The sequence below is a fragment of the Meles meles genome, chromosome 3 (genome assembly GCF_922984935.1).
Source record: "Meles meles chromosome 3, mMelMel3.1 paternal haplotype, whole genome shotgun sequence".
NCBI lineage: Eukaryota > Metazoa > Chordata > Mammalia > Carnivora > Mustelidae > Meles > Meles meles.
The window spans coordinates 77,488,092-77,632,270 of NC_060068.1; the positions used below are offsets into that span (position 1 = coordinate 77,488,092).

A 144,179-nucleotide genomic window follows, 5' to 3' on the forward strand; every position below is an offset into this window, starting at 1 on the left:
GATCATGAACTGAGCCAAAGGCAGCTGCTTAACCACTTGAGCCACCCAGCCACCCCTTTAAGAGTTTATTTTTAAGTAATCTCTACACTCAATGTGGGACTCAAACTTACAACCCCTAAGACCAAGAGTCACATGCTCTACCAACTGAGCCAGACAGGTGCCCCAAGATCTTTTTAAAATTAATTTTAGGGGCGCCTGGGTGGCTCAGTGGATTAAGCCGCTGCCTTCGGCTCGGGTCGTGATCTCAGGGCCCTGGGATCGAGCCCCGCATCGGGCTCTCTGCTCTGTGGGGAGCCTGCTTCCTCCTCTCTCTCTGCCTGCCTCTCTGCCTACTTGTGATCTCTCTCTGTCAAATAAATAAATAAAATCTTAAAAAAAAAAGTTTATAAAAAATTAATTTTATTATTATTATTATGTTCAATTAGCCAGCCAGACATCATTAGTTGTTTTTTTTTTTTTTAAGATTTTATTTATTCATTTGACAGACAGAGATCACCAGTAGGCAGAAAGGCAGGCAGAGGGAGGGTGGGGGAAGCAGGCTCCCTGCTAAGCAGAGAGCCCGATGCAGGGCTCGATCCCTGGACTCTGGAATTGTGACCTGAGCTTAAGGTAGAGGCTTTAACTCACAGAGGTAGAGGCTTTAACCCACCCAGGCGCCCCCAGCCATCATTAATTTTTGATGTAGTGTTCAATGATTCACTAGTTGTGCATAACACCCAGTGCTCATCACCACATGTGCCCTCTTTAATATCCAGCAACCGGTTTCTCCTTCCCCCCCAACCCCTTCCCTTCTGAAACCCTCAATTTGGTTCCCAGAGTCCAGAGTCTCTCATGGTTTGTCTCCCTGTCTGATTTCTTCCCATTCACTTTTCCCTCTCTAGCCTATGGTTCTCTGTGCTATTCCTTATATCCTACATATGAATGAAATCATATGATAATTGTCTTCCTCTGCTTGACTTATTTCACTTAGCATAATCCCCTCCAGCTCCATCTATGTTGATGCAAATGGTGGGTATTCATCCTTTCTGATGGCTGAGTAATATTCCACTGTATATATGAACCACATCTTTATCTGTTCATCTGTTGAAGGGCATCTCAGCTCCTTCAACAGTTTGGCTATAGGTGGTCATTGCTGCTATGAACATTGGGGTGCATATGCCCTTTCTTTTCACTACATCTGTATCTTTGGGGTAAATCACTCTTAGTGCAATTGCTGGGTCATAGGGTATCTCTACTTTTAATGTCTAGAGGAACCTCCATACTGTTTTCCAGAGTGGCTGTACCAGCTTGCATTCCCACTAACAGTGTAAGAGGGTGCCCCAAGATCTTAACTCAGGGATGTTAATCTTGACTCAGCATCAAAAATTAATAATTTTTGCTGAATCAGTGATGATACTTCTAAGTCTTTTTTTTTCCTTTTTAATGTGAGTGGTGGCAGTGAAAAATATGATTATCAGTTGATGCCATGAACTTGATTTTATACTAAGGCATCAACAATATAACCTACCATTGTTTTTCTAACATCAGTGTAAATGTCTACATGAAACAGGCAAATGCTATTATTTATGAATAATAACAATTTCACAAATGGTTCTGACCTCATGAATCTCCTAAAAGCATCTCAGGGGGACTGAGGAGTTTGTCAGCCATATGGTACGAATAGCTGGTCACAATAATTACTGAGGTTTGTTTTTTTTTTTGTTTTTTTTTTTTAAAGATTTTTATTTATTTATTTGACAGAGAGAGAGATCACAAGTAGGCAGAGAGGAAGGCAGAGAGAGAGAGAGGAGGAAGCAGGCTCCCTGCGGAGCAGAGAGCCCGATGCGGGGCTCGATCCCAGGACCCTGAGATCATGACCTGAGCCGAAGGCAGCGGCTTAATCCACTGAGCCACCCAGGCGCCCCAATTACTGAGGTTTTTGTCTACCATCTATCTACCCATCCATCAATCCATCCATCTATCCATTCCATTTGTTAAGGGGCTATTCTGACCAGACATCATATTAAAATGAATAGTTTCTTCCTCTAAAACAACACAAATGAGAACAAAACACAAGCCTGTAGAATAATTATACCCTAGCAGAGGAGGTGCCTCAGGAGAAAGCCCACAGGGCTGCCTGGGGAAGTTAAAAAAGACTCCTCAAAGTAACCCTGGTTTAGACGCTGAGCTCAACAGGCTCTGTGAAAAGGTCATGCCTTTCTACTTTAATCCAGAGTTTTTGTTTAGCTCTTGAATTCACAAAGTAGCAACAGACTCTCACAGTCAATATTTCAGTTAAATTTTCTGAACTCTTATTACATTCTTTCATCCCAAGGAAAAGATAAAGAAAGAGGTAATGACCAGCGTTCATGAACATTCTGTAGTAGCAAGCAAACCCGGAAGTGCTCAGTCACCAGATTTAGTCAGACTGGTCCCCCTACTAGGCAGAAACACAGAAACAAGAACCTCCCTAGAGGGTAGGAGGCCAAGTGAGCCCCTTTCAAGTCCTGACTGTTTTCTCTCTTCACTGATGGTGGGACTACAAAAATAGTTTTCTTATTTAAAATTATGGAATAATTGGGGCACCTGAGTGGCTCAGTGGATTAAGCCTCTGCCTTTGGCTCAGGTCATGACCTCAGGGTCCTAGGATCGAGCCCTGCATCGAGCTCTCTGCTCAGCAGGGAGCTTGCTTTCTCCTCTCCTCTGCCTGCCTCTCTGCCTACTTGTGATCTCTATCAAATAAATAAATAAATAAAATCTTTAAAAAAATTATGGAATCATTAAAATACGTAGTAAAGTAGCAATTACTTGGGGGAGGGGGTCTTTAAGAAACTGGTCAAATTAAATAAGAGCGTCCTTCCTAAAGTGAGAGTAAGAGGTAAGTGAGTTAAGGGGCAGGCAGATGGGATTTTCTTTCCAAGTTGGTATAAAGGAGCAATATCAACAAATCACTGAGAAATATAGCTCCACTTGGCCTCTGTCTATTCTGTTTGGGTTAGTAACAGCACCTGACCCTTTGTTACCCAAGTGAAAAACACATATGGTAGACTCCTCCCTCTCTCCCATACTCTCCATTCAACTGGTATAAAAAGTCTTACAAATTCTTCCTTCATAACCTCTTTCCTCTGCCTCTTGAGCATTTCCATTCCCTTTTGCTATCACCTTACCTCAGGGTTTCATCTTTCACTTCTAGAATTCCAAATCTCCTTCTCATGCATTGTAACATTTCTAACTCATACTGATAATAAGGCTCCCCTACTTAAAATGGTGCAATGATTCCTATGACCTACAAGAAAAGAAGCAAACTGCTTGGCTGAGAAAATCAATCTGGTCCCTGCATAAATGCCCAGCCTCATAGTATGGTGCCTCCATATACTTTTTGAACAGGTCAGATCAGTCTCTTTCCCAATTAGAGTTCCTTTGCTCCTGTGTCTCTGTCTGAAAGGCCCTTCCTCCTCTTGGTCTACCCGGTGAATCTTACTCATCATTCAAGACACAACTTATGTTTTCTCTTAATCTGAACAAAATGCTGTCACTGCAACCTGGTGCATAGCTCCATCACAGGGCTTATGGCAAATATCCAACTTACTGTTTATGGGTCTCTCTCCCCCACCTAGACTGTAAGATCCTTCTGGTAGAAATCATTTCTGAATTATCTGAATTATCAGCCTCGGCACATCAGACATCCATTAAGGGCCTGTCCCCTTCCCTCCCGTAGTATTCCCCAGTGAGCCCTGAAGACACAAATGACTAGACAAATTACAGTCCCTGGATGGTAGGTACAAAGAAGACAGAGGAGCAGTCACAGTCATGAGTCAAAGAATGACACTGATGAGGAACATTAGACACTAGAACAAAGACCCTGAGCTCCTGCTGCTGAAGTCCCAAGAACTCCTCGATCCTGCCTCCCTTCTTCCAAGTGGTTATCAGAACTTCATGGTTTCACTCATTCATTATACTCCCATTTTCTAGATAAAAACAAGTTCTTTAGTACTACTGTCTTCATGCTTCTATCATTCAACTATCTTCCTTGCATTGATTCATGAATTTATGATTATTAGCAGAATGTATGCTCCTACTAGGCAAGCTCATATCTTAAATTTCGAGGACAGAGATAGGGCATTTTTTATATATTCACTAGGTAACTACTTTTTATAATTAGAAGGAAAAAAATCTAAGACCCTAACTACAACAAACAAGCAAATAAACAACCTGTTCTGAATAATTTTTAGCCATTTCCGCCCGATAGATGAGTACATATCTGACTAAATATAGTTACATCAATTTTATAGGGCCATAAACTACTGTACTTTATAAAGCTGATTTTTTGAAAAATTGGATCTCGTACCAAAGTCTCTTCTAGAACCAGGATTACTCTGCCAGGCTTGGGAAATAGCCCTTGGATGCTATGAGTTTTCAACACCAATACATTAGACTTGAGAACCTGGAGGGGAAAAATAGGTTATACTTATTTTGCGTCTGGGAACTTCTTCCCAAATATTTTTCTATGTATACAAATGCACATAAAGACATACAATTTTACATAAATAGTATGATACCAGATATTTGTTTTGCTGCCTGCAATATAAAACCTTTTCATATTAATAAATGTAGATTCTCAGTGTTTATATACTATTGTATTGCATTTACACATTAAGACCTTTATATCATTATTATTTATTAACCAAGTTATGAAGTATCTGTTCTTTTGCCTATTTTTGTCTGGGTTGTTTAGCTTCTTTTTAAACATCGGTTTATAGGAGTTCTCCATAGATTCTGAGTATGAACCCTTTGTCAAATATGTGTTAATGGTGTCTTTTGATGAGAGGAGTTGAATTTTGATAAAACCCATTAATCAATTTTTTCCTTTTATGATTAGTGTTGTGTTATAGGAAATCATTGCCAGGGTACCTGGGTGGCTCAGTTGGTTAAGCATCAGACTCTTGATTTTGGCTCATGTCATGATCTCAGGGTTGTAAGATCCAGAGTCCTGGGTCGGGCTCCACACCTGGTGTGGAGCCTGCTTAAGATTTTCTTTCCCTCTCCTCTGCCTTCTCCCCACAGCTCCCCCCTCCCCATTTTTTTTTTTTTTAAAATCATTGCCTTGGGTATGGAAATAGGGAAAAATTGGAAACACTTACACTTTCATGTCAGTTATACTCCTATAAAGCTGAAATTTAAAAAAAGAAATTATTGCCTACTCTCAAGTCATGAAAATATTCTCCTGTATTTTATTCTAAATGCTTTAATGTTGGGTTTTCTTTTTTTAAGATTTTATTCATTTATTTGACAGAGAGAGACACAGCGCAAGAGTAAACACAAGCAGGGGGAGTGGAAGAGGGAGAAGCAGGCTTCCCGCTGAGCTAAAGGTAGATGCTTAACGACTGAGCCACCCAGGCACCCCTCTTCTAAATGCTTTAGTTTTATCTTTCACATTTGGGCCCAAGATCCAACTCCAGTTATCATTTGCATATGGTGTGAAGTAGGGATCAGTTATTTTTTTCCATGTGATTATCCATTAAAAATTTATTTTTCATTAGAATACATTTTACAATTCCCTTATATATTTTTGTTCCCAAGAATGATTTAAAATACACCTTTAAATCTTAACCTAAGTAATAATCAGCTGATAAATTTCTTAATATAAAAGCAGTTTTCCTATAGTATTTTTAAAAATATTATCAAGGGTCATGTGTTCCCTGGATGACTCAGTTGGTTAAGCATTTGACTCTTGATTTCATCTGTTTGTGATTTCACGGTCATGAGATCGAGCCCTGTGTCTGGCTCCACATTGGGTGTAGAGCCTGCTTAAAAGTCTCTCTCTCTTGGGGTGCCTGGGTGGCTCAATGGATTAAAGCCTCTGCCTTCAGTTCAGGTCATGATCCCAGGGTCTTGGGATCGAGCCCCGCATCAGGCACTCTGCTCAGCAGGGAGCCTGCTTCCTCCTCTCTCTCTGCCTGCTTCTCTGCCTACTTGTGATCTCTGTCAAATAAATAAATAAAATCTTAAAAAAAAAAAGTCTCTCTCTCCCTCTCCTTCTGCCCCTCTGCCTCCCTCTAAAATAAAAAAATAATAAATAAATAAATATATATACATATGTATATATGAGTGTGTGTGTGTATTATCAAGGGTCAGACAATCAAGTAGCAAAAATAATCTTCTGGACAAATTAGTTTCATTTAAAACTTCACTAAAATGCAGTTCATTCATAAATTCAACTCTATAAAAGAGTGGTAATTTTAGAAAATTTATAAAGTAAACGTTAATTTTTACTATAATTTTAAGAGTTATTCTTTGTTGCTATTGTTAAAATTTTATAATTATAAAATTGCATTTTTGCTTTTGGCAAACAACCACAGAAAGTGGTTTTAGGTGTTATTTGACAAATAGCACTGCGCTTAGTGGAGCTAAAATTTTAAGTGGAAATATAATCGTCTTCTTTAAATATATGTCTACAATGTTTTGTGTTATACCCCTTACTGTTCTCTATCTACAATGGATATGATCACATGACGGGTCTAGAAGAAGGGAACTAACTTTGTTGAGTACCTTCTGTGTATTAAGCATTGAGCTAGATGCCTCTATTCCATGAATCTCAATCTTCATAACAACTCTTCAAAAGAATCCTCATTTTCCCTTCATTTTATGTTTAGAGTGGGCTACCTTATGAAAGATCTTGAAAGAGTTAAACTTAATAAAGTGACATTTAAGAGATCCTTGGCCTTGGAGCTTTCCGATCTGGCAAGAGGTGCTTACAAAAGTTTTCTTCGACAGAAATACTCAGCACATTTCTGAGTAGAATGTGAACAATGAAGTCATGAAGAACTTTTTAAAATTCTAGCAGTAAAACAAGGGCCTGAACTAAGGTGGTCCTGGTGATAAACTTGAAAATCAAATGATATGTTACTAGGATTAAAATTCTGCTCTCCAGTAGTATTGTACTTACTACAGATAAAATACTATAATTGAAACAAAGAATATAAAAAAAACATATATAGTTGTCAGCATGCTCTCAACAATATGGAAATTCTAGATCCATCTAATTTAACCTATATTGTTTTCAGTAAATGGATTTTATTCTGTTACAACAAAGCTGCTCAACTCTGTGAAAATTAAAACATCTTTAAAGCCCTCTTACTCTTCCTTAGTCTCTGAAATAACCAGTTTTTCAGGAAAAAAGAAAGAAGGTACCATAAATTAGTGGAATCTCTGTAATGCAAGGCCAACCAAAATGTGATTTATACCTGTATCACATGTAATGTGATTATAGGTTATGACATGTAAATTCTTTCAATTACCTTCAATATATCAAAATTACATTTTATAAAGGGGTTTAAAACATAATTGTCCTAAATTATTATTAGACCAGGCCCACTGAAATCCTTTCTTTCCAAATCTTTTAAATACATACAGTATCATAAGGATATAAGCCAAATAAAATAAGCACTAAGTGTTTTTTGATTAGATGAATTAGAGCACATCATCATCACAATGTATATGGTAATTAATTCAGACCAAAGCAGAGGGTTATGAAACCAAAACATGAAATAATTTAGAAGAATCTTCTTAGAGATTAACTTTGACTCCAATGGCTTGTTTAAATTCATGGTTTTGTGGTTCCAAGATATCATAGAAAACTTGTTTTTTGTCAAAATGGTCTCTAATGCAAAGCAAATCTTCAATGGAATAGTTATCATTTTTCCCAGTCCAAACAGTCAGGCTGTACCTGCATTAAAATAAAACAGAATTTTATAGTGAAAAGTAAAAGATAAGAAACAGTGATGAGGAATTCCAATAAGCCTAAAAATAGTTACTCTCATTTATCTTTAACCCAAATTCACACAGACAAAAAAATTAATTAGCAGTGCTGGAACATATAGTTCCTGTTTCATTCCTTCATGAACATCAAAAGGACTAGAGAGAAAAAAAATTCACATTGCCATCATCTAAATTTAGGTAACTGCTATATCTGAATTACAGGAATGTGAAATGGCTTTGGAAACCCAGACTAGTAACCCTGAAAATGGGCCAAATTTTGGACAAAAAAAACTGAAGAGATTATAATGCTGAATAAGGAATTTGTTCCCTACACAAAACCTCCAGCTCTAATTTGTTTTTTTTTTGTTTTTTTTTTTTTTTCAGTAGCCTGGGTAGAGTCAATGGGATGACTGCAAGGGACTATGAAGAGATACAAATGTCACTGACATTATCAACGTTCATATTCACTTACATGTGGCCCCGTTCTCCCTTCTGGGGGTGTTTGTATGAGATATAAGACTGCCAAGGGATGTCACTAAGGATGCCAAACAGAATAAATTTAGATCCATTTCTGGGCGTTAAAAAAACAATAATAATATATGCAGATTTATCATGGATGTTAAGAATATACTCAGAATTTTAAAGTTATTTAAATTATATATTTTCATTTCTTCCAGTAGATATTACTTCTATTACAAAACTATTGCATCAGAGTCTAAGAAAATGCAAAGCTGTTAAGTAGTTCCAAACTTATTTTCCCCATAAACACTTCAGAATGCAGGAAAAAAGTCTCCAAAGTCCTTCTTCTACTACTACTAAGAAAGTCTAACCAAGGTATGTGTTCTTGCTATGTTGGCACATTCCTGTCCTTAAGGATTGTGATACCATTCTAGAGATGCACTTTGAATTTTATGTGGAATTTTATTCCACAGCAGCATTTGGTTTGCAGCTATGCAGCAAAGCTTAAAGAAATTTTAAGCTACAGGTGAGGACACACACAGACACACACACAAATGAGAATTTCTTTAAGATCTATATTTTTACAACTTACCAAGACTGAATCAGAAAGAATTTAAAAATCTGGATAGATTAACTACTAGTAAACAAATTGAATCAACAATTAAAAAATCTCCCAATGAAGAAAAGCCCAGAACCAGATGGCTTTGGGTGACTATTTCCAAACATGTAAAGAATTAACACCGATTCTTCTCCAACTCTTCCAAACAACTGAAGAGCAAGAAACAATCCCAAATTTATTTTACAAGACCAGCATTATCTCGATACCAAGTCCAGAAAAGGACACTGTTAGTAAAGAAAACTGTTAAGTCAATATCCCTGATGAATATAGATGCAAAAATTCTCAATTAAATACTATGAAACCGAAGTCTGCAGCACAATAAAAGAATCACTCACCATGATCAAGTGGGATTTATCCCTGTGATGTGAAGATAGTTCAACACACACAAATCAATGTTATACATCACATTTAATAGAATGAAAGAATAGAATCATATGATCATTTTAGTAGGTGCAGAAAAAGTATCTGACAAAATTCAACATCCACTCATGAAAAAACTCAATAAACCAGGCTCAGAAGGAACATATCTCAACAATAAAGGCCATTTATGACAAGTCTACAGCTAACATCATACTCTATGATGATAGGATGAAAGCTTTTCCTCTAAGATCAGGAACAAGAGTAGGGTGCGTACTCTCACCACTCTTATTCAACATAGTCTTGAAAGTCCTAGCTACAGAAATGAGGCAAGAAAAAGAAATAAAAAGTGTAAGAATTAGAAAGAAGTCAAATTGCCTCTATTGCAGATGACATGATTCTGTACATAGACTTTGTATAAAGATTCAACCAAAAACCTGTTAGATCTAATCAATGAATTCAGTAAAGTTACAGGATACAAAATTAATTTACAAAAGCCAGTAGCATTTCATATACTAACAGTGAAATTTCTGAAGAAGAAATAAATTGATCTCATACAACAGCATCAAAAATAGTAAAAGACATGGGAATAAATGTAACCAAAAGGTAAAAGATATTTATGCAAAAATTATGAGATATGTTCCTTAGTACAAAGGATCCTCAAAACTACCCTATGATCCAGCAATTCTACTTCTGGGAATATATCCAAAGGAAACAAAAACATTAACTTTAAAAAATATCCACACCTTCATGTTCACAGAACCATTGTTTACAATAGCCAAGACATGGAAACAACCTAAATGTCCATCAGTGGATGAATGGATTAAAAAGGTTGTGGTATATACATTTATACAGTGTAGTATTATTCAGCCATAAAAGAATGAGGAAATCTTACCATTTGTGACAGCATGGAAGGACCCTGAAGGCATTAGCTAAGTAAAATAAGTCAGACAGAAAAAGACAATACTGTACAATCTCACTTACATGTAGAATCTAAAAGGAAAAAAACCCTCATAAACAAAGAGATTAGACTTGCGGTTACCAGAGGTAGAAGATGCAGAGGGGGAAATGGGCAGGTGGTCAAAAGTACAAACTTAGAGTTGTAAGGTAAGTACTAAGGATCTAATGTACAGCATGATGCCTAGAGCTAACACTGCTCTATGATTACATAGACAAGTTTTTCAGAGAGTAAATCCTGAGTTCTCAACACAAGGAGAAATTGTTTTTCTTTTTCCTTTTCTTCATTCTTTTTATTGTATTTATATGAGAAGACAGAGGTTAACTGATCATCTGAACATGTGGTGGTAATCATTTCACAATATAAATAAATCTAACCATGATGCTGTACACCTTAAACTGATACAGTGATGGGGGCGTCTGGGTGGCACAGTTGTTTAGGTGTCAGACGCCTAGTTTTGTGATCAGGTTGTGATCTCAGGAGCGTGGAATCGAGCCTCACGTTGGGCTCCACGCTCAGCACATAGTCTTCTTAGGATTCTTTCTCTCTCTCCCTCTATTCCTTCCCACTGGGTCACTCTCTCTCTCAAATAAATAAATAAATCTTAGAAAAAGACTTATACAGTGATGTAATTTCATTTATTTCTCAATAAAACAAAAATACTAAAAAAAAACCTGTATTTTTTTGCTAAAATGCCATCTTCATTATTTTATTTGAACACAATGGTGACTAACCTTATGAGAAACAGGTATGAATTCAAGTTAAAAAAGGAGCTCTCCAGTCTTACTCTGCCTCTTTTAATCCTCTCTCTACTATATTTAAAGTGAAATAGGAAAAAAAATTACCTCAGGGTACCTAAATTGTATTTATTCAAATCAATTCTCAGGTTTCATTTTTAAGCCCTTTTTATTGTGAAATTATACAGGAAAAATGCATAAGACATAAATACGCATTTTAATGAATTATCATAAAATGAACTCTAGTTAACCAAAACACAAATCAAGAAGTAGAGAACCACCAGTACACTGGGAAGTACCCATATGTCACTCTGTAATCACAACATTTCTTCTACCCTGGACTGCTCACAACCTTGACCTTTGTGGTAGTCATATTCTTATTTTTCTTTATTTACTACCTATATAGCCATCCCTAACCAGTACAGTTTAATTTTTGCCCATTACTTAATTTTATATAAATGGAATCATATGATGCATAATATTTTTTTGGTCTTGCTTCCTTTTTTTTTTTTTTTTTTTAAAGACTTCATCTAGGGGCACCTGGGTGGCTCAGTGGGTTAAGCCGCTGCCTTCAGCTCAGGTCATGATCCCAGGGTCTTGGGATCGAGTCCTGCATCGGGCTCTCTGCTCAGCAGGGAGCCTGCTTCTCCCTCTCTCTCTGCCTGCCTCTGCCTACTTGTGGTCTCTCTCTGTCAAATAAATAAATAAAATCTTAAAAAAAAAAAAAAGACTTCATCTATTTGGGAGATGGAGAGAGAGAGAGCGAGCAAGCACATGTGCACCAAGTGGGGGAGGGGAAGAGGGAGAAGCAGACTCTCAGCTGATCAGGAAGCCTGATACAGGGCTTGATCCCAGGATCCAAGATCTGACCGAAGTGGAAGGCAGATACTTAATCAACTGCATGTAAAGAAGTGAAGAGAATTTGCCTATGTCTGTAGATGACAGAGAAAGCCTACCAAAGACATTGCTAGATGAGGGGCACATTCCACCTAAACACTTTGCAACAGAGGGAATGGCATCCCTGAGCTAAAAGTGGAAGCTTTCTTCAATTAGGTTTGGTCCCAAGAAGCTATGAAGATAAGGAAAGAATGAACACAGAAAAGCCATAGTTGTGCGTATCAGACTATTCCTATAGTAACTCAAAATTTAAAATTTAAGCAACAGATAAAAGATTTTACTTAGAGGGGTGCCTGGGTGGCTCAGTCAGTTAAGCATCTGCCTTGGGCTCAGGTCATGATCTCAAAGTCCTGGAATCAAGCCCTGCATCAGCTCCCTGCTCAGCGAGGAGCCTGCTTCTCCCTCTCCCTCTGCCGTTACCCCTGCTTGTGCTCTCTCTCTCTCTGTCAGATAAATTTTTTAAATATTTAAATTAAAAAAAAAGAAGTGGGGCACCTGGGTGGCTCATTGGGTTGGGCCTCTGCCTTTGGCTCGGGTCATGATCTCAGGGTCCTGGGATTGAGTTCCGCCTGGGGTTCTCTGCTCAGCGGGGAGCCTGTTTCCTCCTCCTCCTCTCTCTCTCTGTCTCTCTCTCTGCCTGCCTGTCTACTTGTGATCTTTCTCTGTCAAATATATAAATAAATAAATAAATCTTAAAAAAAAAAACCTAGATAATGGACTTATCTCTCTATTTTTAGAAACCAGCTCTGAGATTTATTCATGTTTCTGATCAATGATTCACTAATTTCTTTTATCTTTTAAAATTATGTTTTATATAGCTTCATAATTTCTTGAGTTGGATGCTTTACTTTCATATTTTTATTTATTAACATATTTATATTTATTAATGCAAGTATTTAAGACTTTGCTTTTTTCTCTGACCACTGCTTTAGCCATGTGCCATTGTTTCTTTTGTGTAGGTTTTCCTTTTTGTCAATTTGTAAGTATCACACAATTTTAAGTTTTTCCTCAAAAGTTGTTTTAAGAGAAATTTTTTAGGCATCTAGGTAGTAGAATTATTTTTTTATTTTGGGTTTATTATAGTTTCTGGGTTTACTGTATTGTAATCAGAAAACATCTTATTTTACTTTGTAGATTTTCTTAAGGGCTTCATATATAGGTATTTGTATGAGTTCATGTATTGTATGAGAATATAATTCAGCTGTTATAATAGAAACCTAAATTTAAAAATAGCTTAAACAAGCCTAGCTCTCTTTCTCACATAGCTGGGAAAGCACAAATAATTCAGGGCTGATTTTGTGCCTCCACATGTCAAGGACCAAGATTCCTATCTTGATGCTCTTGCTTTCCTTAGGATATTGCCTTCTCTAGTTTATTGTGCATCTAGTTTAATCAAGAAACAAGATGGAAAGCTCAAATAAAGAAAATAAGAAAATAAAGACATAGAAATGTGGGAGAGAAGAGCAGGCCACCCCAAGATGGCACAAACATTATTTTGAGTTAAAAAACAAAAAAAACCCCAGCAGATACAGGAAAATCTCTTTACCTCCTCCTCAACAGCCAGCTTGTACCTTTCTTACTAAGAAAGGTCTTCTCCACTCTGAAACTACAGAAAATATCATATTTTTTCTTTGTGTATTTAATGCTTAATTTTAAGTCTTTAATTCACCTGGAATTCATTTTGGAAGAAAGATGAATGAAAGGTGCCAGTTTTATTTTGTTTTTTTTTTCTGCACAGTTGGCCTATTCTCACATACCATACTGAACTTTTGCACCAATGATTTGAAATGCTAGCTTTCCCTAAACTAATTTCCATGATAGATTGGGTTTATTTCTGGATTTTCTTTGTTCTACTGACTAGTATATTAAAAAGACAGGCTAAAAATTGTTTCAATATCTGTACATTTATAATCTCTTGATATTTCATAGGTGGTCCAACTAATTTTTATTATATATTAAAATAATAAAATTTTATATGGAAAAAACTTCTGAAATTAAGATAGAATTCAAAGAGAAACTATTTTATCAACTTAAAACTTTTTGAGAGTGTGTAACATAATAGGAAAAGGACATTTACTGGGCACCTACTGTGTTCAGAAACTTTTGTGAGGAATAGAGGTGAAAGACATGATGTTATGTAAGTGAAGATTAATCAGGAGCTTCTTTCAAGTGAGGGGATCTGTTCACTTACACAATCAGTGTTCATTCTCTGTCTCCATCTTTTTCTCACACACACTGTCTTTTTTTTTACGATTTTATTTATTTATTTTTGAGAGAGAGAAAGCATGCATGAGTGGGGGGAAGGGGCAGAGGCAGAGGGAGAAGCAGGGAAGCCTAATGTGGGGCTCGATTCCACAACTCTGGGAACATGACGTGAGCCGAAGGCAGACGCTTAACCGACTGAGCCACCCTGGCATCCCCACGCACTGTCTTTCCATAATCAGTTTTCATCCTCTGTCTCTTTCTCACACATCTCATACGCATATGTTACTTTGTTAAACTTACACATACCTGTTTGATTTCTTTAACAGCCAAAGTAACTGAGAACAAGACTGCCTGACTAATGCTGCTCTGACAGGAAATGTTATAGGCTGATTTAGCTCCTTACATATATACTCCATTTCTTTCACCATTGTCCAACTGTAACCTGAAATGAAAGAAAGAAATTCAATTTTTCTAACTGGAATCCTAAAAGTCAATTAAATAAAAAACTAAATTAAATTACCTATGAGTAGGTAATTCATAGGTATTTTATAAAAAGCTCTATTCAGATTCAGAGTGAATTAAATTACCACTTAATACATAAAAATATTTTGAAAGGAAAATAGAGACAAAAAATCAAGTCTAAAATCATGCCACAAGTGACTTAAGAGCAAATTTAATAAAACATTAAAATATCAAAAAGGCTTTACTAATCTCTCAAGGACAAAAAACTCAAACTTTTATACTATATTTATCTTAATGATTCTAAGGCTCTTACCTTAGGTGTATCTGCCTCATTTTCTTTTTAAAGATTTTATTTCTTTGAGAGGGAGAGACTGAGTGAGAGTGTAAGAGCAGCAGGAGAGAAGCTGACTCCCTGCTGAGCAGAGAGCCCGATGAAGGGCTCGATCCCAGGACACTGGGATCATGACCTGAGCTAAAGGCAGAGGCCCAACAGACTGAGCCACCCTGGCGACCCTATCTCCCTCACTAATATTCTCTATAAACTTAGATTTTATGGGGGTTTCTGGGTGGCTCATTTGGCTAGGCATCTGCCTTCAGCTGAGGTCCTGATCTCAGGGTCCTGGAATCGAGCATGTTGGGGGTTCATACTCAGTGGGGAGTCTGCTTGTCTCTCTGCCCCTCCCCCTGCTCATGCTTGCTCTGTCTCTCTCTCTCTCAAATAAATAAATATAATCTTTTAAAAAAGGTACATAAATAAATTTAGATTTTCCATTGTGTTTGTTACTTAAATATTTTTTTCCAACAGAAAGATGCCTGCTAGGTAGTAGATGTTTAAGAAATAATTATCTTCATGATTATTTTCTGGTTAGTCCAAACTACTTATACATTTTACCTAAAGTAGAAATAGTAGAAAAATTACTTTCATTTTTTAAAAATAATTTTATTTAGGGAGCAAGCATGTATGCAAGTGGGGGAGGGTCAGGGGGAGAGGGAGAGAGAGAGAATCCGAAGCAGACCACGCTTTTAGCATGGAGCCTAACACAGGGCTCAACCCCATGTTACTGAGATGATGACCTGAGCCAAAATCAAGAGTTGGATGCTTATCTGAATAAGCCACCAGGCATCCCCAAAATGACTTTTATATATGGGTTTTAAATCATGTTAAGAGATTGTGGAAAACACACTTGCTTGTTTATAGAAGCTTTGGGGAAAAAATTTATATTTTGGGGGGCATTGGGTAGCTCATTCGGTTGAGCGACCAACTCTGGATTTCAGCTCAGGTCATGATCTCAGGGCTGTGAGACTAAGTCCCTTGTCAGGCTCTGTCCTGGGTGTAGAGCCTGCTTGGGATTCTTTCTCTCTCTCTCCTGCCTCTCTCCCCCCTTCTCTCTGTGTCTCTAAAAAAAAAAGAAAAAAATTATATTTTCAAAATAATAGCCTCTATGGGGCATCTCCATGATGCAGTGGGCTAAAATGCCCAATTCTTGGTTTCTGCTCAGGTGGTGATCTCAGGGTTGTAGGACTAAGCCCCATGTTGGGCTCCACACTCAGTGTGGAATCCACTTGAGACTCTTATCTCCCTGTCCCTCTGTCCCTCCCCCAACAGAATAAATAAATAAATAAATAAATAAATAAATAACAGCCTCTATCAAAAGCAGCCTATAAAAAGTACTGGTAAATAAAGGAATATTTTACAGAAAGCTTATGTGAATATGTTAGTTTAGCAGCTAAATTCCTCATAAAAGAAGGGCAATGTTCTGCTTTCCTTGAAAACCTGAAAATTTTTGTAATTAGAAAAAGGGATTGCTAACAGAAGCTATATTTGCATGACAATAAATTTATAAACTCTTTTCTAAATCTGTGAAACATGGGGTGCCTGGGTAGCTCAGTCGGTTGGGCATCTGACTTGATTTCTGCTTGGGTCACAATCTCGGGGTTGTAAGATCTGGCTCCAGCTCAGTGTGCAGTCTGCTTGGGATTCTCTCTCTCCCTCCTCCTCTGCCCCACCCCTCACTCACAAGCACTCCCTCTCTTTCTCTCTCTCTCTAAAATAAATAAGTATTTATAAGAAATAAAAAGTAAGGAAGCATAAAGCATATGTTGGTAATGACAAGAGGCCGATAAGAGAAAAGCAGTCTGGACACATTCAACACCAAAATGACTTCGAAATCCAGATATATTCTAATTAGTTAAAGCCTGAGGTTAGGCCAGAATTATACTAAACAGTGACAAAAGGAGTTTAGAATCAGTAAGGAAGTTAATAAACTATTTCTCATTTACCTTCTTTGAACACTTTGAATTACAAGCAATATTCTTTAATGAAGCTAATTAAAATTGAAATGCTTAAAAATTAGAATTATGATAAGCATATTATTCTTTGTCTCAATCACATCGATTATTGGTCCAGGGGGTTAAAACCTAAATGTCACGACTCACTAGACAGCAATTACTCTGATCTTATGTTGGACTAAAAAGTTAACATCTAAATACAATAATTGCAGTGGTGCCTGGGTAGCTCAGTCAGTTGGGCCTTTGCCTTCAGCTCAGTCATGATCCCAAGGTCCTGGAATCCAGCCCCACATCAGGCGCTCTGCTCAATGGGGATCCCGCTTCTTCCTCTGGCTCTCCCCCTGCTTATGCTCTCTCTCTGTCAAATAAATAAGTAAAAGCTTAAAAAAAAAAACAACTGAAACTAAGTAAAAGATGAATTCCCTGAACATAGGGTAAAGACTAACATCTCCATAGGCTCTAAATACCTTCTTCATTTATTTTTACCATGTGGACAGGAGCTCCAGAGCATCTGATGGCTTTTGAGCTGTTTACCTGTAAATCACTGCCTAAGGATGTATGAAGAAATAGAAAGATGAACCCAAACAGCATAATGAGTTTCAACTGGAGGAAAAAAAAGCTGAATTTCAGGTCCATCCTTAAGTGAACAGATGAAAGGGAAGAAGGGATCCAGTCTAGAGGAGAGTCTCATGGCCTCCCACTCCCCCTGTCCAGACAGAGATGAAACCAGCAAACTACTTGTGGAGCCCTTTTCAATGTCCATGGAGTAGAACTTGGGCTCTTCCATAACACTCCCCCTCCTTCTGGCCTCACATCACCTGAGAAGTACTTATTTATCGTTTATCTGATGTAGGAAGTTTGCTCCAAGGTAAAAAGAAAAAAAAAAAAAAAAAAGAGTATAGAGTGATTTGCAAGTTCAAAGAGACCAATTCAGGATTCGTTTAAAGTATGTAGAGGCAACTTTGATTAATCTAGAGCATGCAAATTTCCCATCGAAGCTTGGTGATACAATGTCACCAACAAATGCAGTCTATCTAAAAGAAAAGAAAGAAGAAGCATACAGATGCCTTAGGGCCAGAGTTTTATCTCCATTAGGCTCTTAGATTTTGGAATAAGAGTTTGGTTTTGTATTTAAACCTGTTATTTTTGTATTTTGAGCAGATTTTAATTTGACCGATAAGAAATACATTTTTAAAATTATTACCTTCATTGACTTTCTCAGGATGCCATCCTGTTGTCCAACCCAGGGAAAATGTCACATCTGGAAAGAAGGATGTCACCGTGTCTATAAAAGGTTTTGCATCCACTACCCTGCTATTTCCATTTGGACCAGGAAGAATATCAGCATTAATCCACACAGGACGTTTCAGATGCCTCTTCACATTTTCCAGGAGCATCATGGATGGTTCCACAGCTGCCAGACTAAAAACATAGTTGTTGTCAATGAGACACATTCCTAAAGTAAAAGTAAAAAGTTCTTTTAGACTAGTGGTTTCAATGTTTTCAACAAAATTGTAATATGATAATGCCTGAATTAAATAAAATCAAAGATCACATTAACACCAGAGGAGAAGTTAACATATGACATATCTCAAATTGTTGACTTACACTTATTCATGAGGATACCTTAAGGGTTCTATAAACACATGAAGAATGCCACTATTTGTAGAAAGACTGAAGTTTCAAAACTGTATTAGGAACACTCAGTATAAAATAATTTAAGAAAAGACATAAATACTCAGTCATCAGAGAATGTATATATAAGACTTAAAAATTAGATATACTCATAACCTGAAAATTCACATTTATGAAACTACCTACAGTATACCTAGGCACTGTGTCTCTAATACTGGCTCATGATCTCAGAGAAAAGAGCCTCTATTCTTTCATGTATTCTTTTAAGTTTGAATGCATAAACATGTTTCTAAAACTGATTGCAAAGTATAAAATTATAACATCCTCTTAAAGCTTTTATAAATTTCATTTTCACCTCATACACATCTTTTCTGGAGTCTAGAGACAACCATATTTTAGTTACTATATTTATTTTTAAAAGATTTTATTTATTCACTGGGCAGGGAGAGGGAGAGAGCACAAGCACGGGGAGTGGCAGGCAGAGGGAGAGGGATAAGCAGACTCTCCACTGAGCAGGGCAGGGGCCCTGGGATCATGACCTGAGCAGAAGGCAGACAATTTTTTTTTTCATTTTATTTTTTTAGCGTTCCAAGATTTATTGTTTATGCACCACACCCAGTGCTCCATGCAATACGTGCCCTCCTTATTACTCATCACCAAGCTTACCCATCCCTCACCCCCTCCCTTCCAAAACCCTCAGTTTTTTCTCAGAGTCCACAGTCTCTCAAGCTTCATCTCCCCCTCCGATTTCCCCTAATTCACTTTTCCTTTCCTTCTCCTAATGTCCTCCATGATATTCCTTATGCTCCACAAGTAAGTGAAAACATATGATAATTGACTTTCTCTTCTTGGCTTATTTCACTCAGCATAATCTCCTCCAGTCCCATCCATGTTGATACAAAAGTTGGGTATTCATCCTTTCTGATGGAGGTGTAATATTCCATTGTATATATGGCCCATATCTTCTTTATCCATTTGTCTACTGAAGGGCATCTTAGTTCTTTCCACAGTTTGGCTATTGTGGCCATTGCTGCTATGAACATTGGGTTACATATGGCCCTTCTTTTCAAGACACCTGTATCTTCGGGGTAAATATCCAGTAGTACAATTGCAGGGTTATAGGGTATCTCTATTTTTAATTTCTTAAGGAATCTCCGCACTGTTTTCCAAAGTGGCTACACCAACTTGCATTCCCACCAACAGTGGGAATCTACATCCTCTCCAACACTTGTTGTTTCCTGTCTTGTTAATTTTGGCCATTCCAACTGGTGTAAGATTGTGTCTCAATGTGGTTCTGATTTGAATCTCCCTGATAGCTAATGAGGATGAACATTTTTTCATATGTCTGTTAGCCATTTGTATGTCTTCTTTGGAGAAGTGTCTGTTCATGTCTTCTGTCCATTTTTTGATGTGATTATCTGTTTTTTGAGTGTTGAGTTTGAGGAGTTCTTTATAGATCTTGGATATCAGCCCTTTGTTCGAAGTGTCATTTGTGAACATCTTCTCCCATTCTGTGGGCTGCCTCTTTGTTTTGTTGACTCTTTCCTTTGCTCTGCAGAAGCTTTTTATCTTGATGAAATCCTAAAAGTTCATTTTTACTTTTGTTTCCTTTGCCGTTGGAGACATGTCTTGAAAGAAGTTGCTGTGGCCTATGTCAAAGAGGTTACTGCCTATGTTCTTCTCTAGGATTTTGATAGATTACTGCTTCACATTAAGGTCTTTTATCCATTTGAGTTTATCTTTGTGTATGGTGTAAGAGAATGGTTGAGTTTCATTCTTCTATACATAGTTGTCCAATTTTCCTAGCACCATTTATTGAAGAGACTGTCTTTTTTCCCACTGGGTATTTTCTCCTGCTTTGTCGAAGATTATTTGACCACAGAGTTGCAGGTCCATATCTGGACTCTCTACTCTGTTCCACAGGTCTGTGTGTCTGGTTTTGTGCCAGCACTGTGCTATCTTGGTGATCACAGCTTTGTAGTAAAGCTCGAAATCAGGCAACATGATGTCCCCAGTTTCGTTTTTCTTTTTCAACATTTCCTTAGCAATTCAGGGTCCTTTTTGGTTCCATACAAAATTTAGGATTGCTTATTCCAGCACTTTGAAAATGCCAGTGAAATTTTGATCAGGATGGCACTGAAAGTATAGATTGCTTTGGGCAGTATAGACATTTTAACAATGTTTATTCTTCTGATCCATGGACATGGAATGCTTTTCCATCTTTTTGTGTCTTCCTCAATTTCTTTCATGAGTGTTCTGTAGTTCCTCAATACAGATCTTTACCTCTTTGGTTAGGTTTATTCCCAGGTATCTTATGCTTCTTGGTGCTATAGTAAATGCAATCTATTCTCTAATTTCCCTTTCTATATTTTCATTTTTAGTGTATAAGAAAGCAACTGATTTCTGTGCATTGATTTTTTTTTATCCTGCCACATTACTGAATTGCTGTATGAGTTCTAGTAGTTTGGGGGTGGAGTCTTTTGGGTTTTCCATATAAAGTATCATGTCATCTGCAGAGACAAAGAGTTTGACTTCTTCGTCGTCAGTTTGAATACCTTTTATTTCTTTTTGTTTTCTCATTGATGTTGCTAGGACTTCTAGTACATTGTTGAACAACAGTAGCAAGGGTGGGCATCCTTGTCATGTTCCTGATCTCAAAGGGAAGGCTGTCAGCTTTTTCCCCATTGAGAATGATAATTGCTGTGGGTTTTTCATAAATAGATTTTATGAAGTTGAGAAACAGTCCTCTATCCCTATACTTTGAAATTTTAATTAGGAATGGATGCTGTATTTTGTCAAATGCTTTTTCTGCATCAACTGAGAGGACCACGTGGTTCTTCACTCTTCTCTTATTGATTTGTTCTATCACATTTATTGATTTGCAAATGTTGAACCACCCTTGCATCCCAGGGATAAATCCCACCTGGTCATGGTGGGATGTACTGTTGGATTCTATTAGCAAGGATCTTGTTGAGAATCTTGGCATCCATATTCATCAGGGATATTGGTCTGAAATTCTCCTTTTTGATGGGGTCTTTGCCTGGTTTAGGGATCAGGGTAATGCCGGCTTCATAGAAAGACTCTGGAAGTTTTCCTTCTGTTTCTATTTTCTGAAACAGCTTCAGGAGAATAGGTATTATTTCTTCTTTGAATGTTTGGTAGTATTCCCCAGGAGATCTGTCAGGTCCTGGGCTCTTGTTTTGGGGGAAGTTTTTGATCACTTCTTCAATCTCATTACTAGATATTGATCTATTCAGGTTGTCAATTTCTTCCTGTTTCAGTCTTGGAAGTTTATAGCTTTCCAGGAGTGCATCCATTTAAAAGGCAGACACTTAACCTGGTGAGCTACCAGGTGCCTCTTCAGTTACTACTTAAATAAAAAAGCAGTTTTACTCTTTTCTCTACATCTATTCTAACTGACATCTATAGATTTTGAAATAAGATTCTAATCAGCCTACATAAATTTTTCTTATTTTTAAAGATATATTTATTTTATAAATAAATAAAATAATATTTTGTATCTTTAGAGAGAGCGAGCAGGGTGAGGGGTAGAGGGAAAGGAAGAGAGAGAATCCTCAAGCAGACTCTTTGCTAAGAGCAGAGCCCAACTCAGGACTCCATCCCAGAACCCTGTGATCATGACCTGAGCTGAAATGAAGAGTTGGATGCTTAACCAACTGAGCCACCCAGGCACCCCCATAAATTTTACTTTTTAAAAATATATACATATGAACTTTACTGGACTACTACACTACTTATAATTCTGAATCTCTTCCAAATCTTTAAGGCCTAAGTTTGCTTCTGAGAAAATTAGGTTTTAGTGACTACTCCAGTGGGAGGTAGGAGTTGGGGAGATGGCTGTTAGAGGGGAACATTCAGTATCCTCTCCTCACATTTCTGTCTTTCTTAGTGGATTCGAGTCCACCTGCCTATGCTTCCAGCACTCTTCAACTCACTCCTTTCGGGCCTCCTAGTATAAGAAGAAAAAGTAATAACTTCCCTATTTATTAGGTCATATTTATTAGTGAGAAAGGATACTATCATTAAAACCAGAGGAAGCTAACCTCCAACCTCTCTTTCACTCTGCTCCTGTGTAGTGAACTTCTTTTTGTAAAATACATTTTATTTATTTTATTTATTTATTAGAGAGATAGAGAGAGAGCACAAGTAGACAGAGCAGTGAGCAGAGGGAGAGGGAGAAGCAGGCTTCCTGCCTAGCAGGGAGCCTGATGTGGGGCTCGATCCCAGGACCCTGGGATCATGACCTAAGCCAAAGGCAGACACTTAACCAACTGAGCCCCCCAGGTGCCCCATGAACTTCTTTTTGTTCATTCTTCTCGCTCTGAAATGGAGGCCCTAAATGTTAGTGGATTACTAAACTCTAATGCTAGACCTTGCAGACTTTAATTCAGATGCTATCATTCCTCTGTCTCAAATGCTTTCTGCCTTGATTAGTATCAGTGCCATGTTAAAATATAATCCCGAGATCAGGTACCCCCATTTTTGGTAGCAAGCAACTTGTATCTGTGACCCCAAAGCTTGCTTATCTGCAAGTCCTATAGCAGCAGCCAAGTTCCAGTGGGGTTCTGCTCTTCATGGGTGGAAGAGGAAGAAAACCTGAATTAATTCACACATGTCTGCCACCAACATCTCTTTTTCCAGAAAAAAATTGATTTCTTAAGAAATCTGGTGTCTGTGAAGGTTGGATTAAACACTAATCTCCAGTTTACATTCAGGGAGGAGATTCTTAGTCTTTCTCAATTTAGTAAGGTGATATAAGGCTATTCAATAATGGCTTACTACTGGATAACATCAGAAGACAGCATCTTCTCCCCAAAATTGAAATCCCACCAGCATATATGAAGGGTCTACTATGCGCAAAGCACTGTGCAGTTAAACCCAAGGAGTTATGACATAGAACATAATGAAAAAGAATTCAATATATATATTCTATATGTAAATATTTTCATTTTTGCTGATATAGACTATGTTAATAATGTTACTTGTCCTTATCAGTAACTTAAATAAGAAAAACAAAACCTATATTAAGAAAAACCTAAAACCTTACTGAAGAAAATAAAAACTTTTGTGTTGTAATTTTTATTTTTCTGGAACAGAAAGCTGACAAAACAATGGTAAAATTCTTCTTGAAGAGTAAATGTCGAGGAAAAGCCATAACATTGAGTATGCACTTTGCCCAACAGCAACATATAAGGTATACTTCAAAGAATAACATACCATGTTTCAGATAAATTTTAGTACTTAGTTATTATTTGTATAACAAAAAAATAACTTACAGCCATAAAATAAGAACCAGTAAAATTTGACTAATAGGTCCATCAGCTCCTTTTTTTTTTTTTAAATATTTTATTTATTTGACAGAGAGAAATCACAACTAGGCAGAGAGGCAGGCAGAGAGAGAGGAGGAAGCAGGCTCCCCGCGGAGCAGAGAGCCCAATGTGGGGCTCGATCCCAGGACCCTGAGATCATGACCCAAGCCAAAGGCAGAGGCTTTAACCCACTGAGCCACCCAGGCGCCCCCCATCAGCTCCTTTTACAGAGGTAGCACAGAGTCTTCCTTCACAGTGTAACTCTCTAGCCAGGCTGGCAGATTTCCTACCAACTCTGTGACAGTAAGCAGTCTGCTGACTCCTCTCTGCCTCTCTTTCCGCATCTGGAAATGAGGATGATAGCAATAAGCTACCTCCTAGGATTGCTATGAGGATCAAGTGAATCAACACATTCAGTGCTCTTAGAAAAGTGTGTGACACGATATACATGTCCATAGAACTAATTGATAAATTCATTTCCCTTCAAATATGTTCTGACCAAAAAATCTGCAAAACCCATTTCTTGGTGGCTCAGCATATGTGTGTGTGTGTGTGTGGTAGCTGCTAGGAATGAAAGTGCTGATCTGACTAGTGAGGAGCCACAGAATGTATTAGAACAATTCAATGGGCAATAGTAAACATATACATGAAAAGGCAAGGAGAGCTAAAACTCTGAGTCACCAAACATTAAAGATCAAATGCTTTATTTCATGGTATAGAGAAAACTAAAAGAGCTCCAGGAAACCTGGGCTCTTGTCCTAGCTCAGCTGTTACGTTTAGCTCTTGTTCTTGAGTCAATTATTTAACTTCTCTAGGATTAAGTCTCTTTGTCAATAAAACAGAGTTGGCCCATTCACCACTCTAAGAGCTTTAAGATCTTAAAATAGCTCTCTCCCAGGACCTGGTTGGCTCAGTTGGCTAAGCACCTGCCTTTGGCTCAGGTCATGATCCCAGGGTCCTGGCATTAAGCCATGCTTGGGGGCTCCCTGCTCAGAGGGGAGAGTATGCTTCTCCCTCTACCTCTCCTCTGGCTTACGCTCTCTCTTGCTTACTCTCTCAAATAAATAAATAAATAAATAAATAAATAAAATCTTTTAAAAAGTTAGCTCTATCATTCACCAAGAGTATAGTGAGGTTTACTGGTATATTTAGTCCCACAACAAGCAGAGTCACGTTAATAATTCTATAAGTGAGATTTCCAAATCTTTATTAATTTCTTGAGAAAATTCAATTTAAAAGTATTGTTCATAGATAAGGTAGGTTTTACCACAATCTATTTTTTAGATTTTATTTATTTGACAGAGAGGTGAGCGAGAGTACAAGCGGTGGGGGAGGGGCGTGGAGGGAGAGGCAAAGTGAGAGGGAGAAGCAGACTCAGCGCTGAGTAGGGAGCCTGATGCAGGGCTGGATCCCTGCACACTGGGATCATGACCTGAGCCGAAGGCAGACGCTTAACCCACTGAGACACCCAGATGCCCTAAATCCCAGACTTTCATAGCAGTCACCTTCATGGGGCTTATGGTGAGCTTTTGTGGTAGCACAGTATATTCCTGGCTTTACCTATAATTTTTACACTGCCAAAATATTGCAAAAGTAAAATTTTCCATGACAGCCATAGAAAAGGAAATAACACTTAATCTTGCTCTTCGCTGTCAATGCTTCCAAAATATAATTTATAAGAAACTCTTGGATTATTGAAAGACTTCTAGATAACTTCCCATATACAAATACAATGTAAATCAGGTAGGATATGCATTAGCTACCTGAACTACTACCAACTCTCTCTCAGACTACTTTTTCTTTTTTTTTAAAAAGAGGGTAAGTTGTGGGGGCGGGGTTGGGAGGTAGGGAGAGAGAATCCTAAGCAGGCTCCATGCCCAGCACTTAGTGCAATGCGGGACGTGATCTCACAACCCTGAGATCATGACCTGAGCTAAAATCAAGAGTCTGATGCTTAACTGACTGAGCCACCCAGGTTCCCTTCGGACTACTTTTAGTGAAAGTAGCATTTTAAATTTTACCATTCTATTATCACAATGGTCATTTGTGATAAATTCCTTTGTAAAAATGAACTTAATTTTAGCTTCAAAGGGTTCCTAAGAAACAATTTAAGTGAACAGCTCAATAAGTCTTAGGTCCCTTCTTGAAACATACTAGTTTGTAATTCCACTTTCAGTTTGAAGTATAAACTTAGTCAAGTATAGATATATGAAGCTATTAACCTTTTATTTTCATTGTTACTCTACAACAACTAAAAGACTGAAAATGTTTATACAAATACCTCTTGAAATCCAGCTTGATGCCTTTATTGCTTTTTATAACTGCAGTCAGCCATTCCTGTAAAGTATTATCACTATTTGTTTCAGGAGGATGGGCCATGATTGGTTGGCTATATTCTGACCCATCACTAGGAAGAAGGACATCAGCCTCTATCATGTGAGCGGTACCTGTCCAAATAAAAGAACTTAAGTTAATGCTAATAAAACAAGGACTGAAGAAGATGTCAGGTCCAGTAGTCTTTTGAGGAAGATAAAAACTAACATTTACTGAATAACTACTAAGTACCAGGTACTGTACTAGGCCTTCAACAGTTTGTTTCACAGATGAGCAAACAGGTGAGGAGTTAAATGCCTTTCTGTAGATCATACAGCTCTTAAGCTGATGTTAAAATACTAATTTCTTTCCAGTACATAGCAAAGTGAGTATACAAAAGGAAGGATTAATATGTGTTCATTGAAATTTCTGAGAATAAAATAGTACTTTTATCTTCTCACTCCTCACATTAGAAACTATAGATATTTATTGCTTATAGGAACACTTTTCCTGAAGATGTTACAAAAGTTTTTTTAAATACATATTTTATTTGTTCAAAAAGACTCAATGTTTTCTGTTTTTCTTACCAGCACATTTTAAAATATGAATGTGTTTAAAATCTAAATGTTAATAAATAAAATTTAAATGCTGGAACCATAAAATAAAATTACATTATATGTAATAACCTCCATAACAACTTTGACTATTCTGAGCTCTGCATGTGTTGACAGTGCAATAAATACCAAGTGGTACTTTTACATTGTTCCTCCTATACTCTGTTTTTTTAAAATCATAGACATTGTTGAAAATCCAGTTTCCCATGTTAACCAAACTGAAACAGATCTATCAATAATAGTTATACTATGTTTAAATATTCTGGGAGAAATGAGATAAATCACTGAAATATAGCCTTCATATCTCTAGGATCCTCTCTCTTTTCCTTTAGCCTTAAAAGAAATCACAAAACTAACCATGGCTGAAAAAAGGGATTTGTGAGGAACATTTCCAAACTATAAAATTTGGGGATCTGGCTTTGCCTAACAGAATGTAAAAAGGACATTATCTGAAGACTAAGTAACCTATGAAAACTTCCTGGATCAATATATTGATCTATTGATCTCTATACTATTTTTAGTATAGTATACTAAAAAATACTGTATTTTTAGTATAAGATTTCAGCATACACTACTATGAATTATAAATTTTTAACAATTTTTTTCCAAATTTTTAGTTGCTGTTACATAGAAATAAAATTTATTTTCTGTTTTGACTTTGTATCCTGAGATTTTTCTAAATTTACCCATGAATTTCAATCATTTATCTGTAGCAATTTTTTGATTTTCTATATATAAAACCATTATGTCTGTAAGTAGTACTTTATTTCTTCCTTTTTTCCATTTTTAAAAATTAACATAGGGGTGCCTGGGTGGCTTAGTTGGTTAGGCATCTGCCTTTGGCTGGGATCATGATCCCGGGGTTCTGGGATCCAATCCCGAAGGCTTCCTATTTAGCAGGGAGTCTGCTTCTCCTTCTGACCCTCTCCCCTGCTCATGCTCTCTTTCTCTCTCTCTCTCTCTCTAATAAATGAACAAAATCTTTTAAAAATTGACATATAATTAATAAATAAAATCTTTTTAAAAAATTGACATATAATTCACAGACCATAAAATTCTACTTTTACAGTATACATTCAATAGTTTCTTATTTTTTATTTTTTAGATTTTTTAAAAATTTATTTATTTGACAGAGAGAGAGAGAGAGCATAAGCAGGAGGAGCAGCAGGCAGAGGAAGAGGGAGAAGCAGGATCCCTGCTGAGCAGAGAGCCTGATGTTGGCTCCATCTAGGACCTTGGGATCATGACCTGAGCCAAAGGTAGACACTTAACCAACTGAGCCTCCCAGGAGCCCCAATTCAGTGGTTTTTTAGGATATTCAAAAGGCTGTGCAACCACCATCAGTACTTAATGACAGAAAATTTTCATTATTCCAAAAGAAACCCTGTATCCATTAGCATTCACTCCTTATTCTCTACTCCCACCAGCTCCTGGCATCCACTAAACAACTTTTTCTTGAGTGTTGCTTTTGCTAAAATTCATTTATTACACAATCACGATATGGTTATTATGTGTTAGGCACTGTTTTAGGTATCAAGGATTCCATATTAAACCAAAGGTCCTCCTTTTGAGGAGGAAGAATAACGGTTAAAAAATATCTTTACAGTAAAAGAAATATATATTCAGGTACATTAACTGGATACATAATTGAGTAGGATGCAAAAGATGCATTAACTTTTACAATAAAACTTGGGACTGTGGAGTTTTCCTTGTTGTACCAGGTCACTTTGAGCTATGCCCTAGACCTCTCGGGTGATATGCTTTCAGTCTCCTGTGCTGCTGCAGCCAACACGGGTACTTCATAGGAAGTAGCTAAAAAAACTGCTATAGGGGGCGCCTGGGTGGCTCAATGGTTTGGGCTGCTGCCTTCGGCTCGGGTCGTGGTCTCGGGGTCCTGGGATCGAGTCCCGCATCGGGCTCTCTGCTTGGCGGGGAGCCTGCTTCCCTCTCACTCTCTCTGTCTGCCTCTCTGTCTACTTGTGATCTCTCTCTGTCAAATAAATAAATAAAATCTTTAAAAAAAAAAAAAAAAAAAAAAAAAAAAAAAAAACTGCTATAGTGTTCATCTATAATGAAGGGATATATATAACTATATATCCTATATAGATATATAGAGATATAGATAAAAGACAGATATAGATAAAGACAGATAAATACATACATGTGAGATATATATATATATATATTTTTTTTTTAATAGATTAAGTTAGTAAACCAAAGTCCTGGTTTCTAGCCCAAGGCAATTAATTATAAATTAGTACACAATGGCTTCATCCATCCATTCAACATATACCTGTTGAACTTCTCCTTAGTACACTATAAAGGACACAAAAATATGTAAGAGATACAACACTGATCTTAAAAATATGCTCAAATAACTACAATGTATAAGCAAGTGTAATAATATATTAAGAGTTTCAAGTAGACACAGAAAAAGTAAATCACTTCTGGAAAATAAGAAAATTTTTCCATTATGCAAATTTGTTCATTTTGTAAACAAAATGAGATCTTTTATAAAAGTACTTATGTCAGGGGCACCTGGGTGGCTCAGTGGGTTGAGCCACTGCCTTCAGCTCAGGTCATGATCTCAGGGTCCTGGGATCGAGTCCCACATCGGGCTCTCTCTCAGCAGAGAGCCTGCTTCCTTTCCTCTCTCTCTGCCTGCCTCTCTTGTGATTTCTCTCTGTCAAATAAATAAATAAAATCTTTAAAAAAAAAAAAAAAGTACTTACGTCAGCCTACAATTTGTACTTTGATCATCTAAGTCTTTGATACCCACAAATATGCCTATATATCACAAAATGACCTGAATCAATCTATTATCCAGTGTAAATACAAGAAACTGTATTGACTTACTTTTCAGTGCCTCATTCAGTTGTGCCTTATGGTTAGCTGCATGATACCAGACGATCTCAGTGCCATCTTCTGTTGTGATCAGGTTATTTCTCAGAAAATATTCTAGTACATTTTCACTCCAAGATCCTAAAACAACATTTAAATAAAAATGAATGGATTGTTTTTGATAGGGCAAACATTTTTTTTAAAGATTTTATTTATTTGTCAGAGAGAGAGAGACAGAGAGAGACATCACAAGTAGGCAGAGAGGCAGGCAGAAGCAGAGGGAGAAGCAGGCTCCCCGCCAAGCAAGGAGCCCGATATGGGACATGATCCCAGGACGCTGGGATCATGACCTGAGCCTAAGGCAGCCGCTTAACCAACTGAGCCACCCAGGCGTCCCGGGGCAAACATTTTTTAATAATATTGGGCAAAGCATATTTTTGGGGAGAATAAAAGGTAATTAAACTGGAAATTATACAAGATTTCAAAAATTGAGAACAAACACTATGATGTGGCAGGTGTATATTATATATATAAGCTTGCTATATATAAGTTATAATTAGTAAGCATATAGGATAGTCTATCTGAAACTCAGAAGCATGAGGAAGTAGGGAGGAAGAAAAATAAATGGTAAGAAGCAGTTATTTTAAAGATTTTAAAAAGAAATTTATTTGACAGAAATCACAAGAAGTCAGAGAGGCAGGCAGAGAGTGAGAGGGGGAAGTAGGCTCCCCGCTGAGCAGAGAGTCCATCCCAGGACCCTGAGATCATGACCTAAGCTGAAGGCAGAGGCTTTAACCCACTGAGCTAGCCAGGCACCCCAAGAAGCAGTTATTCTAAAACAAGAATTTTCACATGATATTGTTTCCAATCCTGGACTATAAATAAGTAAAATGTATGTGAAGTCATATTAAAAGCTATATTAAAACTTCTTAAATTTTGTGCAACTTAATTGTTTTCTTCACCTGAGGCCCCATTCTATATTCATATAACAATTTAGAATCTTAAACAACACATGTAAGTATATTCACCTTCGGATTATGAATCTCAACAATATTTATATGAGTGACTAAGCTTCTGAATTAGTAATTATAGATTTATCTAGCATGTAAAAATACACATAATTCCCTATCAACTACTTTTTGGCTCACCATATTTTCTCTTAATTAAGTCTTAAAATATGTGAGTTAAGACTAAAATACTTGAATCCAAGTCTACTCCATTCTATGTCATATCCCAATATAACAATGAGAAAAATAGTTATGTACATAATTCTTGTTTATTCAGTTAAACATTTTAGTGCCTACCAATTGGCTGCAAATTCCTTACGCATGAGACTGTCTTCTGTTAATTATTTTTTTATTCACTCTGCCTAATAACTGTTAAAAACCTACAAACGGCCAGCAGAAACTGCCAATTAAGACATCAAGGAAAAAGCAAATTTTGATTAGAGAATGGAGGGACATAAAAAAGAGAACTTCTTAATATGCATGGAATTTAGCAACCACCCTGTATATTGAGCTACAGAATAAAGGTGAGACTTAGCTATAGTATCCATTATAATCCAAAATTACATGGTTCTATTTAGCATATGCAACAGTCACAGACTATTCAGACTCAGATGAAAATACATAGCAATTTTTTAAATACTTGAGTTAGGCATTTTTAGAAGGCACATTATTTATAGGCTAAAACAGAAATGTCCTACAATGGAAAAACAATTAAAACATAGTATATCTTCATGATAAAATATGTGACTGATATAGTTGTTTAAAAAGTTTTTGAGATGGAGTGCCTGGGTGACGCAGCTGGTTAAGAATCTGCTTTTGGCTCAGGTCATGATCTCAGGGTCTTGGGATCAAGCCCTGCATCCCCGCTTGGCAGGAAGCCTGCTTCTCCCTCTCCCACTCCCCCTGCTAGTGTTCCCTCTCTTGCTGTTCTCTGTCAATAAGTAAATATTAAAAAAAAAAAAATGTAATAGCAAGAGTGAAAATAACCTAAATACCCATCACCAGCGATTCATTAAATAAATTATGGTATATCCAAGCAAAGGAACATTATGCAGCCATTAAAAAGAATGAGGCAAATCCATATATACTGATATAATCTCAAAGATATGTTAAACGGAATAAAAGCACAATGGAGAACAATATGTATGGGACTCTGGCAGGAAGAATAATGACCCCTCCCCCACCGAAGAGGTCCATGTTCTAATTCCTGTAAATTGTGAATATGTTATATTACATGGCAAGGGGAATCAAAGTGACAAACAGAATTAAGGTTGCTATTCATTTGCTTTTGAGGTGTGGAGATTAGCTGGGATTATCCAGGTGGGCCCAATGAACCACAAAATCCTTGTAAGTGAAAGAGAGAGGCAGGAGAGTGGTGTCAGAGTGATACAATGTAAAAAAACAAAAAACAAAAACCAAAAAACTTCACTAGCCATTGTTGGCTCTGAAATGGGGGAAGAGACCAAAAGCCAAGGAACTCAAGCAGTCTCTAGAGGATGGTGAAGGCTAAAACACAGATTCTCTCCTAGAGCCTCCAGAAGGAATGCAGTCATGCTGCTGCCACTTTGATTTTAGGTCAGTGAGACCATTTTAGACTTCTGACCTACAGAACTATAAGATAATAAATGTGTGTTGTTTCAGTAACAAAAGCTAATGCTCTAAAAAAAGTAGTCTGTATATTTTTTTTAAAATTAGGAGAAAACAAAAAAAGAGATACATAGTATATGGTGGCATGCATGTAGACTATGTTCTTAAAATTCAGGATTGTTAGGGTCAACGAAAGGAAGAGGCAGAACTGAAATAAAGTATTTAGCTGAGGTCTGAGAATTGCAATTTAGGGAGTTTTTAAAAAATTCAAAGTCAGAAAAAAAAAATTCAAAGTCAGGGGTTTTTTAAGACAAAGAATGCTTCTATATGTTGTTTTACAAAAAATTTTAACTGATTTTGAGGGCAGAAAATTAATCTTAGCTAAACAGAGTTAGTTGCTAAGTCTATCAATAAGAAAAATTCTGTTACTGTAGTAAGTTGCAGGTACTCCTGCAGAGACCTTGGAATATTTGCAGTTTAGCCCAGTTCAAAAGTTCGGGGTTCTACCTGATGAGAAGGTGAGTAAACCCCTCCTCATTAATTGCCTTCTGGCCCCATTTTATAAGCCCTTGACATAAATTATTCCATTTTATTTCACCAGTTACATTAGAAAATATATCAAAAAGTTACTATTGGCATTGTATGGCCATTTTTTCCTACTTCAACATATTCTACAAATGTTCTATAATGAGCATGTATTATATTTACAATTAGGAACAAACTTAAGCTGAAAAAAGAATATGTCACCAAAGCTGTCTAATGTGACTACTTAGGATTATGTAAAAAATACTGTAAGCTTCTGGGTGCCCCTGTGGGGCTTGATCAGTTAGGGCCCCTGGGTGGCTCAGTCAGTTTAACATCTCACTCTTGATTTCAGCTCAGCTCATGATCTTAGGGGCCTGGGATCTAGTGTTGCATCCAGCTCCTTGCTCAGCAGGGAGTCTGCTTAAGATTCTCTCCCTCTCCCTCCCACCCCCCAATCTCTCTCAAATAAATAAATAAATCTTAAAAAAATAACAAAGATACTGTAACCTTCTGGAGTAGAACTGCCTGGTTTAAATTTTTCTTTTTCTATACATTCCTTAAAATAAAAGATTTTATTTATTTATTTGACACAGAGAGAGAGAGAGAGAGAGAGAATATAGCAGGGGGAGTAGGAGAGGGAGAAGCACGCTCCCCACTCTGGGGTCAAGTGACAGGGACACACTAGTTATCAGCTTCTGGAAGTTGTATAACAAAAAGCTGGAATAACGCTTGGCCACATCTCTTTGTCTTCATTTCTCAGTCTTTCCCAATTCCAGGAGAAATCAGACTACCCAAAACTACTCTCCATTCGATCTACTGAAATTATAGATCAGGTAAATGTCACTTTCAACCAGGACCTTAAGATGCAACATTCCTATCCCCTCACCACTCCTTTGCAACATCATACTAGAAATACTAGCTATGCACTAAGACAATAAAAGTAAATAAAAAGTATATAAATTGGGGAAGAAAATATAAAACAGTCTTTGTTCACAGACAACATGATTTTATATGCAAAGAATCTGAAGGAATCAACACAAAAACTCCCAGAATTAGTAAGTGATTTTTGCAAGCTTGAAGGATACAGGGTTAATATTTTTTAAAAAGTCAATTGTTTTTCCACTTACCAGCAAAAAACAAGTGGAATTTGAAATGAGAAATGCAATACCATTTATATTAGCACCCAAAACCCAAAAATACTTAGGTATAACTCTAACAAAATATGTACAAGATCTATAAAAGGAAAACCACAAAACTCTAATAAATGAAATAAAAGAACTAAATGGAGATATTCCATGTTCCTGGACAGAAAGACTCAATATTGTCACGACATCAGTTCGTCCAACTTGATCTACAGATTTGAGCAATCACAATAAAAATCCCACTAAGTTATTTTATAGATATTGACAAACTGACTCTAAAGTTTATACGGAGGGCATAAAAACCAAAGTAGCCCACACAATCCTGAGGGAGAATAACAAAGAGGTGACACTAACCAACATCAAGACTTACTATAAAGCTACAGTAATCAAGGCCAGGCAATACGGGTGAAAAACAGAAAGATCAATGGAATAGAACAGAGAACCCTGAAGTAAACGCCCTGTAAATATAAAGCCCCGATCTTTGGCAAAGGAACAAAGGAAATGCAATGGAGTAAAGAAAATCTCTGTAACAATGGTGCGGGAACAACTGGACATCCACCTGGAAAACAATGAATCTAGAAACAGACCTTACATCCTTCACAAAAATTAAATGCAAAACTATAGAATTCCTTTACGATAATATAGGAGAAAACCTAGATGACCTTGGATATGGTGAAGACTCTTTAGATACAACACCAAAGGCATCACCCATGAAAGAAAGAATAGCTAAGCTGGACTTCACTAAAATGAAAAAAACTTTTGCTCTACAAAAGATAGTATCAAGAAAATGAGAAAACAAGCCACAGACTGGTAGAAAATACTTGCAAAAGACATATCTGATATTGGACTGTTATCCAAAATATACAAAGAATACTTAAATCTCAACAGTAAGAAAATTAACAATGTGATTTTAAAAGTAGTTCACTTTACAAACCGTAAGAGACTCTTAATCTCACAAAACAAACTGAGGGTTGCAGGGGGTGGGGGGTAGGGAGAGGGTGGTGGGGTTATGGACATTGGGGAGGGTATGTGCTACAGTGAGTGCTTGTGAAGCGTGTAAACCTGGCGATTCACAAACCTGTACCCCTGGGGCTAATAATACATTATATGTTTACAAAAAATAAAATAAATTAGAAAAAAGGTCACTTTATCATCAAATATAAAGAAATGCCAAGCATTTGAAAAAGTCATAATATATCATCAGAGAAACAGAAAACAATGAGGTTCAACAACCCACCTATTACATATCCAAAAGCTGGAACCCTGACAACACCAAATGCTGGTGAGAGTGGAGCAAAAGGAACTTTCATTCACTGTTGGTGGGAATGCAAAATGGTACAGCCACTTTAAAAGTTAGGCAGTTTCTTACAAAACTAAACATATTCTTATCATACAATCCAGCAGTTGTGCTCCTTGATATTTACCCAGAGGAGTTGAAAACGTAAGTTTTCAAGTTACAAAAACCAGCATGAGGATGTTTACATTGGCTTTATTCATAATGGCCAAAAATTAGAAGCAACCAACATATCTTTCAGTGGAATGAATAGATCAATAAACGTTGGTACATCCAGACAACCACCAGGAATATTACTCCAGTGCTAAAAAGAAATGAGCTAAGTCATGAAAAGAACCTTAAATGCACACTATTAAGTGAAAGAGGTCAATCTGAAAAGGCTACATACTGTATGATTCCAACTATATGACATTCTAGAAAAGACAAAACAACCACTAGTAGTTATAGGAGGTGGGTGCGAATAAGTGGAGCACAGAGGATTTGGGGATCAGTAGAACTATTTTGTATGATACCATAATGAGGCATACAAAGCATTAAACACTTGTCTAAACCGGAAAAACAGACACCACCAACAGTGAACCCAAACTATGGACTTCGATTATGATGTGTCAATGTAGATTCACAAGAATCGGAAATGTTGATATTAAGCGGAGGTTCTGCACGTATTCAGGTATGGGGTTTATGGAGAATCTCGGTGACTTCCAGCTCAATTATCCTATGAATCCAAAATTACCCTAAAAAATAATTCCTCTTTTAAAAGGGCCCAATAGGCTTGCTATTCTTGGCCGCATCATAGGCTTTCCTCTTAACACCCACGCGAGGAACCAAGATTCTAAGCCCGTCCACTGAGCGCGCAGCGAGAGCTCAGACCCCCGTGAGCAACAGGGCGTGGTGCTGCCGCAGGAGTCTCGCAAAGCGCTCCAACTATAGGTCGGAGGCCAGAGAGAGTGCCGGACTGCGAGCCAATCGTGGGCAGCCCTTCAGGGACCCACAGAGGCGGGATCCGTGCTTACCAGGGCCCCCAGCGGTCGCTGTCATGGCGACGGCCAACCGCAGTCCGCGGAGGCGCGGAGCCGTGGGCCACCGCGGTTGACCTTCACAGGTGGCGTGGAAACCCTGGAAACCCGACTCAACAAGCGACACACAAAAGAGTCGCCTCCCTCGGGCCACGGACCTCCTAGGTGAGTTTTCCAAGCGGAGGCGGGAAGAGAAGCGGTGCGCACGCGCAGAGGCTGCGGCTCGAGTTTCTCCAGCGCGCAGTCTCGAGGTTGGCGTGCGCCGTACAAGTGTCGCGCGAATTGCTCCTTTGAGAGAGAGAGAGTCAGAAAACGGGTAGTTCTGAAGAACTCTACGTCAGAGAAGGCGGAGGACGAAACTTCGAGGTTGAAAGAAGTCACTGGTGTGGGGTACGATTTCCCAAAGTTGAATATGTTTTCTCTTTTTTATTTTAGTAACATCCTAAAATGACATGGAATAATTTCTTCGTAAAAACGAGTGTTTCTTCACAAGGGTACCAAAGTGATAACGTCAAAGATTTCTGTCTCCCTCTTCCTCCCTCACGAAACACTTGTAGCAACTGGATTCTCTCACCCGTTGCCTTTTTTGCCCACAACTCTTTACTTACCGCAGGCAAACTGAAACTAGAAAAAGACCTCAGTGGGAGGTCTCAGTCAGAGCACTGACATTTTCTCGCCCTGTGACTCTTAATACATTTCAGTCAGTCGTAAAATTAGGATGACACATCACCTGACATATAACGCAAATGGCAGCCCTTCAGATTTTAATATATTGTAGTCTTTCCCCACTTGGGTTGTAACTATTTCAGTTTGTCTCCAGTCAGGCTTCCAGTGTTCTCTGGAGGTTCTCCAGCTAAGTCAGAAAGATTTCTAAAGTTTCAGAAAATGCTAAATTCTAATGATTTCAGTGTTGTTGTTTTTTTTATCTTTGAAATATACAGTTGGTTGACTCTTATTTGATTTGCAGTTCTGTAATGATAAAAATGTTATCATTTAAAGTGTCCAAGACAGTGAATTCATAGAATTTTGTAACCACACCACAATCAACTTAACATTTTCGTCACCCCAGGGCAGTTACTTTCCATTTCTTCCCCAACGCTGTGCAACCAGAAATCCACTTTTTGTCTCTGTAGATTTGCCTGTGCTGGACACTTAACTTAAATGGAATCATACAGTGTTAGTCTTTTGTGACTGGCTTCTTTCACTTAGCATGTCTTGGCAAGGTCCCTCAGCACTGTAGCATGCATCAGTACTTTATTCTTTGTAGCCAAGTAAAATTCCATTTTTGTATATACCACACTTTCTGTCCATTTACCAATTATTGGACATTTGCATTGTTTCTGCTTTCTGACTGCTAATAACTAATACTGCTTATAAGCATTCTTGCATAGATTCTATATGGAAGTATGTGGAAGGAATTTCTCGTGAAGTAGAATTGCTGGTTAATATGGTAACCTTATGTTTAACTTTTTGAGGAATTGCCAAACAGTTTTTATTTATTTTATTTTACTTTATTTATTTGAGAGAGAGCACGAGCGGGAGGGGCAGAGAGAGAGGGAGAGAATCTCAAGCTGACTCCATGCTGAGTGTGGGGACTGACACAGGGCTTGATCTGAAGACCCTGAGATCATGACCTCAGCCGAAACAAAGAATCGGATGCTTAACTGACGGCACCGCCCCTGCTGAACAGTTTTTAAAGGCAGATCTCCCATTTTTGCATTCTCTCCAGCAAGGATTAAGAGTTCCAATTTCTTGGGGCACCTGGGTGGCTCAGTGGGTTAAGCCTTTGCCTTTGGCTCAGGTCATGATCTCAGAGTTCTGGAATCGAGCCCTGCATCAGGCTCTCTGCTCAGCAGGGAGCCTGCTTCCCCCTCTCTCTCTGCCTGCCTCTCTGCCTACTTGTGATCTCTGTCAAATGAATAAATAAAATCTTTAAAAAAAAATTCCAATTTCTCTATATCCTCAAGAATAATTGTTATTATCTGTTGATTTAAAAAAAATTGTAGCTATCTAAGTGGATAATGAAGTAGTATCTCATTCTGGTCTTGATTCGCATTTCCCTAGTGATTAATAATGTTGAGCATATTTTCAAGTGCTTATTGACTATTTTCTTTGGAGAAATGTTTATTCAAATCATTTGCCCATTTTTTTCTTTCTTTTTTTTTTCCATTTTATTTATTTTTTCAGCGTAACAGTATTCATTCTTTTTGCACAACACCCAGTGCTCCATGCAAAACGTGCCCTCCCCATTACCCACCACCTGTTCCCCCAACCTCCCACCCCTGACCCTTCAAAACCCTCAGGTTGCCCCAACCTCCCACCCCTGACCCTTCAAAACCCTCAGGTTGTTTTTCAGAGTCCATAGTCTCTTATGGTTCGCCTCCCCTCCCCAATGTCCATAGCCCGCTCCCCCTCTCCCAATCCCACCTCCCCCCAGCAACCCCCAGTTTGTTTTGTGAGATTAAGAGTCATTTATGGTTTGTTCATTTGCCCATTTTTAAAAAAGATTTTATTTACTTATTTATTTGAGAAAGAGACAGAGAGAGAGAAAGCATGCAAGCTGGGGGAGCAGAGGGAAAGAGAGAGAGAGAATCCCAAGCATATTCCATGCTGAGTGCAGAGCCTGATGCAGGGCTCAGTCTCATGACCTGAGATCATGACCTGAGCTGAAACCCCAAGAGTTGGACACTTAACTGACTGACCCACCCATGTGCCCCTTTTTGCTCATTTTTAATTGGGTCATTTGTGGACTTTCTTTGTTGAATTATAAAAATTCTTTATGAGGTCTGACTCCTAGTCCCTTAACATACATGATCTGCAAACATTTTCTCCCGTTTTGTAGGTTGTCTTTTCACTTTCTTGATGCTATCAGCTGCACTTCAGAAGTTTTTATGGCCTATTGGCTATGGTATTAGGTCAGTTTTCATAGATTTTACAGTTATGAATTGATTCGATTAATATTACTCTTTACTGTTCATTTGTGAGACCTGTACACTGAAGTATGTGTGGCATAAAACGATGATGTCTGAGATTTGGTTGAAGGTACTCCAGCAAAGAAATAAAGGGATAGATGAATAAAGTAGAAAATCTTGAAAATTGTTGAATCTGAGGTTTGTTATAGAATGGGCACATGGAGCTATATCATCCTGTTTTCTCTACTTTTGTGTAGGGGAAAATATATTTTTATACCAAATACATATCTGATTACTTTTTTTTGGCACAAAGGAAAGGAAGGTTTCATATGTTAAGGGTATATGGTGCATTGAGGGAAGAATAGCAGATAAACAGAGCCTTATGAGGTTAGAATGTGAAAATTAAGCATTGACCTGAGAATTTTGAGATACTTTTGATGATACATATGTACAAATAGGAATAAAGTGTGTACTGTTAGTTCTGAGTAACCTAATCTGGGTGGGAGTGGTAACTTTATACAAGTTGAAGCCATTTTGGAAGTATGACCTTTGATTTAGTATACAGAACTCACTCTTGAGTAAGTACAGCTGGCCTTAGAATTTATTTTCCAGTCAGCATTTATGTGTGTCTGTTTCTTTGTTTGTTTATTTGTGTGTGTATGTATATATACATACATACATATATGTAGAAAATTTTTTTACATGTATGGTTGACCCTGAACAATGTGGAGACATGGACGGTTAGGAGCACTGACCCCCTCCACAGCTGAAAATCTGTGTATAACTTTTGACTCCCCCAAACCTTAGCTACTGATAGCCGACTGTTGACCCAAAGCCTTACCAATAATATAAACAGTTGATTAACAGACATTTTGTATGTCATATGTATTGTATATTGTACTCTTACAAGAAAGTAAGCTAGAGAAAAGAAAATTAAGAAAATCATTAAAAAATCATAAGAGAAAGTAACATTTACAGTACTGTACTTAATAAAAAAAATCTGTGTATAAGAGACCTGCATAGTTCAAACCTATGTTCTTCAAGGGTCAACCGTGTGTGTGTGTGTGTGTGTATGTATATATATAATATTTGTAAATATTAATATTCATTTATGTTTACTATATTAAATATATTTTTTATAGTTTTCTGGTCTGTATCTTGTTCTTTACAAGTTTTCTGCCAGCCCAACTGCTTATTCTTTTAAGTATAAAGCAGTCTATTTTCACTCTCTGGTTGCCTGTAATTACTTTTTAGATATGCCTACATTGATAGCTTCCACTTACTTTGGTATCCTTTTCTCAGGCTTACTCTGCAGTTCAGAAGACTTTTTTTTTAAAGCAAATGATGCTTAATGTCATCTGCCAAATTTGGAGTCTGCAATGTATTCTCTCTTCTACATAACTTAATGCTAAAATCTGAGGATCCCACTAATTAAAAATTCTCTAAATTTTGATTAAAAACAAAAACTAATGTAATTCAGTGTAACTCAGGGTTTTGAGAATTGAGAAATTAAATATTATATAACTTGGTTCCCTTTAGCTGCTTAAAATTTTTTTTAATTTAATGGATTTGTCAGACATTTTTGCTACTTCACCCAATTAGCTGTGTTTACTTACAGTGTTAAACAATTCATGAAAACACATATATTTATGGAATTAAAAATAACCTTACACACCATGTAGAATATGAGCACTGGTTATAGTGAGAAGAGCAATGGTCAGAAGGAGACCATTAGGTTCTAGTTTCAGCTATGTGACCTCTAACTATATAAGTAGTCTTTGCACCCTTGAACTAGGATTTCATTTTGTTAGTGAAAGTAGGGACATTTCATTAGATGACCTCAATGCTTTTTTTCTGCTTCTGAAATTATAAGCAAAGCCATGAAAACTCTGTATAAATTTAATAGAGATTAGTTTGGAGAGTCCTAATTGCTAAAAAGTTTCTCCTTAAATTCCAATAGTTAGTTCCTAGATGTGTGACTTTCAGCAAGTTATTCTTTTATTATCTTGTCTATGAAATGCAATAATAAACCACAGGTAAATTTCCTTTTACTGAAGTCTGCTCTATCTGGTAATCACCAAAACCACTCCAGGTTTAAAAAAAAAAATTAAGTGACTACAAGGTGTATTTTTTCCTCTTCTTTTTACTTTTTAGCCTATATATTCCATTATGTTTCAGAAAGTTTCTTGTAGATAGTATATAATCAAGTCTTGTTTTTTTTAACTAGTCTGTGTGTTTTAATTACTATACTCCACCATTTCAGTTTTTTTATTTTGTTGGATTAGGTGTACCACTTATCATTAATTGCCTGTCTCTCTGCTTTTCAGTTCTGTTTTCCTTTCTGGCCTCCTTTCGAATTTTTTTTATTATTTTACAGAATTTCATTTTAATTTATATATTGGCTTTTTAAAAATATCTCTCCATGCTATATTTTTCAGTGATTACTGCAGAGTTTTATTTTTTTAAGATTTTATTTATTTGAGAGAGAGAGCAAGTGAGAGAGAGTGTGAGTGGGGGGCAGGCAGGGAGAAGGAGAAGGAGCTCCCTGCTGAGCAGGGAGCCTGATGTAGGTCTTGATCCCAGACCCCAGGATCACTACCCGAGCCAAAGGTACATGCTTAATGGACTGAGGCACCCAGGTGTCCCTCTAAACGTTATTATACCAAACTTTTTATAATCTGCTTAGAATTTTTTACCACTTCAAGTAAAATGGAGAAAACTTACTACCATATATGTCTCGTTACTCACCTCCCATTAGGATGTTGTTCTCATGTGTATTAGATCTATATCTGTTAAACATCCCACCAGACTGTTATAAATTTATTTCAGTAGTTATACATATTTTAACAAACTTAAAAGGTGAAAAAATACTCTATTCTATTTATTCAGATATTACTATTTCTGTTGTTCTTTCTTGGCATTTCGGTGTTCCCTTTGATACCGTTTCACTTCTCTATGAATTTTCTTTAGCATTTCTTTTTCAGCAGTTCTACTGACAGTGAATTATCTTAGTCTTCCTTTTTCTGAAAATGTCTTTACTTCACTTTGATTCCTAAAGGATGTATTTGCTGGTTAAAGGATTCTAGGTTGATAATTATTAGTATTTTTTTTAAGCACTTTAAAAGTAATGTTCCACTGTCTCTGGTTTCTGGTGAGAAATACAACATAATTCAAATTTTTGTTCTCCAAAAAGTAAACAGTGTCATTTTTCTCTGGCTGTTTTCAGAAGTTTTCTTTATGTTTAATTTAATCAGTGTGGTTATGATATGCCTGGATATGGTTTTTAACTTTTTAGCAATTTTCTGTGTCAGTATAAATGCTGTAAATATAATTTCACGTAAACATATATAAATTTATTTCTTTCACCAAATTTTGGAAGTTTTTAGCTACTATTTATTTATTTGACAGGGATCACAAGTAGGCAGAGAGAGAGAGAGAAGGGAAGCAGGCTCCCCACTGAGCAGAGAGCCCGATGCGGGGCTGGATCCCAGGACCCTGAGATCATGACCTGAGCCGAAGGCAGAGGCTTTAACCCACTGAGCCATGCAGGCACCCCTATTTGTATTTTTCACTTAAAAAATTTCAGTTTGGTTCTTCTTTAAGACTTTATTTATTTACCTGAGAGAGAGCAAGCACAGGTGGGGAAGAGGGTCAGAGAGATAGAAGCTTCTTCCTCGAGGAGCAGGGAGCCCGATGAGGGGCTTGATCCCAGGACCCCAGGGTCATGACCTGAGCTAAAGGCAGACACTTAACCTACTGAGCCACCAGGTACCCCTCAATTTGGTTCTTTTTATAGCTTCCATTTTTTTGGTGAAGCCTTCTTCCATTCATTTAAATAGTGTTTACCCTTGCTTTATGGGACATAATTAAAATAACATGTTAAGTCTTTTTCTGATGATTCTGCAATTTGAGAATTAGCTTTTGTTCCTTATCTTTTCCCTTGAGAATTATTTAGATTTCCTTTTGTTTTACATGTTGAGTAATTTTGAATTATTTCCTAAATATTTTGAATATAATGAAACTGTCAGTCCTGTTTAAGTCTTTAAAAGAATGATTTTGTTTTGTTTTGGTTTTAGCTTGCAGTCCATCCAATTAGTTCAGAACACATATCCTGGGCAGCTTTATGTGGGTTGAGGTTTCAATGATAATTTTCAACACCGTTGCAGTGCAATTCCAATCTGCCCTGATTGTGCACCACCCAGTGGCCACTCTGAAACCTACATACAAGTATACCTCATTTTTGCACTTCACAGATACTGTTTTTTACTAATTGAAGGTTTGTGGCAACCCTGGGTCAAGCAAGTCTATCAATGCCACTTTTCTTTTTTCTTTTTTTAAATATTTTATTTATTTGACAGAGAGAAATCACAACTAGGCAGAGAGGCAGGCAGAGAGAGAGAAGGAAGCAGGCTCCCTGCGGAGCAGAGAGCCCGATGTGGGGCTCGATCCCAGGACCCTGGGATCATGACCTAAGCCGAAGGCAGAGGCTTTAACCAACTGAGCCACCCAGGCTCCCCTCAATGCCACTTTTCTAATAGCATTTGCTCACTTGGTTTGCTCACTATGGTTTACTGAATATCTTAAGCTCACTGTTGAGAACTACTGCTTAGAAAAAAAGATTCCTTTCAAAATTGATGAGGGAGCAGAAGGCTGGCTGAGGACAAAGCAAAAGCTGGCACCTTGCACCCCCTCTCCACCCGCTCCCCTCGGTAATATGTGTGATATTCCTCAGGCACCCCTGGCTGCCCTAAAAGAAAAACAAATAGTTAACTTGCTGAGATCACAATCCTGCAAGACCGGAGTCTCCCTCGGTCTGCAAATGTTCTAGAGATTTACAACAAAGAAGCTATTTTATCAATAGCCCAATTTCCAGAGACAAATAACTCAGTTCCTCAAGCCCTAATGTCGTCTTCCCCTCCATAAAAACTGAAGGAGGCTGAGGCAGGAGGAAATGTAAATAAAGTTAAATTTCTTCTAAACCTAAAACTCACTGACAAGGATGCTTGATAGGAGGAATATGACATTCCACCAGGAAACTCCCAATTGTCTTCATGTTAGTGCCTCATTAGAGGGAAAAACGGCCTTGGCTTGATAATAACCAGGCACCCAATATCCTGACAGTATTCTTTACCCTGATAACCCTTCTGAACACCCCCTTTGTCCTCACCTACCTAACTCCTATGTATGTAATCAGCCACTCCTCAGGATAGCGGGGCAGTAGCTCTTTCTGCCCATGGGTCCCGTCCCTGTGCTTTAATAAACCACCATTTTGCACCAAAGATGTCTCAAGAATTCTTTCTTGGTCATCAGCTCCGGACCTCACCCCACCGAACCTCACCTATGTTCTAGAACTTCATCAAAAGTGAGTTCTACTCACTGACAATGCACCTGGTCACCCAAGAGCTCTGATGGACATGTACAATTATGTTGTTTTCATCCCTGCTAACACTGTATCCATTCAGCAGTCCATAGATCAAGGAGTCATATCAATTTTCAAGTCTTATTTAAGAAATACATTTTGTAAGGCTATCTATAGCTACCTAGATAGTGATTCCTTGGATGGATCTGGGCAAGTCAATGAAAAGCTTCTGGAAAGGATTCTCTGGTGTAGATGCCATTATGAAAATTTGTGATTCATGGCAAGAGTTCACAATATCAATATTAACAAGTTTGGAAGAAGTTAATTGCAGCCATCATGGATGACTTGGAGGGGTTCAAGACTTCAGTGGAATAAGTAACATCTTGTGGTGGAAGTAGCAAGAGAACTTGAATTAGTAGTGGAGCCTGAAGATGTGTCTGAATTGCTACCATCTCATGATAAAACTTGAATGGATGAGGAGTTGTTTCTTAAGGATGAACAAAGAAAGTGGTTTCTTGAAATGGCATCTACTCCCGGTGGGGATGCTGCAAAGATCACTGAAATGACACCAAAGATTTAGGTTAGGTGTGATTTGGGAATGTTGACTCCCATTTTGAAAGTTTTGTGGGTAAAATGCTATCAAACAGCATCACACGCTACAGGGAAATTGATTGTGAAAGGAAGAGTCAATGCAGCAGACTTCTTCATTGTCTTATTTTAAGAAATTGCCACAGCCACCTCAACCTTTAGTAACCACCATCCTGATCAGTCAGTAGCCATCAACATTCGGGCAAGACCCCTACCAGCAAAAAAGATTATGATGTACTGAAAGCTCAGATGATGGTTAACATTTTTCACTAATAAAATTTTTTTCAAAGATTTTATTTATTTATTTGAAAGACAGAGATCACAAGTAGGCAGAGGGGCAGGCAGAGAGAGAGGGGGAAGCAGGCTCCCCGCAGAGCAGAGAGCCCGATGCGGGGCTCGATCCCAGGACTCTGGGAACATGACCTGAGCCGAGGGCAGAGGCTTTAACCCACTGAGCCACCCAGGTGCCCCCCAAATATTTTAAAACTAAGACACGTACTTTGTTTTTTAGACATAATAATTCACTTAGTGGACTATAATACAGCATAAACATAACTTTTTTATATCCACCAGGAGGCCAAAAAATTCAAAGTTAACTTGCTTTATTGCAATACTCACTTTATACTCTACGTAGACTACACAGAATCTCTGAGTTATGCCTGTAGTGATCTACAGTGTAGCTTGGTGTTTAAAACACTTGCTCATTGCTTCTGGTCAGTTTCATACATGCAGAGGTTGGGGGTGGTCCCAGGATTTTTATACACAAATTTGGAGGTTCATTAGTTCCTTCCTATGATCTTCCCCCACACGCTCTGGTTCCAAGATCTTCCTCCTAGGTCTTCTGTTAAGAAGTCAGGGCTTTAAGCCTCCCTTCACCATTCCCAGTATTCCACCCTGCAGTGTCTGTGTGCCCCCACTGCATCTGTAGGTATGGAGGAGTGATGCTGTTTTGCTATCTTTAGCTTGGTGTACAGCAAGGTTCTTCACAGGGTTTGTACAACGTGAGGAGGGGCGTGCTGCCTTTCTGCAGCTCCCCTGGAGTAAGTAAAATAAATTCGAGTCTGTTTCACAGCCCCCAACTCCTTTCCTGTTTGTTTGACTCGAAAGAGCAAACTGTTCCTTGGGCTCTGTGCTAGCTGGCAGTTCATTTTCCTGTTAGGTATCTATAATTCTTTTTTTTTTTTTTTAAGATTATTTATTTATTTATTTGACAGAGAGAGAGAGATCACAAGTAGGCAGTGCAGCAGGCAGAGAGAGGGGGAAGCAGGCTCCCTGCTGAGCAGAGAGCCCAATGGAAGGCTCTGTCCCGGGACTCTGAGATCATGACCAAACCAAAGACAGAGAGGCTTAACCCACTGAGCAACCCAGCCGCCCCTGTAATTCCTTATTTCTTCTGCTTGGGATCTAACTTAAGTCTATAGAGTAAGGTCTTTCATTGACTTTGAAAAGTTTGTATTTCAAAATATTTGTATCCTTTCTCCTCTCTCCTGCAGCTAATTAAGCATATGTTAGGGCTTCTCACTATCTGCTCTGTATGTCTGTTTCTCTCTGTCCTTTCGTCTTTTTTTCTGGCTGTACTCTGGATAATTTCTCCTGATTTGTATCCCTGTTTATAAATTCTACCCACTGGCTGTATTATATTCTGCCATTTAAATCTAATTAGAGCTTAACAGTCCAGTTTTTACATATTCTAGCACCATGTATATTCACGTCTTTCCCCAATTAGCTCCATCACTTTGTATGGTTTCCCATTCCCTACAGGTACCTCATACTTGACTATTTCTTAAAACACAGAAAGTGAAAATCTAATACTTGTCTAAAGGAGTTTTTCATTATTTCTACTAATCTACTAACTTTTGGCTCTGGAGTAACTTCCTTATTGACTTTTCTATTTTAACTGTCTTGGTAAATGTTATATTTGAAAAGTAATTTGTGGCCTGCATTGAAGTTACTTTTCTAAGGGAGGTTCTATGTTTTGTTTTTTTTTCCCCCTGGCACCTAGAGGAATCACCAGTGCGGAACCATCCTAAAGCAAGTTTAAATGCTTGGTTCTTTGGGTGATGTAGGCAATTCTAAATTTGACTAGTTTTATAATACTTTATACTTCTGGTTCATCCTCATCCAAAGGCTAAAAACGCTTTGGCGAGGTGGGGGTGGCCATGGGGAAGTACCGATTAGGTTCATGATACTGATTAGATTTACAACATTGTGTGGGCCTTAAATTTTGGTCTGTTCCCTCACCCCATAAGGTTGTCTCAATAGGACCCTATGCCCACTTCCCTTCTCTCTTTCCTTTTGGACTGAACATTCCTTACTGTTCCTTACTTAATATCTTGATGCTTTCAGATGATTTTTGTATTTTAATCACCTTTGGTTTTCAGCAGGAGTATGGATCTAAGTATCCTAGCATACAATTCCCAGAAACAAGAAGTTTCCCACAATTGCATCCTTGTTCCTACTTGGGCAAACCCTACTCTTTTTTTTTTTTTTTTTTTAAGATTTTATTTATTTATTTGGCAGAGAGAGATCACAAGTAGGCAGAGAGGCAGGCAGAGAGAGAGAGAGGAGGAAGCAGGCTCCCCGCCAGGCAGAGAGCCCGATGCGGGGCTCGATCCCGGGACCCTGGGATCATGACCTGAGCCGAAGGCAGAGGCTTTAACCCACTGAGCCACCCAGGTGCCCCAAACCCTACTCTTTTAATTGGTATCCTCTGCACTTAGCACATACTACTTGTGGCATATAATCCATAAATGTTGATAGGAAAAATGCTTAATTCTGTCAGCAAGTAATTACTTTTAGCAATTTATGTGTAGCTGCTCAAAAAATGTATGTATCTTATATTATCTAATATTACTTGCTGCATATAAATCACTAGAAAACTTAGCAGCTTAAAACAACATTTATTATCTCACACAGTTTCTGAGATTCAGGAATCTGAGAAAGGCTTAGTTTGGTGGTTCTCATGAGGTTGCGAACTTTGGAAGGCGGCTACAATTGAAGGATCCATTTCCACTCCTGTGGCCACTGGCTTCAGTTCCTTGCCGGTGGGCCTCACCAACAGCCTGGCAGCTGGCTTCCCCAAGAGTGAGTGATCTAATAGGGAGTGAGGGACAGAGGGAAGAGGAAAGGATAGGAAGAAAAGGACAAAAGACAGAACGTGGGAAGAAATGCACCAAAAATGGAAGTGATAGCTGTTTACGACATAATTTTAGAAATTACATCCCAACCCCTCTGCCATATTTTTTTGGGAAAAGACCAATAATGTTATGTGGGAAGGGACTACATGGTATGAATACTGGGAGGTAGGGATCACTAGGGACTTATCTTGGAGGTTGGGAAGCACTGTATTTTACCAAAAGAAAATTAAAAAAAAAAAAAAAAAGAAAAGAAAAACTTAATTATAATCAGAGGTTCCTAACAAAGCACTTGCGTTAAACCCACTTCTTCATTTCAGAAAGCATGAAAATATGGTTGTTTAATTTTATCAGTGCAGACGTGCAAAATATTTCCCAGTGTTATATATTAAATTTGTCCAAGCTAAATCCAAAAGAAAGAATATAAAGATTTAAAACTAAAAATCTGATGTGAAAAAATCTCAGTTAAATGGTAAAAGATAAATTTAGATGGCAAGCCTTAGTGTCTGGTAGGGAAAAAAAAAGGTTTTATATATAGCTAACTAAAAAATAAACTTGCAAGTGTCTTAGTAATAAAAAACTCTGTTATGAGAAAAACAGTCCTCCTACTGAAACATATAGTCACAATTCCAGTAATATGCTTTTATCAATCAAAAGTGGTTTGAGAAGGAATGAAACCTTTAAGATTCTAAGTATGAACCTCATAACTCAAAGTAATTGAGGGAATCAATGTGTCCTTCAGTGTAAACACCATGCTACACTTTGTATAAATGAGAAGAGAAAAAAATACATGTATCTATTTGTATTGCTGCTACTATACCCAAACCAGGGGAAGATATGTAAGAAACTAATACAAAGGATTACTTGGTTGAGACTGGAGGGTAGGAAGATCAAGGTAGATACATACAAGGTAGAAGGTAAAACTTGTATTGGTAAGTTTCTTATTTTTCTGATTTCTGAAATATATATATATACACACATACATATATATATGATTGAACCGATATAAAACATTTAATCACAAAGAAAAAATTAAAACCCAAGATGGGTTTATAGGTTTCTGGTTTATTTCAGGATATCTTCGATTAAAATGTGAGTTAGGTTATCAAAGCTATGCTTGTACCTAAAAAAAGAAAAGTCTGTTCTTTACTTATAAAACAATATCAGAATCTAGGCTGTTACAAAATTAGGCAGTTGAGACACCAGTCAAGCTTTTGCTTTTATGATTAAATCATAGGGTAAGATATTCATACAACACAGAAGACTCTTTAAAGCAAATCGCCTTAAAAGATAAAGTCCAGTCTTTTTACATATTACCTACTTTTCAGATTTTTATCTCTTACCTAGCCAAGTTTCATGCCCACTATCCAACAAGTTCTCAGGTAGCTGTCTTCTTATTGGTACGACCCGCCTTCTGAGTTGTTTTCCTTTTTTGTTCTGTTTTGTTTTGTTTTTGGTGGGCAGCAAAGCAAAGTTTATTGAGTGATAGTATAAAGCTCCTGAAGTGGGAGGGGACCCGAGAGGGTTGCCTCCTAGTTTGTTTTCCAACCACATAATCAAAAGATTGATATCTCTATTATAGCAGTAACTTTTACTTCGTTAATTACCTGTCTCATACATTCAGCTCCAACAGGGAGAGAACTGTTTTACTCATCTTTCAACCAGTGAAGCCAGCAAAATGCTCTGCACATAGCAAGTATATAGACAAAGTGTGCTGGGTGGTTGCACAGAACAAGTGGGCTAGATTTTACTTCATATTTCAGAGTTCAGAGAAAGAGACCAGTATTAAAAAGCCTCAGATCAAAAACAGATCACTGCAGACTGAATACAAAGAACCATTCTATTTCTTTACATTTAAAGAAAATTAAAAGTACCAATGTGAAGAACATGACCAAATAAATAACAACTGCATTCAGAAACCTACATCTACAAAGAATACTTTAAAATGTTTCTTCAAAGACGCATCATTCCAATTTTCATTAAATGTAGAGACATTTTGGAAACAAATCTAAAGCTATCCTATCATGGGAAGAGCTCTCCACCATTTGGTTATTTTAAAGTAATTTCAGGGGTGCCTGGCTGGCTCAGTCAGAACAGCATGTGACTCTTGATGTTGGGGTCGTGAGTTTGAGCCCCATGTTGGGTGTAGAGATTACAAAAATAAAAAATAAACAAATAAAATAATTTCAGTATTCATAGGTTGTGTAACTACTTATACTGCAAAATAAACACACACTATATAAAGAAAACAAACTGATAAAAATAATCTTACACCATTTCAATACATTTCACAAGTTACTTTGTGTTGCCATTTTATTTAATAGCCACAACATTTTACATTGCTTATTAAGTAGCTACTTCCAGAAGACTGATAATCTCCTTCACAGGGTATTTTTGGTTAATACTACAGATGTGATTCAGTACGAACATGTGACCAGTGGAGTAAAATTCTCAGTCTCTCCTAGCCTGAGACTCAGATCCTGAGTTATAACCCTGACTTGGTCTTCAAGTTAAGATGCTTCTTTTTTTTTTTTTTTTTTTTAAAGATTTTATCTATTTCACAGAGAGAGAGACAGCTAGAGAGGGAACACAAGCAGGGGCAGAGGGAGAGACAGGCTTCCCGCCGAGTAGGGAGCCCAATGTGGGGCTCGATCCCAGGACCCTGGAATTGTGACCTGATCCCAAGGCAGAGGCTTAACGACTGAGCCACCCAGGTGCCCCTAAGATGCTTCTTAAGTATTTTTCTTATATCAGGGTTATTTAGTGTAGTTTCTTTTTCTTAAGATATACAATGAGTGTTTTTGATACAAAAACATATACCATATAAGACTTTAAAAAGCATCAAAATAATAATTGTATTTTATTAATATAATGTAAATGACAGAACTAAAACATCCCCTATACTTTTTTTTAAACACAACATACTTCTTAAAATTTTATTGTGTGAAGAGGAAGGTTCTGTAAGTTTCAAATACATAGAACTTAACTTATGTTAATATCCTGTTATAAAAAACTACCATATAAAGAATTTAAAATATGCAAAAGTAATTAGTTCATTAAAATGTGTATTTAATACATTGGTGTCGATGAAAATATGCAGACTTGCCAACAAAGTTCTACGATTTAAAGAAGTTAAAAAAGCCTGTTTTAGGCTTCATTTATTGCTACATAATGACTACTTCAAGGGTCATATGGCCTATTGTCAATCCCTCTTAGAAGTGGTAAATAATGTGGGGTATATTTTGAAGGAAAAGAGGAAAATAATGCACTGCAATACAAAAATATTACCTATTTATAAATTATTAGACTTATAAAACACATACTGAATCACATGTTCTTGCTATAAAAACAATGTACTTAAATATAGAAGCACAAAATTCTGAGCACCCACAATTATTTTAAGAATACCCATTTAATCAAGAAAAAACCATATATATATATAATAATTTGAGAAGAAAAAGGCAAAATTCTGATTTTTAATCCATATAATCAGAGTTTATCTAATCATGGAGGTAGGTCTCCACTCCAATAATACACATAAGTTATCTGCCTTACTCAAAGAATCATCATGTAAGACTCAGATCTGAAAACTGTGTTCTAAAATTCATTTTTAACAGACTTTAGAAACCAGCAACTGTACTGGCATATGTAACAGCTATTTCCCTCATAAGGTTACACCTGAAAAGAGCCTTCATTAAAGTCATTCTTGGCATAAAGAGGTATACATAAATGCAGATACTTTGGCTTTGCATTTAAATAACACAGTAAATGCTACAAATTTATTAAAGATAGAAGAAATCCTTATCTTAGTAGTTGTATGAAGTCAAAGCTTCAAAAACTGTGGGTCTCTTAAATTTTTAGACATTTAAATATTGTGCTAATGATTTAAAAAGATCATTTCCTGCCTAAAAAGCAAAACTTACATGTTTAAAATAGTAAACATTTAGTGTTTGTGGCATTTCAGCTTTAGTGAATTTAGTTTTAACAAATTAGTACGCAATATATGACTCATATCTTTCATTAAAAAAGATTTTCTATAATGAAAAATATTAATTCTATTTGTAGTGGTAAACTAGTAGAGTTGGAGGTCCCACCATGGATCACAGGGATTAGAGCACTATCAAGATCATTTAAATAATGTTGAGGAAGAAGTTGGCCTTCAGATCCTGCCTGAAATTCAACCTGGAGAAGAAAAGAATCTTGATAAGTCAATCCCAGAAAATAAGCAATCTTGTTTAGCTTGGCAGATGAATATGAATTATTTTAAAACATATCATTCATTTTAAACATGTTAAGAGAATACTTGATATTTTACTCATAAAATGTTTCACCTTCTCCTGTATTTCTTTTATCTTTTACATAAATTATCATTCTCTCTCCCACAGATATCATAAAAATTGTTTAAATGCCACTACTTCATACTTTAGGTTTCTTCTCAATGCACACGTAAACACACTAGAGAACAAAGGTTTTAAATAATTACGAACATGACTTAATAAAAACCTACAGTATTAAAAAATCTATTTAAATTGTTTTGAATTTGTTGTTGCAAAAATATTTAATATTTGAATTTAATGTTGCTGGTGAAAAATACATTTTAATGCATTTGACTAAAAAAATTAACAGGGCTGCTGAAATAAAAAGTTATTACCTCCCTGAAAAAGGAACTTTTAACAGTAAAATCAAAATGTAAGTTCTTTACAAAAGAACTAGGAGTTTAACACAACCTAATTAAAGAAAAGCAGATCCTGGGGCGCCTGGGTGGCTCAGTGGATTAAGCCGCTGCCTTCGGCTCAGGTCATGATCTCAGGGGATCAAGCCCCGCATCGGGCTCTCTGCTCCGCAGGGAGCCTGCTTCCTCTCTCTCTGCCTGCCTCTCTGCCTACTTGTGATCTCTCTGTCAAATAAATAAATAAAATCTTAAAAAAAAAAAAAAGAAAAGCAGATCCTCAGTATATGACCTCATTCATGTTTTGATTAACCCATTCTAATGAAAAACTTGCTTTGAAATAGATTATATTGGATGTTGGAAACAAATGAACATTAAAGTACTACTAGAGTACCATTTTTCACCTATAAAATTCATTAAGTTCCAAAGTTTGATTACATATTGCTTTGGTAAACATGTAGGAAAAAGAACTTTCTCTTACAAATTGTGGTAGAAACCCCGATTTGAGACAATATGGTATTATCTATTGAGTACATTCTTAGACCTGGCAATTCTACTTCTTAGAATGTTTGTTTGTTATACTCATACTTAAGCAGAAGCAAAATACTGTGGATAACCTAAATGTCAATCAGTGCATACTAAATTTATATAAAAACTAGTTAAATAAATTATGGTACATTTATATAATCAACAACTACTATTAAAAAGGATATGTAATAATATGAAGTATCTCTAAAATATAACATCTTAAAGAAGCAAGGTCAAAAAAAGTAAGCGTAAAGGGGGAAATAAAAAGGACTTACATATTTATTTGGCTGTATATGCAAAAAAATCAGAGACTACAGAGAAATGGGTAACATTTGATTGCCTGACCATGAAGGGAGGATGAGGAAGAATATGGAGACAGATTTCAGAGTTGGGAGTTAAAAGTGGGAAGGAGATCTTTCCAGGGCTATTACCTTTTATAACTCTACTGGGAACCATGTACATTGTAGCCTGGGGTCAGTATCTCAAGGGGCTACCCATTACAGAGATGACAACATGAGTATTGCTCTCTGAAAATGTTGGATAAGATGGTCCTATTATATACATACTTGTGAGTAACAAAAAATAATATATTGTTCTCTACCTCTGGATTCTGGTACCCAGCTCTTGAAACCCTTGTAATTTCTTAAGTGATAAGAACACTCTAAATATCTCTTGTTCTAATATTTGCATAGGGTTCCTAAAACCCTTGTACATTCCTAAGTGATAAGAGCACTAGGAATATCTTTTGTTCTAATGAGGTGACTCTGGGTGGGCTCCTGGATGGGGACTGGTCACCAGAAAGACCAAGCCATAATTAGAAGCTTTAGATTTTTCAATCCTACCCCTCATCTTCCAGAGAGGGAAGAAGGATTACAAAATGGAGTTAAATCATTCCTACATGAGGAAGTCTCCATAAAATACCTATAGAGGGGGGTTTAGAGAGTTTTAGGCCAGCTAATACATCCATAGGAGGGTGACACACCCCAATTCCACTGGGACAGATGAGAACCTCCCAAACCTCACCCTATATATATGTCTTCATCTGTATATTCTTTATTTAATAAAGTGTTTAACGTAAGTGTTTCCCTGTGTTCTGTGAGCAGCACTAGCAAAGTAATTAAACCCAAGGAGGGAGTTGTTAGAACTTCTGATCTATAGCTGGTTGGTCAGAAGCATGGCCAATAACCAGGGCTTATGATCAGCACCTAAAGGCATGTGCAGGCACAGTCTTATGGGACTGAACCTTTAACCTGTGGCATCTGATGATATCTGGGTAGAGAGTGTCAAAATTGAGTTGAATTCCTGGATATCCTGCTGGTGTCTAAGAACTGCTTGTTGGAAGGGGGAAACCCTCTATATATTTGGTGACCAGAAGTGTCAGAAATAAAGTATTTTGTGTGAGTAGTAAAAGAGATTTCACAGGAAGAAAAAGCCAAGGTAGGGAAGAATTGCTTTTTCCTTACATGGGAAGGAAAAGACTAAGTTTTTCCTTTTTTAACACTTTTGGACTTTTGTAATTTTAAATCGTGAATTTAAAATAAAGTCAGAATGAAAAAATCAAAAACCTACTTAGCAAGCAGGACTGCTATAGTGCAGAGATCAGCAAACTATGGCCTGTGGACCAATGTGGCCCACCAATTATTTTTATAAACAAAGTTTCATTGGAACATGGTGAGCTCATTAGTTATATACTGTCTATGGCTACTCGTGCACTATAATGGCAGGACTGAATAGCTGTAAAAGACGTCATTCAGCCCATCTACTGTCTGGCCTTTTACAAAAAAGTTTGCTTACCCCTGTTGTAGAGAGTAAAGGTGATTATGTAGAGGAAGTATGTAGCACACACTGATGTTCAACAAATTTTAGTTATCTTCATTCATCCCAAATAAAAAATAAGTCCATTGGATTATTTTAATATATGATACTTTCATTTCAAAAATACATCACAAAAACATGTCTCACCATATCAGTGTCAATGGAAACTCTGAGGCCAATTTTATTCATCCCGTTTCTCTTTAGAGTCTTCAAGTGAGGGCACAGTGCAGCACTACAAGCCATGGCTATTTCTTTTGCAAACTGATAACGAGTTGCTGAAACAGATAAATCCTGGTCCTTAAGAAAGTAGAACACCTGAAATATATTTAATTAGAAAACAAGTCATGATTAAGATTAAAAGCAGCTTTAAAAGTACAATTGCTACTTTCAATTTAACTTTATTAATAAAATTCCAATTTTTTTTAAAGATTTTATTTATTTATTTGACAAAGAGATCACAAGTAGGTAGAGAGGCAGGCGGGGGGCAGGGGGGAGCAGGCTCTCCACTGAGCAGAGAGCCTGATGCAGAGCTTGATCCTGAGATCATGACCTGAGCTGAAGGCTGTGGCTTAACCCAATGAGCCACCCAAGCACCCCAAAATTCTAATGTTAATGCCATAAAATTCATTAGTTAAAAGCAATGTGTTGGGGACACCTGGTGGCTTAGTCAGTTAAGCATCTGCCTTTGGCTCAGGTCATGATCTCAGGGTCCTGGGATCCAGCCCCATGTCGGGCTTCCTGCTCAGTAGGGGGTGGGGGTTGCTTCTCTCTCTTCCTTTGCCACTCCCCCTGCTGGTGCTCTCTCTCTCTCTCAAATAAATAAAATCTTTGAAATTAAAAACAACAACAACAACAACAACACTGTGTGTGTAAATATATATCTTGATCTGTAAGTAGTAAAAGCCTAAAACCAAAGATTATGGACTATGGCATGACTTAGCTATTTTTACCTAAAATTAACTTGCTGCAACAAAAGCCCTATTAATTTAGTTTAGAGAAGTGTACTAATGAGTCCACCCCATAACATCACCTTCCTGTAAGGACATCTTAATAAAGTTACGATCAAAGAAATAAGGTTCTATAATTTCCTTTTTGTTGTTGTTGTTAAAGATTTTACGTATTCATTTGACAGAGAGAGAAAGCACAAAAAGAGAGCAGCAGGCAGAGGGAGAAAGAGAAGCAGGCTCCCCACTGAGCAGAGAGCTTGACCGAGGTTTGATCCTAGGCCAGGATCATGACCTGAGCCAAAGGCTGACGCTCAACCAACAGAGCCACACAGGTGCCCCGATGTTCTATAATTTCTATATCCTCTATAGTTTCTATCTATCCTGTAATGCATAAAAATCACATAGAATACAAAAAATATTAGTAACAGATTGCCTGACCCAGGAGGCAGAGTGAGTAGGAGTACAGACGTACACTAAGGGATTAGGAGTCTATAATTTCATATCCTTTTAGTTTAAAAAAAGTTGGAATATGCAAAAATAATTTTCATGTGTGAATGCTGACTATCTATAAAATATTTTATTTTGGGGGGTGCCTAGGTGTTTCAGTCAGCTAAGCAACTGACTTTTTTTTTTTTTTAACATATTATTTATTTATTTGACAGACAGAGATCTCAAGTAGGTGGAGAGGCAGGCAGAGAGAAAGAGAGAGGAGGAAGCAGGCTCCCCACTGAGCAGAGAGCCTGATGCAGGGCTCGATCCCAGGACCCTGAGATCACGACCTGAGCCGAAGGCAGAGGTTTAACCCACTGAGCCATCCAGGTGCCCCAGCAACTGACTCTTGATCTCAGTTCAGGTTTTGATCTTGGGGTTGGAAGTTCAAGCCCTGCATTAAGTAGGCCCAGCATGGAGCCTACTGAAAATAAATAAATAAGGTTTTTAAAAATTTACATATATATCTTTTGTAAAATAAGAGCAAAATGAAAATAATATGGTCAAATAACATATACTGTACAAAGATGGCAATGCTGCCAAAACTTAAACTGTGAGCTGGCAGGGAGTACTAGCATACAATAGCCTGAAATAATCTTATAGAAACCCAAATCTGGTATATAAAAGGCAGTCTGGGGCGAAAATAAATGTGTGTTTCAAGATGTAATGTAAAAAGTATTAATAAGCTGCAATGAGAAATGTCCCAAGTTAAAAAAATTTAAAAAGCCATATCTAAATACAATATGTAAACGGAAGGAATCTTCTTTCTCAGTTACCTCCGTACACTTTAGAGTTTTCTCATCGGTTTCAAAATCTGCTTCCAGTCTTATTTTTTCACTTGGAAATCCTTGTAATGATATTCCATCCACTGAACTAATAACACTATAGAATAAAACATAATTCAGTAGTAGTATTAATACCAAATTGCTTTCTATGAAATATTAGATTTGAACAAATAAGGAGAAAATATATGAAAACTATATATTTATAACACTAGGATAATTCAATTACATACAAAATAATTAAAACTATAGTCCATCCATTTACCAAGACTTACTGATTGTGTAGCAATTTATATATACTCTTTCATATGCCCAATTCAGACCTGAGGTTTAAAATGCCTTAGTTTCCTAACAGAAAAGTGGTCTCATGAATTTTAAAAATTTTATCTTAGAATCCCTCAGCATTAGCCCTCTTTTTCCTTATTTGCTACAGACCCTTTAACCAATCTCCAAAAAAAAAAAGAAAAGAAAAGAAAAGAATAATTGAAAAGAAGGAGTGGCAGTAATATTCTATGAGGCCTCTAATGTGTGTATTATTTAATTCAGTTGGTGTATTTACAGTGAATCAATAAAAAACAGACTAAACACTCAAAGGGAATCCTTTACTTACTTCACAAAAATAGATACGAAACAGAAAAAGTACACCGGCATCGAGGTCACATTGCTACACAATGCACATTTTATCATGGTCCCCTCCCAAACTGACCACCCTTTAAAAGTTTATGTCATTCTGGCCAAGAAAATACACAGGAGGCTGGTTAGGTACATGTCTGAAAAAAGCAGACTATATTCATTAGTGTTAAGCATTTAAATTAATGGTATAATTCTATATTTACTCATAAAATGTTTAATTTGTTAGGACATTTTTATCCTTCCCCCTCCATCAAATCAATTACATTTTAGTAACAGAAAATTCTTACCCTTTGTTTCCATTTTCTTCAGAATCTACCCAGCAGATATCCACATATTCTCTTAGGTCTACAGCATCAACTTTCCCACATGTAATTTTAAAGTCTTTTTGTTCTCGTAGAGCAAGCCGCAAGCCATCCATAGTCTCTGGCGTTATTTGTACCATCAAGCCATCTAATAATGAGGTATGTTTCACATCCCTTTTATTAAATACGAATTTATATGTCTAATCCATAAAATTTGCTATCAAAATAAGTTCTGCATAAGATACAAGGTTTACATCATCTGTTAAATAATTTTAATGACTGTTTTCTACTAGGAAATATGAAAAATATTTCAAAGTTAAGGAGTCTTTTTTTAAAAAACAGTTAAATAATGGTGAGATTTTTCATTACCAACTATAATGAGATTACTGATGCCAAACTGTCCTTTCATAACAACCAGCCATAAAACTAGACAAAATGTATGAGGCAGTTGTTTTCAGATACTGAACAAGAGGAAGTGCAATACTGTGATTCCTAGAGGAAAACTCAACAGGTAAGCCTACAACTGCCCAAGCTCCTTGCTTTAAGACAATTCTGCCTGGTCACCCATTAAACCTATAATGGCCACATTGGCCTGAGAAACCAGAAGTAAGTTTGGGGAAGCCTGGAATCTGGAATTTGGAATCTGGGGAAGCCTGGAATCTGGGGTCAAGACATTGAAGAGGAAGGCGCCAGAAGACCGTGTATAAGGGTCCCTTTGAGTCCTTGGACTAAAACTTGGGACAGAATTGGGGACAAGTTAATAGGGTGAGACTAGATGACTCCTAAAAGAGAACAGCTATTGACAGTCTGGACCAACCACAGTAGAGAGACCTTATGAACACTTCATTAACTTACACTGTGGCAAAGCAAAATGAAGCCTTTACAAAATCTGTAGGCAAAATGGATTCAAACAATGAGTCCTGCCAGACTGTAAACACCTTAGGAGTTTCACAGATCCATCTGTTAACAAAGTGAAAAATAGAGACTACACAAGCTCAACATGATATGCTATGAAAATGCCTGCTTAAACATAAATAAGCCTTCTTCAGAGAAAGCTAACAGAATCTAAAGTCTTAAAACGTATTAACAATGACAAGTACATAATCAAAAATTACCAGAGAGAACTGTAAGAAAATATGAGCCTCCATACAAGTGTAACCAACCATGAGATAGCCAAGACAGTGGATTAAATACACACATACTTTAAAACATCTATTCTAAAATATATTCAAAGAACTAAAGCAAAACAGTAAAAAAAAAAAAAGGTAAGCAAATGTGGGCTAAATGAATAAACAGATTTACAAAATCTTAACAGAGAAATAGAAACTTTAAAAACCAAAAAGGACATTGTAGAACTGAAAAGTGTAACCTGAAATTGAAATCTCAATGGATAGGCTTAATAGTAGACTGAACATGGCAAGATAAAGACTCAGAGAACAAGAAGAAAGATCTTTTAAAAAACGTTCCAATCTAAAGAACCTAGAAGGGGATACCTGGGTGGTTCAGGTGGTTAAGTGTCTGCCTTCAGCGCAGGTCATGATAGCAGGCTCCTGGGATCAAATCCCGCATTGGGCTTCTTGGTCAGTGGGAGCCAGCTTCTCCCTCTGCCTTCCCCTCCCCCAGCTTATGATCTCTCTCTCTCTCTCTGACAAATAAATAAAATCTTAAAAAACAAAGAACCTAGAGAAAAATGATTAAAGAAAAATAAACAGCGTAAAGGACCCAAGGAATGATATAAAACAGGTATATCTATAAATATAGATACACACATGCACACATACATATATAAATATATAGATATCTCCTAGGAGAAAAAGATTGGGATTTAAAAAAATTAATAATGTAAGAAATTCCCCAAATTTGATGAAAAATATTGACACACATATCCAGAAGCTCCATAAATACCAAGCAGGAGAAATACAAAGAAAACCACATTAGGGCATATCATAGTAAAGTAGGTAAAAACCAAAGATAAAGAGGGTACCTTGAAAAGATTGGAGAAAAGGGCACATTAAGTACCGGGAAAGAAATACAAAAAATTATACTGACTTCATTAGAAACAATGGAGGCTAAAAGACAGATGACATCTTCAAGGAAAATAAAAACTTTCAAAGAATTTTATAACTACCAAAAAAATCCTTCAAAACTAAGAATGAAATAAGGACAGCTTCAGATAAATGAAAGCCAACTTATATTACAAAAAATGCTACTGACTTCTTGTGTCTGCTCCAACATATAAAGAGCTTGGATGTTGTCCCTTCCATTCTCACAAGACAAATGCTGAACAAACTGAAAATGAACAACTCTTAGATCAGAGAATTGAGGTCACAGGGCAGACCCTCTCTCTCCCTTAAATAAATAAAATCTTTTTAAAAAATCAACAAAAATGTTAACACAATAACATATTTATTTAAAAAAAATATTTTATTTTTATTTGAGACAGAGAGAGAGAGAGAGCGAGCAGGCACACAAACAAGGGGGAGGGGCAGAAGGAGAAAGAGGGAAAAGTAGACTCCCCACTGACTAGGGAGTCTGACGAAGGGCTTGATCCCAAGACCCTGAGATCCTGACCTGAGCTGAAGGCAGACACTTAACTGACTGAGCCATCACCCAGGTGCTCTGGCTAATGATTTTAAATAAGAGTTCGGGAGTATAGCTGGTTATAAAATAAAAATACAGAAATAAAAATGAATTTCTATATATCAAAATAGAAAAAAATTTTCATTTAAAAAGATAAATTTACATCAGTAATAAAATCTATGTTACAGAAATAAATCAAAAGATATGTGGGGCTTGTGGGTGGCTCTTTGTTAAGCGACTGACTCTTGATTTCAGCTCAGGTCATGATCTCAGGGTTGTGGGACTGGCTCCAGAATCAGGCTCCATGCTTGGCTGCAAGTTTGCTTGGGATTCTTCAGTCTCTCTCTCTCTCTCTGCCCCCATCCCTGTCCCCTCACCCTGCTCCCCCCCCAAATAAATAAAAGATATGTAAGTCCTATACAAAAACTGTAAATTTTTATGTTTAAAAATGTTTCATTTTTAAGTAATCTCTACACCCAGCATGGGGCTCAAACCCACAACCCTGATATCCAGAGTGGCATGCTCTACTGACTGAGTCAGCCAGGCACCCCTATAAAATTTTACTGAAAGACACTGAACATTTTCTGAATTGAGGATAGCCTGTTTTTATGGATAGGAACACTGAGAATGGAAAATATACCAGTTTTTCTCAAAATTAATCTGGTGATTTAATGCAATTCCAATAAAAATTCCAGTGGACCATTTAGAACCTGCAAGTTGATCCTAAAATTAATATGGAAAATCAAAAGGCTTAGAGGCACTACTGAAAAAAGGAAAAAAGTATGTGTGTGGCATCAGAGATGGAAGGGCTTCCCATAAAGCTATGTTTGAGATAGTATGGAGGACGACATTAGTGAAAAAGCAGACTTAACAATCTCCAAAAATACTCTCCTCCTAAAGAACAACGAAACTAATAAAAAGTCAGAAGAAATTTTTTCAGAACCCTGGAAATTAAACAAAGGCTTGCAGCAATATGGGGAGTATTTATTTAAGAAAAATGGCTGGATCTTCGTAAGAACAGCAAGCTTTATTCTTTTTGTCGTTTTAACCTTCCTATTCCCATTCACTCCTCTATAGCTCAGTGGAAGCCTTAGAGGCCAACAGCCTGGAATCATGGTGAAAACCAACAGCCTGGTAGCCACTGAAAAGGGCAAATGGAGGCTGGAGCTCCTTCAAAGCCTCATTATCAGAGAATTATCACTTTTTCTTTTTTTTTTTTTTTTTTTTGGAAATGTTGAGTATTTTGCTCAGTGCAAAAGCTTTTTCTCAGGGAGCATCTGTGAAAAACAATTAGAAGCCAATGATTAACATCTCAGCTACCTGTGGCAGCAGATAATAGCAGAGGCAAACAACAGACCAACCAGAGACTTAAAAAAGGAAAAGCTGGTGAATTAGAGGTCCACAAGGATTCTGAAAAGCTCTTAACATATTTCTGGGAATTCAGAAGGCCACACACATGTACAATACTGTATGCATACTCAAGATGTTTGCATGCTAAAGAAATGCCCTAAGCTCTTACCTCAGGCTGACTTTTAGGCTCTGTACAGGCAGGAAGTACAGATTATGGCAAAGTTGTTATGCTTAACGTAGACCCAAATATTGACCATGTTCCACTTCTTGAGCTGGGTAATGATTTCATGTAAGTTTGTGGTACTGTGTTTTGTAACTAACATATGTTCTTTTTTTTTTTTTTTAATTCAAAGATTTTATTTATTTGGCAGAGAGATAGAGAGTACAAGTAGAGCAGCAGGGAAAAAGAGAAGCAGGCTCCCTGGGAGCCTGATGCAGCGCTTGATCCCAGTACCCTGGAATCATGACCTGAGCCGAAGGCAGACGCTTAACTGACTGAGCCACCCAGGCACCCCCATATGTTCTTTATGAGTATCAATTTCATTTTAAAAGGAAATGGAAAACATCTTAACATTAAAACAATCCCAAAGATGAAACTCATACCTTCAACTATGCTGGACTTAGCAAGAAATCCTGAAGATGTTTTTAGAGCTCCATTGAATACCACAAAACTTGCACCTGTCACTGATAAGAAAATACATTTGTTTTAACTTGCCTTTTTTTAATGCTATGTTTGTTAAGTGTATAATGTGGAGCATGGCACATTTAAGTACTTGATAAACGCCCATACCACTTATATTAGAAAGCTAATAAAAAAAGCAAATGAAACCAAGTTAAGATAAAATATGGCATAAAGGTTATGGAATATTTGTATATAATAACTGACAGCTACTGTACTACTTAAAATGTTTGTGTCTCTGTCAGTGGAAATATGGGAAATCAAATATACACCACTGGTAAGAGCGTAAATCAGAGGAATCTCTATGGAAGACAACTTAATAATTACCTATTAAAATGATAAACATATATATCCTTTGACACACCAATTCCACAACCAGGAACTGCACATATACAAGGTTATCAATAGTACATTTTTATAAATAACCAAGAATTGGTAACACCTATGTCCATTATGAGACAATTATATGATGTACACAGATAAAAGTGAAAAGTTATGGAAAATGCAGAAGTTCTTTTTATACTAAAAGAAACATCTCCAAGGTGTGTTAAAAGCAAGGTGCAGAATGGAACATATGTTATGACTTATTTTAAAAAAGTGGAAGAAATTTGCTAAAAATTAAAAAAAATTTTCAAAATAAGAATTAAAAAGTGGAAGAAAAGATGTGTGTGTTTGCTTAAATATACATGCATATTTGTATATTCTAAAAGGATATACAAAAAACTGGTAACATTGGTTTGGTGCCTATGGGGAAGAGGAAAGGGTAGACTTGAAGTCAAGGGAAGAAAGGAGATTTCAAACTGTAGATACCTATACCTTTCAAATTTTGTAACACATATACCTATTCAACAAACACATATTAAGTAGTTGTTACATTTTAATTACAAAAGTATTAATGGCATATTAAGTAAAAAAAAATAAAAGTGTGAATATCCAATATAAAACCATCTATTTAATAGATATATACTTATATAAGAAGGAAATATATTAAAATGTCCACAATGGCCGTATCTTGGCACTTTTTTCTTTTATTACTTTTTATTTTTTTTTTTATTTATTTTTTTTTTAAAAAGATTTTATTTATTTATTTGACAGACAAGAGATTACAAGTAGGCAGAGAGGCAGGCAGAGAGAGAGGAGGAAGCAGGCTCTCTGCTGAGCAGACAGCCCGATGTGGGGCTCGATCCCAGGACCCTAGGATCATGACCTGAGCCAAAGGCAGAGGCCCCAACCCACTGAGCCACCCAGGCGCCCCGTCTTTTATTACTTTTTAAAACTTATTTCTCAAACTTACGAAGTAACTAACTTACAAATTATAATCAGAGGCTGCTAATTTTACTAGCAGTCAGGATGTCAGACTGTTTTAAATATGTTATTTTAAAATGTATTAATTTTCTGAAATACTCACTTCTACTTAAATTTCAATATGTTAGGCCCCCTACTGCAAGGATTTGACAATCACAGAAGTCACTGAGGCCATTCAGCCAGAACTGAGAGTAATATCACTCAAATATGCTACTCCACCATCTTTACCATTTCTATATCCCCAGCTACTTACAGTTTTAGAAACCATTCTTCATCCTTATCCAGGCTTTACTCCCCTAAGAGGAGTTGAAGCAGAGAGCAAACAAAGGTAACACACACCTCATTCCAGAGAAAAATTAGTGAAAATAAGACTCATACCATATAGGATAAATTAGACCTGAAGGTATCAAAACAAATACAGTGTTCCAAGTCTTTAAAAAACCTAATGTAGCCCAAGAAGAAAACACAAACTAGAAGCAACTTTTATTCTGTTTGTGTAGCTCAAATTTTATATGATACTGTATTATTACCATCAATCAGCAAAAAGTAAAATATATATATTGCCCCTTTAAAAGGAATTCCATTTATTGACGTAGTTTTATAGATCAATATTAGAAACCAACACTTACCTTTTCTAGGATGGCCAGTGGCACTGTTGGCCTGTGTTTGGTAAATGCCATCGTTTTGTATACAGACTAAGTGAGAATCTGCTTCAGTACTAAAACTAGCTCCAATGCTAATGACATGCTCATTCGAAGAATTTATAACCTTCATTACCTAGAGAAAAACAACACTCATTTAGAAACACTACTAACATGTTATGTCTTTATTAGTTATAGTCATTCAAAGGGCCACATTTCTGACCAGCTTCATAATTATCAAACTTTGGTCTGGATAACTCCAAGAATGTGATGGAAATGTTTTACGATAAAATTACCTTAATTAATAGATAAAACAGTAAAGAAAAAAGTTTTAAAGAACAGGATAAAACAAATCCCTTGTTAGGAAATAAATCTAAAATTTCAAAAATAGTACTTTTTTGCCATTATGTATTAGACAGTCTGATTCAAAACAAATTAACATACTTTTAAAGAAATCTAATGTTCAATAATTATCTTCAAAATCTGCATGAAGAAATTAAACTTACATCATTGTATTTTTTCCGAGGTATTTTTATGCAGCTCTTCCCCATTTCCATATGAATCAATAGTTGATCTATATTATGCAAGGTATACTGGTAATTTCGAAGGTCCTACATGTAAAATAATGACATTTCCATAAACCTTAAACTATCCACAAACATTTTACCCATTCATTAAATCCTTTTATAAGATTGTCCATCATTTTTTAAGACTTCTGATACATAACTATCAAAATGCCATCTAGAAAGCACTGCCAACTGAAAAAAACCAACTAATCCTTCTAACTACTCCACAATAGTAATAAAGAATATCATTCTCAGGAAGAATTCTGTAGTATTTGGGGGTGAACTCACTTTCCAATTACAGATCTTCCAAACTAGGTCTTCAAAGTAAACATGTGTAAGTCCACTAAAATACTTTTCTATGGTTATAGATAAAACAATGCAGAAAAAAGAGGTGGAAGGGAACCAGAGCTTATCTAATCCAATTCTTCCTATTACAAATGAGGAAACCTGGGCCGCAATTTGCTCAAAATCCCCAAACTGATTGACTTAGTGTACTAACACTTTTGCTAACACTTCAACAACTGTGTAGATCTCACATTACCTACATGTGAAAGCACTGCAGCAGAATGAATCAAAAAACATTTACAGTCAGGTACACGTGTATTAGGAGATGTGTTCCAAAAAGCAATTCATTAAAAACAGAGCCCATTTATGCTAAATAAATTAAGATATATTATAAATGAACTTCCATTATATCAAATGTGCCAAATTAAAATCAGAAAATATAAATATGTAGAACACGCTAAACAAAATTTTTAAATAGTAATGTAAAGACAATAGTTTGATTACTCACAACAAGTAAATTCATAATAGTGTGTCCTATTTCTCCAAAAAGAGGTTTTCGGCCTCTAATACTCGTTAGAGGAGCAGGATATGCTATACACAAGAAAGGAAAACTAGTTACTGTAAAAAAAAACCCCACAAAAAACAAAAAAGTCTTGAATTTATTACTTTTACTTCTCATTTCTCAAACTTTATGGCTAAATACCAGCCAATCAGTCCTTTGGGGAAAGTGAAAGATACATTAACCTATAGTGTGTATCTACTGGATGCTACACTGAACTGGGAACTTTATATACAACATCTTATCTAAGCCTTAAAACAACTCAGTGAGGCAAATATGTTTACTCCTACTTTACTCATGGGAAAGTAGAGACATAAGAGATTAATAAACTTGCTTATGGTGACTAAGTTAATAACCAGTGAAACAGATTTGAAATTTAGGCTTGCCTGATTCCAAAGCATTTCATCTTTTCATTATACATGTTTCCACAAAAGGATGATGACAGGAAAATTATAGTAACTGGATAGACCCCTATAAAGTTCTGATAATTTAAAGAGAAATATGAAGAACTCAAGATTTTTAAAGCATGTATAATTAATGTTAAATTGTACAAATTTATAGACAATAGTAAACTTTTACAGTTCCTGGGTTAGCCTGATAAAAGGGGCACAGAGAGTCAGAGAAGTCAGTGCAGAGAAATAGAGGGAACATGAAGTCTATCACCTAACTATTTTTCTCTTTCTTTAGGGCACTATAAATGTATTCACCAAAAAGGAAAAGCTATTTGGTTGGCAATGCAGCAGGGCTTCTGGAAGAAAAGGAAGGTAAGACAATTTCTATAATGATAAAAAGCAGAAACCTTTTTAGCCTTCAGTCCTCAGCCTAGATCACTAAGCAAACAAACCTCTCTCATATCTTTTATAAGAATATATATCCTTAAAATTCTAAGAAAACACAATACCTGACATCTATTTTAAAAATTTAAGTCAGGGGGCACCTGACTTAGCTCAGTGGGTTTAGCCTCTGCCTTCGGCTCAGGTCTCAAGGTCATGGGATGGAGCCCAGGTCATGGGATCAAGCCCCGTGTCAGGGTCTCTGCTCAGCAGGGAGCCTGCTCCCCCCTCCCACCACCTGCCTCTCTGCCTACTTGTGATCATGCTCTCTGTCCAAAAAAAGAAAAGGAAAAGAAAAAAAAATTAAGTCAGAGTGACTCACATCTTTGTTACTACCAACATATTTTTTTAAGTGTTTTGTTTTGTTTTTTTGAAGATTATTTATTTATTTAAGAGAGAGAGAGAGCACAAGCAGTAGGGAGGAGCAGAGGGACAGGCATACTCCCCACTAAGCAATGAGCCTGACACGGGGCTTGATTCTAGGACCCCGAGATCATGACTGGAGCTGAAGTCAGACACTTAAATGACTGAGCCACCCAGGTGCCTCTATTTTTTTAGTTTTTATTTATTTTTTTAAAAGATTTTATTTATTTATCTGACAGACAGAGATCACAAGTAGGCAGAGAGGCAGGCAGAGAGAGAGAGGTGGGGGGAGAAGCAGGCTTCCTGCTGAGCAGAGAGCCCAATGAGGGGCTTGATCCCAGCACCCTGGGATCAGACCTGAGCCCAAGGCAGAGGCTTTAACCTGCTAAGCCACCCAGGCGCCCCGATTTTTTAGTTTTTAAAAGGACAACTATGTTATTTAGAGGACAGAGGTTGCAGACTGGAAAAAAACATAGGGCATTAGTGGTAAAAGACATTAAAATGATAAGATATGATTAAGATAAATGATGCCTTCTTACTCCATCTTTTATGAATAAGGGAACATCCTTTACAACTTGATTGAGGTAATTTTATTTGAAACAGTATTTTCAAAAGGTTATGACTTAGATATTCTGTCAGAGTTATGAAGCACCTCATAAATCATTTAAACCAACAGTGAATGGTATTCCAAATGTTTCAATGTTAAGTGTAGATAATCCCCATTTGAAAATTACTAATTTCAGACAACTATTTTCAGTCTTTAATCTTGGGACTCTAATTTTTGCCATTAAATCTTCCATACATTCATTATCTCTAACAAACACATATGCATACATACATCACATTTGCAAATTCATATCTACAGGCATGGGCACGTAACATTAAAATGTCAGTATATCTAGGGGCACCTGCGTGGCTCAGTGGGTTAAGCCTCTGCCTTCAGCTCAGGTCATGGTCTCAGGGTCCTGGAATCAAGCCCCGCATCGGGCTCTCTGCTCAGCGGGGAGCCTGCCCCCCCCCGCGCCCCGGTCTCTCTCTGCCTGCCTCTCTGTCTACTTGTGACCTCTGTCAGATAAATAAATAAAATCTTAAAAAAAAAAAAAAAAAGTCCGTATATCTAAAATCCAGCAGTACACAATGAACTCAAAAAATAGCTAAGACTAATTAATTTCTATGTACAAGCTTCCTCCCATCCAAAAGTTTGCTTTATACCACTTGCTTTTACAAAAGACCCATGTTAGAACCTGTTTTCACTAACTGAAAGAAATATGAAATAGGTTTTTGTGTTTATAATGGTACTGGCTGGGGTGTTTGGGTGACGCTGTTGGTTGAGCTTTCGGCTCTTGGTCTCAGTTCAGGTCATGATCTCATGGGTCGTGGGATGGAGTCCTGCATCTGACTCCATGCTTAGAGCAGAATCAGCTTGTGCTCCTCTCTTCCTCTGCCCCTTGCCTCCTCAAATAAATAAATAAATAAATAAATCTTTAAACAACAACAAAAAAGAAATGGTAATGGTTTCTTTGCTTTATGCCATTTTGGCTTACAAAAGGTTTCACAGGAATGTTCTACTTTCAGACAGTGGGAAAAACCTGCATAAGGGGAGATTTTTATCTTCATCATCACTAAACAGCATCATAGCTTTGCAGCTCCAACCCCTGTGATCCTTTGAGAAATCCCACAAGCTGCTCCATGGTTTTCCTTCTTTGTGTGTGAGAAAAACAGATTTAGTATCTGGAAGTGATACTGACTAAAATACGGGGCAAACTTATAAATTATATGTTGATATAATATATGATGACTTAAGATTCTGTATTGACTTAACTTTCCATAAAAAAAAGCATTCAGGGGCGCCTGGGTGGCTCAGCGGGTTAAAGCCTCTGCCTTCGGCTCAGGTCATGATCCCGGGGTGCTGGGATCGAGCCCCGCATCGGGCTCTTTGCTTAGCTGGGAGCCTGCTTCCTCCTCTCTCTCTGCCTGCCTCTCTGCCTACTTGTGGTCTCTATCTGTCAAATAAATAAATCTTTAAAAAAAAAAAAAAAAAAGCATTCAAGTATTTATAGCAGAGACAAAATATCAGGCTGAATGGATAAAACACTTGATGCAAAATGAACTTTCATAAGTTCTATAGTTTACACAGTAAAAAACCTGCGATGAAATTTCTATTTTGATACTTTTTATACAATAGCATCACATATTTAAAACCTAAATGGTGGGCTGCCTGGGTGGCTTAGTTGGTTAAGCATCCAACTCTTGGTTTCAGCTCAGGTCATGATGTCAGGGTTGTGAAATCAAGACTGGAGCTGGGCTCCATGCTCAGTGGGGAGTCAAGCATGCTTAAGATTCTGTCTCTCACTTTGCCCCTCCCCTGGCTCCCATGCACTCCCCTCTCCTCTCTAAAATAAATAAACAAATTTAAAAAAAAAATCCTAAATGATAAAAAATACTTTCCTCACAAAGTCAAAGAGTTTACTAAATTTGCCAAAGAGATTTATATCTCTTTCACTGAATTTGTCCATTTTGAAATATTTATTTATTTAAAGATTTTATTCATTCATTTGACAGACAGAGATCACAAGTAGGCAGAGAGAGAGGAAGGGAAGCAGGCCCCCTGCTGAGCAGAGAGCCCAATGTGGGGCTTGATCCCAGGATTCTGAGATCATGACCCGAGCCGAAGGCAGAGGCTTAACGCACTGAGCCACCAGGTGCCCCTGAAATATTTATAAATTTTATATATCCCCTCCATTTAATTTTCCTCCAAGGAAATACCTATTTAATTAGAATCAAATGCCTAAAACTTCATTAGATATACTTTATATGCAATAAATAATTTCTTGAAAAAAGTCAAGGACAAAGGGTGGGAATTCAAAAATTTTAACACAAAAAATGGATTTCAACTTAGAAATAAACATATACTAAACTGGGACCATTATTTCACAATCCTTCATGTTTGGCTTTATGATGTATACAAATTCAGAGCGGAAATCATTTAGGAAATATAACAAATATAGGAAACATAACAAAATGAGCTCCCTACAGTACACGCTTTTAAGAAAGCCTTTCAATGTTTTCTGTATTTTGTTATGAGATTAAAAAAAATTTTTTTTTAAGGTGAGTTAATATAATTATGTACATCTAGAAACTTCATGACATACCAAGGTTGTCTAGACAACTCATTTGGAAGTAGAAGAGGGCTGTCTTAGAATTTTAAAAGTTTATCAAAACAAAGGTAGTCCCCTTAAATTCATTAAAAATTTTACTTTAATAATATCCCTGAAATTCATATTTTACATTTATTACATTTGAACCTATGTGATTTAATTTATTATTCTAAAACTTACCTTTATATTCGGCACCCAGTCGTAACATTAAGCGCATAGGAAACACCTTTGCCCAGGGAATCTCTAGCTTCTGAATAAGAATTCCACAAAGAAAAGGATTACTTGGTAATAGGAGATCATCAAGTTTCTGAAAAGTAGGTGTAATAAACAGAAATCCTCCATGATCCTTACTACTGAGAAAACTCTCAGTAAAAGTAATATTGTCCAAGTTTTCTATGTACTTTCCTGGAAATAAAATCATTAATAAAAAGACATTATTTTAAAGGCATTCTGAGTTTGAATGTTGCAGTATAAACTTTCTTAAATAACACCAATGTGGATTTTTTTTCTTATTTCCATATTTGAAGAGGCATCTATTGACTAACTTGTTTGCACAAAGTTCAGTTATTCCTGGAGGTTGGGAATTGTGAACAAAAATTTGAAAATGTTTCTAACCACAGGGGGTTTAAAATTTTTCTCTTTACTGCATGACCATGTGAAAATTCATGTCTCCCCCAATCTTAGACAGATAAGTATACAGAACGTATAAAAAAAAAAAAATCAAGAAGGCAAATATATTTCCATCTTTAACATAAAAAAAGATTTAAAAATTTTTTTTCAAACTTTCCATTTCTAAAATAAAAAAAATTAAATTAGTATAAAGACACTGATCACATAAAATGCTAGATTTAAGGAGACTGAAAATGATAACTAAGATCTTTTAAGAAATCAGTCTTTTCACAAAATAAATCTTTACTACAGTTAGCCTAGCCAAAAACATAAATGCCTGTAATTAATCTATCCCCCCATTCTGAACAGTTCAAAATAAAATGCTATACCTTTTAGAGCATCCTTATAGATGGTGATAAATAGTTTGAAGATGTCCTTTGGAATAGTATCTTCATTTGGCAAACATAATAATAGAATCATAATTTCTGCCTGTCCCAAGCCATGCAGTCCATTGGTCGAGAAGTACCAATATTTGTCTGAGGAATCTTAAGCGATAAAAGCATACAACTATAAATATCAACTTCTGTTAGCTGAAGAAACTAATACAGTTGTCTTTATTTATTTATTTATTTATTTATTTGACAGACAGAGTTCACAGGTAGGCAGAGAGGCAGGCAGAGAGAGATGGGGAAGCAGGCTCCCTGCTGAGCAGAGAGCCTGATGTGGGGCTCAATCCCAGGACCCTGAGACCATGAGCTGAGCTGAAGGCAGAGGCTTTAACCCTCTGAGCCACCCTAGTGCCCCAATACAGTTGTCTTTTGCATGAAGCACAACTTTTCAAATTCCTTATTTTCCCAAAGTTCTCCTCACAAAAAAACTTTATAACTGAGTTGTTTTAAGATTAATGTAAAAAAGAGAAAGGATCTTTGAAGTCAATTAATAAATAACACTAAAATAAAAACAAAAGATGTACTAATATGCTGAAATGTAGTGTGGATTAAGAATCAAGTTTGTTTCAGACAATGAAAAGCTGAGAGATTCATTGATGAGTACTGAGGATTATTTACTTCCTTATTTTTAATAAAAAAAAAAATCCTTTCTTTAAAACTGTCTTTATTGTTACTAACTCAAGATTCTTGCTTAATTAAGTTTCAGTTTATCAAAAAGCTATATGAAATACAGTCAATTGTATCATGAGCACCAGGTACAGCTAGGAGCCCATATCCTTAACCTAGGACTGAATGAAGGACAATAGTAAAAATCTTTAAGTTGGTCTCAAGTCCTCTGAATATAAATTTGCAAAATCTATATTCATATGTGGCTGACAAACCAATATCCAAAGCTGATTACTTTCCATGGTTGCCAGTCAAAATTTAATTAATTTCAGAAATCCCACATACCAATTAGGCAAAGAAAGATCAATCATTACTTACAAAATACTAACTGGACATTCACCAGTAGATTAGCATTTAGGACAAATGTAACAGGATGAAAACTTTTGCCTTCAAGAAGCAAAATGATCTGCTCATGAGATGGGTGTTCTTCTACTACAGGCACTAAATCATGAAAGTAACATATTAGTTAGAATATGACTTCCTGTTAAATATGCTTGCAATAAAAAAAAATTATAAATCCACCAATGGCTTGATCAAATTTAATTACAAAAGCAAATCCATTTCATAAAAATCAGTTAATACCCTAGACTATTATATACTCATTTTTACTTTTCTACTTAAAGATATTAATATTGTAATACATATAAATCCTGATACATTAAATTACATATATGATATATGTGCAAATATACTGATTAAATAGTATATTTATATAATTTTAGCCCCCGTACAATTTTAAGACAAACATTTTTATAAAGTGGGTTCGAGACTGCCAGCCCCTCCAATTATAAATTCTGAAATTTACAACTTTTGAAGGAGTCTAGGCTCAGGTTGTATATACTGCTTGCTGCCATATGCCCTATGTCACTGACCAAGAATCAAAAGGATCTTGAAAGTAACAGGAAAATATGTATGGCATGAGAAGTACAGGGCTTAAGGTATTTCTGTCACTATAGCTAGGTTCATGAAATGGCTCCCAGTGACGGAACAGAGATCCTCAACTTCATTCCCCTATATTATCATGCACAGAACATGGTAATTTCGGGTTGCACGATGCAGAATAATGCCTGGGGTGGCAAGGATGTATCCCTAGGGAACTACTCTGAGGTGGGAGCTAGTCAGAGAACCTCCAGCTTGGAAAGGATCATAGAGATCAAATAGGTGCTCATCTTTTACATAGGAAACTGAAGCCCAAGGAGATTAACATGCTTCAAGTCATAGATGTATTAAGTAGCAGATGAGAAACTAAAATTCCTAGCTTTGCTGTCCAGTCCAATACTCTCTTTAGGCACTATGCTCCTTTCTTTCTTTAAAAAAAAAAAAAAAAAAAAAAAAGTGCTATGGAGGGGGAGCCTGAGGAAAAAAATGATATGGAGTTAAAACTCTAATAAATGGAAATATTTTTAGGTTTAAGAGTGTATGAGTTTCCCTGTCAAACTAAACTTTTGCCTCATTCTAAATTAGGGACTCAAAATAAGATAAATGAGTCATATTCAACTTAAAAGTTCAGATCTTTTTAGAATTTGGTTTCACATAACAAGACTTTTTGTAAACTAAAGATACCAAGCAACAGTACATATTTCAACCAAACTGTCTTAGCTTAAAAAACATGAATTTCACACGTCACAAAATTTACCAGTACATTCTTTCAAAAAAGAAAGAAAGAAAACCCTCTTTTTAAAATTTAAATAACTATTAACCTACCTGATCCCTTTTCTCCAGATGCAACCAGAAGAGGGGGCAAACTGTCCTCATCATTAGGTAGAAGACTAATCTTGTTGCAAACATTCTTGTCAATACCACACAGTAACCTATAATCTGAAGTACTAGCAACAGGTAAATTGCTGTGAACTAAGACATCAGTAGGACTAGGTGGCCCCTCAACTTCTGCAAAAACATCATCACTTAGTGTAAAAGAACAAGAAGTAGGTAATCCTTCAGTGCCTGTGCTTATAGGCAGTTTTTCCACAGGTGGAACCTGAGAAATAGGACTCCGAATTATCTCATTTCTTGTAATATCTCCTATTTCATTGTTTGCTTTTTCCACCGTAGTAGAATGGGCATGATCCACTGCGCTTACTGTCTGTAAAATATGGAATTAAAAAATCAGTTCATATTCTTTATTCAACTATGAAATGTTGATCTCTATAGCCAAAGATACCTTTATAATAAGAATAACTAAAACCAAAATGGGCTCAGAAGCTCTTCAAAAGCCAACTTTGCTAACAAACAGTACGACTTTGCTCCTTTAAATTCAGAAAAGGTTTAGCTTTACTATATCATATACTTGGGTAGATATTAATGACTTTAATTTTATAGACTAGAAGGAGGAGGCAAGGAGAACCTCAGTATCCTGTACTGTATCACACAGTAAGCAAACTTAGTTGAACCCAACTCTCCTTCAGACAACATTCAAAAAGCCTTGAGTGGGGATAGGTAGCAAGGGACAGATCAGGGTCGGGGGAAGGCAGAAAGGGGAATGGTTAGGAGGCAAAGTGGTAGGTGTATTCCTCAACAGTAACCACAAATAAACACTTCAAACTGGCTTCAGTTAAGCCCCTTTCTTTTTTTTTAATTTTTTATTTATTTCTTATTTTTTAAATAAGCATATAATGTATTTTTATCCCCAGGGGTACAGGTCTGTGAATCACCAGGTTTACACACTTCACAGCACTCACCATAGCACATACCCTCCCCAATGTCCATAACCCCACTCCCCCCTCCAAACCCCCACTCCCCCCAGCAACCCTGTTTGTTTTGTGAGATTAAGAGTCACTTATGGTTTGTCTCCCTCCCAATCCCATCTCGTTTCATTTATTCTTCTCCTATCCCCTAACCCCCCATGTTGCATCTCCACGTCCTCATATCAGGGAGATCATATGATAGTTGTCTTTCTCCGACTGACTTATTTCACTAAGCATGATACCCTCTAGTACCATCCACAAGCCCCTTTCTTTTTAAACTGGGCAAACCTGAGTTAGTATTAAATGAAAAGCATTTATGAACTCAAGTAAAATTTATTAGGCTGTTTAGAACTTTCATTTTGTTAAAATATCAATTGAGGATAGGTGCTTATGGTAATTAGGGCTATTCTGTAAATTCTAGCTCACGAAACCTGACAAACAGCATAGGTTTATATGGTATGTGAAACAGAGCAGGATACATACCTATCTTGTCTAATATATACACACAGGATAAACCAGGCAACTGGCATAGAGTAGATGCTCAGTAAATATCTGTTTACTGAATAAATACATTCCTATTTCATGTATGAATACTCGCTTCTATGAATTTTTTTGCTACTTTACAAGGAAAGTTCTTAGTGGGCTGGGATTCTGTATTACATTATCTTTAACACCTAGCACGTTTGTGTAAATGCAAACATAAATATGCTATTAGATACTTTAGTGAATGTTTAAAAATCATTAAACAAATATTAGTCTGGGCACCTGGGTGGCTCAGTTGGTTAAAGTGCCTGTCTTCAGCTCAGATCATGATCCCAGGGTCCTGAGATCGAGCCCCATGTCCCCACTGGGTTCCCTGCTCAGAGGGGTGCCTGCTTCTCCTGCTCCCTCTGCTGATCCCCCTGCTTGTGCTCGCTCTTTCTCTCAAATAAATAAAATCTTAAAAAATTAAAAACCCCCACAAATATTAGTCTAAATTAAATTACTAAATCTCAGTTCTATTTCCCTATACCAGGGGTTCTTAAAATATGGGTCAGGGTTCTCTGAGGTCCCCAAGACCCTTTCAGGGAGTCATTAGGGTCCTAGGATTTTCTTCATGTAATTTAACCAAACAACATTATCACAACAGACAGAGTGTAGAAGCAGATGTGAGAATCTTTTTATTAAGTCAGACATCAAAGAATTTGGCAAAAATATAAAACAGTGTTATTCCTCTCACTAAAATTTGGTTTAAAATATGGCTCATAAAAATATTATTTCTATTAATATGACTAATTTTAAATTAATTTTTAATTTTTCCAATTTTAATTTAATTAGATAAAAAAATTTATTTATTTTTTAAGTGGGCTCCATGCATGGAGCCCAATGCAGGGCTTGTACTCACAACCCTGAGATCAAGACCTGAGCTGAGATGAAGAGTTGGACACTTAACTGACTGAGCAACCTAGGCCCCCCCCACAATTTTAATTTTAATACGGTAATTATCACTAGGTATGACCCACATAATCTATAGCTCTTTGAAGTTCTCAGTAACTTTATGCTTTTATCCCTTTATGCTTCTAGGAGCATAAAGAGATCTTGAGATCAGTAAGTTTGAGAATCATTACCTTCAACTGACATTAAAAAAGGTAAAATCTATAATATACTCACTACTACATTATATGTTTGTCATTTTAGGAAGGTATTAAAACAAGTACTCTAATAACCACACACGAAATATATTTAAAATAAAATGTTATTAAATTAACAAGTCATTCTTTAGATTCCTTACCAAGGGCATATCAGGTAAGAGAGGGCTCATGTCTTCAGAACATCTTTTATTTCCAGATGATAATTTTGTTGTATCTGCAACTTCACCATTGGGTAGTATACCATCTGCGAACCATACTCTCTTCTGTTCTTTGGAGCATAATCCTAGAATCAGTTTAAAAAGTAAAGCACTTCAATTTGGTATACTGCAATGGTTTAATACTAAATCAATCGGGAAATGTTTTCAAAACCTTTTTGCTATCCACTGGCAAGACCTGCCTTCTCAGGGCTGCAAAGGCCTAGAGAAGTGGCCTTTTGTGATTCATCTAGCTGGCATGGAAGTCTTTTCCTTTTTTTATACAAAAGGCAGGAGTAACCCTAGGAATCACATATTCAGAAATAGAGTGGATAGGAAAGGTTATATCTTTAAGACACTGGGGGCAGGTTTAAAATAGTGGGGCACCTGGGTGGCTCAGTGGATTAAGCCGCTGCCTTCGGCTCGGGTCATGATCTCAGGGTCCTGGGATCGAGCCCCGCATCGGGCTCTCTGCTCCACAGGGAGCCTGCTTCCTCCTCTCTCTCTGCCTCTCTCTCTGCCTGCCTCTCTGCCTACTTGTGATCTCTCTCTCTGTCAAATAAATAAATAAAATCTTTAAAAAAAAAAAAAAAAAGACACTGGGGGCAGGTTTAAAGCCCGTATTACTAGGTAGTGAGTGAAGAATGAATAAACTTTAAAGACAAGTGCACAAGGTAAAAAAATGTAGACTGGAAGATGACAGATAAGCAAAGAAAAACATGGGAAGAACAGAAAAAAGTATAAAAGGACTAAAAAAGATATAGGATCACTTGTGCATCAGAGGTCATTTTCTTAAAATTCTTTATTTAAATTAGATCATTTCTTCTTTTTAATGTACTTAATAAGAGAAACATGATATTTTTTGTTTTTATAATGTAGATACAGAACTTTAATATTTTCCTCCAAAATCTGGAGGAAGTAAGTAGGTATCAGAATAAATATGTGTTCTCTTTTGTTACTAAGCATCCATCCACAGAGGAAAGTTATGAAAAGAGGCGCCAGATGGTTTTAGGACAATATAAAAATCAAAGGATCAACATCTGCCTTCCAGAACACAATACAGATAACACTGAGAAAATTGGAATTACATACAATTTTTGCAATATGGGTAGACATACTAAATAAGGTATCTTTCATATATTTGCAATCCTTTTGTAATTTAGTAATTTAGGATGTCAATATGAAAGAACATGTAAATTAAAAATAATTTTTTTTTGGTTGTTGGTTTTTTTTTTTTAATGTATTTATTTGACAGAGAGAGAGATCACAAGTAGGTACAGAGGCAGGCAAAGAGAGAGGGGGAGCAGGCTCCCCACTGAGCAGAGAGCCCAATGCGGGGGCTCAATCCCAGGACCCTGAGACCGTGACCTGAGCTGAAGGCAGAGGCTTAACCCACTTAGCCACCCGGGTGCCCTGGTTGTTTTATTTTTTAAGATTTTATTTATTTATTTTTCAGAGAGAGATCGAGCAAGCACAAGCAGGGGGAGTGGCAGGCAGAGGGAGAAGCAGGCTCCTCACTGAGCAAGGAGCCTGATAATGGGACTTGATCCCAGGGCAGAAAAGCAGAAGCTTAAAACTAACTGACTGAGCCACTCATGTGTCCCAAGGACATGTAAATATTTTTAAAGCATATTTATTCATTTTAGGGTTATAACATATAGCCATATATGCTGAATCTCCTTATCTAAGTTATAATGACAGAATATAGCTACATTAGATAAAATGAAATCCAAAGTAATTATCAGAAGTATCTGTATTTGTTTTTAACTGACATTTACAGTTATTTTCTGGCAAGTTAGAGACTAATAGTTTGTATTTTAAAATGTACACACGGTTGGTTGGGGCGCCTGCGTGGCTCAGTCACTTAAGCAGCCAACTCTTGGTTTTAGCTCAGGTCACTGTCTCGGGTTCCTGAGATTAAGCCCACTTTGGGCTCCACACTCAGTGGGGCATCCTAAGAGATCAGGGCACGCTGAGAGAGAGGATTCTCTGTCTCCCTCTGGCCCTCCCCCTCCTTGCTCATTCTCTCACTCTCTAAAATAAATAAATAAATCCTTAAAAAAAAAAGTATACAGGCATTACTGAAGGTCCTAAATTACAACAGATTATATAAAAAGAACAGAGAGCCCAAAAATTTTTAAATAGATTAAAGAAAACATATTGTGTTAAAATATACGTTTAAAAACAGATTTTTAAAGAAAGGGAGGTATGCCAGTTATTTACCTATTGTCTCTCAAACCCAAGCCCACCCTTTTATAAGGTGCTCTGTGATGCCATGTCAAAGTTTGGAAAAGTACATCTCCCAGACCCCCTTGCTGGCTGGCTCTGGTCACGTTCTGCCAAGAGCACTGGTGAGAGACTTGAAGCTGGGAAGAGAAAGAATTCTGTTTCTAATTCCTGCCAGGATCCTTGCAGCAGTGGTACCACCAGATATAGGTGCATGCCCTGTGATTTGCAGTACTCCAAACATCAAGGCTGGAATACTCCTTCATTCAACTAAACACCATCCTATGAAGCCCCTTGATGGTTCCAGCATTTGCTATTTGGTGTTCTTCCAGAAATCGTAACACCAGCCACACCCTGAATCCCAGGTCTGAGAACCAAACACCTCTTAGTACTCCGTAACTGAGTTCTAGAATATTGCCTTCTACCTTTCATTACTCCAACCCTAGGAGCAGTGGTTGCTTCCAATAGTTAGTAATCTCTGACTCACTCTCTGAGCTGCTCTTCCAACCTTCTAACACACATACATATCAGTTCCCTGTACCAAATTCTTATTTTGTGCAATTTTATTTTTTTCAGTGTTGCAAGATTCATTGTTTATGCACCACACCCAGTGCTCCATGCAATACGTGCCCTCCTTAATACCCACCACCAGGCTCACCTAATCCCTCATCCCTCTCCCCTCCAAAGCCCTCAGTTTGTTTCTCAGAGTCCACAGTCTCTCATGCTTCATCTCCCCCCCAATTTCCCCCAGTTCACTTTTCCTTTCCTTCTCCTAATGTCCTCCTAACGTTATTCCTTATGCTTTACAAGTAAGTGAAACCATATGATAATTGACTCTCTGCTTGGCTTATTTCACTCAGCATAATCTCCTCCAGTCCCATCCGTGTTGATACAAAAGTTGGGTATTCATCCTCTCTGATGGAAGCACAATATTCCATTGTATATATGGACCATATCTTCTTTATCCACTCGTTTGTTGAAGGGCATCTTGGCCTTTCCACAATTTGGCAATTGTGGCCATTGCTGCTACGAACATTGGCGTACAAATGGCCCTTCTTTTCACGACCTCTGTATCCTTGGGGTAAATACCCAGTAGTGCAATTGCAGGGTCATAGGGTAGCTCTATTTTTAATTTCTTAAGGAATCTCCACACTGTTTTCCAAAGTGGCTGCACCAACTTGCATTCCCACCAACAGTGTAAGAGAGTTCCCCTTTCTCCACATCCTAACACTTGTTTCCTGTCTCATTAATTTCGGCCATTCTAACTGGTATAAAGTGGTATCTCAATGTGGTTTTGATTTTAATCTCCCTGATGGCTAATGATGATGAACATTTTTTCATCTGTCTGTTAGCCAAATTCTTTCCGGTATCTACTCTGGTCTCTCTGTCTTCACTAAACCTTATCAAACTAGAAATTCCATTAAAAAATTATCTTTAGTCTGAGACATATCATTTTCTTCTAGTTACCTTCAACATTTGGTTGTTTAAGTGCTGAGATCGGTAAAGATGTAGGTGAAGGTATACTGGATGTTTGGGTCTCCTGAAGAGGCTGGATGGTGGCACATTCATCAGAATGATTAGATTTAAGATTAGAACCAGTTGGACTCATCATCCTTTCAAATGCTTGAGCTAGAAAGGGAAAAAAATATTAAAATATTGAAATACTTTTGAACTTCAAAATAAATTATGATAAATTATCTATTTTTCAAGTTGTGAGGAGAAAGAAATCAATGGCTAAGCAAGAAGAAGTAGTACTTGGCAAAGATTATGTCCTTTCTCCAGTTGGCAGCACTCCACTTCAGTATAAGCTACCAATTAATTACTTCAATATTATATTTGGCTAACATTTATCTACTATTTAATATGACTGTCTCTATTTTTGTCCTTGTACTCCTACAGTCTATTTACAACACAGTTCAGAGTGATTTCTTAAGACATAAACCCTATCACATCATTCCTCTGTTTAAAATCTTTTAATGGCTTCCCAAGTGGAGTGAAGATTTCAGTTGTTACAGTGGCTCTCAAAACCCTACGTAGTCTATATCTCTATCTCCTCTGCCTTCCCACTCAGCTCTCTCTCTGACCTCATCTCTCACTACTATCCCACTTGTTCATTATGATCCAGCCATCCAGACCTCCTGGTTCTTCAACAAGTCAAGCAAGCACTCACTTAGTCTTTGCTCTTGCTGTTCTGTTTGGACTGTTCTTCCCATTAAAAACTCACATAGCTTTATTCTCTCACTTCAGGTCTCTGCTCACATGTCATATTATCATAAAGCCTAACTCTGCCTATCATTAAAAAATGCTACCTCTTGGGGCACGTGGGTGGCTCAGTGGGTTAGGCCTCTGCCTTCGGCTTGGGTTATGATCTCAGAGTCCTGAGATGGAGCCCCGCATTGGGCTCTCTGCTCTGCGGGGAGCCTGCTTCCCCCTCTCTCTCTGCCTGCCTCTCTGCCTACTTGTGGTCTCTGTCAAATAAATAAATAAAATCTTAAAAAAAATACAACTCTTGCCACCAATCTGTTACTATCTATCCCTCTTCTACTCTACTCTAATTTAGGATATTATCACCATCTGATATTGTCTTTGCTTACTGTCTACCTCTCCCCACACACCTAAGCTCCATGAAATAAGCTCCATGAGAACAGGAGTATATTCTGTTCACAGCTGAACTCCAAAATGCAAAATAGTGCTTGAATACTGCTGAATAATTTTTCATCCAAATGACATGGCACAGCACTGTTAGCTTTCCCCTCATTATTTTCTCCAAACCAATCTGCTATAAATGTCACCACTGCTAAAGTAAGCCTCCTTGAGTACCCCTGAATGACAGCACTGTCATGAAATAGCTTTAACTCACGAAATAAAATCCATATACCTTACCCTGGGTTTTGAGTAATGTCCAACTTGCCCCAAATCTGCCTAATGGCACTCACATGCAAGATTCCCTGAAACTTATACAGTCTCAGCACAACTTCCTCATTATCCATAATCTCTAATTAAACTATCTTTTCTTTTAATCCTTCATGGAATTTGTCTTACAAACCTTGAGCCATCTTTCTCATCTTATTTAATAACATTATTTTAAATGATCACTTCTACCATCTTCCAGCCTAAGGCTGATATTAAAATAACTGGTATTTGTTTTTTTGTGGTATAGAAATTCGTGTTAAATAGAACCCTAAGTGAAAACACACTATAAGATATCATAACACAATAAATAAAACAGACAACTAGATAACCAAATTCATTCCAAGATATTTTCTTTGATAAACCAAAGCATGATCTCAAAATCCTACTGAGTCTCTTTCATGACTATACCTTCTCCTCTCCTGGACCCTTACAGTTAAAATGTTTTAATGTTCACCCAAAAATCTGAACTCAAATAATGTTTCAAATCTTAATGGCTAATTATTTTCAAGTGGGGAGGGAGAATTATGTGGGAACTTGCTCTCATATTTCTGAATTCCAGCAGGTTGTCTGGCTAATAGCCCCAGCAGGCTTCTAGACTACTGAAATAGCACAGGAAAAAAACAAAACAACTATAAAGTCTTAAACTAATCTCTTCATAAACAAGGTTGGTAAGATGGAAATATAAAAAGTTTACACCCTATTATCTTCCAGAGCAGAGGTCAACAGCAGGGAGAAAAGCAGCTTACCTCAGGCTAATAGACTCACATCAGAGCTTTTTGAAGAATTGCTGAAAAAATTTATCTTCATTCAAAAGAGAAAAACAAATTATTATCAGGTATTTATTCTCCTGGCTAACAGGAAGCAGTACCTGAGCTACTATACAGGTCTGGTATTGAAAAGTCCCAAGTACTATTTGCTGAGAATTAAACTGTTAACAAATCTTTGAAAATGCCAAGTACTTGAAAGGCTCTTTGAGGGAAAAAACCCACAATACGATGCACACACACACACACACACACACACTCTGTGAGAACACAAATAAGACCACCCAGATTATTGCTGATAATGGTAGCTAAGCTAGGGAGCCAAAAACAATGGGAAATACATACAAACAAAATTCCAAAATTGAGAAGGGAAAAAATATATGAGACAAAATGTGCCAATACTGTTACAGTCCTATGAACTTATCTATAAAGTCATAAATATTATTACCTTATTTTGCATTCCCACCTTAGGGTATAATTTTCAAAAAGGTGGGAACTATTATCTTGCTTTATGCTATTAATTTATAACACTGAATTCTATTTATTGTTAAGTATTCTGTAAATTTTTAGATTAAGATGATAAAGATGGCAATGATGATGACAAAACAAATAGGAAGATGAAATGCAGCATTTAGGGACTTGGTACCTGTTAAAAGTTAATGAACTGCCACTCCAGAAACTGAATGCTTCCTTTCCAGATTGGTAGTATTAATTGTGAGAGTAGAACAAAAAGAAGAGAAACCAAGCCATGGGATGTCCCACCTAAGCCAGATAAGTCAACACTAGGTCCTCGCCTTAAGAAAATAAAGAAGTTTATCTTTGTCACAATCCAGTTGTTTTTAAGATATATTCAATTACTGGAAGAAAATATGTCAGGTTAATACTCACCTTTACTAATAGTCTCAAAGCAGACTACACATACTCTTGCTTCCTTTTCCAGATATTGTAGTTTACATTTCCTATTACAACAGACACCACAAAATACCTATAAAGAATAAAATATCAAATTTGGTTTTGTGTGAACCATGTTTATACCTATGGAAGGCAGGGGAAGAGGCGGCCCAAAATCTAATTAACCAAACACCATTTTTCTGATTACCTAAATAATTTTTCTAATCACTATAATCACATATAGTTATTAAAATGATTCTTGTTATACTTCAGTGAGATTTCTGCAATTTAAAATTGTGTCTCTGACAAGAAGAATTCCTTTAAATCAATTCTGTTAATTAGAAAAGAACAAAAATAAGTTTATAAATTTAAAAAGCTTCCTGTGGTCCTTTATTTAAAACTTTTAAAAGCAGAATATTATTATTTTTCTAAAAGAGAGGAGGGTTGATCTGAGACCAACATAATACTGGATATTGCTGAATAAAAAATGCAATGTTATTTCTATAGGCAACCCTTAGAGTTTATAGACAAAGCAATCAGAATGCAAACAAGGTCAGCTTCAGCATTCTGAAGCTGTGGTAGCCAATATGCTTTTTCCCCCTCTATGTTTCCCTAGATATAGACTGTAGCACTAACTGCAGAGTGGTCTTGAAATTAATCCAATGACACAGGGGGATATGACTGAATTTGGGACATCTCATGTGTTAATGTTAGAGGGATAAAGGCATATTCTTAGATATCACAAAAACTAGTAATTAGCATTCCTCATTTCCAAGTATATTATATTCAAGACAAGGTGACATTCATTCACCCTTAAACAATCTGTAAAATGACAGTGCTTTATATATTTCCATGTAGGTGAAAAATGATTTTAAACTAGCCAAAACTTCTAATCATCTCTTAATCAGCTTTTCTGTCACATTAAATTTCACTTAAAATGTCTAAAAAGAATAAAAGACAAAGATTTTTATAACTCACTTTCCCACATGCTCGGCAGTGGTGTCGCCGTTTTGTAAAAGTAAATTTGACTTGGCAGTTCATACAGTTTGGAGCTTCTGAATCAGGAACCCAAGTAGGTTGTTTCTGGCCCAAAACCATGCCTTCTTTGCAAGTGTTTACAGGTAGAGACTCTTCATTCACAGTTACAAAACTGGATCCACCTTCAAAATTACTTTCTATATCGATGTAATTAGAGTTGAAGCTAACCTGAGGATCAGTTGTAGAATCGGTAGTACAAGTGGTTGGAACAATCATATTTGCTATGCTGGGCTCACTTTCAGGCATATTTGGAACATCTGGTTTATTTGATTCCTTTGAACCCCTTGGTCTTGATGGAATGTTAAACAACTGCTTTGGTCTGGCCCCTCCAACATGAACAGATTGACTGTTAATATCAGAGACTGATAATTCATTTGTAATCTCAGGTTTACTGTTAGATAACCCTTGTTTAACTGGAATTGTACTTTTTTCCCCTAAAGAAAGGCCACCGTTTTCTGTAGTAGTCTGTTTATCAACTGTTTCACAAATCATATTAGTGGCAGGACTTTCTCCAGTAGCGCCTGTTTCAGCATTGAAATACGTATTACTGACGTTCCTGTCATCTGGGCCTTTCATGTCTATCTGATTCATTTGCGATTTTGAGTCATTCACACTTTCTTCAAACGATTTTATGTTACTGGTCTGAAGATACTGTTCAGTCAGAAAGGCATCAAGTTCAGCATCACTAATTAGTGCACCACTTTTCATGCCTTCATCAATATTAAAGTAATCTAAGTCTTGCCCATCGATATCATTGCCTGAAAAAGGGAGACTACCACAATGATCAGGAAACTCTAGGGCATTAGCACCAGAAGGCTCCATCTGAGATTCTGTAGCTGTAGAAGAATTTGCATTACCAGGGTGATCCAAAGACTCAACTGTGATTATCATCAGGTTGGACTCTACCTTTCTATTTCCCACCTGTTCCATTATGTTTTTACATTTTTCCTGTTTCAAAACATTAGTCTCCTCCAATGGTTCCCCACCCAGAATAACACTCTTCTGTATTTCTTCATGCACTGGCACTGCATCTTGTGTGTTGTCTTTATGTTCATTCTGTGGTAGACAATCACCATGTGCTTTACTTTCAATTAATGATCCACACAAAGACCCAGGTACTGGAAGACAGATCAGTGAGGAGTATACCTCTTCAACTGAAACATGTAGAGTTGGGGAGGAATCTTGAGTTACATCTTGATTATCACCTTTAAGATCTACATCTCTTGAGCCTTCTTTTGCAGACTGTTTTATAACTATAGCAGTCCTATCTTCCTGAAAGGAAAAGTCTGGTAATTTGAAACTTTCATCTTTTGCATTTGAATCATTTAAGTATAAATCTTCATTTTTTGGAAAACTGCAAGGCAAAGCACTCGTGCGGTCTCCTTCTACTAAACATTCTGTGGCAGCTATGACTGCCACATCTATTTCCTCTTTTACCAAACCATTATCAGCTTTCAGTAATTCACATGGCTGGTCCTTGTGTTGTAGGCTGTCTTTGGCATCAAACATTTTGGAACTTTGTTGAGTCAAAGCAGATGGCATGTTAAAGTCAACAACTGGTTCTAACTGATTAAAGATCTTTTTATCCTTTAAATTCTCTTTCACACTGTAATTACATGAATCTGAAGTTGCTGTATCTACTTTTGTACCCAATTCTTCAGCCTCACTAATTTCTCTGTTTTGTAATTCAGAGTTGACATCATTCTGTTCCTCTCTGACAGTATTATCATCATGGTCCGCTGAAGAAGCACAAAGAGTTTCTGACACTGAAGATAAATCCAATCCAATCAAAGAATCTGCACTAGACTTAAAATCATCTGGCAGTAACTGTTTAATATCTTCTTCACTATTAGTTACATGAACTAAGTTACCCATGTCACTTATCAGATCACAGACAGGTTTACTACATCGTCCCATATAGAGAGGCTGCATTTCATGTGAAGTGCCACCATCCACAGAAGAAAGGAGATCAAGTCCTGTTACATTTTTTTCATTTTGTATGGAAGCTAGTCCCTCAAGTGTTTTGTTAAGGGAAATCTGATTTGTTTCATAGCATGTTTCTGATGAGGCACAACAATTAATGCATTGTTGATCCTTTGGTAGCAGTGAAGTCAGCTGTGAGGAAGCCAACTCTGAAGAAACTGAACAGTGGTTAGAATCATATGCGTTTTGCTCATCTTGGCGATAATCTTGTTCATCTAATTAAAACAGAGATATGTTATTCAGGAAAGCCAAAGCAAAATTATCACAAATACGTTTTTTAAGACTCCTAATCTAACTAAACTTTTGTTTAGATCAGAAATAGATTACTCTCTTACGAAATGATAATAACCTCAAAAAGTAGTTTTATTTAAACTACTTGGGGTTTTTACTTTTCAGTGTAGATGTCACAGTGTGATAGAAGTTCCACTCAAAATAACTCAGTTGCACTATAAAAACCAGACTGAGGAAGAGCTGAAAAACAATCTAACCTCTTGGTTCTCTCTCTGGTTTCCTAGTCTTCATCATTAGATGAGTAAAATATCTCTCATATTAATGAAATACCAGTTTATGTAAAGTTTTCAAGCTGCTTTTAGCTGGCTCATATGTTGATTTTTTTTTTTTTTAAAGATTTTATTTATTTACCCGACAGAGAGAGATCACAAGCAGACAGAGAGGCAGGCAGAGAGAGAGAGAGAGGGAAGCAGGCTCGCCGCCGAGCAGAGAGCCCGACGCGGGACTCGATCCCAGGACCCCGAGACCACGACCCGAGCCGAAGGCAGCGGCCCAACCCACTGAGCCACCCAGGGGAAGCAGGCTCCCCTCTGAGCAGAGAGCCTATGCGGGGCTAAATCCCAGAACCCTGAGATGATGACCTGAGCCGAAGGCAGAGGCTTAACCCACTGAGCCACCCAAGCCCCTCATATGTTGATTTTAAAGGTCTTTTAGTTAAATTTGTATCTGTAGAGAAAACTTTTACTTTCTTTTTCTATTTCTGGCTATTGGTTCTATTCAGTATAAGAAGAGACTAGTATGTTATAATGAAATGTGAACTTAACACAATATAACCATGTGACCAAAACTGAAACCAAATTTTGCTAAGAGTACTCTATATCTGGGATAACTGAATCACAGACACTTAAAATTTCTTTAGTATCAAAAATTAAAAACCAACAAACCTGGATTCTGTTCAAAGTCATCAAGGAGTTTGTCCAAGTCACTGACTGCTGCCTTAAAATAACTGTCCATCCTCTTGTACACTTATTCAGAATTTAATCTGTATATGCCTAGAAAATAAAAAGTTATGAAAGTTTAATTCTCTAACATATAAATATTATGCCATCTACTGAATACCAAGAAACATAAGAAAAAGATACAAATTGCTTTGAGTAATCTATAATTTATTGGGGAAACTGCCTCCTTATATACAAAATGACATGAAAACCAACTGTAACAACATAACATACATACATACACTACTGTAAATTTTAAAAGACTAATCTAAATAACTCATGTTACATTAAGTTACATAAGTCAAAGAAGAATTCATAATTGAAAGTTAAAAATAGTTATAAGTACCATATACCAAATATAAGACAAAAATATAAAACATACTATATACAAATAAAAATACTTCATACAAAAACTTGTGGGATTCAGCAGAAGTGGTACTTCAAATGCTTAGAGCTTTAGACGCTTGTATCAGAACAGAAAAAAGATTAAAGACTAATAAACTAAGAGCAGGAGTTAAAGAAATAGAAAATGAACATACGAAAGAGGTACAAATAAGTTAGTTTCACAAATAAAGTAGATAAACAACTCCGCAAATGAGCCTGAGACACCTTAAAGGAATCTATCAATGACTAAAGGGATAAAATCAAAAGGGCAAGGAGCTAATTGATGGGGGGGATCTTACTGTCTTAAATGGGACAACCAAATATCAAATGAATGAAGGCTACAAAGTACTGAACACAAATCAAATAGATAAAAAACCAAGAGATCACAATGATACTAAAAACAAAAACAAATAACACCACTCATTAGAGGGTTGCCAGGGCACAAACTCATTACTCTGATAGTTCATATATTAAGGGAAAAGAGCCAATAATTTATCCACCCCTTTATTTACAAAATGTACTTTAGAATAATAAAGTAGCTGCTGAGGGAAATTTCTTTAGATAAGAATTCCAATTAATAAATACAGATGGGTATTAAAATTTTAAAAATTATCTCTTGGAAATCCTTAATGCAACTAACGGACTAGGCAATGGTTATCAATATATTCTAGAAGTGTGAGATGAAAGGTTGGAGGGTAACTTTATAATGGTGGTAATAGACAAACACATCTGACTTCCACTAATCAATTTTACCATCAATAAATGTGGAAGACCCAAACATTATGTGCCTGGTGTGGAAGCTACAACATCACATATAATGTATTCCTGCCTAAAAAAACTGAACCTAAATCTAATCAAGCATTTAGGACTGCGTATTTATAGGAAGTTCAAGCATAGAGGGACAAGTTAGGTGATACCAAAATAAAGCAATCAGCCAGACCCAGAAAGTGAAACACTCTACAGCAATGTCCCTCACATGGTCTTTGGCGAATGATCTTTTTTAAAAAAAAATTTTTCCAATCTGTTCCATACTGTTACCTTTGTAAAGCTCAATAAAACAATACAAATTTTGCAGTAATACATACAAACAAAAACCAGACATTATGAAGCACATGTAAACAGTTGCCTGGGGTGAGGAATAGTAAGAAGTGAGAAAAAAAAGAACGAACAAATGAGAGTGTTTTACAAGATAGCTGCCATAAACTGAAAATACTTGAGGTCCAGAAAAAATAAGGATACTTTAAAGTGAGTTAAATAGATGTAACATAGCTTAAGAGAGACCTGAATGAACTGGAAAATCTAGCTGAAGAAATGACCTAAAATGTAGCCCAGAAAGACAAGAAAGAGGAAAACATAACAGGTGAAAAGACATGGATGGAAGAAATCATCCATCATGGGAATGGAGTCCCATACAGAAGCTACAGAGCATGAAACAAGGATGCTTGAAAACATAATCCTAGGAATTTTTCTACAATTGATGAAAAACACAACTCAACAGATACAGGTAACTCATCCAAGCAATTTAAATAAAGAGAAATTCACAAGTGGCCACTCTGTAGTGAAACTTTTGTACTCCAAAGATTGAGTACCCTTAGGAAAAGGTTATCTTAAAAGGAAAATAATTATGCTGGCAACAGGTAAACTTCAGAAGAATTTTCAGTAACAATGGTATGTCATCCTGACTTAACAGAGCACATTACTTCTTTTACCTCTGTTTTTAAATTCTGGTTATATCCTATTAATAGTATACAAAAACACAGACACCAAAACAAACAAAAGGAACCTGGAGAAAAAGACAATGCAGGAAACAGAAGAAAACTTCAAAGAAACTTATTAATATTCTCAGAAACATAACAATGCAACTATGACACAAGGATGGTAAGCCACAAATAAAGAATACATGGAGAGGGAAAAAGTGATCATGGAAAGTGATAGCAAAAATTTTAAAATTCAAAGTGGAGCTTGTTGGATGCAGTGAAAGCAGTGCTTAGAGGAGTATTTATGACTTAAGTGCACAGGTTAAAAAAAGAAAGATCTAAAAATCAATTGTCTAAGTTTCCGCCTTGGAAAACTAGAAAAAGGAGAGCAAGGAGAACTAAACAAGTAGAAACAAAGATGACAACAGAAAAGAAACCAATAGACAAATAGAAAAAAAAAAAAAAACAAAAAAAAAACACTGAAACCAAAAACTCTTTTCTTTGGAAGAAAATCAGTAGAATGAATAAACTAGGCTGGGGTGCCTGGGTGGCTCAGTGGGTTGGGCCTCTGCCTTTGGCTCGGGTCGTGGTCCCAGGGTCCTGGGATCGAGCCCCGCGTTGGGATCTCTGCTCGGTGGGGAGCCTGCTTCCCCCTCTCTCTCTGCCTACTTGTGATCTCTGTCTGTCAAATAAATAAATAAAATCTTAAAAAAAAAAAAACAACTAGGCTAATCAAGAAAAGAGAGAAACACAAATTACCAATATCAGAAACAAAGGGGGAATATAACTACTGATGCTATGGACACTTAAAGGAAAATAAAGGAATATTATTAACAACTCTATGCCCACAAACTTGATAATCAGATGAAATGAACCAATTCCTTGGGAGACACAAACTACCAAAACTCACACAGGAAAAAACAGATAACCCATGGGATGCCTGGGTGGCTCAGTCAGTTAAACGTCCGCCTTCCACTCGGGTCATGATCCTACTCTGCAAGGGGCCTACTTCTCCCTCTCCCTCTGCCTCCTGCTCTCCTTGCTTATGCACTCTCTCTCTGACAAATAAATAAATAAAATCTTAAACAAAAAAGAAAAAGAAACAGATAACCCAACAGCCCTGTCTCTATTAATGAAATGGAACCAATAATTAGTAATCTTCCATAAAACAAATAACTGGATCCAGGTGGCTTCACTGGTGAATTTTACCAAACATTTAAGGAAGGAAGAAAAATATATTTCATAATCTCTTTCAGAAAAAGGAAGCAGAGGGAACCCTTCCTAATTCACTTATAAGACCAGCATTACTCTAATACCAAAACCAAATAAAAACATTACAAGAAAGGCAAACTACAGACCAATATTGCTCATGAACACAGACATAAAAATCCTCAGCAAAATATTAGCAAGTAGAATCCAACAACGTATAAAAAGAACTATACACGACAACCAAGTGGGATTTATCCAGGTATGCAAGGTTGGTTCAACCTTATATTAATTAATTAATATAATTAATTATATTAATTAATATAATTACCATATCAACAGGATAAGAAGAGTTATATAATCATATTGATGGATGCAAAAAAAAAAATGGCATCTGACAACCTAACACCTGCTCATGATTAAAAACTCTCGGCAAATTATGAGCAGAGGGGAACTTCTTCAATTTGATGAAGAGTATTTAAAAAGTATCTACTGCTAACATTATACATTATGATGAGAAACCGGATGCCTTTCCACCAAAGACTGGGATCAAGGAAAGGATATTTTCTCTCACAACTCCTACTCAACATAGTACTGAAATGAAACACACGCCCTCCTCCCAGTGCAACAGGAAAAGGGAATAAAAAGTACACCATTTGGAAAGGAAGAAATACAATTGTCTCTATTTGCAATAACATGATTTTCAATGTAGAAAATCCTCAAAACTCATCCCCTGAAATAGAGTAATGAATACAGCATGGACATAGGATACAAAGTTAATAACAAATATCAAATGCATTCCTATATATGAGCAAGTAACAACTGGAATTTAGAATTTTTAAAAAAATGCCATTTATGATAGCACCTCAAAAAAATTAAATACTTAGGTATAAACTTAATAAAATATATACAGGACCTATATGTGGAAAGCTACAAAATACTGATAAAAAAAATCAAAGATCTAAATAAATGGGAGATATATTCTATTGTCAGGGATAGGTAGACTCAGTATTGTCAAGATGTCAGTTCTCAGTGCAACCCAATCAAGATGTTAGCAAGCTATTTTGTAGGACTCAGGAAACTCAAAATTCTCAAGTGTATATGGAAAAGATGACAGAATAGCCAACATAATGCTGAAAAAGAAAAGCAAATTGGGACAACTCACTCTGATTTTAGATTTAGAAGGCTACAATAATCAAGGTAACATACTACTGGCAAAAGAACAGACATATAGATCAATGGAAATGAACAGAGAGCTGGGAAATAGACCCACACAAATACCGTCAATGCATCTTTGACAAAGGGGCAAAGGCAATTCAAAGGAGAAAGGCTGGTCTTTTCAACCAGTGGTGCTGAGAAAACTGGACTTCCCTATGCAAAAATATGAGCCTAGATACAGACCTTACACCTGAATGTTTTTAAAATAGATAACAGACCTAACTGTATTTAAGATGGATAAGAGATCTAAATGTAAAGTGCAATATTGTTAACACTTCTTGAGGAAAACATAAGAGAAAATCTACATTTAGCTTGGGTTTGATGATGAGTTTTTAAATGTAAAAATGGCATGATCCATGAAAAAAAATGATTACGCTGGACCTTTTTTTTTAAAAGATTTTATTTATTTATTTGACAGAGAGAGAGATCACAAGTAGGCAAGAGGCAGTCAGAGAGAGAGCGGGAAGCAGTCTCCCCGCCGAGCAGAGAGCCCGATGTGGGACTCGATCCCAGGACCCCGAGATCATGACCTGAGCCGAAGGCAGAGGCTTAACCCACTGAGCCACCCAGGTGCCCCACGCTGGACCTTATTAAAATTAAAAACATCTGCTCTGAAAAGTGCACTGTTAAGAGAATGAGAGGAAAAGCCACATCCTGGACGATATTTGCAAAATACCTATCTGATAAAGGACTTGTATCCAAAGTCTATAAAAAACTCCTAATGTTAAATAATTAGAAAACCAACGATCCAATTAAATGGGCAAAAGTTCCACACAGACACCTCACCGAAGAAGATACACAATTATCAAAGAAACATATGATAAAATGCTCCATATCATTTGTCTTTAGGGACTACAGATTAAAACAATGATACTATTTTACTTCAATTGCAATGGCTAAAATCCAAACAACTGACAAATGCTGCAAGGGTGCCAATCAGCAGGAACTCTATTTACTTCTGGTGGGAATGCAAAATGGTATAACCAGTTTGGAAAACAGTTTGTCTCTTACAAAACTATAGTCTTACTATATGATCCAGCATTCATACTACTAGATATTTACCCAACTGATTTATAAAGATTTATGTCCACACATGAACTTAGGTGTGATTGTTTATAATGGCTTTATTTATAAGGGCCAAAATTTGGAAGTATTCAAAACGACCTCCAGTAAGTAATAGATAAATAAACTGTGTTACATTCATGCAACGGAATACTATTCAGTGATATAAAGAAATGAGCTAACAAGCCACAGAAAGACATAGTTTTAAATATGTATTGCTATGTAAAAGAAGTCCATTTTTAAAAATCTACACCCTGGGGCCACCTGGGTGGCTCAGTCAGTTAAGCGTCTGCCTTTGGCTCAGGTCATGATCTCAGGGTCCTGGAACTAAGCCTCGAGTTGGGCTCCCTGCTCAGCAGAGTCTGCTTCTTCCTTTGCCCCTCCCCCACTGCTTATGCTTGCCCTCTGTCAAATAAATAAAAATTTTTTTTTTAATCTACACACTGTACGTAGGACTCCTGAGTGGCTCAGTTGGTTAAGCATCTAATCTCTTGGCTCAGGTCAGGATCTCAGGGTCATGAGCTTAAGCCCTGTATTGGGTGCCATGCTGGGTGGGAGCCTGCTTAAGATTCCCTCAGCCCTTCCCCAGCTGCTTGCTCACTCTCTATCTACAACAAAAACAAACCAATAACCATCTACATACCATACCATTCTAATTGTATGACATTCTGGAAAAGTCAAAACTACAAAGAGAGTAAACACATAAGTGATCATTAGTGGTTTGGGGTAAGGGATGGATGAACAGGTAAAACACAGTGGATTTTTTTAAGGTGGTGTAACTATTCTGTATGATACTATAGTGATGAAAACAAGACATTAAGCATTTGTCAGGTTATAGCACAAAGGATAAACCTTAACATATTCAAATATTAAAAAATTATTTAGAAGACTGGGAGAATGGAATGCAGAATGTGAGAAAAGGGCCAAATTTATTACAAATATATAAAACAACCTTACTGAAAGGGGTGGAGGAATACAGTGCTACCTTTGGAAATGAGTGAGTCTATAAGGCTGAAGGCAAAAGGAACACAAGCATTGCGCTTCTAGTTTCCCAAGGGGGTATGGGTTAACAATTCTGAACCATTATACACATATACTAGATTGAAAAAGTAATTGGATGGCTGATGACAGGAGCCAGGTTTCTCACTGTTGGAAGGGAAGGTCAGAGAAGCAAAAGAGAAGGAAGCTAAAATGATCCACATGGTAATGGATTTGAATTGGAGACATTGGTATAAACTCATGGCTAGCTTAATATAGAGAGAGATGGTTACATATCCGTCCTAATTTTTTTTACTTGAAATATTTGAACCAAGACATCATACTTAGCACCCAGAACATGGTTTTTCCAACAATAGGAACCAAGGCCCCTTGGAGAAATGGCTGATTCTAAGACTGGGGCAGAAAATATACAAGATGAGCATGGAGCATCTTGTAATCCCAGAAGTAAAGTGCATGTACACATGCATGCATGGATGTATACACGCATACAATGAAGGAGGTTTGTCAAAAGGATACAGGAGTCAATTGAAAGAGTTCCCAAAGGCCAAAGCCAGAACAATTTGAACAAGAAAACATATAAACCTGTACAGGCTTATAACCCATAGCATTAAAAAAATGAGTTCATACTAAGATAAATAAACAGGGAACAAGACAAATCTCCCACACATAAAAATTCTAAATAATTTGCATAGATACTTTGCTCTCAAGGAAGTGCAACATAACTCCCTGCTCCTTAAGCATGATGCACATACTCTCTTCTTAAGAGTACAGTACAGAAAGGGAGAAAAAATAACTTCACAGTGGAGAAACCTGACCAACTCTACCTCAAGCCATTGGATCAAAGAAAACATCAATAGGGTTAAGTCATGTTGACAATATGTACCCTTGATATGATGTGATGACAATGGAATTTTATCTTGTCTTCTTCCTAAAACACAGTATCCCAATCTAATTATGAGAAAAACATTAGAAAAACCACATGTGACGTTCTTCTCAATAGTGGACTAGTATCAAAACTCTCAAGAAAATAAAAAACAGAACATCTAAGAAACTGTCACAACAAAGAGGAACCAAAGGAGACAAGACTAATCTGGGTAAAGTGGTATCCTGGATGGACTCCTAGATCAGAACATATTAGGGAAAAACTGAAGAAATGTGAATAAAGTATGGATTTTGGTTAATACTAAGTTATCAATACTGGTTCATTCATCATGACAAGTGTACCATATTAATGTAATATGTAATAATTGGGAACTTGGGTAGGGGGGTAAATGGTAACTCTTTGGACTATCTTCCCAATAATCCTATAAATCTAAAACTGTTCTAAAATAAAAAGATTTTTTTTTTAATGAAGTGAAGGCATTGGAGAATAAACTTGAGAAAATATCCTAGAGAGTAAAACAAAAAGAAAAGGAAAGAAAATAAGAAGATAGATTAGAAATTTAATCTAATGAGGTCTGATACTCAAGTAACAAGAAGTCCAGGAAAAAAAAGTATAGGAATAAACAAAGGAAGAAATTGTCAAATACAATACCTCAGAACTGAAGGATATGATCTCCAGGTAGAAAGAGCCCATTCAAGGCCCAACACAATGAATGAAAAATCCTTATCAAGCCCCATCATTGTGAAATTTCAGAATATCTGAGTCGTTTACAGAAAGATCAACCCATTTGTTGTAACAGCATCCCCCACCTTTTCCCTACACTCTTGACCTCCCCATCCCATCCTGCTCACCTTTGTCTCTAATGCTTTATTCTAAAGCATTCATTTACTTTACAACCTTCTAACTTTTTGTATAATGTATTTATTATATTGTTTACCATCTGGAACAACTCGTCCCTTCAAGAAATTAAGCTTAATGAGGGTAGATATCTTGTATTTTTGTTCACCAGTATATTCAAAGTATCTTGAGCAATGCCTGCCACAAAAATTATGCTTACTACAAACCTAGTGAATAAATATAAAAGCTTCCAGAGAGCAATAGCAGATCACATATAAAGGAATGGTTATCGTATCTGGCATTGGACTTCTCAGCAACATTAGAAGGTAGAAAACAATGGAACCATGCATCCAAAATTCTAAAAGTAAATTATTTACAACCTAGAATTCTATATTCAGCTAATATGAGGGCAAAATTTTAAAAAACATGTTTAGACAGGCAAGAATCTAAAAATGCTGCTTCCCCTTCAGTCTTTCTCAGGGGCCTACTAGAATACGTACTCTATCAACATGAGGGAGACAACAAGAAAAGGAAAGGGCTGAAGTTGGAAACAGGCTATTCAACACAGGGAGAGACAAATGCAACGCACAGATAATCATAAAAGGACATACCTCAAAGACAGCCTTGCAACAACAGACCTAGAGAGCAAGGCAAGACGACAGATGCAGAGTGGCAGGCAATTACTGGAAAGATGTTACAAAATAAACAACAGACATCTACCAAAAGGAGATTTACATATCTTGTCTGAAGGGTTGTTAATAAATTAAAGTTATGGGCACCTGGGTGGCTCAGCTGGTTAAGCGACTGCCTTCAGCTCAGGTCAAGATCCCAGAGTCCCGGGACAGAGTTCTGCATGGGCTCTCAGCTCCATGGAGAGTCTGCTTCTCCCTCTGACCTTCTCCTCGTTCATACTCACTCTCTCTCTCAAATAAATAAATAAAATCTTTGTTAAAAAATCAAAATGATTAATTAATTGATTAATTAATTAAAGTTATAAAGGAAGGGTGCCTGGCTGGCTCAGTCAGTGGAGGGTGCTGCTCTTCTTGATCTTGCGGTTGCAGGTTCGAACCTCACACTGGGGGTAGAGATTACTTAAATAATATCTTAAAATATATAGGATACATTAAAAAGATACAAAACATACATTCATAAGGATACATAAGAGGTAGATAATACAGAAGAACTAAGGTAGGGACGGCTGGGTGGTTCAATCAGTTAAGCGTCCATCTTCAGCTCAGGTCATGACCTGGGATGGAGTCCAACATGGGCTCCTTGCTCAACAGGGAGCCTGCTTCTCCTTCTGCCTGCCATTCCCCCTGCTTGTGCACTCTCTCTCTCACAAATAAATAAATAAAATCTTAGAAAAACAAAACGAAACTAAGGTAATTATAAACTCAAGGAAAAAAACCAAAATATTATATTACAAATAGTACAATACCTGGTTTACCTGTACACATTATGCACATGGTTAAATAATGTAAACACTAAATAGTCATTTAACTAAAAATTAACATAGAACTAATCTGCAAATAAGAGGTGATGAAAAGTGCAGTGTATAAAGGTGGAGGCTTGTGTAACAAACCTAAAGTCTCATCTCCTCTAATAGGAAATTGGTAAATAATACTTAAAACTGCAGTAGGATGGGGAGATAGCTGTGTAAGTAAGCAGGTTATTTAAAAGCCTAGAGGTGAAAAAGAGTTGAACAAAAAATAAAGAGCTGAATAGTCTATTCACTCTGCAGGACCCTTTCTCAGCAAGGGTTCTATAAGAGAATGAAGTCTTAATGCCCTAAGGCATCCATTTTATGTAAGGAATTACCTTCTTTCCGATGCTTAAAAGTGTTACTAGTTTTAAACCATCAAGGGGGGAATTGAGGAAATAGCACTGCAACTTATGTTCCAGATGAGGAACACTGATTGAAAAAGGCTGCTTCTGCAGAGTGGGATTCAGGAGAGAGGACTGGGGCAAAAGATTATTACTTTTCATTTTAAGCCCTGTAGTCTTATTTTACTCTTTAAATTACGTACAAGTATCCCCTTGATAAACATTAACATTACACTAAGAAATATAATAGCAAAAAGTAGTAAGGGAACTCTGAATATAGAACATATTAAAAACATAAAGCACAGAAATGAGAATCATAGGAATCTAGAAACAGTCACTCATTAGAAAAAAAACAATTTTTCTAAAGAAGTATGGAATTCATGAAATACCTATTTACAGAGTTATCTCTATACAGCACTGTACTACTAAGCTTTATGTCATCTGAGGTGCCTAAAAAGGTGCAGAAAAGGTAAGATAAATAATAACAGAATTCAATAATTTATATAAGATATAAGTACTGTACATGAAACCTTTTAGCATGAAATTTGAAGCTGCACATACTTCCAATTTCATTCAACTAAGATGTACTTAGTGTGCCAATAATCTACCACATATAGTAAGAATACAAAAGGAATATAAGATATACTCCCTATTCTGAAGAAGTTTATTTATGTGTACATATGATAGCCTATTTTATTTAGGTAATATTTCTACTCACCTGACCATTTATGTACTCTCAGATTTACAATAAAAAATTTACAGCACTTTACAAAAAATGGTTTTAAAGCATCTCTTCATGATTTAAAAAAAAAAAAAAAAGTGGCAGCAACATAGACGATTAACCAGAAAACCAACAAGACCAATAGGAAGGAGACTCCTAAAATGATTCATATGAGAGATGGTGAGGGCAAAGCAGAAGGAAAGGAGATCTATAGCAAAGTGGCTAAAGAGTGGGAAATTCTGGAGGGTGAAAGCAAGGGAGAAAACTAGGATTACTGCCAGGTTTCCATCATGGGTGACTGGGTAGGCGGTGGTACCACTGACCATGACAGGCGATACAGAGAAGAGCAGGACTGAGGGAAAATATGGGTTCACATTTGGACTATTGTTTGCAGTACCTTGAGAACATCCTGGGGGAGATGTCCAATAGGCAGTTGAATATAAGGATCTGGAATGCAGGAGAAAAGTCTGAGATAGATAAAAGATTTGGGAATTGGCAACACATACCTGTTAATGGATGAGATCACCTAGGAAGAGAATATAGAAAAGGACAGGAGCCTGACATCAGGTAACTAAAGATTACAATAAATGTCCCTAAAGCCCCTCTGGGTAAAATTTTCCCAGAGTCATATGTACTTCTATAGGAAAATAGCCAATATATAATGATAAATGACAAAAAAAAATCAAACTGCAAAACGTCATGCACAGTACAAACCCATTTTTACAAATAAGTTGTTAAAAAAAAAAAAGTATCAGCAAAGTCGCAGAAGAAAAATATGGAGGGCCAACACCAAACTGTTAATGATGGTATCTGTGATTATGCATGTCTTTCACATCCACATTATGTGTCTCTACAGTATTTTAGTTTAGTTTTGTTTTTGTTTTTTTGCAAAAATGCACTATTTCTGTAAACAGGAGAAAAGATAATTTTGTTCCGTTCCTAAAGAAAGTACAGTGCATATCCTTAAAATATTAAAAAAAAAATAATGAAAATCTGTTAGAAAAACACATTGACATTGGACTATAAATGGGCAAATAGTACAAACTAGTAAAATTATGAAAAAATATTCAAAGCACAATCTGTACTATCAATGTAATATGAGTTAGAACACATATCATTTGTTGCCTACTAAATCAGAACACAATTTTTCTTTTTAGCAATCTCTACACCCAACATGAGGCTCAAACTCACAATCAAAAGTTGCATGATCAACTGAGCCAGTCAGCCACCCCCATAATTTTTTTTAATAATAAAAGTGCTCAATGTTTGTAAGAATATAATAAAAAGAACATCTCAGATACTACTGATTGGAAGTAAACTGGTATACCCTCTCAGAAAAACAATGTGACAACATGTATCTATAGTCCCAAAGAGATTCCATTTGATACTAACAATTCTTTTTAAAAATTTAAGAAAATAATCCAAAGCAACTGAAAACATGCAAAGATATTTCACCAAATCATTAATTGAAACCATCTAAACCCCAATATTAGGACACAAAAGAAAATTACCCAGGCATCCAAAGTAATTCTACTTTTAGAGAAACATTAGCAATTGTGTGGGGGAACACATCACAAATAACTTTCAACTTGAAATATTCCTAATAGTGCAAAACTGCGAAGAACCTAACAGCGCATTAATACAACAATTAAATCATCTTTCTCAAACTGGTCTGAGGAACCCTGGAAGACCCCAGAACTTTTTAGGGGGTCAGTGGGGTCCTTCCTTTTCCAAACACCTATCTATGCATGGCTGGATTTTGCTAATGTACTTTAGCAGACAAGATAACCCACCAGATTAATGGGAGAAGTAAATAAGAGAATCCGGCTGTCTTCTACAAAGCCAGACATTAGTGAGCTGCAAAAATAAAAAACAATGCCACCCGTCTCACTAAATTTTTAAAAAATATTTTTCAAAAATATTATTTAATTTAACATGTGAAGGGCTTTTAATGCATAATTTTTAGAATTTCTGAGTTTTAATTTATAAAATACTAAATATATTGCATTATAGAGAAACTCTTTTAGTTCTCAATTTTTAAATTTGTAAAGGGATCCTGAGACCCACTGGGTTAAAAAACTGTGATACTATCATATTATGTAACATTGGGATTATAATTAAGTGGGAACAGAGCTTTATCTGTAATGTAACTGTTTCAAAAGATATTTTGCTCATGCATTACTTGTATAATCAAACATCAAGTTATACTTATGAAGATTTTTAAAAACATAGGAAACACTTAAATTTAAGCGAGAAAAGCAGGTAATCCAACTCTATAAAATGTCATCATCATAATTAAGAAAATGCCACGTGAAAAAAGACTGGAAGGTAAAAAGTCAAAATATTAACTGTGGTTGATTATCTTTAAATGGTGAAATCATGGCTTATTATTTTTTCGTAATCTTTATTATGTTTAAGATTTTGTTTTGGACCCTAAGCATGCAGTTTAATATCTACGGGAGGAAAAAAAAAGGGGGGGGAGAAATGGGGTGAAAAAAATATATAGTTTTCCTGGATCAAAAACCATTACACTTCCGCCAATTCAGAAGACAACAAGCTCAAAATAATAATTTAAGGAAGCTAAACCGACCAACCAGTTCCCTATTTTGTTAAATGAAAGAGATGAACTTATCAAGCGTATGGACTGGTTTCCATACGAGTCAAACTAACAAGAACACTCAGTGTGGAATAATCTGCAATCACGGTAGTACAAGTAAATTAACAGTTTAAAAGTTAGGTCATCTTTCAGAAATTTTCAGAGGTACCAAAGAAAAGGGAGAAAAAAGAACACCGCCGCATCCTTCTGTCCCAAATGATGAGAAAATGCATCGGTGCGAGAACGGGGTTTGCGAAAGAGCAAGGGCAGTGATGACAGATTCTACTAGAGCCGAGTCCTCCCAGCGCGGAAACTACCTCTCCGCGGGAACCACAGTCCCTTCAGGTAGGCACAGCCCCTCCCCTGGCGGGACAGCCTTCTCCCGGCAACCGCCGCGGCCCCCTGGGCGCTCCCCGGCAGCCCGACCACTCGGGGCGACTCGAGGAGGTCCGGGTGGGTGGGACCCGGCAAAAAGCCGCTGAGATTGCCCTCCCTGCCCGGTCCGGCCCTCCAAGCTCTACAGAGCGGACGCGAGGTTTGAGGGTCGTGATTCCTTGTTCAACTCTGCGGCCTGGGAAAGAGAACAAGTCGGGGGCCCAGGCTCGGCCCTTGGAAGAAAAGGAGGGCCAAAGCCGGCACCCAGGTCGGCGGGTCCAGCGGCCACCCCGCCCCCTCCGTGAGTGCAGCAGGAGTGAGGAGAGGCCAAGTTGCCTGTTAATGGGGCTCTTACCTCCCCACATCCCAGAGGAGCTCTCTGGGGACTCGATGCGACGCCGGGCAGAGGAATGAAGAGCGACCCCGACCGGGAACCCCGGGGTGCGCTACGTCGGCTCAGGGTTTGTTTTCCCCCCGACCTGTTGGGGCGGGGGGGGAGGGTGGGGAAGAAGAGCTGAGAGCGCAGGCGCACAAGAGGCTTTCCTACGGCTCACAGCCCCCCTCCCTCCGCGTCCACGGCCTCCGCCAGGTCCCGATGCGCCTGCGCGCTTCTCTGCGGAGACCGGGCTGTGGTTGCCGGGCTTCTTACCGGAAGTGCCTGGGAAGGTTGTGGGATGATGAGGGCGCTTGAAGACTGGCTTTAGATGAGGACTCGGTTTCCCACTAGACGCCTGGAAGCCGGAATCGGGAGGCAGACTGCGTCAGTGTCCGGTTTCCTTTGCCCTTCATTGACCTAGACTCAGCTTCCCCCGCCCCCACCGCAGCTGGCGCTGCGTACCCGCCAGTACCGGACACGCCTGCCGCTGGGCAGCTAACGAGGGCTGGTCCCGCGCTGCCGTCCTCCCAGAAAGCCTTTTTACTTCACACTGGCCGCCCTCCTCTTCCTCCCGGCCGCAACAAAAATGCTCCCACCCACCCCCGAGCTTCAAGCCTTTCAGCTGACTGCCTGTTCCCAACGCTGCTGCCCTTCCCTCTCGTTGCTTTAGTTCTGCTTTTCTTTTCTTTCTTTTTTTTTTTTTTTAATATTTATTTGACAGAGAGAAATCACAACTAGGCAGAGAGGCAGGCAGAGAGGAGGAAGCAGGCTCCCTGCGGAGCAGAGAGCACGACGCGGGGCTCGATCCCAGGATCCTGGGATCATGACCTGAGCGGAAGGCAGAGGCTTTAACCCACCGAGCCACCCAGGCGCCCCTAGTTCTGCTTTTCTAACAGTGACCACAAGGACAGCTGCCTCCCCGCGTCCAAGAACAAAACCAACTGGAGAAATAAATGCTACTCATGCGATATATGTTTGTGCTTGTTAAGCTTTACTATTTTTACAAGTTTTCTATAAATTTAAATGAGGGAAGAAGAGATCATCTGTATGGTAAGAATAGTCCATCTGTTGCCAAAAAGTTTTACCAACTCATAAGTCATACTAGTCTTTAAAAAAAATTTCAAGAGTTAGGGGCAACGGGGTAGCCAGTTAATTCAGGGAAGGTCATGATTTCAGGGACCTGATCCCCAGGATCCTGAGATGGAGACCCGTGTGGGGCTCCTAGCTCGGTGCAGAGTGGGCTTGACATTCTCTTTCCCTCTCCCTGTGATCCTCTGGTTTGTGCTTAAGCTCTCTCTCTCCCTCTCTCAGATCTTTTTTAAAATTTCAGTTATATCAGTAGTATTTCATTCAGATGTGATTTATGATGAAGGATTTGAGAATCAGTTCAAATTCTAAATCTGCAGTTCGCAATTACAGTTTGTGATCTTTCAAAAATACTAAATCTTGATTTTTTTTCTCTAGCCTTGATTTTACTAAATGAAATTGTGTGGTTTTAATCTAACAGTAAAACTTGTATTGATAGCGTAAAATAATTTATTGAGCATCTACTATGTGACAGTCACTGCATTAGATGCTTTGCTTACATTATCTCATTCTTAAGCAAGTCTACAAGTACAGTATGCATTTTCTCTATGTGTTAGGGGTTATTTACAGATAAATAAAATGGAGTAACTGCCCTTATGGAACCACCATCTAATAGCAGAGACTCATATATACAAATGTTTATTTGGGATAGAAGTATTTATATAGAACTATTCATATAGTATAATACATACTTATATTTGTAGTGTGAGGACAAAGAATTGAAACAAAACAGTGAGATCTTAGAGATTAATAGGAAAAATATACACATGAATGGTCGGTTCACAAAACAGGAAATTTCAGTGCCTACTGTTCAAACTCATTAATAATGAAATGAAGACAAAAGAGATATTACTACCAGTGGATCTAATTAGCCAGTTCATTTAAAATGTGAATATATTCCATTGGTGAAGGTAGAGTGAAATGAACACTCATCCTTTTGGGGATATAAATTAGGACAAAGATTTTGGAAAGTTATTTGTCAAATCAGAGCAAGAAATGTTCACATGATCTAAATTAATAATTTCCCTTCTAGAAATTTTAAGAACATATTGCAGAATACAAAGATTTATATGAAATAACAATAAAGTAAGCAAACTCCCCCAAACTAGAATGCCTTTCATATACAAATGCAATTATACTTTGTATCACATTTGTTTATGGGTATTTCCTCTGTGCAGTGCATTGTGCTAGGAGTTGTAAGGATTACAAAAATGGATAATTCATGAAATTTTCCCTAAGAAGTTCACAATTCCATGTCATTCTCTTATTTACTAACATAAATGGTTGAGAGGTTGCTGCAGTATAATTGCAAGCTGTTTTTGCAGCTTCTTTGTCAATTAAATTTCCTATGATTTCTTTTGTTGATTGAAATGAAGAAGAAATCTGCACATGGAATGCAATGTCAAGTAAAAATATTAATGAAAAAGAGTCCTTGCAAAGTTTGAGTAATACTTACTGAAAAACTCCATGTGTCATATTTGACCTCTAAAGATCCCAATTTATAACTAAATGTTTTCGATTTCAGGAAATCATTCCAATTGTAACTTTTTTGGCCAATTTATTCCTTAGACTTTAACTAATCATCGCTTAGACCATAGCATTTTTTATTATTTTGAAAGGTAACCAGAATCTTGATTATTTTAAGAGGCTTAAATTCCACAGTAATGTGAACTTACAAAGCTGTTCCCTTTCCATTAGTAATCTGGATGGCGAAAATACCAGAAGCAAATGAGAATAACAATTACAATTACTCATTTGTTTCATGGCTGGTCTTATACTAACAAGCAGTTTTAGAACTAGGGATTCATTGCTCCCAAACACAGAAAGCGACATGGAACTGTTAACCATTAGTATTTAATGCTATCTAAACATGTTAGAATCCCCATGTTATAAGGAAAATAACTTTTTTTTTTTTTTTAATTATCTGCTTAGGGCCACTTAGATTAGCTATTTGGAGCAACGTCACTAATGAAGAAATGGTTATAGTTTTGGTGATTATGAGAATCAGTTTTTTTAAATGCATAGAAAAAGTTTGGAAGGAAATCCACTAAAATACTGATTATCTTTGAAAGGTGAAATTATGAGTGATTTCTCCTCTTTCTTTCTAGTTTTTTACATTTTCCAAGTGTTTACAATGAGAACATATTACTTTAATAATTCAAGGAGAAACTAGAACACTTTAAAAAAGTATTTCTAAATTTATAATCGAGTCAACCAATTATTTCACATTCCTTATGCAATCAACACATTGCATACTGGATACAGTCTACTACATGACTATGGGTTATTAAGAGTGAAAAGACCCAAAAGGATGTTAAATGTCTAGATACTGTCTTAGAGGTGGCAACAAGGTACAGTTATCCCCAGGACTCATATATGATACAGCTTCAGCGTAATGACACAGGTTCTCTTAGCAAGGAAGTCAGAATTCTTTGCCAAGTATTTCTAATTGTCTCCTCTGGGCAAATGTATTTCTGGGCCCCTTGTGGTTGAATAGAGCCATGTGACTGACTCAGGCAAGTGAACTGTGAAAAGTGAGTGACATGTGTCTTTCTAAACTGGGTTCTTTTTACCCACCAGTGTAAGATATTCTAGAGCTCACTTCCCCTCTGGCACAGCAACAAACAAGACTTGATACTGTGGCTTCTCCTTCAGTGTGAGTGCTTGAGAGAGTCCAATGAACAGATCACTTCTAGAATAAGAAGTAAACTTTGTTATATGCCACTGAGATTTTGGGGGGTGATTTGTTACTGTAGCATAGCTTAGCCTGTCATGGCACATAAACTTTGTTTAATGCCTCTGAGATTTGGAGGTAGCTATTCTGAATGATACACTGGGTGCCTCAATGAGACTCTCTGTGGCAGTGCTGTTTGCTAAACTTTTTCCTTCAGAAATGAATTACTACTCAAAATTATTATTATATACCAGGTAAATACATTTTGTTGTAAATGAATACTTACCTCTACTGCTTCTCAGAGTGACAATGAATTTTTTTTTTTTTGCATTTAATTTTTTTGCTATAGAAAATGTCAGTTGGGCGCCTCGGTGGCTCATTCGTTAAGCTTCTGCCTTAGGCGCAGGTCATGATCCCAGGGTCCTGGGATCAACCTCCATATCAGGCTCCCTGGTCGGCAGGAAGCCTGCTTCTCCCTCTCCCTCTGCTGCTCCCCTGCTTGTGTTCCCTTTCTTGCTGTGTCTCTCTCTGTAAAATAAATAAATAAAATTTAAAAAAAAAAAAAAGAAAATGTCAAAGTAAATGTAGAGGGAATAATGCAATAAACCTCTCAGCTTTAGTATCAACAACTCATGGTCACATCTTGTTTCATCTAAATTCACCCATTCTAGCCTTTTCCCCTCAGCTGGATTATTTTGAGACAACTCTCATTTTTCATGTCTTTTCACCTCTAAATGTTTCTTTCTACATGTATATTTAAAAGTAGAGGGGCGCCTGGGTGGCTCCTTTGGTTAAGCCTCTGCCTTTGGCCTGGCTTTGGGTCCTGGGCTCCAGTCCTGCATCGGGCTCTCTGCTCAACAGGGAGCCTGCTCCTCCCCCCCACCCCACCCCCCGCCTGCCTCTCTGCCTACTTGTGATCTCTCTCTCTCTGACAAATAAATAGATAAAATCTTTAAAAAAAATAAAGTAAAAAATAAAAGTAGATATTTTACAAAGTAGAAATAGTAACGCAATGAACTCTCTCATATTCAAAACTGCCATCTAATTCCAATATGGACAAACCTATTTCATGCATACCCTTAGCCACTTATATTATTTTGAAGCAAATACCATATGTCATATCATTTCATCCATAAATATTTCATTATGTGCTTCTAAAATAACATTGTTCTTTACAGAAACAGAATAATACTATTTTCACATCTGAAGATTTAACAATAATTCTTCTATAATGCCAGATACTTATGTATTGGTGTTAATATTTCTAATTGTTTCATAGATGTCATAATATTTAAATAGTTTGTGTGAATCAAAACCTGAATAAAGGGGCACCTGAGTGGCTCAGTGGGTTAAAGCCTCTGCCTTTCACTCAGGTCATGATCCCAGGGTGTTGGGATCGAGCCCTGCATCAGGCTCTCTGCTTGGCAGGGAGCCTGCTTCCTCCTCTCTCTCTCTCTCTGCCTGCCTCTCTCCCTACTTGTGATCTCTATCTGTCAAATAAATAAATAAAATCTTTAAAAAAAAAATCTGAATAAACTCAACATTTTGAGATTGATGTCTAATGATGTTCTCTTTTTTGTTCTCGTACTTAATTTTTTGAAAAAGCCATGTCTTTTGGCCTGCAGAATTATCAGGATTTGGATTTTTCAGCATCTCTTTTCCCCCAGTAACTTTTAACATGTTCCTTTTGCCCCTATGTTTCCTGCAAGCTTGTAGCTAGATCTGGAGGTTTGGTTTGATATGGGTTTAATTTTTTGTCAAGGCTGCCCCATGAGAGGTGTTATGTTCTTTCATCAGGAGACATCTTGTTGGCTCTCTTTCACTGTTGTTAGCAACCATTGATAATCACTACTTGGATCCTTTCTTTCATTTGGGTTTGCAAAATGGTGACATTCTATTATTTCTTTTTTTTTAAATTAACATATAATGTGTTATTTGTTTCACAGGTACAAGTCTATGACTCATCAGTCTTATATAATACTCAGTGTTCATTACAACGCATAGTGTCCCCAATGTCCATCACCTGGTTAGCCCTTCCCCCCACCCTTCTCCCCTCAAGCAACCCTCAGTTTGTTTCCTTTTTTTTTTTTTTTTAAGTTTATTTATTTGAGAGACAGAGATCACAAGTAGGCAGAGAGGCAGGCAGAGAGAGAGAGGGGGAAGCAAGCTCCCTGCTAAGCAGAGAGCCTGACTCGGGGCTCGATCCCAGGACCCTGAGATCATGACCTGAGCTCTAAGGCAGAGGCTTAACCCACCAAGCCACCCAGGTGTCCCAGACTTTTTTAGAGGCCTTAACCCACTGAGGCACTCAGTCGCCCCTCTCAGTTTGTTTCCTAAGAATAAATGTCTCTTATGGTTTGTCTCCCTTATTATTTCTTTTTTATTCATTGATTGGAATTCTTCTAAGACAAAAATTCCCTCAACAACTATTTTGTTTTCCTAGAATATACTTTATATAGGAAATGGAAGTTAAATATTTGACCTTTTACATTATTGACGGTTTCCAGAAAAATGAGTTTCTTCCTTTGTATCCTCTAAAGGAGACCAGTGGTAGGTGGGGGAGAGGGAGTTAATATATGGAAGTTAAATATATGTATATATGTATGTATGGTACTAAACCAGTTCTCTGGATTGTTTTGTAAACAGATTTAAGCATTTCACCATGTTCATCCCAATGTTTAACACTATAATGAGCACATCATATTCATTGCCTTAATCATAATACAAAATACATTATTAAAATAGAGGAATCATAAGTTTGAATCAGATTAGGATTTACTTTTTATTCTAATGTTTCTATATTTTCTATCAAGTCATAAAACAAGTCAATAAGAAAAGATTTTCAAAACTATTAGTTGCTTTTATGTATCTAAGGATAGTCACATCTGAATTCATATGCAAATATTTTAGCAATTCAGACATATCATTATTAGTACACAGTTACACTAATTTTATATTTTGAAGCTGGCATAGGGAAACTTGCCAGAGTTCAAATGTGTTCAGATGGAATCAACAATTTCAGGCCCTCTAAAGAGAGAGGAAATAACTGTTGATGATCCAAATCCACTGCCAGTTAGCATGTAAACTGGAGGCAGAAAGAGAACTGAAATTCAAATCAAAGAAGTGAAATTAATTGTTCTCCTTGTCAGTTGCTTGAACAATATTTTTTGAGAATAAGTTCAAAACAAATGTTAATGTGCTTTTGGGGTTACATAAGTTTAACACTGTACCATAATGAGGAGGAAAAAATGAACTGTGGTTATCATGTTCTCTCCTTATGAATATTTGAGAAAAGAGATCACATTTCCAAACACTGGGAGAATTTTAGCTTCCTTCGGCTGGAGAAAAGACAAGGAACCCACTCCTGGTGGCAGAGAACAAGCCTTGCAGGCATATAATGACCCTCTCAGGAACTTGGTGATGAGAAGCAGGATCTGAAGTCAATGAGAAATCCTCTGTGAGCTCCATCTCTGAGCCAAGAGGCAGGCTCTAGGCTCTACAGCAGCATCTCGCAGGCAACAGAGCAAAGGCAAAGATGGCTAAACTCTGAAGAAAAAGGAAGCACAACCGTCTTATTTTGACGATACAAAAGTCCAGGATTATTGTAGGACCTACTCAAGAAAGGGAAGGGAGTTTCAAAAATGATTGGTTGAATTTTCCTTCCAACTTCAGAACAAATTATATTTGATTTAGGGAATAAGGGAATCCTGGCATTGTGGAATAAAATTCATGCCCATTGTCGCCTGGGTGGATCAGTGGGTTAAAGCCTCTGCCTTCGGCTCAGATCATGATCTCAGGGTCCTGGGATCAAGCCCTCTCTCTGCTCTCTGCTCAGCGGGGAGCCTGCTTCCTCCTCTCTCTCTGCCTGCCTCTCTGCCTACTTGTGGTCTCTCTCTCTCTGTCAAGTAAATAAAATCTTAAAAAAAAAAAATTCATGCCCATTGTATGTAATTTTATAATATTGATCTCTGTCTCTCTCTCTTTCCCTCTCTGTCTTTTTTTTTTTAAGTGACCTCTACACCCATTGTGAGGCTCAAACTCACAACACTGAGATCAAGAATTGCATGCTGTACTGACCGACCCAGCCAGATATACCTCTAATAGTGATCTCTTGGTTTAAAAAAAAAAAAAGTGTATAAGCAGAATGGGAATCCTATCCCTTATTATGAGAGGTAATAATGTTTTCTTCAGGCTCCCCCCCCTTTTTTTGCTAACAGATTGGGTAGTTAGTTCAAAGTGAACTTTTATATATATTTTTTTTACTTCTTCATATCAGGAAAGAGAAATAGTGATAATCAGAAGAATCTTTTCTGCACACTTTGCAATGTGCCTTACTATTAAAAAAAAAATAGAATTATGGGGTGAGTGGCGTAGTCAGTTAAGCATCCAACTCTTGATTTTGACTCAAGTTATCTCAGAGTTGTGAGATTAAGCCCTGTGTCAGGCTCCGCGTGGGGTGTGGAGCCTGTTTAAGATTCTCTTCCTTGGGGCACGTGGGTGGCTCAGTGGGTTAAGGCCTCTGCCTTCAGTTCAGGTCGTGATCCTAGGGTCCTGGGATTGAGCCCCATGCTCTTTGCTCAGCAGGGAGATTGCTTCCCCCCCAACCGCTTGCCTGCCTCTCTGTCTGCTTGTGATTTCTGTCTGTCAAATAAACAAATAAAATCTTAAAAAAAAAAAATTCTCTCCCTCTCCCTCTGCACCCCCCTCTCAAAAAAAAAAAAAATTATGGATGCAGACTTCTACTACACAAATTAAACTCTGCATGCATAGATACACATATAATGTGTGTTTATATATATCGTTAAGCAAGTTAGAGATATATGTACAGTTAAACAGGTTAAAATATATATACACCGTTAAATAGCTTAAAACAAAGTATAAAAGTATGCATTAAATATGAAGAGGAAATCATCATCAGTTTCACATTCCCTCTTAAAGTAAGGTTTTGCAAGATTGTCTGCTATGAATTGCACTACTGGGTATTTACCCTAAAAACACAAATGTAGTGATCCGAAGGGGCACGTGTACCTGAATGTTTATAGCAGCAATGTCCACAATAGCCAAACTATGGAAAGAACCTAGGTGTCCATCAACAGATGAATGGATAAAGAAGATGTGGTATATATATATATACAATGGAATACTATGCAGCCTCAAAAGAAATGAAATCTTGCCTTTGGCAATGATGTGGATGGAACTAGAGGGTATTATGCAGAGCGAAATAAGTCAAGCAGAGAAAGACAATTATCTTATGATCTCTCTGATATGAAGAATTTAGGCAGAGTGCAGTGTTTGGGGGTAGGCAAGGAAAAAATGAAACAAGATGGGATTAGGAGGGAGACAAACCATAAGAGACTCTTAATCTCACAAAACAAACAGCATTGCTGGGGGAAGAGGGTGGTTGGGTTATGGACATTAGGGAGGGTATATGCTAAGGTGAGTGCTGTGAAATGTGTAAATCTGGTGATTCACAGACCTGTACCCCTGGGGCTAATAATACATTATGTGTTTAAAAATTAAAAATTTAATTAAAAAAATTGTCTGCTATGATTAACCAGTGATACACAAGGAGACTGGATAATACAGGACTACATTTCCTCATGTGGCATTTTCTCTCTATTATGGTCATTTCCATGCCCATTTCCTTCTTAACCTCAAGGACTCCTGGACAGGATACCTGGTCTTAAATTAACCCTATTATTTTTTCTTCAATGACTTCTAATCCATCTGAATGATGGTTTGTCATTTCTATTACAGTCTGGGCTTGTCTTGCTCTCCTTTTATATATAGTTAGATTTAGATTTGGCTAAGGATATTAGTAGCCTTCAACATATCAGTGGCTTAAACTAGATGCTTATTTTTCTTTTGCATTAACATCCAGACACCAGTGGTCTAGAGCTGCCATGGAATTCTCTTCTATGAAGTCAATGCAGACCTTGGATACTTCTAGTTTTTCACTCTATCATCTGCGGCCGCTATTCTCAAGGTCACCTCATGGTCCAAAATGGATCTTCAGCTCCAGCAAGAAGGAGGAAAAAGACATGGTGGGTCAAAGGGTTCATGTAAGCTGTTTCTTAAGGAAAGGTCTCTGAAGTTGCTACAGGATACTCTTTCTCAGATCCATTGATCAGAACTTACTCTCTTGGCCACATACAGTTGCAAGAATGGGGAATGGGAAAAATGGGGAATTGTCTTCATTTTGGGAACACCTGTGCTTCAGCTGGAAAATCTAATGGAAGAATGGCTATTGGAAGGAATTAGCAGTTTCTGCCACCCTCTATTTGAATCATGGTGCCATTGAGAGCTCCCTTTCTGCGAGAACACAGTAATATTTTATCAAACAGCATGGATCTGAGCAGGATTGGAGTGATAATTGTAACTCCAGAATAAAGGCTAACTTTTCAGTCACAGTGGAGCACATTATTAATGATTACATTGTCGGCATTTAATCTTCACCTGCAATGTTAAATACAAAAACCTTTCCTCCACCCTTCTCTTTCTTCCTCTCATCACATTTTTAGGAATATCTGCTCTTGCTGACTCACTTCCTCACCTCTTTTATTTATCTTCAACCTTGTTCAGAATGGATTCTCCCTAATTACTCCACTATTCTTGATAAGACCAACAGTAAACCCATAAAACTAAATTAATCAGGTGTTTTTCTGTCATCTTTCTTGGCTGCTCAGTGTCTGGCAATGCTGGTGTTTTCTCTTTCTTGAAATCCTCTCTTCTTTTAAATTCCATGACACAAATCTCTTCCAGGGTCTCCTTGTAAATACCTTTCATGAGCTTTTCCTTGATCACAACACAAAATAATGGATCTCTAAAGTCCAGTTCCAAGTTCTTCTCTTCTCTGCCATTATACATAAATGAAATTATGTAAAATGAATTTATGTCTTCAATAATCACTGTGTGTTGAGGATTCCTATAGGCATAGCATGTAAGTAGCTATTCAAGTGTTAGAGGAAATCCAAATCTATTTCCTAAGGAAAAGAATATCACTGGTTTTGTCTACTAATACCTAGTCATATGACCTACTTACATGCAGAGTTGAAGATCTTCTATGCTACCATGCATACAATGTTCTACCAATCAGAACCCATCATCAGCTACTGATCCTATATACCTAGGTCTTCCTCAGATTTTATATTTAAATTTTCTGCTGGTGAGCCCCTCATATCTTAGGTTTAGTTGAAAGAAGTAGTTCTTGAGAAATCATGTGTGGTAATGTTTTTTTCCTTGGATTAAACCACATTTTGAGAAGGCATGCTTCAACTAAATTACTTAGCCCCTTGCAAAATCACCAACATGACACTGAGTTTTAATTTTAAATTCCCAGCTTTTATCAAAGTTATTATAACAGTCATATAAAATTTGATCTTGTTCTTGTTATTAAGTAAAACTAGGCCATTTCATTCCTCAATGAGGTCATTTTATTGTTCTTTATGTCTTTTGTCAGAAATTGCTATTAGAAATTTAAAACCTGAGTGATATATGTATTGAGGAATAGGAATGCTTCTTCCTATCTGAAAGTTATGAAATCTGACTTATTTTGGTCCTGTTTGAGTTTGATACTGGCTGCCAGGAAGTTAGAAGGCAAATCAAATGATCGATCACACTAAGTCCACCACCATTATAATCACTTTCTACTTTCTTTCATGATTGATTTTCTGTTTCTATTTTATTGTATATAAACAGATACATGATAGATAACAGATAGATCTCCCTTAGGAAAGTCACATAAAAAATCTGTTAAGGAAAGATTTTTTTTTCTTCTACTGTGTTATATATGTTTCTTAATGTTTATGGGAATTTCTCATTTCAGAGAGTCATTGTAAATATGTAAATAATATTGGAATGAGGATAAAAGGTTTAAGAAATTTAATAAGATACTTAAAATTATTCTCTCGGAATTTGAATACTGCAATAACAAATATTTAAAGTATTCTGAATTTCCATTTAATCTTCTTAGAAAATGATCAACAAATAGATTTAAAGTGTGATTTGATTTCCATTATTAATTTACACATCATGAATTCTATTGAATAGGGTAGATTAGAATGGTTTTATATATTCAAGACTTAGCAAAGACACAATCTGTAAAGAATATGAACTGCTTTGTTTAAATTGCAAGATTTCTTCAACTGTGATTTTTCTTCTCCCAGGCTGTTTTTTATTTTTCCTAAGAAATACAAAAAAGCTCAAATTCCCATAAAATTTTCATGGGTTTATAAAACTAAAAGCATTTTTAAAAGGGTTATTGCATTAAAAATGTCTTGAATTAATTAGACCATATATTTTAAAGCAGTTTTTAGATTTACAGAAAAATTGAGCAAAATAGTACAGAGTTCATATATATATTCCTATATACTCCCTCTTCTCTCACCTACAGCAATATTTCATTTTTAGTAAGAAGAGTTAAAAAAATTTTAAACCAAGATTACTTTATGTCACCCTTAAATGTTCCCTTCACAATCATGTACTTTCAGTATTGGCTAAATAAATTAGATAGATAAATTCAGCTATGGGTTTTGTCAGTATTACCAATATCATTTCCTTCTGGAGAATTCTCTCTCTCTCTCTTTTTTTTAAGATTTCATTTTATGTATTTTTTTTAAGATTTTATTTATTTATTTGACAGAGAGCAAGAGGGAGAGCACAAGCAGGGGGAGGAGCAGCAGAGAGAGAGGGAAAAGCAGGCTCCCCACTGAGCAGGGAGCCCGATGCGGGACTCGATCCCATGACCCTAGGATCATGACCTGAGCCGAAGGCAGTCACCCAACCAACTGAGCCAGTCAGGTGCCCTAAAGATTTCATTTTAAAGTAATCTCTATACCCAACATGGGACTGGAACTCACAACCCCAAGATCAAGAGTGTTATGATCTACTAACTGAGCCATTCAGGTGCACCCCTAGTTCTTTTTCTTTTCTTTTTTTTTTTTTTTTAAGATTTTATTTATTTATTTATTTGACAGGCAGAGATCACAAGTAGGCAGAGAGAGAGGAGGAAGCAGGCTCCCTGCCGAGCAGAGCCCCGATGCGGGGCTCGATCCCAGGACCCTGGGATCATGACCTGAGCCGAAGGCAGAGGCTTTAACCCACTGAGCCACCCAGGCGCCCCCCTAGTTCTTTTTCTTGATGAATTTTTGCTCAAAGGCAATTGGAGAATATCTGCCATTATATTAACTCCTCTTTACTCTTCTTCAGTGTGTTTTATTTTTCCCAACTATGTTTCCTATCACCGTAACCACGTCTAAGTGTACAATTCAGTGGTACTAAGTACATTCACATTGTTGTGCCACCATCACCACTATCCATCACCATAACTCTTTTCATCTTGTAAAGCTGAAACTCTATATCCTCTAAATCCTAACTCCCCATTCTCCCCTCTCCCAGCTCCTGGCAACCACCATTATACCTTGTGTCTTTACAAATTTAACTATTCTAAGCCTTTCATTTATATAGAATCATACAGTATTTGTATTCTGTCTTTAATTTTTAAAAAGTTTGTATTTATTTATTTGAGAGAGAGAGAGTGTGTGTGAGAGAAATCACGAGTGGGGTGAGGGGCAGAGGGAGAAGCAGATTCTCCCGTGAGCAGGGAGCGCAGGGAGCCTGACGCAGGCCTGGATCCCAGAACCTGGAGATCATGACCTGAGCCAAAGGCAGATGGTTAACTGACTGAGCCACCCAGGTGCCCCAAGTATTTGTTTCCTTATGACTGGCTTGTTTTACTTAGCATCATGTCCTCTAGTTTAATCTATATTGTAGTATTCATGTCACCATTTCCTTCCTTTTTAAGGGTGAATAATATTCCATTGCATGAATGTTCCACATTTTGCTTATCCATTCATCTATAGATGGACATGGTATTGCTTCCGTGTTTTAGCTATTGTGAGTAATGTTGCTATGAACATGAGTATACTCCAACTGTTTTTGAAAGAATGCTTATCAGGTGTCAGGGACAAATGCAGAATAATCCTTGCCTAAATTCTGAGACTGATAAGCAGGTGTGGTCTCCTGGCCTGCCGGCTCAGGGTCTAACATTGTGCTTAGGTAAGTCTGTGATCTTTGTCCATTCGTATACAATGTGTGAAATTAATAATATGAAGGACATTAGAGCTTGGGATTTATGAGGAATTGCTTTGGGGTGATTGTGGACTCAGAAATTCCTGTGGGAAATCTCTAATTATTGGTATCTGTAAGGATTTTCTTTTGAGCTAGTCATTTATCCCAAAAAGTAATATACGAATTTCTTGGGGTTGGTGGAAATATTGAAGTCCAGGGAGTGGGTAAATCTTTGCTGCCAGCTTTTTCAGAATCAAAGGAGGGAAGAAAGATGGGGTTTCACTATTAGATGTGCAGATTTTCACTTAATAATTTTCCTAGTTTCAGTCCTGAGCCTCCTGCATTATGTAAAAAATCACAAAAATAGCATTTTTTTGAAAGGGCTTTTGAAAAGAAAAAGCTGGGGGTGCCTGGGTGGCTTAGTCAGTTAAGTGTCTGCCTTCAGCTCAGATCATGATCCCTGCCTTCAGCTCAGGTCGTGATCAGGTCATGATTCAGATCAGGTTCTGGGATTGAGCCCCACATCAGGCTTCCTGCTCAGAGGGAAGGGAGTCTGCTTCTCCATAACCCTCTGCCTCTCTCCCACCTCCTCTCCCTGCTCCTACTCTCTCTCTCTCAAATAAATAAAATCTTCAGGAAAAAAAAGAAAACAAAATAAAAAGTTCTGAAATTCAGCATATTAAAAACCAAATTCTGAAAATAAAAAATAAAATGAAAAAAAAATAATAATAAAAACCTAATTCTGAGGGGCACCTTGTGGCTCAATCGGTTAAGCAACAGACTCTTGATTTCAGCTCAGATCATGAGATCAGTTTCTGCCCTCAGCGGAGAGTCTGCTGAAGGTTCTCTCTCTCCCTTTCTCTCTGTCCCTCCCTCCCTCCCTCCCTCCCTCACACTTTCTCACTCTTTCTCTACAATAAATTAATAAATCTTTAAAAACAAAACAAAACACCCCCACAAATTCTGGCTATTCTACCCAAACCTTCTCTTCTCACAGTTTGCCCATTTTGACAAACAGTGATTTTATCCTCCTGGTTGCTCAGGCTAAACTTGGGTATCATCATTAACTCATTTTTTTTTCTTTTCCCTCACATTTACATTTATCAATCAGTCAGTCTCCTTGGCTCCACCCTCAAAATATATCCCTTTCTTACGATCTGATGCAAGCCACCACAATCTCTAGTCTGTCCCAGATTGTTCTACTAACATTTATTTTTGGTCTGCCAACAAAGAATGTATGTTATCTTCTCAGATGAATAAGCCCCACTTGCCTTTGTTTTTTCCTGTTATAGCCTTCTACTATGGACATGACCATTGATACTCTGATTTATGAGACTCCTTCCAATCTAGTCACAATTTTGAAGCTCACTACCTTAGGCCTACCCTACACCAAATCTAGGGAGGAAGGGCACTGATGGCAAGGTAAGGAAAAAAAACAAAAGCACTAAAGTATCTGCCTTGTAATTCTGTTGCAGGCCGTGCAAACAATTTCTCAGAAAATAGCTTTGAGTGTCACTGTGCTTGTCATTTGTCTATTTGTCCTCTGATTTTTTTTCCCTGCCCTTTCCCCATTCCACTCTCTGTTGCCAGGCCCTGGCCCCTGCAAACTTCCATTCCCAGGCTCTCAGTCAACAGGTTTTGAGTTAAGATGAACCACTGAGGAGACAATGACTAGAGACTGGAGGGTGACAAGTTGGAAACCAGGGCATTTCTCCTTTCTCTCTCTGCTCTGTATAATATCTCAGGTAGGACTCCATCTCCACCATGGTTCCATCTCTCTCCAGGCTCCTTAATTTCTGGTTCTACCTCCTTCTCCTTTGTTCCTCTGGTTGTGGGGGCAATAGCAGTTTCCTGCCATTGGTAAATTCCTGAGTATTGCCTCCCTGACCTCTGATTGCCTTCTCAGTTCTCCCATCACTTTTGTGACTAGTTACCCACATTAAATTTTCTCTGCTGGGGTGCCTGGGTGGCTCAGTCAGTTAAAGCCTCTGCCTTCAGCTCAGGCCCTGACCTCAGGGTCTTGGGATCGAGCCCTGCGTCAGGCTCTCTGCTCAGCGGGGCTCTGCTCTGCTTCCCCCTTTCTCTCTGCCTGCCTCTCTGCCTACTTGTGATCTTTGTCAAATAAATAAAAATTTTGAAAAATCTTTAAATTTTCTCTGCTAAAATACCATGGTTCTGTTTTTCTGCCTGGGCCCTGACTAATACCTCCACCTTTCAAATTCTTGCCATATTCTGCTAATACCTGCTCTAGTTTTATAACCAGACTCCCCCCCCACCGCCCCATGCATTGCTAATATTTGTTTGTTTTCATAACTACTCTGAAGGTTTAAAACAAAATTGTCTACCTTCTACAAAACTGAAATATGTTTAGAATCACAGTCTAAGTGTTAGTTCTCAAGACCAGGGATAGCAGTGTCCATTTTGGTAAATCCCTATCACGTGTTGGATACTGAGCTAGAGACGTCACAAATGTTTTCTCAGATCTTCATGATCACCTGTAAGGTAGTTACTACTCTCTTTATCAAAGGAGAAAACTGAGGCGCAGAGGAAGAGAAATGAAATTACTTGATCTAGATTATGTAGCTCATGCGTGGTAAAGGTTGACTTCACACGTATCTGCCTAATACAAACAAAAACTATCCCACTCTACTTTTCCAATACGCTCCATGCCCACCTTCAAATTAATCAGTGTTTGCTCATCCTCGTGATGTTAAAGTACAAATAGATTTTGTTATATACTTATGTAGTAATTTTAGGACCACATGAAAGAGAAATGAATTTAGAAAATATCAAATACAAGCATAGGAAACTAATTGTGTCTTGATTAGGTCAGCAATTGTACACGGCTTCCAACATCATTCCAACTATTTCTCCCTTGAACCATGGAAACAATATCCAATCAATGAGTTAATTCTATCATGTAAAACTAATTATATGTTTCAGGATCCATTGAGCTCCATAAAGAAAATTAGTCCAGAACAGGTACTTTATTATTTTTTTTTAAGATTTTATTTCTTTATTTGACAGAGAGAGAGAGAGAGAGAGAACACAAGCAGGGGGAGTAGGAGTGGGAGAAGTAGGCTCCCCGCCGAGCAGGGAGCCCAATGCGGGACTCGATCCCAGGACCCCGGGATCATGAACTGAGCCGAAGGCAGACGCTTAATCACTGAACCACCCAGCTGCCCCCAGAACAGTTACTTTCATTTATTTTACAAAAAATGGAGAAACAAAACCAAAATGTCTGTTTTACCTAATTACAGAACCCTGTTTTGAATGGAGGAAGCTACTTCCTTAGAAGCTGCCACATTTAACAAAGAAACAGAGGATATAATGGAGCCAGTTCTTAAGCACTGCAAGATTTAAATAAAAAAAAAATCCTATTTCTTTATTGGCTCACAATCTTGAGGGCTTGCACACACGTCTGTATAATATTTTTCAAGCATCCTGTCCAAAGAAACTGGATAGGAAAGTATGACACAAAGGAGTGCTGAGGCCAGGATTTCAAACGAGAACTAACAACTGAGGAAAGAATAGATTTTACTTGGAATAGAAAGTGAGGGCGCCTAGATGGCTCAGTCAAACGACTGCCTTTGAGTCAGGTCACGATCCCCTGGCTCCCTGCTCAATTGGGTGTCTGCTTTCCTCCTCTTCCTATGTTCCCCAACATCCCCCTCCCCCACTCATGCTCTCTCTTTGCTCTCTCTCTCTCTCAAATAAATAAAACCTTTAAAAGGGGGCATCTGGGTGGCTTAATTGGTTACGTGGCTGTCTTTGACTCAGGTCATGATCTGCGGGTCCTGGGATCAAGCCCCACATGGGGGCTCCCTGCTCAGTAAAGAGCCTGCTTTTCTCTCTCCTCCCTGTTTGTGTGCTCTCTGATAAGTAAATAAATAAAATCTTGAAAGAAAGAAAGAAAGAAAGAAAGAAAAGAAAAGAAAAGAAAAGAAAGACGAAAGAGAAACGCAATCCTACCTTTTCTCTTTTGCTGTTAAATCTCAAGTCCTTGAGCCCTGGCATTCACCTTCAGTAGTTACAAATCCTCAGAGAGAATTTGGCCTAATTTCACAGATAAAATTTGGGTATAATCTATATGTAGATTTGTACTTTACATGATTTTCTGTGACAAATTAATATTCCATACCAGTTTCTTGCTGCTGCCTGGCATTCACTGTTGCCAATTCCTTCCAGTGCTGGCTGCTATATGTTAAGAAATGACAAATGAATTATAATACACAGTTGAGTACAAAACGCTGGAATTTACCAATGGCAGGAAACTGCTATGATTCCACACCCCTGGGGGTAAGAAAACACCTCACAGTCCACAGTTCTACCATACATTTTAAGATTAAAAGGAAAAGATTTCTTGGATGATCTCCTCTTCTAAAAATGATTGTGCCCCCCAATCCCTTATATTAGCGCAGGAGGTCAGAAGTTAATTCTGTACCATTTTTTACCCCAGTGAAAAATAAAGGTACATGGAATTTAGTTCTAAGTCACCAAAAATGTGATAAAAATAACAGATCCTTAAAAAAAAAGGATCCTTCATTTGATACTCACTTAACAACCCGTAATACATTTTTACTTGAAAGAAATTCTGATTACTACCATTTAATGGGGGACTTTCTGTTCACCATTTTAGGCTATGCTTATAAAGTTTCAAATACTTTCATGTGGAACTTATTATAAAATTATTTTCTAGACTTCCACTGGCTATAAACTATATTTGTTATAAAATAGATGGACTTATTTTATATCTTATTTTTAGATACTTCTAGGGAAGACTTTCCATAACTTCTCATGATTGAGCATTGCCTCTAAGAAAGTAGCTAAACCTGTTTTATTTACTCTAGGACTTTTTTTTTTTTTTTTTTTTTTTTGCTGAGATTTACTTTCTTTTCAGAAGGCCATAGTGTTAAGGCACTTGGCATTCCAGGCAGGAGTTAACAATGAATCCTTTAAAGATCCAGCATTTGGTCAGGAGTCAGCAGACATGGGTTTAAGATCTGGCTCTGCCATTAACTAAGCCATGTCACCTTGAGAAAGTGTTTAACTTCTCTGAGCTTAAGTTTCCACATCAGTACAATGGAATAATGATCACAGCTACATGTTATCCACAGGCTTCATGTGAAATAATGAAATGTATATTAGAGTACTTACAGAATCTACTCATTCTCTCTCTAATGCTTGAGAACCTTATGCATGACTAACATGCACCAGTGAAGGAGGAAGTACTCACCAATGCCCTCAGTCCCAAATTTCTTTCTTTTCTTCTTCTTCTTTTTTTTTAAATATTTACTTATTTATCTGAGAGAAAGAGAAAGCATGCACACAGGTGGGGGTGGAGGGGCAGAGGGAGAGGGAGAAAGATTCTCAAGCAGACCCCACAGTGGGTGTGAAGCCAAATGCAGGGCTTGATTTTATGGCCCTGAGATTACGACCTGAGCCAAAATCAAGAGTCGGTCACTTAACCAACGGAGCCACCACCCATGCACCCCAGTTAAATAGTTTCTAATTGGTGTTATCTAGCCTAGCTGCTCCAATGAAGAATAATTTCTGATAGGAAATGCACATCATTTATCATCAACCAGATCTGGCACCCTAGAATTACATCTTAAAATTTGTATCAAATGAGAACTCTGAGTAATGTGTAGAATTGTTGAATCACTACATTGTATACCAGAAACTAATGTAACACTGTATGATCACTATACTGGAATTAAGTTTTGTGTTTTGTTTTTTTTTTTAAGTTGTGTCAAATGAAATAATGTGAAATGCTAGGCTTTAAAAATAAAAGGGGAAATATTAAAAGACAAGTTATTGAGGGACCTGGGTGGCTCAGTTAGCTGGATGTACGACTCTGATTTCGGCTCAGATCATGATCTTAAGGTCATGGGATCAAGCCCTATGTCAAGGTTCACACTCAGCTCAGAGTCTGCTTGGAATTCTCTGCCCCTCCCCCACCGCTCACTCCTGCCGTCTCTCTCGAGAAAAAAAGGACAAGTTATTTAGAGAATTTCAGGATGATAGAAAACTAATAACTAAGAAATTTCACAGGGATTCCTCAAGCCAAGCTTTTAATTCTTGAGGCAAATTGTTGTCTTTTGGATAGCAAACACTCCGCTTTTTTTATGGAGAGTAAGAAAGTAAAGAAAAGGAGAGAGGATTAATGAACAAAGTTTCTGAGACACAGTATAAGGGACTAGATTTATTCTCTTATTCTAAATAACTGAAAAGTCTAGCAGAAAGTAGTTGTCAATGACCAAACAATGTTTAAGAGGTTGGATATCAGGTAATGAAAGCCAGTGATCCCTTAGAGATGGCAAATGATAAAGCAAGCCCTATGTTTTTCCAGACCCCTGACTTAAGAAAGTTTCTAGGCCACAGTGTAGACAAGGAGAACCCATATAGAGCCTCGTGGAATCCCCAAGTTACAGAGACAGAGCTGAGAGTGCGGGGAGTACAAGGCAGCCGGACCATGTAGGTCAGAATACCAGAAAGGACAGAACTGCTTAGAAGAGAACCCTAGAGATCAGTTGAGGGGTCCCCTCAAAGATTCAGGCAAAGACTGACAAGAGTAGGTATTTGATGAAATTACCTGTAGTGGACAGATAGGATTCGACAGAACAGAACACAGAGCTGACACAGGGCCAGGAGTAGGACCTATTTCCACCAGCCAGACTGGAAAACCTCATAATTTACTGAGCATTAGAAAGAGTACTTAAGAGACTTGCCTGGGTGGTGGGGAATAATTAACTATAGAATAAATGCTCCTTTGGTCCATATGTTTCTCTCTTTTAAAAAAAGATTTATTTGAGAGAAAGAGAGCAAGCACAGGCAGGCAGAGCAGCAGGCAGAAAGAGAATCAGGCTCCCCAACCAGCCATGAGCCTGATATAGGACTCGATCCCAGGATCCTGGGATCATGACCTGAGCCAAAGGCAGATGCTTAACAGATTGAGTCACCCAGGTGTCCCATATTTCTTAAACATCACTTCCTCTGCCAGGTAGCTTTACATTTTGTACAAACTAAATGATGCATTTTAGTCTTCCATCATTTTACATTACTACCAAATTCTAATATTGTCTCTCTCTGTAAGTGTTCCTTCCTAAAATCTAAAAGATGTATCCACTGCATTCTGACACTGCACATAAAACCAATTTTTTAAAAATACTATTATTTTAGGGGCACCTGGGTGGCTCAGTGGGTTAAAGCCTCTGCCTTTGGCTCGGGTCGCGATCCCAGGGTTCTGGGATCTGGCTGCAACCGGCTCTCTGCTCAGCAGGGAGCCTGCTTCCCTTTCTCTCTGCCTGCTTGTGATTTCTGTCAAATAAATAAAAATCTTTAAAAAAAACTATTATTTTTAAAGTCATTTTACATATACATTCTTTCCACTTGCTTGCATTTTCAGAGTTTAGCACTCCTTAATTTTGAGTTTCTTTAAAGATAATACATTCACAATATGGTATTTTGAAATATTTTTGCATATTAATACAGGTTTTAAAAACAAAACAATAAAAAGACATGCCTTAAGGGGTGTGTGTCTGGCTCAGTCAGTAGAGCATGTGACTCTTGATTTCTGCGTCATGAGTTTGAGAGCTAAGTTGGGTGTGGAGATATTTAAATAAATAAAATATTTTAAAAAATATATGCCTCTGATCCCAGAGTCCTGGGATGGAGCCCCTGTGTTAGGTGGGCTCCCTGCTTAGTGGGGAGTCTGCTTCGTCCTCTGCCCCTCTCCCTTGTTTGTGCTCTCTGTAGCTCACTTGTTCTCTCTTTCAAATAAATAAATAAAATCTTTAAAAAAATGTGTGTGTGTGTATATATCTATCTATCTATCTATCTATATATATATCTTGAAAAGTCTTACCCCCATACCTCTCCTCATCTCATATGATTTCTACACCATCGTGCACAAATAATCACTTTCAGGAGTTTTGTGTGTTCTTCTGGTGCTGATACATACAAACAGAAGCAATCACACTTCATTTCTTACACAAATATAACATAGTATATACACATTGTATCATCTTTTTTTTACTTTTTAATTTATTTGAAGGTCTTTCTGTCTCAATATACAAAGAATGTCAACGTTCTTTTTTTTTTTAATAGTGGAATAGGATTCCATTCTAAGATTTAAAACCCATAATTTATTTAATCAATTCCTTTACTCTTGGATATTTAGGTTGTTTCCAATATTTTCCCCTAAAAGAGTTTCAAAGTGAAAAGTTTCATTCCTACTTCATTTCTTAAGCATACAGGTATATCTATAGTATAAATTTCAGAAATAGAATTACTGGGTGAAAGGATAGAATGCATTGGAATTTTAACTTCCTTACGGGTCAGGCTAATTTACATGTCTGCAATAATAAATGAGTGAACTTTCCCCCAAAACTTGCTGATAGAGTATATTTACTGTATATTTTGTAAGTAGAAAATTCTCTTTTTTTGCTGATAACCTATTCTGATTGAATAAAGATATTTCACTTCCATCATTAGAATACAAAGTATAATATTTCATATTTTTAGTGTTCTTAGAAAGAATGGGATACTGAAATTTTAAAAGTTAGTGTCTAAATATACTTCTATATCATCATAAATACTCATTTACATTCTTTGAGAAAAAAAATTAGCACCAGAAATGAGGTTTACGAATATTTTATGTGCCTATTCTCTTTATCAACATTTTAATTCAGTTTAATGATTATTGATCTATACTAGTCCAAACTCAAAAAGCATGTATGAAAAGCCATATTTCTAAAAATTTAGCTATGTTGTAAGAAATATCCTTTTGAATAAAAATTAGTATGAATCCCAAAACCTCTCAAGTTGTCTAGCTTTAGTCATTTAAAAAATTATGTGAAATTGGAAACAAGAGGGAGAGCAGCAGTCAGTAGCTCATCACTTAAATGTAAGTTTAAATTGAAATGTCTAAGTAAGTATACAGCACACATATGTCAAAAGTATTACATGCATCATTCAAGATTAGTCCTCCTTGCAAATGGGACTAAATAAACAGTGGTATTTTCACATGGGGGGTACTCTAATCAGGAACAGTGTTCAAAATTAAACTGAAAAATTAAAAACTTATGCTCTACAAAAGACAGCATCCCAAGAATGAGAAAACAAGACACAGACTGGAAGAACACGTGTGTAAAAGACACATCTGGTATAAGAGCATCATCTGAAACATACAAAGAACTCTTAAAACTCAGCAGGAGGAAAAAAAAAAAAACAAAAAAACGTGATTGAAAAATGGGCCAAAGACCCAAAATGACACGTTGCCAAAAAGATATGTAGATGGTAAATATGCATATGAAAAGGTGCTCCACATCACAGGTTACCAAGAAAATGCAAATTAAAGCAATAATGAGGTACAATTACACACCTATTAGAATGGCCAAAATCCAGAACACTGACACCACCAAGTGGTGTTGTGAATGTGGAGCAACAGGAACTCTCATCCATTGGTGATAGAAACACAAAATGGTACAGCCCCTTTGGAAGGCATTTTGGCTTTTTCTTAAAAAAATAAGCAAACTCTTACCATATGAGGCAGCAATTGTGCTCCTTGTTGTTTACTTGAAGGAGCTGAAAATCCACGTCCACAAAATAAAACAAAACGAAACAAAAACACTTCACACAGATATTTATAGCAGCTTTATTCATAATTGTCAAAACATGGAAACAATGAAGATGTGCTTCAGTAGGTGAACAGGTAAACAAATAGTGGTACATCGAAACAATGGAATACTATTCAGTGCCAAAAAGAAATGAGCTAGCAAGCCATGACAAGACATGGAGAAATCTTAAACGCATATTACTAAGTACAAGAAGGCAATCTGAAAAAAGCTACAAACTGTATAAATCATCTATATGACGTTCTGGAAAGAGCAAAACTATGAAAATAATAAAAAGATCACTGGTTGCTAGGATTTTTTTGGGGGGGAACAGTGAAGAGGCAGAGTACAGAGAATTCTGTACTCTGTAAGTGAAAGTACTATAAGATATTATAGTATGTATAATAATGGCATGATAGATACATCTCATTATGTATTTGTCAAATTCTGGTCATCTCATATTTTTTTCAAGAAACGGGATGGGAGGAGACCCCTCAGTTTTTGAGACCACCACTTCAGTTGGTCTAAATGATGAGAAAATACACCAGCGGGAAAAGGGAATACATAGTGCAGGAATGTGGAATGACAGTAGTACAGAGGCAAGAATTCTTGGGAATGAGATTTGGGGGTAAGAGAGAGAGGAGTTAGAGAAGTTAGGGTTGCCTGACTGGCTCAGTCCAAGGAGTGTATGACTCTTGATTTCAGGGTCATGAGTTTGCGCCTCAGGCTGGGTGTAGAGATTGCTTGAGTAAATAAATAAACTTAAAAAAAGTTAGGAGGCTCCTGTTGGAAGGGGAGAGACAAACAGTTGGTGAGTCCAGTGTTTTCCAAATGACCAGTGACTCTCATAAGGCTGTTATGAAGTTTTTATGAATTAATTCACATCACACGCTTACCATACTAGACACTCACTAAGAATTAACTATTATTACTATCAATGGTTATATTTCTTATTGTGACTGAATGCATTGGCATTCCTACAGATACATTAATCTCTTGAAATTCTGTAATTCTGATAAGTGTGCATTGGTGCCCTACAACTCAATATCATCTGAATATTCTAATATACTGAATTTCTGAGTCTATAATACTAAGGACAACATACTGGGCCATAATGATGTACCACTAGATGGCTGTTGCAGTATGCAAATAATAATTTTATAAAATGAGAAAGAAACAAAAAATGAGCAAATACAAAATTTACACTCCTTTATTCTTTTTCTTTCTTTCCTTTTTTTTTTTTTTTTTAGAGAGAGGGAAAGAGAAGGGGTGGGTAGGGGCAGAGGCAGAGGGAATCCCAAGCAGTCTCCAAGTCCAGCACAGAGCCTGATATATGGGGCTTGATCTCATGGTCCCGAGATCATGACTTGAGCTGAAATTAAGAGTTGGATATTCAATCGATTGAACCATCCAGGCACTCCACTCCTCCATTCTTAAATTTAGTGCCAAAGCTCTTAATGACAGGATATAATTCTGAAGTTGACAAAACAAAACAAAAACCTATAACAATTTAGTAGATCTTCAGAAGTGTAATGACATCTGCTTCATATTTTGAGTAGGAGTTATATTTGAATTTTGCTAAACATGTAGAATAATGGGGAAAAAATCTTTGAAATCAATGATTATTATTTAACCAATTAATGACATAATAGTTGAGAAAGAAACAAGCAGACCCTGACATATAGGATTTGGCCTGGTGCTCAGTTAACCATGGTCTTGTTCTCTTCTTGAACATAAACAATTTCACAGAACACTGACATCATATAAGGCCACACAGTGACTGTGATGGATCTAGACAGAAACAAGACATTTTCTTGATCATGTCTGAACATAAACAAAAACATGAAATTGTCCAAACCTTAAAATGCCAAACATCTCCTATCCTGGCTAATATGAGTGACCGCTGCTTTTTTTTTTTTTTTTTTTTAGCAATAAAAGCATTAGCATGGGTCTAATGTTCTCTTCTCCTAAATAAGAATTGTTAAGATACCTAATCACTGAGGGATTCCTGGGTGGCTCGGTCTATTAAGTGTCTGCCTTCAGTTCAGGTCATGATCCCACAGTCCTGGGATGGAGTCCCACATTGGGCTCCTTGCTCAGTGGGGAGCCTGTTTCTCCCTCTGCCTGCTGCTCCCCCTGCTTGTTCTCTCTCTCTCTCTCTCTCCCCCTGACAAATAAACAAATAAAATCTTAAAAAAAAAAAATACTTAATCATTGAATTACCCTTCTTCCTAACAGTCTTCAATTCCAAACAAATCCTGGCTTCCTTACCCGCGCAACCCCTCATATCACAAAACATAAGCCGGATCCTGTTAAGTTTTTTTCTAACGTCCCTTTCCTGTGACATCTCATAGTTTCCTGTCATATCTGTTCTCCCCCATAGCAATGAGGAATAAATCTAACTATAAGTGTATTCCTGGTAGTTTCGGCTGAAAGGCTTCAACATAGTATATTTAAAATAAATTTACTAATTTCTAATACACATTTCACTTTCACAAAACAAGCAGAAAAAGTTACATTCAGGAACTCAGATTTTGAATTTTAGCCCTTTCATAGAAATGAAAATGACAATCCTATGGCAATCAAATAGGCTTTTCTTCCAGGTTAGCTCACATAAAGTTTAATCATAAACTATAATTCTCCGAGAACAGCAATATTCCAAAATAGAGCTAAAGCAATTCCTACCCATTGATTACAGTCATCAGCTTTATATGCAAAATTGCTCATACCAAGAGTCAATTCATTGTACTTCTTCCTGACTGTGAACAATCTTGGTCTTTAGCTGTAACCTAAACCGACATATCACTAATTTTTCATGGTGTTTAGTTGTTAAGTAGAAAAATAGTCATGCAAGAACACAGAGCTGATAGCACCTTGTCCCCTTATACCAAACCCTGTTGTTTAGTATTGGTTCTTGTAAGAGCATTTTCAATGCTCTGAGGACAGTCACATTTGTAATGTCCACAATATAATCACTGAAGATCCTTGGGAAGAGTGATAAAGCCCTTGTACATGCAATATTCCAAAGATTAAAAAGGCAAATAACCAGGGGTTGGGGCAACAAATAAGATAACATAAGATAAGCTAATTATTTTATTGACTTCCTGGTTATAAAATTTAGTGCAGATGTTATGCAAAACTTTCATACTTCCTTTTTTGTTTGTTTGTTTGTTTTTTAAAGATTTCATTTATTTATTTGAAAGACAGAGACACAGCAAGAGAGGGAACACAAGCAGGGGGAGTGGAAGAGGGAGGAGCAGGCTTCCCGTGGAACAGGAAGCTAGATGCGGGGCTCTATCTCAGGACTCTGGGATCATGACCTGAGCTGAAAGCAGACGCTTAATGACTGAGCCACCCAGGTGCCCCAATACTTTTATACTTCCTACATGTTCAGTAAAATTTGGGAATATCTGTTATCCAAGTCACCAATTATCTATTGCTCATTGAGCTGAATCTAATCGTTTCTGTTGATGATCCTGGTACATGCACTGTAAGGTCCTGAAGTATTTGTAAATCATAAAAACAAAGAAATAGATAAGCAGTGTGTGCAATTTTAGGGGCAAAGGTATTTTATTATATTTTATTTTTGGAAATTCATAATTCATACAAATTATATGTTGTGACTCACTCCTCAGGTATTCTAGACAAATTGGAAATTTTCCCCAAATCCACCCTAGTAATCGGGCAACTGCATGGCACAGTTGGTTTTGGCTCAGGTCTTGATTTGGGGGTCATGGATTTGACCCCTGTGTCAGGCTCCATGCTCACTGGGGTGTGTGTTTGAGATATTCTCTCCTCTCCCTCTCCCTCTGCGCCTCCCACTCGTGGTCTCTCTCTCTAAAATAAGTGAATAAATCTTTTTTAAAAAATCCACTTTAGTATTCAGTTATAGTTTTCTAACAAAGTGAATTGCACATAATTTGACAACTGAAATCAAAACCTGTTACTAATCAATAGTTAGAAAGGCTTGCATGCTGAATTGTTTTCCAAAAGTAAATGGTGATAAGTACAGCCTCCGCATAGTGACTTCCTCCTAAAGAACATAGTATGAGAAGGGGGGCAAAGGAGAGTAACTTCCCAGTGGAGAAACCTGAGAAAACTACTTGAGCCAGGTGATCAAGGTCCATATCAACAACCACAAATTATGTTGATAGTATGTACCCTTGATATGATGTGATGAAAAGGGCACTTTACCTCTGTGATCTTTCTCTCATAAAACCATAACCCAGTCTAATCATGGGAACACCAGCAGAGGGAGTCCAATTGTGAGTGAGGCATCCTATGTTACAACTAACCAGTACCCTCAAAACTGTTAGTCATCAAAAACATACGAAGACTGAGAAATTGCCACAAGAGTAACCAAAGGAGATGGGACAACTAAATGTAATGTGGGACCCTGGACAGAAAAAAGGAAGTCAGGTTAAAAACCAAGAAAATATGAACAAAATGAAGACTCAGAAGTAAATAGATAAATAAATAGTGGCTTTTTCATTTATTTTGCATTACCATGTAACATACTTGTTTCAGAAAATGTAGTTAGAATTACAGTCTCTTGCTTTGAGACTGAGCAAAGTTAATCAAGCTCTTATGGTCATTAGAACCACGGCTACTTTTCCTCAGTATCTCTGTTCTAACCAACAGAACTGGCTCTAGGCCAGAAGATAATTTGTAACAAAGGTGCTTTCTTCTCAGAAAATAATTTTAGCTCTTTCTCTTGAAATATAGCTGTTTTAAGAGAACCACGAGGGGTGCTTGGGTAGCTCAGTTGGTTAAATGGCTGACTCGTGATTTCAGCTCAGGTCATGATCACAGGGACCTGAGATTGAGCTCTGAGTCAGTCTCCACACTCATGGGGGAGTCTGCTCAAGGATTCTTTTTCTCTCCCTCTGCTCCTTCCCCTGCTTGCATATGTGCTCTCTATCTCTCACAAATAAGTTAATAAATCTTTTAAAAAAGGAAAAGAAAAGAAACACATACTACCTACACAAAAGTGCCGTTGAAACCTATGGTCAACTACAAACCCAAGAAGTACAAATTAGATTTAATTTTTTAGCGTTTTGAATTCCTTGTTTAAAAATGTTTATCATAGGGGCGTCTGGCTGGCTTAGTCAGTAGAGCATGCAACTCTTGATCTTGAGGGATGAGTTCAAGTCCCACATTGGGCATAGAGCTTACTTTTAAAAAAGTGTTTATTAAAGAAGATCAGTTAAGAACCACTAAAGGGGGGGGTGCCTGAATGGCTCAGTTGGTAGAGCATGTGACTCTTGATCTCAAGGTTTTGAGTTCGAGTCCCACACTGGGTGAGGAGATTACTTAAAATCTTAAAAAAAAAAAAAAGAAAGAAAGAAAGAAAGAAAGCAACAATAAACATTGAGAGGAAAACTACAAATAATTCACTGTTACATGCTTCTGGTATTTTCTCCATGCAATTTACATATGAAGGAAATAGTTTGTTCATAAATAATATAGTGTTCAGTGTAAAATACTTGGAAATTTGGGAAAAAACATGCCACTATGTAATTTAAGCTTCTTAAAACCATCTACAAGATTTGATTACCAGTCAAAATAATGAAGCTGTTGATGAATAAAGTGATGACTAGTTTTGAGAGAGAAAAAACTGGTCAAATACGTTAGAACTAGCAAGAATTCCTCAAGTGCTCCAAATATGCAGTTAGAAATATATGAGATCCACCCTGGAATGATTTTTAGCAGTTATTTCTCAAATTACACCAAAGAATTCTTTTTCATTAATATTTGATTTAGTACTATATCTGATGTACAAATTTCATTTCAATCATCACATGAAATAATAGAAATTTAAATTTCTTCCACAGAAGAAAGATTCTTCTAAATCTCTCCCAAAGACTCTGAAGTCATTTCTGAAGCCAGGCTATGCATGTGGGTGAGAAAAATAATCATTAATTCCAAATGATTGCCACGATATGAGAACTCATCGAATCCTTTATTCCTTCAGGGCAAAAATATCTATTGATTATCTTTCTGATAATCACTGACTCAATCACAGTGTCTTTTACACAGCAGGTACTCATGAAGTGGTGAAGTAATGAATGAATAATTTAAAGAGCAATTTCACTTATTTTGTGAGGACATTTAAATTTTTGATAGCATAGTTACTTCCTTATATGAAAACTATTTCTATTTCTTGGCAAATATTAATTAATGCTAGGGGCTAAGACTATGGCTTGTTATAAAAGAAAAGCTAAACTGTGATAAAGAATTTTTCTGTAGATAATCCATAAATTACACAATCATACATAGGTAACCAAAAGTTGAATATATAGTATGATTATTACACTATGTAAAACAAAATCAAGAGACAAAAAGACTGGGGAAAAATACACTGTATTATTAACTATAGTTGCCTCGAATGATGAATAGATTGCTGGGCTTAAGTTTATAGAATCTGGAATGGGAGATAGCTATATTTCTAGCAGATTTTTCATATATACTACTCCAATATCATTATGTAAGTTTTGTGAGTCACCCATAACGTATTTCAAGTAACATGATGAAATCACATCTTTCCTCATTATCTTTCTCTAAAGCATTCTCAAGTAAATTAAGTTACTCCTGTTACAGTTTTCCAGTAAGTATATATATTACATTAATTTCTCCCCATTTGTACCATGTTTTAGGATCACACTAAATTCTAATTCAGTTCTCCAGGGTATCAGACCTAATTTTGCATCTTTAGTATATCTTGGCATTTTTCAAGTCTTTGTCCAAATGTCTATTGCCTATACTAATTACAAGGAGTATCCATTGCCATGATCCCAGTTCAAAGTTGTGATTACCATAAGTAAAAAATAAAGTCAGTAAAATTCAAATCTCAGTAGAGTCTAGTTATGAATTTGTTAGGTTTCTAGTCAAACTATCACTCTTTGCAGATGATATGATACTATATGTGGAAAACCCAAAAGACTCCACTCCAAATCTGCTGGAACTTGTACAGGAATTCAGTAAAGTGTCAGGATATAAAATCAATGCACAGAAATCAGTTGCATTTCTTTACACCAACAATAAGACAGAAGAAAGAGAAATTAAGGAGTCAATCCCATTTACAATTGGAACCAAAACCATAAGATACCTAAGAATAAACCTAACCAAAGAGGCAAAGAATCTATACTCAGAAAACTATAAAGTTACTCATGAAAGAAATTGAGGAAGACACAAAGAAATGGAAAAATGTTCCATGCTCATGGATTGGAAGAACAAATTGTGAAAATGTTTATGCTACCTAAAGCAATCTACACATTTAATGCAATCCCTATCAAAATACCATCCATTTTTTTCAAAGAAATGGAACAAATAATTCTAAAATTTGCATGGAACCAGAAACGACCTCGAATAGCCAGAGGGATGTTGAAAAAGAAAGCCAAAGTTGGTGGCATCACAATTCCAGACTTCAAGCTCTATTACAAAGCTGTCATCATCAAGACAGTATGGTACTGGTACAAAAACAGACACATAGATCAATGGAACAGAATAGAGAGCCCAGAAATAGACCCTCAACTCTATGGTCAACTAATCTTCGACAAAGCAGGAAAGAACGTCCAATGGAATAAAGACAGTCTCTTCAACAAATGGTGTTGGGAAAATTGGACAGCCGCATGCAGAAAAATGAAATTGGACCATTTCCTTACACCACACACAAAAATAGACTCAAAATGGATGAAGGACCTCAATGTGAGAAAGGAATCCATCAAAATCCTTGAGGAGAACACAGACAGCAACCTCTTCGATCTCAACCACAGCAACTTCTTCCTAGGAACATCGCCAAAGGCAAGGGAAGCAAGGGCAAAAATGAACTATTGGGACTTCATCAAGATCAAAAGCTTTTGCACAGCAAAGGAAAGAGTTAACAAAAGCAAAAGACAACTGACAGAATGGGAGAAGATATTTGCAAACGACATATCAGATAAAGGGCTAGTATCCAAAATCTATAAAGAACTTATCAAGCTCAACACCCAAAGAACAAATAATCCAATCAAGAAATGGGCAGAGGACATGAACAGACATTTCTGCAAAGAAGACATCCAGATGAGCAACAGACACATGAAAAAGTGCTCCACATCACTCGGCATCAGGGAAATATAAATCAAAACCACGGTGAGATACCACCTCACACCAGTCAGAATGGCTAAAATTAACAAGTTAGGAAATGAGAGATGCTGGCGAGGATGTGGAGAAAGGGGAACCTTCCTACCCTGTTGGTGGGAATGCAAACTGGTGCAGCCAGTTTTTTCCCTCCATTTTGTATCATTTAACTTAATATTGATTTTACCATACCTTCATTTAAATAAATAAATATGAATAGAAACACCTGGCTTTTCAGACCCCAATTATATAAATTAAAAATTTACAACAGACAGGTTAAAGAAAATTATGCATTAAATGGAAAAAAAGAAACTTTGAGTCCAGACTTCTCCTTAGATAAAGCTCCTTACAGGGTGATTGCAATGGGTGCTCAGTTCACAGAGGGATTTGGTTCATTTGGGACTTCATTCCCTCCACAGCGTTTTCTCCTTATTTGTGAGCATCTCTTTATAGGTGTCCTATTAAGGTTAAGAGCTCCAAAGCAGGCCCTCTGGGCTTCAGTTATCTTGATAACAATAATTTTTCTCATCCAATTTTTCCCGAATGGGACTTTAATTCTTAGGTTTTTATCTGTTTTGTTGATGGTCTATATCTCCATTAACCCTATTTCTGAGTTTTTCTTATTGTTTCTAACTTGACACTAAAGGCATCAGTAGATCTCATGGAATAGTAATTACTCTTTAACACACAAGCCGAGCAGACTCTGTAGCTATTCATTTCCAACCCAAAGGGCTTTCTTTAAATCAACACGTTTTTGAAAGCAGAGAAAATATTTTCAGTCACCCATGAAGAGCTTTGATAGTGTTATTTGTATAGTCTTTGTTGATAAAACTGAAAGCTGAAGCTCTTCCTTGACCCTCTTTCTTTCTCTTCCTCTTCTGTAAAAAAGAGCCATCCTTGAGGGCCCTCCCTCACTGCCTCCATTTCCTCACTTCAACCATCTCCAATAGACACTATCCAATTAGTCCACTAAAGTTTCCTTACTGTTCTTGCCAAGTCACAGTGACTTCCAAATTGCTAAGTTCAATAGACATTTCCAGTTCTTATATGGTCTCAGCATTGACATGCTTATCCATGCCCTTCTCCTTCAAGCCCTCTTCCCCTTTGGCTCTGTGGTACCACACTGACCTGAAGTCTTCTTCAAGTCCCCTTTGAACTTCCCCTCTTTTAGGAGATTATTAAATCTTAAATTATTAAATCTTGGAGTTTCTCAAAGCTCTGAAAGAAGTCCTCTTTCCAGATAACACAAGCTTAGATGGTTGTATCCACTACCATGGTTTAATTACCACTTATGTGCTGATGACACCCAAAGCCATCTTTAGCCCAGATTTTTCTTCTGAACTCAGGATCATGTATCCAACTATTGTTGCTGGCCATTGTCAAGAACAATAAATGGTTTGAGATTTTGCCCTACTTCTAAGAAAGCTAGTTAACCTGGGGCGCCTGGGTGGCTCAGTGGGTTAAAGCCTCTGCCTTCGGCTCAGGTCATGATCCCAGGGTCCTGGGATCAAGCCCCACATCGGGCTCCCTGCTCAGCAGGGAGCCTGCTTCCCCATCTCTCTCTGCCTGCCTCTCTGCCTACTTGTGATCTCTCTCTCTCTCTGTCAAATAAATAAATAAATAATCTTAAAAAAAAGAAAGCTAGTTAACCTGACAGTTTTAGAGGTGCTGACCAAAGACATAAAACTCCTAGGTCAGGAAACAACAACAAAAAAGGCCTTAATATTCATAGCAGAGGGCATGAGCTTCAGGCTTGCATCTGTTTCCTTGCCCCTCAAGATCCCGTGGGAGTGATAGAGAGAAGGGTCCTGAAGGATGCTGTGCATGTAATGGGTTTGTATCCCTACTGAGGAGCTCTGAATTTAGGAAATTCCAACCTTTTTTTTTTTATTAAGATTTAATTTATTTAGTTGAGAGAGAGTTTAAGCATGAGCAGAGGGGGGGCAAAGGGAGAGGGAGTGAGAGGATTTCAAACAGACTCCATGCTGAGCGTAGAGCCCAATGCAGGACTCAGTCTCATGACCCTGAGATCATGACCTGACCCAAAAGCAAGAGTCAGAAGTTTAACCGACTGAACCACCCAGGAGTCCCCAGGAAATCCCAACATTTAAAAAACCTACCCAACCTTTCCCACAGAGGGAAACATTATCTTTATTACCCTAGACAGCAAATACATTGCCCTCTGACCTTGAGGAAGACACTATCTTAGTCTTCTAAGGCTGTTTGTTACACAAATATCCTTGAAAAGACAAGTCAGTAGAAGTTGCCATAAGTCTTCAAAAATCCATAAAGAACTGTCTCCCAAATGTTACGTTTCTCTGTTTGTTTAATATCTACCCTGCCCAAGGCCTGGTATAAAATAGGTGCTTAATAAAAATTTGTTGACTATACGACTACATATTTTTGTTAAAAGGGTGGACATGTTGAACCAATAGATTTCCTTTCATTTTGGGAATTATTATTTTTTGGAAATAAGCTCCATGCCCAACATAGGGTTTGACCTCACAATGCTGAGATCAAGAGCCACATGATCTACCAACTGAGTCAACCAGGCATCCCACATTTATGGAACTATTTTGTTTTCAAATATATGCTCTCAGTAGTTTGTACATTGTGGAAAACAATAAAGACATAGAAATTCCATACCCCAAAACTGATTTTATTAAATTTCCTTCCAAACTACATCACCTGTTTCACCTCCTATTGTGGTGAATGGAACACAGCGCTGAAGTTGAAGACTTAGGTCTTATCTTCAGCTCCTCTTTTCTTCGACTCACTTTTCCAGAGGTACACATTTGCTCCCTCACCAAGTCATACAGAATAGATAGCCTGTGAGATATGGGATTCATATCCAACCCTATTTTTCAGTCCCAGTCTGTCTATTCTTTTCTTTTCTTTTTTTAAAGATTTTATTTATTTGACAGACACAGATCACAAGTAAGCAGAGAGGCAGACAGAGAGAGAGGGGGAAGCAGACTCCATGCTGAGCAGAGAACCCGATGAGGGGCTCAATCCCAAGACCCCGAGATCATGACCTGAGCCGAAGGCAGTGGCTTAACCCCCTGAACCGTCCAGGCACCCCAATCTGTCTATTCTTTAGGCAGTTTTGGGGGGCAAAGTATGGTGGGGTGTCTGGATTATGTACTAATGAGATCATCTAAGAAGAGATGAGAACTAAGAATAAAATGCTATGGAAAAAGTACGCTGAGTGAATAGGTGTCAAACACCACAGAGAGATCAAATGAGAAAATGATTGCAAAACACCAATGGATTCTAGAATAGGAAAGTCACACCAACAAGAATTCCAGTGCAAGGAAGAGAGATGACACTGTGAAGTAGTAGATGAGGAGTCTGTGTAAGGTGGGGTGAACTGATGTTTTCATCTAACAAAGTCAAGAACTGTTGTTTATAACTAACGGAACAAAAGAGAGTTAAGTGTGATGCTTAGAGCTATAGTGGTTGATCAGAGAAGGAACTGAGAAGAGCGATGTAAATCTTTTCAAGGGGACTATACATAATGGAGTTAAATCTTCATCTTTTACATTGCGAAGTCAAGGGAAAATATCTAAATTTGTTCACTCAATAAATAGTAATGTAAACATATTTACAAAAATGGAGGCAACCAAAAGAAGAACAAATCACAAAAACAGTTTTAACTAGGGGCCTGTGGACTGCAGAACTGATGAGAAAAAAAAAATGAGGTGTGAGGAAAACTAGTGCTTTTCTTCATAAACTCATTTGTACATTGGTTTCTTTATCTCTAAAATGGAGATAAACTTATCTGGTATCAGGATTAACTAGGATAATACATGGGAAGGGCTAAAAATAGCACTAGGCACATGTAAGCATTCAGTTGATGCAATAATTTTTAAGCCTTTGTGTATATTAGTTTGATAAAAAAATTAAAAGCTGAGGAATTAGAGATGCTGAATGTAAATTGCTTTCTCTAGACTCAAGCTGAAGTGGGAGATGGGATAAAGGAGTTACAGTTTGTTTTGTTTTAAAATTAGAGGTTATTGTATTTGCTTATAGATGGAAGGCTAGGGGGGTGCTTGGGTGGCTCCATTGGTAGAGCATCCAAATCTTGATCTCCAGGAGTTTAATCCCCACATTGGGTGTGGAGTCTACTTTAAATAGATAGATAGAGGGGCACCTGGGTAGTTCAGTGGGTTGAGCCTCTGCCTTCAGCTCAGGTCATGATCTCAGGGTCCTGGGATGGAGTCCTGCATCTGGCTCCCTGCTCAGCGGGGGCCTGCTTCTCCCTCTCCTCCCCACTCTTGTGCTCTCTGTCATTCTCTCTCAAATAAATAAAATTCTTTTTTTAAAAAAGTATATAATTAAGGAAATACAAATTAAAGCCACCATGAGATATTATTACACAACCACCAAATTAAAGATTCTGACCACCCCCAAGAATGTGTCCCAAAAAATAATAAAGAACTTAAAAATATATTTTTAAAGTGGGCTCTATACCCAACATGGGGCTTGAACTCATGACCCTGAGATCAAGAGTTGCATGCTGTATGGACTGAACCAGACAGGCACAATAGAAGACACACACACACACACACACACACACACACACACACACACAATCTGACAGTACCAAATTTTAGTGAGAATGCAGGGCAATAGAAACACTCCTACAGTGATGAGTGGCTGTAAATTGGTTTGACATGACCCAAGTGGTGGCTAAATGGGTTTTTAATTATTTGTTAAATTGTACATATAAGTTTTATGTATTTTACTGTATACTTGTCATCTTTCATAAATTTTTAAGAGATTTATTTATTTTAGAGAGAGATAGGGCACAAGAGAGAACAAGAGCAGGAAGGGGCAGAGGGGCAGTGAGAACACTGAGTGTGGAGCTCAAGGTGGGACTTGATCTCATGATTTCATGATTCCAAGATTACAATCTGAGCTGAACTGAAACCACAAGTCAGAGGCTTAACCGACTCCACCACCCAGGGGACCCTCATAATTTTTAATTAAATAGGTACTAAATAAACCTTTATTCTGACCTAAATGGAAACCCTTACTTTTTAAAATCTTTTTTAAGATTTATTTATTTGAGAGAGAGAGAAAGAGAGAGAGAGAGAGCAGGTAGGGGTGAGGGGCAGAGTGAGAGGGAGAAGGAGTATCTCAAGCAGACTCTGCACTGAGCGGGGAGCCTGACTCAGGACTCGATCCCATAATCCTGGGATCATAACCTGAGCTGAAATCAAGAGGGGGACATTTAATCAACTGAGCCACCCAGGCGCCCCTGACCTAAAATTAAAAAATATTTTAGTTCATGAAATCTATTTTTTTAAAATTTTATTTATTTATTTATTTATTCGACAGAGATCACAAGTAGTCAGAGAGGCAGGTTGAGACAGAAAAGGGAAGCAGGCTCCCTGCCAAGCAGGGAGCCCAATGTGGGACTTGATCCCAGGACCCCGAGATCATGACCTGAGCTGAAGGCAGAGGCTTTAATCCACTGAGCCACCCAGGCGCCCCTCATGAAATCTATTTTAAAGAGCAAACAAGATGCTTATTAATGCTAAAATATTAATATTATCAAGAACAGTTGTGTTTTGTTTTTTTTTAAGTCTATGGAACTCCTATGGCTTGATGGGAAAAACTTTATTGAGATCCAAATAATTTAAAATCAAGAATCCCTAGGATCATTAAACTATTGGAAAAAATTTATTTGACAAAGGATTTTCCCTTTTTCCTAAGAAAGATTATCCAAAAATGTATAAAAAATTATATAAAATTATAAGATACATAAAATATGTTATATAGAATTATATATAAGGTATATAAAATATATCTTTAAAGTTGCTGTTGAATATAAGTATACTGATGATAGGAGTAGACATCTGAAAGTTCTGAAAATGTAGTTTGATGTTCATTGGAATTTGAATCTCAGGTATGAGAGAATATAGTGTTAAATAAACCTGGACTAGATCAGTACTGATTCATGTTCCAGATTTTCAGTGATGTCACACCTTGGCTTTTCACTGTCAACAAGGGATGCCTTAAAGTTCTTTCCACGCATAAAATGCCATGATACGTCTCCAAATACATTTAACATTGACTGAAGGCATATAATAGGTAATTACCCACAGCAACCCACATGAAATACCTTTAATAATGCCTTGCTTTTAGAAATTCTCACTTGCATGTTGTGAAATTATGTGTGTGTGTGTGTGTGTGTGTGTGTGTGTGTGTGTGTATATATATATATATCCTCATGGTAGGGAAACAATTGTATTTACACATACAAAATGTTAAAGGTAATGCCAAATCTAGATGGTCTGGGGTAAAAGAGATTACTTGCTATATTTGAGGCTTAATTAAAAAGCTGTAATTTATTTCAGCAATAATTTCTTTCTTGGCTATATGAACCATATATCTGGTAAAGTATAAAAAGGAACTGCATGTTTTATTAATCAAGATGGCTGGAAAACAGAATAGTGTACATGGTAGTTTCCATTTGAAGGAAAGTCAAATGGAAAGAAATATGATTCTTTTAGTATCTAAAACCATAAATTTTTGAGTAGGAAGCAGTATTTCAGATTGTATATTCAGTACTTCCAACATATGAAAAATTCTTATGCCTTATGCTTTATTCATAATAGAATATGTGGTGGAGATTGTGATTGTCTTTGTGGGTTTTTCATATTCATCTTTATTTTATCCTGAACACACACATGAGATTTTTGGATCAGAGACAGATTATTATTACTTACATAATAATAATTGTGCTGGTTCCTCTTGCTTCAGTTCCTATCTCTGGAGAGATGCAATGAGAACCCTACATACAACAGGGTCTGTACTGTAAGTGAGAAAATGAGTCTAGGCATTTTTGTAGGAAATAAAGCTGTCCTCCGCTTCTAAAAGTAGGGAGAAAAAAATACTTTGCTCCTTGAAAACAAGATGTAAAGAATCCTTGTTCTCTCTCTAACTCTTTTATAATATAAATAAATCTCTCCAGAGCCAGAGAAGCCCATATTCCAGCTTTATAACTTAGAGATATCTCCAGAGTCCCAGGCCTCACACCAAATTGAAATGAAAACACTCATCTCCGAAGTTAGGTCTATCTTTTGAGCTCTAATTATTTATGCAGTTCTAAATTATCTCTGTAGCTTGCTTTTAGTCCAAGACCTCAAGGTTCCATGGAACTTGCTGAGGAAGCCCTAACTGTGCAGAAACACTAAGGTATTTTTGGTATTTTTCTTAACACCTCACAGTGTTCCAAAACGAATTCTTCCTTCTGCCTGGGCAACACGGCTGCCCAGCTAAAAATCACATTTCCCCAATTGCTTTCAGATAGATGTGGCCTTGGGGTAAATTCTTTCAGTTATTCTCTAGCTGCGAATGTATTGATTTCACCTTTATTCCTAAAGGATATTTTCACAGGGTAAGTAATTCTAGGTTCACATTTCTTTCAGTTCTTGACAAATGTTTATTTCCTTCTGGCCTCCCTGGTTTCTTTTTCCCTTTTCCTTTTCCTTTTCCCTTTCCTTTTTTTTTTTTTTAAAGATTAAAAAAAAAATTACATATTTGAGAGAGAGAGCATGAGCAGGATGAGGGGCCAAGTGAGGAGCAGACTGTCTGCTGAGCAGGGAGCCCAGTTTGGGGCTCAATCCCTCGACTCCAGGATCTGGACCAGAGCTGAAGACAGATGATTAACTGACTAACCAACTGAGCCCCCCAGGTGGCCCTGTCCTCCGTGGTTTCTGATGAGAAATTCTCTGCCATTTGGATAAGTGTTCCCTTATGTCTAATGAGTTTTTTCTACTTTCAAGACTTTTACTTTATCTTTAGGCTTCAGAATTTTTTTTTTTTAAGATTTTATTTATTTGACAGAGAAAGAAAGTACAACCAGCGGGAGTAGAAGGCAGAGGGAGAGGCAGAAGCAGGCTGGCTCCCCACTGAGCAGGGAGCCCAATGTGGGGCTCAGTCCCAGGACCCTGAGATCATGATCTGAGCCAAAGGCAGCCACTTAACCAACTGAGCCACCCAGGTGCCCCAGGTTTCAGAAATTTCATTTGAGTGTCTCAAACTTATTTGAGTTTATATATCTGGAGTTCACTCAATTTCTTGAAACTGTATCTTTATGCCTTTCCTAAATTTGGAGAATTTTCAGTCTTATGTTCATTGACTACTTTTTCAGGCTACATTCTACGCTTTTTGGGGGATATCTCCAATGACACCAATGTTAGATCTTCTGTTATTGTTCTACAGGTTCTTGAGAATCTTTTTTCCCCAGCCTATTTTCTCTATTGTTCAGAGTGGGTAATACCTATTGTTTTATCCTCAATTTCATGGAATTTTCCTCTGACATCAGCATTCTACTTTTGAGCACACCGAGTGGATTTATTTTGCAACAATTTTTATTTGTTTCTTCCTTATATTTTCTATTTGCTGAGACTATTTTTTCCTTTGTTTCAAATGTGTTTATAATTGCTCAGTGACATATTTTTATAACAGCTTTAAAATCCTTACCTGATAATTCTAACATCTATGTCATCCTATTGTTGACATCTGTTGTCTTTTCTCATTCAAGAGAAAAGTTCTTGGTATGCTATATGATTTTTCTATGTATCCTGGATATTTTAGCATTATGTTATGAGACCCTGGATCCTATTAACTCTTTTGTTTTTGCAGTCCTCCTCTGATGTTGTGCCAGTAGGAGAAGGGTATAAAAATCTAGGTGGCTTGTAAGTCTTCCAAGTCATCACAATCCACCGGAGAAGGGGGTCAGGGAGGATCACCTTGTTACCATCAGGTGGGAGTGGGACTTCAGAGTCCCCACTCTGCTTCTTCTGTACCATTCCAAAAGACAGGGGCAGGAGTGCCTCATTATCACCAGGCAAAGGCGAAAATCTACGCTTGGCACTCAGTGTTTGCTGGGGGGGGGGGGGGGTGTGAGGGTGGAGGCATGGCATTTTCCATGCAGTTTGGCTAGAGTTGTCCTCTTCCTGTCCATCTCTTTCCTCATTGGTTGCCAAAGGAGAGCAAGGGAGGGGAACAAATTTTTTTTTTTTTTTTTTTTTTTTTTTTTTTTTTTTTTTTTTTTTTTTTTTTTTGTCTAAGTGCATTGGCATTCTGGGTTGTGGGCTTCTCCAACATTCCATCCAGGATACATGAGACAAAAAGAAAAAACCCAGGGAGGGGCACCTGGATGACTCTGTCATTGGTTGTCTGCCTTTGGCTTGGGTCATGATCTCAGGGTCCTGGGATTGAGCCCTGCATCTAACTCCCTGCTCAGCATGATACTTGCTTCTACCTCTCCTTCTTCCACTCCCCCTGCGTATATTCCATTTTTCGCTGTCTCTCTGTCAAATAAAATATTCTTTAAAAGGGGGGGGGGGGAGGGAAGAAAACCCAAGGAATTCAACACCATGCTCTTCCTTAAGTCCCAGTCTCTCTGGATAGTCTATTTCATTCTCTCTGTCTTTCAGGGTCTTTGTATACTCATTTTATACATGAGGTCCGGGTCTTGAGCATACTTAATGGGAGGAATAAGAAGAAATGCATCTGCCGTATTTTTTCTGGAATCAGGAGTCCAGTTCTTTTTTTTCTTTTTAAGATTTTATTTATTTGACAGAGAGAGACCATAAGTAGACAGAGAGGCAGGCAGAGAGAGAGAGAGAGAGAAGCAGGCTCGCAGCCGAGCAGAGAGCCCGATGTGGGACTCGATCCCAAGACCCTGAGATCATGACCTGAGCTGAAGGCAGCGGCTTAACCCACTGAGCCACCCAGGCGACCCAGGAGTCCAATTCTTAACGGAAGATACACTGCTCTTTCCCGTGGGTAACTCTACTGCCCCCACCTGGAGAAAAGGGAGGAATTTTGCCAACACAGAACAAAATCTATTTACATCTATTCTTCTAAACCGCAAAAGTATCCTTCCCCAAGAGCCTCTACTGCTTGATGTGCCCACTGTTCACTAGAGGAGCAAGGAAGGAGTATTATGAAAAGTAGGTGCTAAAGAATGGGGAAAACAAAAACTCTTCTGCGGTTGTTTATCAGCATTTTCTTTCTTTCTTTCTTTCTTTCTTTCTTTCTTTCTTTCTTTCTTTTTTTTACTTCTTTACATCACTACTTCACAGACTTCAGGAGATAATAGGAAAAGGAGGGGCATCTGGGTGACTCAGTCATCAAGCATCTGGCTTCAACTTAGGTCATGATCCCAGGGTCCTCGGAAGGATCCCTGACCCTGCTCAGTGAGAAGCCGCTTCTCCCTCTCCCTCTGCCTCTGCCCTGCTGGTGCTCTCTCTCCCAAATAAATAAATAAAATCTTACAAAAAAAAAAAAAAAGGGGAAAAGAAACATGCGTTTAAAACATGAGCTTTAAAGGTTCACAATTAATGTGTTATATACTTTTTCCTCCCAGAACTCCCTTTACGCAGTAAATGATTAAAGAAAAAAAGCTTTTCATTGTTCATTCTAGTTTTTACTTAGATCTTTATTAATTGGACCTGTAACTTCTCCCTCTTGGTTACAGTGTCATAGGATCTCTAATAACTACAAAAAGAAGGAAATTGTATGACAGATTCTGAAGTGGATATTGACACTAATGGTCATGAAACACCAAACTTACATAACTACTGACATAATGAATAATGTTAAGCGTTAATCTTCTTGCTCTGTAGCTCCCTCTTGG

The 144,179-nt window shown here is 37.2% G+C and overlaps 2 protein-coding genes across 6 annotated transcripts; both read right to left on the reverse strand.

Annotated features, from left to right (window-relative positions):
* Nucleotides 1-7,283: 7,283 nt before the first annotated feature.
* Nucleotides 7,284-36,418, reverse strand: FAM151B (family with sequence similarity 151 member B). The gene is made up of 6 exons (XM_046001210.1): nucleotides 36,022-36,418; nucleotides 29,469-29,594; nucleotides 25,967-26,132; nucleotides 17,925-18,142; nucleotides 14,276-14,411; nucleotides 7,284-7,705 (listed from the first exon to the last, which is right to left on the reverse strand). Exons 1-6 carry the CDS (start codon nucleotides 36,044-36,046, stop codon nucleotides 7,546-7,548), a joined length of 831 nt encoding a protein of 276 aa, XP_045857166.1. The 5' UTR covers nucleotides 36,047-36,418; the 3' UTR covers nucleotides 7,284-7,545.
* An 11,369-nt stretch (nucleotides 36,419-47,787) lies between these two features.
* Nucleotides 47,788-102,604, reverse strand: ZFYVE16 (zinc finger FYVE-type containing 16). Of its 5 annotated transcripts, XM_045999079.1 has the most exons (19): nucleotides 101,936-102,057; nucleotides 99,007-99,056; nucleotides 87,725-87,832; nucleotides 84,507-86,764; nucleotides 83,526-83,622; nucleotides 80,428-80,589; nucleotides 76,681-76,823; nucleotides 73,930-74,308; nucleotides 72,544-72,666; nucleotides 71,500-71,655; nucleotides 70,682-70,906; nucleotides 66,097-66,179; nucleotides 65,244-65,348; nucleotides 64,726-64,873; nucleotides 62,716-62,796; nucleotides 58,168-58,330; nucleotides 57,242-57,347; nucleotides 55,177-55,344; nucleotides 47,788-52,199 (listed from the first exon to the last, which is right to left on the reverse strand). In XM_045999079.1, exons 3-19 carry the CDS (start codon nucleotides 87,792-87,794, stop codon nucleotides 52,038-52,040), a joined length of 4,629 nt encoding a protein of 1,542 aa, XP_045855035.1. In that variant the 5' UTR covers nucleotides 87,795-87,832; nucleotides 99,007-99,056; nucleotides 101,936-102,057; the 3' UTR covers nucleotides 47,788-52,037. The 5 variants fall into 5 exon arrangements, with proteins under 5 accessions (XP_045855035.1, XP_045855038.1, XP_045855034.1 ...); XM_045999082.1 differs by lacking the exons at nucleotides 99,007-99,056; nucleotides 101,936-102,057 and adding an exon at nucleotides 102,230-102,604; XM_045999078.1 differs by lacking the exon at nucleotides 99,007-99,056 and having other exon boundaries at nucleotides 101,936-102,058.
* Nucleotides 102,605-144,179: the final 41,575 nt, after the last annotated feature.

Bases quoted from the DNA above. Each gene is read 5' to 3' on its own strand.
- ZFYVE16 (XM_045999082.1), bottom strand. From the start codon at position 87,794: ATGGACAGTTATTTTAAGGCAGCAGTCAGTGACTTGGACAAACTCCTT. The intron at 76,824-80,427 runs GTAACTAGAAGA...AACTGATTCTAG, and splicing joins TAAACAACCAAATGTTGAAG to GATTATGCTCCAAAGAACAG. The intron at 70,907-71,499 runs GTATAGCATTTT...TTTTATTTCCAG, and splicing joins CTATAAGGATGCTCTAAAAG to GAAAGTACATAGAAAACTTG.
- FAM151B (XM_046001210.1), bottom strand. From the start codon at position 36,046: ATGACAGCGACCGCTGGGGGCCCTG. The intron at 26,133-29,468 runs GTAAGTCAATAC...TTATTTGGACAG, and splicing joins ACTGAATGAGGCACTGAAAA to GTACCGCTCACATGATAGAG. The intron at 14,412-17,924 runs GTAATAATTTTA...CTTTCATTTCAG, and splicing joins TCCTGAGAAAGTCAATGAAG to GTTACAGTTGGACAATGGTG.